Raw genomic sequence first — 115,671 nt, forward strand, 5'->3', positions numbered from 1 at the left:
TGGTATCTTGAAATGAAAGCTTTGTACGCCTTTCGGCTCCCCCTCGAGTTTAAGATTGCAAGGTGCTTCGAATAATGTGTACACTTGGAAGCTCCAGTTCGAGAATAGTTCATAACAGCATGACTTCTCCGTATCTAAAGAAAATTACAACTTCACTAGGAAGACAGAAAAAGTCTGCCTTCGGATACAAGTCTGAACTCTCGCGACCCTGTTTTGAGAAATAAACATGGAATTGGGGATTTTTAAGCACAGGCTTACCGGTCAAGTAATAACTTCCACACACATAGTTTAAACAAAATTGTCCTTACGTTAGATTATGTCATCAACTAGTCTTCGATTCATGTACTTTTGCATATAAAGTTGTAAAAAAAAGAAAATACAAAAAATTGCTTTTGAAATTACATCGTTAAATGTGCAACAGCATTTTCGATTCAAAAATGAAAAAAAGTATTAATTAATTTACAGTTTTAATTAAATTAACAGTACATTTTCTAATTTATTGCAGTTTACTTTTTGTGTTGGGTGGAGATATTAGCATAGTCCTTATAACGGAGAGAGCTGTCTGTATAACTTTTAACTAGATGTTTAACAATTATTATGTTTTGTGTATAGCGTTCATACGATGCATTTAACTTATTTATTTTTAGGAAGACAATCGCTTAGTCAACATCTCTCGTATACGGTTCACATTTTGTTTGTTAAAGGAGGAAGAAAACACCGCAACTTCAACAACAAATATTGACAACTTTCTTGGAAGTTAAGTTATGAATCAATGATTTTTGTACACAAATGTAATCACTGCCTATTATTTAACTGGCCAAGAATCGGATACCATTTGTCCAAGAAACATTTAGGCTGCGAAATTTTGCATATGACGTCACTACAGTGGAGCGCCCTCAACTTGTTGTCAAAAGGCGAATGCTCATTGGCTCATCTGCGTGCCGCGCGTATAGCTGGAGCGTTTCCTTTCTCTAACCTATAAGAGAGCAGCGAGGGCTCTTCAATGCAAGAGGTCTTGGCCATTTCGATTTCTAATCAAAATGAGATGTATCTTTTTCGAATCGTCACTACGATTGGCATTTTAAGTAATAATCATTCACAAGTGAGTATATGTAAACTATAGTCATCTCTATTTCTTATTATTTCACCCTACTGCTCTTCGTATCAAATAATATTGCATCATTCAGGCAGGCACAATAAAGAAGAATTTACATTGGCTTAAGTTGACCAAAAGACGGTATGTGACAGTGAATGGTTGCACATACATGTGAATTATGGTCCTACAAATCTCAAGAAAGTCAAGAAAACTTATTATTTTAACTTAAGTGATCATGCTGACTCTGACACATCAAAACTCTTCAACCAAAATGAAATTAAATCTCAAAACCTATTGAATCCCTAAGGAAAAGTTCTGTGTAGTTTCTTTTTTGTCTTCTTCGACAAACTCTCATCTAATGCAACAATACATTTAGGGATTCCATCACGACTAATGCTCATTACAACAATTTAAGTCACTTAAATTGTTTTTGGACGTTACAGCTTCATGTACAATGATGAACGCCAGTAAGATAACATTATCCACAAAAAATATGCATCTCCGCAACTCTTTAAAGGGAAGGTACACGTTTGGTAATTACTCAAAACACATATTAACTTAAAAACTGACTTAGTAACGAGCATTGCAGAGCTATTGATAGTATAAAACACTGTGAGAAACGGCTCCCTCTGAAGTATCATAGATTTTGAGAAAGAGGTAATTCCTATCTGAAAGCACACAAATTCGTCCAACAAGGGTGTTTTTTCTCTCGTCATTTTGTCGCAACTTCGATGACCAATTTAGCTCAGACTTTCACAGGCTTGTTATTTTATGCTTATGTTAGGGCCCCAAGTGAGAAGACTGGTCTTTGACATTTGTGTACCTTCCCTTTAAGTGGGCAGTCTTCAAGACAAAAATATACTCAGTCATTTTCCGGCATCTTCAAGATGTTTAAGCATATGCATGATCGTAGACGTTCCTCTGAACGTTTACTGACAAAATGATAATAAAAGTTGTTGACCGACAGACCACCATTTTTAGAAAGGGTTTTTCCTCTGCCCATAACTATTACATTTCACATCTTATTTGTAAATAGATAACTATTGAAGACTGTTGTTGGTTGGAAGGATGTCTAGTACGTTGCCATGGTAACATGCCGCGGGTTCGGTTTAGTTCGTGGTGCAGAGACAGTGAAAAGGATCTAAAGTTTGAGGAAACACCCAAAACTTCGCTTTTCCTATAGCAAAAATATCCCATAATTTTTCTTTAGCTTACAGGAGTATATCAATAAACTTCTTGGGTACTTCTTTCTACCTTTTTTTTTTCTTCAGATTTATTATTAACTGTTTTGATTATAAAAACTGTAAACGAAATGTACAATAAGTAGTGGATAAAGGTTGTTTTTCTAAATATTATGTAATGGGTCTGAACAACTCCACACATTATCTAAGCAATTATTCGAATAAATATTGTATTAAATATTTATGGAGATGTAATGCTTCTTACAATGGAAGACTTTGCTTTATGTATTTTGTAAAGTGTTTTTTTTTTTAAGTGGGTGTCGTGTTTTTAATTAACTAATTTATGAGTGTACGTGGCCAACAAGAAGTTGAAATACATTATCCTATTAATGTATTTAACAGACTTCTCTATCAGTCTGGTCTTTTACATTATATTTCATTCGTTGGCCTCTACATGGTGCACCCCACTGAAAAGAAACTCCCATAGCATACAATGCAAAATGCTTATATTCAAAAATATATGAAAAATACCAGCTCACAGCTTCTTACAGTAAAGGGGGAACTATTCATTGACTCCTCTGCTCAATTCCCCCTGGGCCTGTCGAGTTTCTCCCTCCAACTAAAAATAACCCTACAACGGTGTATTTTTCAAAACGTCCGAGCAGCAATTTGGATGGGACCATTTTTTTTCAGGGCCATTGTCACAAAAATGTCCTCGAGTTGGAAGTCAACAACCCCATGTCACAATTGGGTACAATTTTTCAACTGTATCATTTTTCTTGTCCCTCAAATTTTTCTATAATAGAATAATAATTTGAGGGCCTACACAATATTGATGAGGCCGACTCTCAGCTTTCTCCCTTTTTTGGTGGAGTGCACCCTCAAAAACATTACCGTTTAAGTTGAATATCGCCCTCTCGCGGTTTGCTCAATCTTTTGACAGGTTCGTACTATGTTGTATTTCCACTGGAGGAACAATAACAAGACCCTTTTTAACCAAAGTTTATCTCCTAACTACTGGCATTCCTTACCACCTCTACATTTTGCTGTAATCACATATTGTATCTGTATGTATGCATGCAATTTTCCTTTAATTCAGAAACGCTGTTTGCTAGTGCACTCTATAATTTTGTGCTTGACATGTCCCTTGAAATAACACCGCCCACTGCAAGACAATAGTACTCGTGCGCTGGAAGGGTCCAGTTCGGGTCTGGAAGATTTATAATAATTTCTACACGGAGGCCATGTTTCAAAGTTTCCCAGAACTGAAGATTTTCAAAAGGCAGTGCCCTTTGCAAAATAAAAATGGTCTTGTAATCTTAAAGATAAAACAGGCCAGAGCCAGGCTGCAGGCAGGCTGCACAAAAACACAACAACTTGACGTCTACATAAACAATTGCTGACACCTGGCGGCACTGTGCATACATACACATGGCACTAGAGTAATTATTTGAGAAGAGTCTTACCTCAATATTTCCTCGAAATTCATGTAATTTCCTTGGTTGTTTCCGTTCCGAATTTGCGGTATAAAATCGCTACCTCCTAGAGTCATATGCTCCATGTTCCATGACAAACTCCTCATGACAAATTCCTCGTGTTTTGATAAAAAGACAAAAGCAGCACACATTACTCCGTTAGTGTTGTCTTTTCTTTTACATTTTATTTTGACCACATGGATTGTGTCAAAAGAAGAAAATACTCGTTATCGTCTGCTCACCCGAGGATGCACACCTGTGGAATGCGCTTTTTGACCAATTAAAACTGTTGTAAGTTAGCCTTCGGTTTCTACCAAAGTCTTTGCTTGTTGCAAGAATGAAAATGATTCGCTGACAGTTCATTGACCGTTCCATTTTTTTAATATGGGGAAGTAGGTAATTTTTGTATAATTCTCTATGCTTTATATAACACAATTACAACATTTAAGACATTTAGATATGCACAGTAAACTTCCCCATCAAATTTGTATTCAAAAATTGTGGTTAATTTAAATTACATTTATAATATTCCGGAGCGCATCATTGTTTTTTGTTTTTTAAACCTTTATATCAACCCTACATAAAAATGTATCATTCATAGAGCAAAAAAATAATGCTAGAAAATAATTGGAACCAGTGAAATTGGGCTGGAAACAGTGAAACCAATGTCTGGTACCCTGTCTTTATCCCTTACTTTGGGAATCAAATAACTGCAAGGCAAAAAAAGCCACAGTTTGTAACAATGTTACACAAACAGTACCTTTGACAGTACTTTCAGAAAAAGTGTTCAGTTTGTTAGAAACAAAGCAACCAATCATATTATGTATTTTTTATGCAGAAATGTTGATTTAGGACACAACATCTGTCAACACAATTACAATTGGATGTTTTTTCAAAGATGTGGCCGTCCACCTTAACCAGCGCAGTTTGTTTTTTATCATCATTTCCTGTTTTGCGAGATGGAAAGCCAACTTTCATGAGATTAGACATGGTAAAACGATTACCTTTACTTTAGTGTTCCTTTTTATAATGACAGTTATCTTAGCATTGAATGAAGTTTACGGATTACAGCAAGACAAGACTTGCACTGAATCATTTACCATAACATGCACAATGAAGTTAGTAAACTCCAAAGCTTTCCCAACAAACACACGGTTTCATTTCGAACAGTCCCTCGTCGACACAGCAGCCCCAGCCCCCGTCTCTATACTAAAATAAATACAGAGACCACATGGCAAGTTCATATCAGCAGGTGTGCCACGGACTGTGCAGTAGCGTTTAACAATAGACAGAGGCTTATCAATCAATTATAAACTGTACAAGTGCACAACAAGTGGCGGGGTGGAGCAGTATATGTAGAACTTGCTAATTAGTCATAGACCACTGACTATAGATCCATCTTTTTGGATCAATATTGAGCAAGATGTAGTGCCTCAGGTTTTTATTTTTATTTTGTTTACAACTTCAAAAGTACATCTGGTTTGCATTATGCACTCATTATCTAAACCAAAGCTACCAGATTTTGTAAAATGGAACTGTGTGGTTTTCTTTAATTAGAACAATCGGTAAGTTTTTGTAGGGTTTATCCCACTCCTTGTTCTGAGGAGTGCAACTGGTTGATTTCACCTTCAGCGGTGTTAATAAAGTACTTCAAATTTTTGATGCATATTTCATGTCCTGCAGTTTGAAGTATCAGCCAACTTGAAAGAACTTACAATATTGAAAAACAATTATTTCAGCATCGTACAATCCAATTAGAAATCTGTTGAATATGTTGATGCACTTTTGTGCATTTTAACTCAAAACGTCAAATAGCTTGTGCATTCATAAGGATAAAGCATTCGACACATCCTCAGCTTTTTATTTCTTGGCAATATTTCTTTGGATTCGAACTGCCTCTAGCTACCGGGCAACCTCGGTAGTCTAGTTGGTAAGCCACTGCTCTAGAATTGCAAGGGTCGTGGGTTCGAATCCCACCCGAGTATTATGCCTGTGATATTTTTTTCACAGGACTCGGGAAAGTACTGAGTATATAGTGCTAACACATAGGTGTATGGGTAAAAACCAAAATGAATACTCTTTATCCCCGATGCAATTTAACATCTCTTAAAACTTTTCTTTGGTTTTGCAAAGTGGAATCTCTTCAGTTCCTTCCTGAGATTTGTTTTCTTAGCAATCTGTCTTTGTGGAAACAAAATTAGTTTGTGTTGTACGAGTAATTTGCTTTCTTTTAAAACCTGCAGTATGTTACAACGCAATCTTTTATAAGATTGATTTTGGGTTGAACAAAGAAAATTCAACTACAGCGGGATAGGAACCAACGACCAACTGAGCTACATGAGCCTTTTTGAGGTATGGCGGATGTGATAGGAATGTACTGTTTGGTTTGGGTGCATACAGACAAATTTGCCCAAACCTTAATAATAGTGTTGTAGCATTGTGCCCGCCATATTTCAAAATTGCTTATAGACCTTATCGCAAATACGCGGTACGCGCGAGTTAGGTGTGGAATGTGGTGCATGCTGGTCTAGCTAGCGATCAAGTTTGATCGCTAGCTAGACCATCATGCACCTCATTCAATAGTTACAGTTTGCGCAATTGGTATATGCGAAAAAGGTCTATGTATCTAGCACTATGTTTGGGTTCTCCCTATTTTGACAAATCTTTGTTCGGGGCCCCGAAGATTGACAACATGTCCAAATAAACATAAATAGCAACTTCAAGAAACAGAAAAGACAAAATGACACCCATATTGCTTTACCCACTGATTTTATATTCCTCCATTTAGTGACAGAATTTTATTCCATACCGTATGTCGGTAAACAGGACAGCCGTGAAACCTGTGAATATATACATAATACATAATGTACACAAACATCATGTATAATCTTAATTCTACGTATCTGCATATTTTGTTTCAAATCGATTAACATAAAACAGTCCTATAGTGCGCTATGTATAAGCAGAGAACAAAAATATTTGCAGCACAAAGGTTAAGACACGAGTAATTAAGCCACTAAGTATTTTTACATTAATCCTTATACATGTATTTTGGCATTTAGCAATATGTACAGCATGTTTCAACTTTGTACGGAAGCAGTTTAATAAGGACTGCATTTCACTTGACCAACTTTCAAAGATGATTGCATTTAACCTTTTTATCGACATATCGATTATCTAATCAATACCATAAATAGAATCCGTCAATCAGGTTGTTATAATTACACCTTTTAAAATACTTGTATATAGGGAACCATTGAATTAGTATGTAAAATATTCACATGGTACTGCAACAGACAATAGACCTTTCTTTTGCAATGTCACAGCCCGAGTTTTTGCCAACCCAGATTGGAAAACTATGGAAAGCCATAAGTGCAAATCAAGAAAAGATCGCTATTTTTTGTAACAACGTAACCAAATTTGTCGATTTTGTTTAAAACAAAACAACTAATTATGAGAAGTACTTTATTTAATTGAAAGTTTGCAGAAAATGTTGAATTTTGTTAAAACATCTGTTTTTACGATTTAGTGTTTTACTAACATTCGGCCGACCATGCCAACCAAGGCGGTTTGTTGATCAACAAAAGAAAGGTCTATAGATGGAATGCATATAACGTCATTGACCGCCATATTTGATGATAGGAAATGCACACATGGACGCGCTGCCCACGACTCTCATCCAACCATAGCCTTTCAAAGCCCAAGTTTCATCAAAGATGGTGGTCAATGACGTCATGTGCAATCTGATCTAATAGGGTGCGTGAGTGAGCACTGCGGGTTGACCAAGGGAAGCTTATCGAACGCAACCACTGTTGAGGCATGCGACATTAGGCAAATTACAGGCAAACTGTTCCCTGCATTAGTATAGTACATGTAGATAGACACGGTTAGAATTAGATCTCTCATGAACAAATATTTCTTTTTACACGGCTGTGTCATCATGATCTAAGAAGCATGTTGCTGTACATGGAACTATGAACTCTCAACCAAGTTACCGAAACGCGCACCCTCACTGCGTATCAAACTAGGGAGAACATGCGAGCATGTGATGTAATTGGGTGAGAGTTCATACTTCCATATACACAAACATTCCATTGGATGGACATGTGTATTGAAAGGGTTGAGACAACATTCCGAGAAACGCCTCATACAAATGGGTGTTTTGCCCAACAAAGTCCCCCCCCCCCCTTCCAACCCAGTCAGTGGTAACTTCATACACAAATGTTAAGCCATGTTGCTACTTGGTCTTGACCGAATTTCAAACTTTATTCTGCTCAGCATAATTTTGTTAAGCTTAGCTACTTTTTGTGCTAGAGCAGCTCTACAAAATTTGGCCCTGGTCATCATGCTACAACCACCACAAATCTGAAATCAATCAATACTTGTTGATCTATGATGGAGAATGGTGGTGGAATTTTCATTCTTTATCTAAAAGTAAAGTTACTTGAGAGTTGTTTCAATTTTTTGGCATTTTCTTTTAAACCTGCAGTTTGTTTTTACGCAATATTTAATATAATAAGATTGATTTGGGTTGAACGAAGACAAATTTACTAAAACAGGATTTGAGCCAATGACCATTTGTGGGGAAATTCTTAAATAAAACTGGACTACATGAGAATGCAGCTTAACAGCAGAAGGGAAATCCGGCCAGATACAGTCAAATGAAAGTTTGTCAAGTATTCTACAGTTACCATTACTTAGTCTAATACACTCAGATTCAGTGACCACATAAGCATAACATCAACCTCATCACTAAAAAAAAGTATCTAAATACACAAACAAAAAATTGTATTATTCACTTAAATAATACCAACAAAATCACTTATCCAAAATATTTCCATATTTCGAACATTTACCATATTTCAGAGCATATTTTTTCCTTTTGTCAAATATTTTTAACTAGAGTAAGTTTAATCTATGAGCCTTCAGATCTTCGCTAAAAATGTACCGCAGTTTTCACAAGTTACAAAAGACTGTTTACATGACTGTCAAAAATAAGTGCAGAAGGCTACAGATCCTGTTTTTAAGCTAATCTGGTATCCATTCTAGTTGAAAAATATCTAAAATTCTTTTTCAATATGTAATATTAATTTATACATAATATTACAATGACTCGTTAATATGTTTAACACACCTGCTCTTAATTAATTAAATTTTAAAGTTTCTTTCAACCTTTTGAAAAGTTAAAATTACCTGCTTAAATAATATGTTAGTGCTGGGGCTATTTTTCTCATCCTGAAGCTGAGAGAGAAAAATAACGGATAAATGGCAGTAAACTGATAGTCGTTTGACAAACATATCTGGGCAGAATTCAAATGGATTAAACTAAAATCTGATATTCCTTTTTTTTTTTTTTTTTTTTCCTTTTCTTTTTTTCCCCGAGATTTATAATGATTTGAAATGGTCTCATAGTTTCAAATGCAGATATTCTACCAACCAACTATGGTAAATATCCCCTTGATGAGATTGCCTGATTATGACAGAGGGATTCTGAAAAGTGTACAACTGAACATGTAACAATTTGTTGATTTTCAGGGAACTTTCTGCAGAATCAGAGAGAGTTGACAGCTCTGTTCAAACGTTTTGAGAAAAATCAATATTTCAAAATTGAGTCTGTTTACTGTTTTGTATTTTATTTCTGCAAATTCAGTATGCATTCTTAGTAGGACCTTATTTGTTTTCACAACTGGTTGTTCTTTTGCCCTCGATATCAAATCTAAGAAATAGGTGTTTTCTATAATTCAAGGGAGATATCTTAACAGCTTCAGTCTTTTAAAAAAATACTTTTCTCAGAAAGCAAAATATATCTGCTGAAGTGCGTTTTTTGTCTGTTTGTTTGTTTGTTTGTTTGTTTGTTTGTTTGTTAATAGTTTATTTGTGCGCAAGTTAATAAGTAGATGCCCCAAGCATACTCAAAAGCAGTTGGATTAAGTCATGAACAAGAATAGTACAGATTTGTTTGCATTTCATTTGATTTGATATCAATGTTCAGGATTAGGGTTTTTTCTCTAAATATTTACTTCTTTATTATAAAATATTTTAAAATGACAAGAATTTTTGAAAAATAGTAATATTAAATTCTGAATAATTGGGGAATAGGTAATTTCAATAAAATGGAACTCATTCATCTGTGTTAAAAAAAAAAATCATCTTTGATAAATAAAAAATCAAATTACGGGAGAATAAAATAGGAAAATTACTCTTTTTACAAAGAACACAATTCAAACACTTACAATCATTCTGATTCATAAAAGACATACATGACTCACAAATTTAAAACAAAAAAACTTGCATTATTTAGATCCAGCGAAAATATTTTGATGTTAACTTATGGTAAATACCACCCCTAACAGTGGCTTCAGGTCTTCAACTCCAAGTATATAGGTTTGAATGAAATACTTCAAAAATGGGAAAACACATTCGCATTGATACGAATGCAAGGAGGGAAACAAAACAAACAGAAATTACTTTGTCATCCCTCTAAAATACATACTCTCTATGGTGTATCAAAATCTACAACTGAAGTCGGCTAGTTGCTTTATAAAAAACAGCCTACAAAAGGCTTTAAAGACACTGGACACCTTTGGTAATTGTCAAATACCAGTCTTCTCACTTGGTGTATCTCAACATATGCATAAAATAACAAACCTGTGAAAATGTTAGCTCAATTGGTCGTCGAAATTGCGAGATAATAACGAAAGAAAAAACACCCTTGTCATGCGAAGTTGTGTGCTTTTAGATGGTTGATTTTGAGACCTCAAATTCTAAATCAGAGGTACCGAATCAAATTCGTGGAAAATTACTTCTTTCTCGAAAACTACGTCACTTCAGAGGTAGCCTTTTCTAACAATGTTTTATACTACCAACCTCTCCCCATTACTCATAATCAAGAAAGGTTTTTTTGATAATAATTATTTTGAGTAATTACCAATAGTGTCCACTGCCTTTAAAAAAGCAAAACAATTTAACAACAATAGAGAAAGGGGACTATATGCAGCAAAGTTTGAGTTGGTTTGTGAATCCACTACGAAGAATTAAATCCAGTAGAAACTATTAGACGACTTCACTTGAGAATATTGTTGATACGCTTTCAGGGGCCAATTTCGTAAAGCCTATAAGCACCCAAAACTTGCTAAGCACAGAACAGTATTGCTTAGCAGAAACAATAAGTGTCGCTTAGTAGAAACAATAAGTATCACTTAGTAGAAACAGGTTACCAGCGTCAATGACGTTGAGGTTGCATTGCCTTAGCTGGTGCCCCACTTAATTTTTGCTTAGCAAATAATTATTTTGCTTAGCAGCTTTATGAAATTGGGCCTTTGTCACCAGAGAACAGAAAAAAACAATCTTGATATATATATGTACATACATCTGAACATAAAACATATTTATATTGTTATGCTATGGAAAAAGAAAAAAAGGGATAACATGGAGTCCGAGAACATTCAAGAGACACAAAGCCTTTGTGGAGCTAAAGACTCGTCACTACAAAATGGCAGACCGTATTAGTTCACAAAGCAAAAGGAAAACCACACAATTTTCAGGAAAAGTAGCTTGAATCATTATATCCTACTTTTAAAACATCTTTCTGACAAAATTAATTTTGAGGAAAAGTAGGTCGAATCATTATATCCTACTTTTAAAACAAAATTACTTTCATACCAGAATTTCTATAACCAAAAGCGCCCAATCCGAAGAAGGCAACAAATCCCTTTAAAGCATGTAACAGACTTGAAATATTTGAGGACGAACAATTTCTAAGACGAGAATTTTGTGACAAGTATTCTTGAAGCAATCTCTTGGACGCAAATAATACTGTTTACCCGAATGAACAAACCAGATCCAGCAATGTTTGAATCAACTTACGAGGGTTGAACAGACATCTCATAAAACCAATGCATGCACAACTTCTCGTTTACCATGTGTACGCAAAAAAAAAATTAAACAATATCGCCTTAGCAACAACACAAGTGAGTGGATTCGGACTACAAAGCACCCATATTTTCTTCTTTTGCCTTTGTGTTGACCGAGATACAAGAAACTAAAAGGAAAGAACACTAAGCAAGTAAGGTTTGCGGTGACACCATGTAAGAAATAATTTCTTTTGAGAATAGTGGTAGCTCTGAGTAGAAACCGAGACAACACTAGTGACACAGTTTGCAAGTTAGTTCCTCTGAAACATCCAAGGTTGCATTTACGTACAGATTCAAAAAGACTTCCGGCCAAAAACAGCGCCAAGACAGTGAGTCAAAAACCAACTATTGTGTAGACGATACACAGCTACTTGTAGGTGTGTGCAACAATTAGAGTATAGTCTAATAAGTATATACAACTCTGTCATTAGAAGACAACAACAGGCATATCCTGGATCACCACCGACTTATCACAGAAAAACCAGGGCCTAATTTCATAGAGCTGCTTAAGCATTTATAAAGTAGCTAAGCAAAAACAAATTATGCTTAACAGAATAAGGTTACCAACCAAACAACCATGCCACATGTAAATTTTGTGACTGGTATCCTGCTCATTTCTGCTTAAGCAGCTCTATGAAGTTGGGCCCAGATCACACAGTGTACAGAGAACTTGCACAGGAAGACTGAACCAATAAACATTATCCGAGGTTACTCAAGAAATGGTGCTCTAAGAAAGTTATGTTCACAACGTCATATGTCACAGGTTTTCAATGACTAATTTTGTTGTTTCTGTTTTTTCTTTGTGTTGTGTTTTGTTTTTGGTTTTACTGCGCCTTGAACACCCAGCAGGGTGGATATGTGCACATGACAAGTCTTATTATTATTATTATTATTATTATATAATCATCATGAAGAAAATGTTCATTCTAAAAAGATACTTATTGAAACTAAGTTGGACATGTCAGACAACGTCACACAAGACCTTTTTTTTACCGTTTCAAAATCTTCTAAAGCAGCTTAATAGTGGTGCCCAGCAAAATCATCTGCAGAGCACAAATTAGCAGAGTACCAATCTCAAACAATGTACAAAGAGTCACATTTTGTAAGTGACATTAAAGGTGTAAATTTGTTAGATTTGTAGGGGATTGCAAATGGATCTTCTCCAAAAAGTATTGAAATATTGCAGCAATAGGCCTACTTATAAACTAGCTGACAAAAAAGCTGCTGCAGTAACTCTAAAATTTATACCAACTCAGTGAAACTGCAATAGAGGTCTTTTTCTAACCATTGTAGGGTGTCGTGGTCGAGTGGATAAGAACACCGAACTCAAACTCTGGTGTTTCTGTTCAGCAGAGTGTGGGTTCGAATCCTGGTCGTGACACTTGTGTCCCTGATCAAGACACTTAACTATAATTGCTTCTCTCCACCCAGGGGTAAATGGGTACCTGTGAGGGCAGAGATGGTTCTTGTGATTGATTTAGCTGAGTAGCGCATATAAATGTTGCACAAGGCTGTATACTCCCCACCAGGGAGCTGAGATGGTTTAAGGAGTGATTTAAGGCCCAGTGACCAGGGGTAATAATGTGAAGCGCTTTGGGACGCCCTCCGGGTGTGAAAAGCGCTATATAAAAACGGGTTATTATCATGGCGACGGCTAATGCCCGGTTCATACTTCCTGCGAATGTGAAGCGATTTGAGGTGATGCAATAATTGGTACATGCTGTTTTTTTCCAAAGTTTGCACGAGAAAGTTGCAGGAAGTATGAACCGTGCAAAGACTCCTGCCTATGCTTAGGGCAGCCTGTTTGAAATTATGTGTCAAAATAACACATGTTTTCAAAATTACTGGAGGAGCCCAACTAAGCAGCAGACTAAGCCTAAGACTTAAGCATTAGCCATAGGCAATTTTCGAAACCATGACTTCGGCTTTGGATTCAGCATCAGACTTCAATACAACTGTGGGGCCATTCTAGCCTGAGCCGAATCCAAAGCCGAAGCCGTGGTTTCGTAAAGGGCTACAGACTGCTATCATGGTGCCCCCATATTGGGGTTTTTTTTCATTCAACTTAATGCATAAACCAAATTGAGGCTGGAAGGAAAAAATGGTCAGGTCCCTCTATATAACATGAGACTAAGCACTATCATTGACTTTAAGGTATACAGGAAACCTGAAGACCTGCCTCATGATGATGGTCTCTTCTATTTTAAAGACCAGCCAGTCAGAAAAATGCATTCTAAATAAAGCTACTAACAATTGAGGTGATTTCTCCTTATGTTTAAAAACTAGCGTAAACTTGTGTTTTTGAGTTTTTTCTTCAGCCATGCAGTTATAGTTGTAGATAGATTAAATATCAAGTAAAAATAACAATTATACATACAACATACTCCACCATATAGGTGACTGTGATAACTATCTACATATTATGAGGTTTGCATTTACAGTTCGAGTGTGTTGGTAAAAACCAAAATCAAAAAGATGATCTTCGTCTCTGAATTTTAAAGAAAAACTACATTTGAAACATTGTATTTGTAAGATCGACATTCATCAACCTGACCACATGAATAGCAACAAGGAACACCTGTATAAACCACATACATGTATTTATTTTGGTTTGTATCCTTACACCGTTGTGTGTGAGCACTGTATACTCAGTACTTTCCCGAGCTCTGTGAACAAAATCACAGGCATATTACTGGGGTGGGATTCGAACCCGCAACCTTTGCAGTGCTAGAGCAGTGTCTTACTAACTAGACCGCATACATATTAAATTTTTTGAGTCGGAACTTTTCATTGAGCTGGTGATGTAGCAAAACTAATCTTGAAAACTTTACGATTTCAAATCAAAACATTTAGATTTGCATTTGAAACCGTAAGACTTACTGGTGATTTTTGTCTGACCTAGTTTTTATCTTGACTGCTTCCTGACACGACCTGAGCTATCTATTGAGGTAAGACAATTTCGTGATTAAAGGGTATGGGTGCTTGTTGTAGGACAAAAATGTCCACAGATTTACATTAGACTACAGTTTGAAGATAATGACGGTAGAAAGCTTCCCTGAAAATATTACTTGCTGAGGTGCTGTAGTTTTTAAGAAATGAGTAAAACAATGTCATGAAAATAATTTTCGTCTCAGTGATCACGAGACGAAAATTATTTTAGCATGTCAAAATGTATTTTCATGACATTTTTTACTCGTTTCTCAAAAACTACAGCACCTCAGCAACTAATATTTTAAGGGAAGCTTTCTCATAGCATTACCTTCAAACGGTGTATGTTTAATGTAAATCTGTGGACATTGTGTTTTGTGTTACAAAAAGTACCCAAATCCTTTAATCAAAGGTTTTGACACAATTCACAGTTGGGGCCAGAAATAATAAACATCAGTTTTAGAAAGTTTAAAAAGAGGTATTGGATCGCTCAAATCCAAGAATAAAATTTACTCCTGAGAAAAGCCAAAAGCGAGAAAAAAATAATTCGATTTTAAGAGATTTGATTGTTCAAGGATGTGATATCAATTAAGAAAAATCTTTCATACCTGAAACAGCTTGCTTCACCAATCAGTTAAAAAAAAATACAACATTCCATTTGCTTCACCAACTGAGATTAAAAAAACCTTAAATATTGGATAGATGGTAAATATTGGATGATGCCATATTGGATAATCCAATAATTCCATAGTGGATGGTCCAATAATGTCAATTGTCTTTGCTCTTCGGGATCCTGCGAGATCATGCACCACAGATTCATGTGACGATGTCAATGAAAACTTGGAACACAAAAACCAAAATATTATTTTACTTCTATTGCAAAATTGTATGCAGAATTGCATCATGTGAGCCACCGAGTTACATTTTATGGATAATTCAAATATTTCCCACGACAAACAAAAAACAAACGAACAAATCACAACAGAGAATGGATACAAAGCTCTAATCTGATTGGCCGAATGGCTCAGCTGTTGCTAGGCGCCTCTAACATCTCCATGAGAAATGTGTCAATGGGCGTGTCGCCGATCAGCTTGAAGAAGAAGAGATGTTCCAGGCATTTGAGTCCGATGGAGCGAAGAGCCGGTAGACGAAGGAGGAGTTTCGCAAAGCGACCGGGTTCGTCCGGGTACTGCATGCGGCAATACTCCTCGAGGGAGGCGTACACTTTCTCGCGTAGCTCCTCCACTTTCTGCACTGAGTTCAGGTTCTTGGCATCTGAGAAAATGAAAAAGTAATGAATGATGGCATTGTTCATGGTTTAACCAAGATTGTTAGGCATCGCCTAACAAGGCCGGACTGCCACGTCAAGGTCTTGGGCTATTTGATTTGTGCTATTGACCCAGAGCAACTGTCACCAGGGGCACTGCCACCTACTCCTCGGGCTGAAACAGGGTTACCCCCGTAACAGTCTGTAAGGATGTCAGGCATGGGTACCATCTATTAGGAGCCTGGCTTGCAGATAATGTATACCTTGACTTTATAAATTGATAAACCATTCGGGAATTAGATCAACATGTCTCGGCAATTAATGTCAACCATCATATTTATGTGCTGTCCAAAAGCATCACTGCTGCATATAAAAACATTCAACAGATTTGTGTTTCAGACCCCCACATGTTATAGTCATTCAACTCGGTACCTCAAATAACATCATCTGATTTTAAAGGGACACGTTGCCTTGGATCGGTCGAGTTGGTCCATGGAAATCGTTTGAAACCGTGTTATGATTCCATTTGGTATGAAAGATGTTTTAAAAGTAGAATATAATGATCGAGACAAACATGCCTCAAAGTTGCATGGATTTCCTCTTACTTTACAAACTAACACAGTCGACAATTTTAAGGAGTCAAAAACATGACTCCACGAAATGGCGTGCCGTGTTAGTTCATGACATAAAAGGAAAACCATGTAATACGAGGCATATTTGTGTGGATCGCTATATTTTACTTTTAAAACATCTTTCTAACCATATGCATTTTATAACAAAGGGTTTCAAACGCTTTTCGTAGCCCAACTCGCCCGATCCAACATGTCCAAGGCAACGTGTCCCTTTAACATCCATGTACTCAGGAATGCCACGGCAAGGAAGACAACTCCTATTGTACCCAGACTCTCCTATAAACAATCTACAAGATGTGAGTATGTGACGGAATGAGTGTGGCAGAATTTCAACCCTCGCCCAACCCAACGCCCCCGTCCCCTCCAACCCAGTTGACGATCAAGAGTCAAGCGATTATTGAACCAATGGTATAAAAGCACTCTACTGGTATAAAAGCACTCTGTTGATTCAACCATTATTGTCTACAAAACCCTTTCCCCATGACAACATATCAGGCCTGATACTTCACAGAGGCAATGGAGTCAATTTCCTCTGTACTGCATTGCCTCTTAGACTTTTGCCCCTGGTCATTGCCTTGGTGTCCCTTGAAATATTCCAATAGAATATTTACAATTTCCCACAGGAGGTGATCTTTTACTAAGAAAAGCACGCCTTGGTACCCTTGTCCTTTCAAGAACAAAACATGCCTTGGTGCCCTTGCCCAAACTCTAAACGAAAAAATAGTAACCTTGCGGCTACTACCATGTACTAATCTTTGTTGTGTGAGTGTTTGCTTTGACAGCCAGTGAGGTCTCGACGTTTCAAACAGTATACTCTATTCTCCTGAAGATGAGCAGAGTATACTGTTTGAAACCACACTGGCTTGCTTAAGAGATTTAACACATGGTTATAGCCACAAGTTTACTATTTATTTATTTATACTACTGTAGTTAATTTATATGAAAGCTGTACTATGATAAAGGTCTACAGGTGAAAGAGAGTGAGATGTAAGACCAGACTGTCCTCTGATTGAAGAGGCAGACTAAAAAGCCGCTCCAATACCTCCTTGTTTATCCCAAATTACACTCCATCTAAAAAAAAAAATTAAAAAAAACGCCTATCTGATTCCCATCCCATCCAAACAACTGGTAACATTCTTCATAGTAATCCATCCTTTAATGAACAGAATGATCCGACAGAAATGTCTTTACTTTTTATTTTTGAGCTGGTCGCCGTAGATCGTTCTAACATCTGGCCTCAAGAATCTTGTTTCAACTCAACAAGGCCTAATTTCGTGGGCGATGCTAACCACAGTTGTCTGCACTTACATGTGTGTCATTCAACCAGTAAAGCACAGAAGTACCAACCTGGGTTTCAATAAGTACCAACCTGGGTTAAAGAGAACGATGGCTCTCAGGCAGCCAAGCTCTGTCTTGTCCATTTTCATCTCTCTCATCTTAGCAACGAGTTCCGTCAAGACTCTGTCAAAGATGGTTCCGACCCCCGCATGGTGGGCGCTGTTCCGATGTACATGGAGACCGGTTGCCAAGAGGATACCATCCTTGACAGCGATGGAGCGATGTGAGAATGCAGCAATCAGCAATTCATTCCAGCCTGAAAAGAAGACGGGAGACTAAACTATAAACCTTCATTTAAGGAAGCAGCCATCTTGGATTTCTCCTCATACAAATCAATGGTACCAAACGGATGCTGGAGGAAAATATAGTATGGTCCCTTCTTATGATATGAATACGTTCTATCAGTATTACTATGAAGTCAGGAATCCAAAGCAGTGGATTCCAAGAGGCCCTATGACAAAGTGGGGCTACTTCCACCATAGACTGGTGCCTGTTAAAGCTGCTTACATGTTTTGGGTTATAGAAGTCAGGGGGAGTAATTTACCTGCTCTAAGAAGGGTGACCTGATCATCAAGAGGTAGTTCAGTAAAGTGTGGAATTCTCTTGGCCCATTCTACCAATGTGAAGAGCTGTTTGTCTGCTGCCTGGCATATGTTGGTTACTGGATCATGCTGAGGATTCAAACACAACAAAAGCTTCAGAATCAACAACCATTCCCATAACTATCTGATCTTTAACAGGCATGATATTTGACCATTGGGGAAAAAAGTAGCAATATTTAACTTAGTACAAGGGCTAACCTACATGTACAGTGAACACATGGTGTAGGCTTTAAGAGACTTTGCAGGTTATTTAAAGATGCTATGTCAGATTTTTGGCCCCAAACATTAATAAATAGATTTTCTTGAGTGAATGGTATTTCAAAGAGTATCACCCACTCTAATGAAAAAAAAACTTAACTTTTACTTTTAATGGTCAGGAACCATGACAAAAATTTTAAACGTTTCTTATAAAACACATAAGAATTGGTCACGTGATATATTGGCAGACTTTTTCGCACAATGGCTCAAACGAAAGATTGTAACTTTCTCGACCCCCATCAAAATACCTATTGAATTTTAAATCAGTATTTTTGGGTCAAATCGGCAAAAAAACTGACATAGCATCTTTGTCTGATTTTTTCCCAAGAGCAAACAAATCTGAGAAATGTTGCTAACACTAACAGTAATGCCTCTCAATACGTGACAATGTGTACATGTATGTAAATTTAATATATATATTTCCATCCATATTCATGTCAAAACAAAATATGCCTTTTATGGCCCAAAGCACCCAAATCCAAGGACAATGTGCCCCCATGACTAGTCAAGTATATTTTACGAACACTGCGGTCACCAATTCAATTAGATATTATATTAATCTTTCTTCAAATGCAGCATTATTCAAATAGAATCGTATGAATTTTGTACAAACATCTGCCTTTACATGTATTTCATACAGTATAATCTCTTCATCAATCAAATGGACAATAACCATTTGCAATAGCTCAATAACTTCTACGGTCTTTTGAATAAATTATTCAATAAGCGGCAGAACCCTTTACGGCTCGTGTTCTCCCTTCATAATTAAATTTCAAAACCATTTCCAAGAAACTTTCAGCGACGGGATATTAATTCTTTCCCCCCAGGGCACAATTTCATAGAGCTGTGCTGATTTTAAAAGCACAAATAGTAGCTAAGCATAACACATTTATTGCTTACCAGAATCAGGGTAACCAACCAAAACACCATCTCACATGTACTGTCTGTGGCGGGTATCCTGCTCGTTTTTGCTTAGCAGATTTCTTTTAAGCGATATTTTCTGCTTAAGCAGCTCTATGAAATTGAGCAAAGACAGAGTCGGGCACAAGCCACAACCTTGCAAACTTATTGTAATTTGGTCGCTTTTCAGTTTCTCCTAAGCCAATTTTTGTTCTCTGTGCTTAGCACATTTTCGTGCTTCCTTACAGGCTGTGCATTTCTTACCGGTGTATCGACGTATGTATCAGTGTTGGGTTCCACAGCAAGTTCCGCTTCCAGCACCTTCTCCACCGGCATGTCGTTGTTGACCGTGCTCGTACTCTCCACTTCCCCCTCCCCCTGGCACTTCTCTTTCCTCTGTCGCTCCTCTTGTACAGCTGCAAGACACACAGCTCCAAGAAATAAGGCATAGAGTATAACATTCAAATACAGACTTGATGGAGCGTTCTTTTACAGGCTTGTGTGTGAGTGACAGGACCGAGTCGCTGCCACACAACGCCTTCAAAGATGTGTCATGATAATCTACTCTACAGAAGAGAAGAGTCAATGTTAATATAATACAGATAAATGTAGAAAATAATTGTCAAAGTTGTTAGATATTTCAGTTGTTAGTGTCATTAAATAACTTGTTTGAAATAGTAATAACACGAATAACACAGTCGGCCATTTATAGTTTCAACTTTTTGACTCCCATAAATGGCCGACCGTGTTGTTCGCAAAGGAAAGGGAAAACCACGCACTTTCGAGGCAAATCCAGGTCTGTACTGTATGTATTTGTCAACACAATGTAAAACATTTAAAGAGAGTATGACTTGAATTGAATATAGTCTGTAACTTTAAAGAAGAAACTTGACTAAAGCGGGACATAAACCTACAACCTACAGATCCATGTGCTGGCACTTTACAAACTAACCCTATGTGTTAGTACAGTATGTAATTGTCAACACAACGTAAAACATTTAAAGAGAGTATGACTTGAATTGAATACAGTCTGTAACTTTAAAGAAAACTTGACTAGAGCAAGACTTGAACCTACAACCTACAGATCCATGTGCTGGCACTTTACAAACTGTGTTTGTACAGTATGTATTTGTCAACACAATGTAAACAAATTAAAGAGAGTGTGACTTGAATGAATGTACAGTCTGTAACTGAAGACGATCAATAGCTGACATACATCCATGCACAATAGTTAGTAATGATCCGTTCTATGTAGGTCACTGCATAATTTGTACAGTAGTAGAGTCCGAAGCAAACGATAACTAAATGTGTAGCAAGATGGGACAGCCCGGTATGTACATACATGTACATGTACATGTATGTACATGTACATGTATGTACTCTCAAATGGTCTTTTTGCTCATAGTATCAGATGTCCTACGTAACTACTTTTGTTCCGGTTTTGTTTTTGGTTTTACTGCGCCTTGAACATGTGCGCATTACAAGTCGTTATTATTATAATTATTATTACGGTGTACATGTGCATGTACATACATGTATCATGTATGTATAGTATAGGTGTACAGGTCTGGAAGTTCAACTTTGAAAGCGGCACCAAGGCTTAAAAACAGCAGTAGCTGCACATGTGCATTGTGTACGTACATGTATGCACACTACACTGTACATTTGTATGTGTTTTTGAAAGGCAATAGTTGGTCGCAATGACCACGGCAATGATGTAAGCGCGTTGATACTGTTATTGTAAAATGCGCATTTATAAGAACTTGTTTTTTATATTGTTATTCATGCTCCACTATGCCATTTGCAAAATGAACGTGAACGGTACCGAACCGTTTTATGCACGTTTTTTTTTTTTCTCTTTCCAATACCCTTATTACCAATTCTAGCTGACCATAAACACGTAAGTTCAACCCCCTTCAAATGAACAGATGTCTTTTACACTCATTGTGTATTCAGAGTTTGTTAAACACACTGCATTATCGCATCATTTACATACTTGATGAATGTTCAAGTATAACAAATTGACAATCTCTCCATAGTGGGTTTTGCTGCGGTGTAAAGGGACCGTGGACCCCCGTAATCTAGATCAGCGAATGGTAAGCTACTATGCACTTCATCGGACTCTCTGGGTACTGATTATCTTGGCATCACCGACAAAATTTGCATAAATATTTCCCCCGATCGGAGCAGTCAATATGCATTTTTCAAGTTGTACAAAATGTGCAAAATTTTTACTTCAGAGGGAACTGTTTCTCACAATGTTTTATAGTATCAACAGCGTTCCATTGCTTGTACAATTTAATACCGAGTAAGTTTTTATGCTACCAACTAGTTTGAGTAATTACCAATAGTGTTCAGTGCCTTTAAATTGGCAAAAGAGACTTGTAAGACTGATTTCTCATACATTTATTAGTGTTATTGCAAATAGCTAACCACAAGATTGCATTCTGCACAGCTGCAATGGTTCAAATCGTACTTTGCTGTGACTCTTTGGGAGAAGATTTATTTGAGGTTCAAGTTTTTTTTCATCTGAAAACTCCTTTTTCTTTGATCATCACAATTAAATTCTGAAGTTGCAATAAATACCCGAGCCAGGGGTTGAATTTTCTCAATGAATGAACAAAATACAACTGTAGGTTTAGGTTTAGAGACAATCTGACCTCCTTATTCACGCCGACTGTGCCTTCTAGAGAACTTTCATATTGCATACAAATCTGCCAGCAAAAGAAAACCCTCAAACGCAACAGAGGAAACAGGTTGTACCTGTAGCAAAAGCTATACACAATACGACAAAAAGCTGGAATTTAGGGCAAGGCTACAATGTATGTGTTGTACTGGATGTATGCACATGGCTGCATGGGTATGCAACTCCAGCTAAATACGTGTACAATGTAGCTTGAGGTTAGCAGGACGGATTGGAAATGGAATTTTTTTCTACTGTTCATGTACGAACTTTACTAATTATGTCAAGAAGGAAGGAAGGATGCACACGTGAAATAATCAAACGTGAAATAATCACACGTGAAATAATCACACGTGGACCATGGGACACGTGCATTTTAAATACCAAACTTGTTTAAGATCAAAGATTTACATAAAGCTTACACGGTCTTATGATAATAAAACTAGAAATCACCCCTTGAAATATTTCTGTCTGAAATGTCATATTTGATAAGAAATGGAAAAAAAAAATTCGCTCAGTGAGCGTTTATTCATTTTTTTAAAATAAATTAGATGTCAATGTGTAATCTGTTTTTCACTATTTTCTCGTGACCAAGATGCCAGCTCTCCATTGCTTGTTACCTAGTAAGTTTATATCCTAACACTTATTTTGAGTAATTACCAATAGTGTCCAGTGTCTTAAAAACATTACTGGCTTGTCTCTAACGCATGCACCCGCCCATGCAATGTTCCCCCATAAAGATTTAAATAACAATCCAAACTAAAGGAAGGAATATTTATCCCTTTCACTGAAATATTTTAAATCTTCACTACCCGAAAAAAAAAAAATCAGAGACAGCGCAGTCTTGGTAGTGATGACTCAACACCAAACCACACGACACGGCTACTGCAATTTTTGACAGATGCAAAATCAACAGGGGATTTTTTTTTTCTTTTAACACAAACGCTGCACAAGTGTGCATGCACGGATTGGGGTCAGGGATGCCAAATATTGGCATTGGAAAACCCCGTTGTTGACAACCGATGGTAGAGTTTCAGCCACTGAAATTAGGGAGCACTAATAGAAGCTCAACGCCGGAACAAACCTCTGCATCTTACCGTCAGACATTGAAAAAAAATGTACACAGCGGTATAGTGCGTGAAGGCTCTTGCAGTATGACACCCCATGCATCACATTTCAAAATCCCGAGAATTAAAAATAGCCTACTTCACCCCTAGCAATGTGTTTAACTCTGAACGCACTTTCCACCATGGCGATCCATGTTTACCTCCCTGAATGTTCTCTAAAAATAGGAATTTTTTTCTAGTTGCGGGTATGAATAGATGTTCGATTTGGAACTCCACATGAATGAAATTCATAAAAACGGGGGCAGTGGGCCATAAAAATAGAACTGCAACAGTGTGAGCTGGTGTAACTAGATAGTGTGGGCGTAATGAGTAGAATCACTTTGTGGATGTGTCATTTTTTTATATACTGAAATCGTCACGTTTTTATTCCAGTTAATCTCAAAAGACAAATATCAGGTTGGGGTGGTGGTTTCTCGTAGTGTTGAATCCTTTAAAGGGAAGGTACACGTTTGGTAATTACTCAAAACAAATATTAACTTAAAAACTGACTTGTTTACGAGCATTGGGGAGCTGTTGATAGTATCAAACATTGTGAGAAACGACTCACTCTGAAGTAACGTAGTTTTTGAGAAAGAGGTAATTTCCCACTAAAATAATAAAAGACTTCTAGCTTGAAGTGTTTTATTCCTATCTGAAAGCACACAAATTCGTCCAACAAGGATGTTTTTTCTTTCATCATTTTCTCGCAACTCCGATGACCAACTGAGGTCAATTTCACAAGCTTGTTATTTTATGCTTATGATGGGATACACCAAGTGAGGACACTGGTCTTTGACAATTACCAAACGTGTACCTTCCCTTTAAAGGCACTCTAGAGACACTTTTGGTAATTACTCAAAATAATTGTTGTGAGAAAAGACACCCTCTGAAGGAACATAGGTTTTTAGAGAGAGGTTATTTCTCACTCAAATATTTAAGGCATATGAACGCACATAAATTTTCCTTTTATTATTCTCATGCAACCTCGATGACCAATTGAGTCAAAATTTTCAAATGTTTTCACAGGATGACTCAATGCAAAGTCCAAGCAACCTCAACATTCATGTTGAATGTGAGCTCAAATTAGTACAGTCCCAAAATCAGCGAATTCGTTCTGTAACTTTAGACGTCTTCAGAACCTTAAGCTGGCTTAAATGTACTTCTTATCCAGCGAATGTGCCGTCTTACAAGAAAAGCTGCTTATCAGCTGGGTCAGTCTGAAGCCATACAAAGACAGTCAAGGCTACGAGTTCCTCATTTTATCTTCAAACACAATACGCAATGCCTCGTAGACTATTACCCGGTCCCTGGTACTAGCTACCAAACAAAGGGGTGACAATTGAAATGACCCCAAGGTTAAAAAGGACTTGTGTGAACTTTGAAGATACCTGGGCCAAATAAAACATGTAAGCACAAAAATTTGCTTAGCATGAAGTTACTCCTTTGACAAAAACAGGATTACCAACCAAATTTTGGTGTGATTTTCAGGATAACAAACAACAGCTGAATACCATTAACAAGCAATATGCAACAAATAGAAATTTGGTTGGTAATCCTGTTTTTCCCAGGTCAAAATTCCAGTTGAACCTAGTTAAACTGGGTTTAACTGGAACTAGTTGAAACCAGTTGAAAAACTAGTTAAACACAGTTAAAACCAGTTGGTTTAATATGGAAAATGGACAGAAACCAACTGGTTTATAATTCCAACCTAGTTGAACACAGTTAAACCTAGTCCAAACCAGTTGGTTAATATGGAAACTGGACGAGTTTGGTCACTATCCAGTTGAACCAGTTGACCCCAGTTAACTAGGTTCAACTGGAATTTTGACCTGGGTTATCAAGGAAGAAATTTCATGCTAAGCAAATTTTTGCTCCATGGAAAAAATACTGACTTCAAAGAGACATAAATGTGCATACAAGACCCTAAACAAAGCTGGGCCCATGAACTCAAACCTCTGCTTACCATCGGCTCTCACAAAAGCAGGGAATTTCACACTTACGTCAAAAACATTTCACAGGCTAGCATTGAATTTTTGCTTGTACGCAAGAGTACTCCTCGTTACTAGGCATTCTTCGCTTACACAGCTAGCGCAGATATATTTAGCGCTTGCACAGTAAGCCGAAAATGGTTATTGTAAGAGCAGAATTCGGTGGTAAGCAGCGCCATGAAAGTAGGCCCAGGTGGCGATTGGTAGAAAATGAGAAATGAGAAGATCAGTGAAGATCTTCTGAAAAGATCCTCGGGACCTAGACCTAGGTCATCTGTCTTTATCCGCTTTGCAAGGATAAAGACAGGTACTGCAGCCGATTTCACAAAACGCTGGGATTAATCCTATCTCGAGTTAGGGCGAGTAACCCACCCTAACTTGGAATGGGTTCAATGCGTCCTACGTCTTTGGATTCGGAACTGAAGATGCCCAAGTGGTAAGAAGTGAGAAGATCAGTGAAGATCTTCTGAAAAGCTCCTCGGGACCTAGACTGATCTCCTATCTTTATAACGACAGGTACTGCAGCCAATTCCACAAAACGCTGGGATTAATTCTATCTCCTAACTTAGAATGGGTTCAATGCTTCCTACATGTACGTCTTTGCATACTGAACTGAAGTCGTCCTAAGTCCTAAAATTAATCCCAAGTTAGAAAGAGTTTGGTGAAATCGACGGCTGGTCATACAGACCCAATGATTTCAATGGATACATTGATTTCGTTGGATAAACATGTTAGTGATTTGATTCAAAAGCTTTTCATATGTGTTTTGATTGGTCCAATGTGATGTCTTTCAGCTGCACTTTCGGTCGTCGCACCCTGTATAATGGTTGTATATGTACATGCATGTAATTTTGTATTATTGAATGTAATATATGTACATGTGTGAACTAACTGCGATTCTCCATGTGAAATAGATGCAAGGTCAAAGGTTCGTCTGACAGGATCTTGCCAGGCGCCCAAGGCAGGTATCTGGTGTTATTCACAAGCCTCGAAGTGTGACGTCAGATTTTCAGCTTATTCTACATGTCAGCTCCGTAACTGGAGACATGCAAGGGTGCTTTCAAAAATTGATCACATTTGGCATCAAGGTTCTCCCCAGGTTTTTTCCACGCATTCTAGATCAAATTTGTTTTGTTTGGCCGAAGCAACGCTGAATTGAAACAATGTTTTCGCAAAATTTTGTACTTGGTGTCTATCTTGGCTTTAAAAGCCGCACTGTGGAATCTGGAGTATTCAAAATGGTTTTATTTTGATCGGTTGGAAAGTATTTTTACTCCATATTGTTTGCTTATCGGCAAAAATTTGCGCAATCGGCAAGCACTTTGTGTGCATCGGCTTGATACGCTAGGGAGAACCCCTGGTTTCAAATATAGACTCCTTGCATAACACGACAACGCTACAGTTCAGGTGCACTTTTTTTTGCACAAAGCACAGCTATCGTCCAACCCCAGTGAGGGCGCTTCTTTGACGCAGTGAGGGTGCCTTTTTAAGCGTGTGACGTCACATTCAAGAGGTCTATAGTTCTACAAATAAACACATTTTGTCTTCCTTACCTTCTCTCCTCATGCCCATGGCAATACATTTCTGGTAGCGGCAGTACTGGCAGCGATTTCTCTGGCGTTTGTCTACGATACAATTGCGGTCATCTCGACAGGAGTAAGACAGTTCTTTCCTGACGGTTCTTTTGAAGAACCCTTTACACCCCTCACAGCTGTAGACTCCGTAGTGCTTACCTGCATGCGACATGATCAAGGGGATTAAAGTGGATCAAGAGTTTAATAATTATAATAATAATAATATTGGTTTATTATTGTAGGGTGTCATGGCCGAGTAGTTAAGAGCATGGAATTCAAGTTCTGGTGGTTAAAGCCATTGGACATTTTCGGAACAGAAAAACGAATAAAAGTTCACAGATTTACAAATAACTTACAGGGTTTACAGAAGGTAATGGTGAAAGACTTCTCCTGAAATATTATTCAACAAAATGCTTTACTTTTTGAGAAAACATTAAAACAATATCGATTCTCGATATCTAGATTTACAGATTTATTTTAAACACATGTCATGACACGGCGAAACGTGTGTAAACAAGGGTTGGTTTTCCCATTATTTTCTCCCTACTCCGATGACCGATTGAGCCTAAATTTTCAAGGTTTGTTATTTTATATAATTTGTGATACACGAAGTGTGGGCCTTGGACAATACTGTTTACCGAAAGTGTCCAATGGCTTTAAGTCAGCAGAGTGTGGGTTCGAATCCCGGTCGTGACACTTGTGTCCTTGAGCAAGATTAAAATACTCCAATTGCTTCTCTTCACCCAGAGGTATAAAGTAAACGTGCACCTGCAAGGGTAGAGGTTGAAATTGTGTATGAAAAAGCCAGTAGCTCAGGCTGTCATATTCCCCAGGGAGCTGCTGAGAAAGATTTTAAAAGGAATGTTATTGTTCCAATGACCAGAACACTAATGAAAAAAGAATTGTGTTGTTAATTGTGAAATGCGCTATATAAGAACTTGTATTATGAACTAATTATAATTATCATTCAGTAAGGGCGCTGTTTGCATTTTTTGGGGTCTATTGACACATTGTATTCTTTCTTACCGGATGCTCTGTCTCCGCATACAGCACAAATTCCTTTATTCATTGACGACCCAGGCATGCCCAGCGGCGAATGCGCCCCTTGGTTGAGCAGTGACGACGGTGACAGTGAAATATGTGACATCATGGACTGTGACATGGGGTGGGTTGGGATACCGGAGGGCCCGATCATGGGCTTGATGTCCTCCTGTGACGAGACCGATGACACCGATCCCATACTGCTGAGGGTCGGCGACTGCATGGCTTGTGGGTGCATCATTCCGCCGTGTACGAGCGACGGGGACGTTATGAGTGGAGGGGAGCCCATGTTGCGATTGTTCAACATCGGCGGGGGTGAGCCCATCGTACTGGTGGGCGACTGGATGGACGTAATGGAGTTTATCGAATCTGAAAAGTCAACAAGATAAAAAAAACATCACATAAATATACTGTATCACATATCATACTGGTGGCAGCTGGATCAGATATGATATTGTACATGATATTTTAGTTCTTGGGAAAACAAATAGGGATACATTTAAAATTTGTACAAGGGCTTACCTACATGCATGGTGTAGGCTCTTATAGACATTTCAGGCTATTAAACCACAATTTGTATTATTTTTTCCAAAGGCACACAAAACACACTAAAGTAGAAGAATTATGCCTGCTTGGCGAACTTTGCAAGGGCACCGCAGCAAAAGAACAGTGCACCACAGCAATTGCTGTGGGTGCCGTGGGTTATTTTAAGGCCTGTATTTTACACACATGAATATTACGCTCATGTGCAACCAAATAATACTCACACTACATGAATGTGAGAATGTTTACATGCACTGTACACTAACCTTTCCCCTTTTGACTTCCTAACAGAATACACAGGAAATAACCCCCACCCCACTCCACAGCACCCAACCTTACTCTGTTAAACACTTCCAAGCATCCGTCTGACAAGTCCCTGACCTTCGCAAATAACCCCTCTCCCCAACCCCCCCCCCTTAAAAAAAAGTTTTCCCGCAGGGCAATAAAAATGAAGCATCAAAATGTTTTGACAACATGTCTGATGACCAACCTTGAGACATTTTTTAGAGCATTACGTGCGTTTAAACATTATTTCATGTGGAATTTGCAGGCCTAATTACAGTGTGGGGCCTACCACACAGCAGGTGTACTGTACACACCACCGCAGCTACTATGCAGCACCAGCCCAAACAGAACCTCAAAACCCTCAGAGGGAGTGTAATGATGGGGCACCGGTTATTTCCACACAGGAAGTGTACTGGAACTGCCCTACAGATGACCCCTAGTCTGTATGACTCTCCCTCTACTCTTGCAGGGCACCAGCCATCCAGGGATCCCAGGGCTAACCACACATTTCCCTTTTTTTTGAGGGGGGGGGGGTGACAAAACTAAACTGCGAGCGATGCAACATGTGGCATCACTAAAATTATAAGAAAGGTGTTTTTACTGAATTCTGCAGGGACTGAGGGGAAATCCTACCCTCGCTTGTTTCTTCCTATCAAGGTTTTTTTATAAGAAAACATATCCTGGAATCTCTGACTAAAAAGGCCTTTCACACAAGCGCAGTATACATTTAGCAAGGGTCCCTTGCTAAACTGTAGCATGGATGTAAACAATTCTATAGGGAGAACGGAGGGGAAATCCTACCCTTGCTTTTTTCTGACTCTCTCTTGTTTTTGTGACTAAAGCTATGAAGTTTAGTTCTAAGGGGGTGCAAAGAGATCACCTCAATAATTTAAGGAAAGCGGCTTATAGCCCTCCTTGTGTTGCTTGAAATGAAGAACTGCACAAAAGTATTTCTTCTTTTGAAGTCTATTTTGAAATTTGTTGCAAGGCAAAAAGGAAGTGATGTTACAATGAAAACGAGCGACTCAACAAAGATATCAAAGTCACATGAAATGTTTAACAATCGGCCACTACAGGGGTCTTTATAAAATATTCACTGCATTTCGCAGCTGTCTTTTCTGGAAGAACCCTTGGAGAATTCTCTGGACACAAAATCTTAAATAGAAAGACTAAGTATGGCCTTGCCTTTTTGGAGTGACCATGTACAAAAAATATTCGGACAACAAAAACCTTGCCTCAAGAGGCTGATTTTCCAGGCAATTTGATTGAAGGCAACAAACTGCGCTTGCATGTGAAAGGAACTTTTGATAGCACAAGAGACGCCAATAATGATAATAACAAAGACATTTGTAAAGCCCCTAATACAAAAGCCTCTAAGCATGTACAATAAGTGAAAGAAACAAAACAAGTTAGCAGATTACAAATAAGCAGCTTCAAACAATTGAGTTTTGAACAGAGACTTTGAAACAGTATAAAGAACCAGCCTGGCGAATATGCACAGGAAGACAATTCCAATCAAATGGAACCAGTGTAAGAAAATTATCTTTGAAGATAAAAAAATGGAAGAAGCTCTTGAAGTTATGGTGTCTCACTATTGACAAGAAAATTGTGTGAATAATCAAATTGTGAAAATACGGAGGCCAAGGTTGCCCAGGTGCCCCTACATGTATGTACAAATGTATGTACAGTATGTTAGTTTCCTTATTAAGATTTCCAAAAAGAAAGTGCCCTTTGCAAATAGGCCTTGCTCTCAAAAATGAAATTCCAGGCCTAAAATGTTGACAAGCCTTTATTTCACAGAGGCAATACAACAAAGGTGATTGACTACAAGCCTGGGTGCCCTTTAATTACCCTACATGTACAATGAACTTGTGAAAATGCCCTGAAACCCTTTATTTAGAATGTTGTTTTGCTCAGTTCTCAATCTCTTAAAGACAGTGGACACTATTGGTAATTGTCAAAGACTAGCCTTCTCACTTCTCAACATATGCATAAAATAACAAACCTGTGAAAATTTTAGCCTAGATTGGTCGTCGGAGTTGCATGATAACTATGAAAGAAAAAAACACCCTTGTCACACGTAGTTGTCTGCTTTCTGATGCTTGATTTCAAGACCTCAAATTCTAAATTTGAGGTCTCAAAATCAAATTTGTGGAAAAATCCTTCTTTCTCGAGAACTAAAATGTTGACAAGCCTTTATTTCACAGAGGCAATACAACAAAGGTGATTGACTACAAGCCTGGGTGCCCTTTAATTACCCTACATGTACAATGAACTTGTGAAAATGCCCTGAAACCCTTTATTTAGAATGTTGTTTTGCTCAGTTCTCAATCTCTTAAAGACAGTGGACACTATTGGTAATTGTCAAAGACTAGCCTTCTCACTTCTCAACATATGCATAAAATAACAAACCTGTGAAAATTTTAGCCTAGATTGGTCGTCGGAGTTGCATGATAACTATGAAAGAAAAAAACACCCTTGTCACACGTAGTTGTCTGCTTTCTGATGCTTGATTTCAAGACCTCAAATTCTAAATTTGAGGTCTCAAAATCAAATTTGTGGAAAAATCCTTCTTTCTCGAGAACTATGCCACTTCAGAGGGAGCTGTTACTCACATTGTTTTATACTATCAACCTCTTCCCATTACTCGTTACCAAGTGAGGTTTTATGCTGATAATTATTTTGAGTAATTACCAATAGTGTCCACTGCCTTTAAACACCACAATTTAATAAGATTCAAGGCATAACGGATAATTTTCCAGCTGGAATTAACTCAGCATGTAAATTTATGATCATCCTCAGGAGCAAAACATTTGATTTATTGCTTGGTATGAATTGCTATTATTTTATTTTGTTCTGTTTCTTCATATATGAATGCCTGCATCTTATGAAAATTGTTGAGTAGTAAAATTTGTTATTGATTGTTTTATGTGTAGTTTTGTACTTCTCTTTTTGCTGTTTTCTAAAGCACTTTGTATAAAATTTGTAAAAAGCACTATATAAATTGATTAGATTACTCTTTTTATTATTATTAAAATAAAAAATACTTTTATTTTAGTTTATTATTCTCAACTGGGTGCCCGATGGACATGCTCATAAAAGAAATGAAAAACCGTTTCCAGAAAATTATTATTTTTCATATCATATTTAAGCACCGCAAAAATAAATTTACAGATGCCCCTTTCCCTTGTATAGCAGAGCAAAATGTGTCAGTACAATTTTCAAAAGTCGTCATTTGCTACATGTACTCATTATTACCATTCTGGCTGCACAAAACTTGTTCAATTAAATAAAGTGCTGGATGAAATCGTTCCCAGCAACTAAACATGAAGAATTTTCTACATTAATTGCTTTCCACTCTCTTAATCATATCCCAATATTTAAACCCCACACACCTGTTTCGAATACACCATAAAAAACAATCGCCAAATACTAGCCAAGTGGAATACCCAAACAAGCCCACGCACTCTGCGAACAAAAACACTCCCTCTGAATGAACCCAAATACGACGACAGACAAAATGGCTACCGTTAGGTTGAGCGCACGCAGGCAGGCAAAGCAGCGAGGCCCCCATGTAAATAGACACAAAGCTGACCTGACCGTGACCTTTGTAATGCAATATATACAGTCCAGACAGAGCTGGCTCTGTTTGTGTGTGTGTCGTACCTATGACTGTGCACTGACGTTGTAGAGCTGTTGTGTGGAGAATTTCCAGAGCGCTGTGCATTTTTCTTTTCTCAATGCTGTATGCAAGCCCACACACTCCATTAAAAGAAATGTTCCACATGTACGGGTTTATCTCTGCCGCGGCGTACGTACACCGCGAGCAAACTGACCGCGAGTGAGCGAGCGAGCATGCGTGAGTGTGCAGTAGTGCAGGAATTATACCCTGACTCAATGGACAGGGGCTGTAATATGCTTATTCCTAACTCTGCAATGTGTTTGACACATGTTCTTGATCAAGTTGAGATAAAATATTATTTGGAATCTATTATGATGAGCAAAGGTTGCAGTTGTATTTGTGGTGAATTTTTACTGCACTGTACGTAAAAAAATAATGTCATTGCACAATAAAATTTAATAAGCAGAGTTATTATTTATTAAAATGAATTTGAAAAAAAATAAGAAATAAGGAAATCATTTTACCCTGGGTTTAATCACTTAGGATTTTGTTATAGGAGAGTCGAATCATATTGCTGTTTTTGGATGCTTGTAATTCTTTAACTGTTCCTTTTTTTTCTTTTCATTTCGAAGGTGAATTACTTTGAATGACACTTATTGAAAAACAAAACAAAAATATTTGCTTAACATAATATTAATTTTCAACAAATTTGTTTCCAACAAAGGCCAATTCAAATCCTGGTTAGAAGACACACGAATCTGCTTCTCAAATGATGTTGAAAACTTAAAGACACTGGACACTATTAATAATTGTCAAAGACCAGTCTTCTCACCAGTCTTAAAGACACTGGACACTATTAATAATTGTCAAAGACCAGTCTTCTCACTCGGTGTATCTCAACAGATGCATAAAATAACGAATTTGTAAAAATTTGAGCTCAATCGGTCGTCGAAGTTGCGAGATATTAATGAAACAAAAAATACCCTTGTCACAGGAAATTGTGTGCTTTCAGATGCTTGATTTCGAGACCTCAAATTCTAAATTTGAGGTCTCAAAATCAAAATCGTAGAAAATTACTTCTTTCTCGAAAACTACAATGTACATTACTTCAGAGGGAGCCGTTTTTCACAATGGCTTACACTATCAACCTCTCCGCATTACTCGTTACCAAGTAAGGTTTTATGCTAATAATTATTTTGAGTAATTACCAATAGTATCCAGTTCCTTTAAGGGTTCTTTTATGCCAGTACTTCATGAAAGATCACTGATTCATCGTTGTGTGCTCTCTAAATGTCAGTTCATCAAACTTTCTCTGCGATCTGATTACTTTTGTACAGACCATGTACATGTAGGTATTTTTATAAGATGAGTATTTCAGACAGACAGACTTCATGGCATACATTTACTTAAAGACACTGGACACTATTGATAATTAAGACCAGTCTTCTCGTTTGGTGTAGCTCAACATGTGCATAAAATGAAAAACCTGTTCAAATTTGAGCTTAATAAGTTGCGAGACAAAATTAAAGAAAAAACACCCCTCAATTGTTACATGAATTTGTGTGCGTTTAGATGGTTGATTTCGAGACCTCAAATTCTAAATCTGAGGTCTCAAAATCAAATTTGTGGAAAATTACTTCTTTCTCGAATAATAATGGCACTTCAGAGGGAGTCATTTCTCACAATGTTTTATACAATCAACCTCTCCCAATTACTCGTCACCAAGTAAGGTTTTATGCTAATAATTATTTTGAGTAATTACCAATAGTAACCACTGCCTTTAATACTATAAGTTATCACACAATCATGAGTGGAATACGGACAAATATAGCGCTTCTGCGTCCCATAGCCAACGAGGCCGAAGCAAACTTGACGCGCAACATAGAACACACAAGACGCAGGTAGTGATATTAGCCGTGCAATATCATTATGTAGGTTTATATCACCATTCCATTTCTGCAAATCTGATTGGAGGATTAGCTTACAAGTACAACTCTCATAGAGTATAAATCTGGATGTCTTCTACATGTACTATGTAGACAAAATAAAAACTACATGTACAAAATGGTTAAACCCTAACAATCCCAATTCATTTCAATTCACAAAATAGTTAGTGACCCGAAGCTTTGAACTTAGCAGAGTCACTTATTTTATTGTTTGCATTTACATGTAGGGGCCTATACCATTAGTTGGTAGGCAGTTTGCAACCAGCAATAAACACAATTTTCAATTCAATTAAACTAAGACTTTATTACTTGTTGTTTGAATAAGAATGAAACAACCGCCAACGAAGCCAAGCCATACAAGTAATTTTCAGCCACTTTTCTATAATAAAAAAAATCATATATTTTTAACATTCCCAAAAGAGAAAAAAGAGCAAGGGGAAAAACAACAGATTATTTTTAAAACAGGATAGAGGCTAACACTGTGAAATTTCTTGCCGTACATAATGATAGATTTGATGCTATTTACAGAGTTTGTTAATATTTATTTTTAACATTTTCAGTATTTTGTAAAACTATACGCTGTGGCGCTTCTTCTTAGCTAACGACAGATTTGTTGCTATTTTCAGATGGTTCATTTATTAAATTGTTATTTCCTGGCAGCTGCAAATGTTTTTGTCAATGTACATGTAGCATGGGGGACTTCTTGCGTGTAGGTGGCAGCAGACCATGGCCCAGTTTCATAAAGCTGTTAAGCCGCAAAATAACGCTTTGCAAATTTCTACGCTACGCTTTAAACGGGTGAGGCATGCTGGACCGGAACATCTGGAGAAAAATCACTGGGCAGGCTCGAGCTTCTAGATGGCGCTCCACATGATGATGAGCACCGGTCACAATGACGTAAATTTTAAGCAATTTGGGTTGGTAACCAGTTTCTTTTAAACAATATTTGTCTGTGTCTTTTTCTGTATTTTTTGTTTCAATGAAAATTGAAGTTGATCCTTTATATAAAAATAATTTAGAAAAAGAAAAAAAGGGGGGAAGGCGGCCTATTAAAAAAGGAAGCAAATGGGGACGATAACAAGTTTTTATTTTTGCGGGGCCTAATGATGTATCCATGTATTGGATGTGAATACTGCTATCCCATCATTCTATGTATTCAATTAGTAGACCACATTACTAGAGAGAAACGGCCCTAATGAGGGAATCAGGGACACAGGGACACAGCTCGGGACATAATGTACTCAATTATGGGAAGAAAACTTACCACTAGGAATACACTGCACAAAATGCGCACGTTCCCATGGTTTGAAATACTTCATGGTCGGAACAACCGCGTCACCATGGTGGTTCAACCAAACACACACCAAAAAAACGCTCAACCAATGATCAAAGCTCAAACATAATCATGATACATAAAATGCTGTCAAATTGTCTGGGTCACTTAAAAAATGAATTACATTTTCGCCTTCATGAAGTCAAGGTCATTCAGATGCATGTTTTTCTGCCACAGTAAGCAAACAAAATTTGCTTACAGGCAAACAAAATTTGCTTACTGGTAAACAGCTTTAATGAAATTGGGCCAAGGTACAGCATGTGTATGGAACCGAAGTTTTAAATGCTGGCTGAAATGCTTCGTTTTTAGAAAGGGCAAGGGCGCCAAGGCATTTCCTCCTGGGTAAAGGACACCCTATGAGGGAAAAAAAATTACTGGACCTTTTCGAGGGCACCGAGGCAATGACAAGGGGACATGGAGGCAATTGCCTTTGTTGCGGCTGTGACGTATCAGGCTTGTAAATGCTGACACTACATCTTTAATGTTCCATATGTTTTACTTCTGGAAATTGATTATTTAATATAGATGGCTTATAGCGCTGTAAACAGAACACTCCTCCTCTCCACACACACATGACAGATGGACATACGGACCGCCAGGAAAAGTTTGCTACATTCATACATCATACACGTATCTTCCTAAAAATCTTAAAGGATAGGATACGTTTGGTGATCACTTATAAAATTTATGAGAACAAAACCTTACTGAACAGCTTTCGGTAGAGTATTAAAGACACTGGACACTATTGGTAATTGTCAAAGACCAATCTTCTCACTTGCTGTATCTCAACAATGTATGCATAAAAATGACTAACCTGTGAAAATTTGAGTTCAATTGGTCATCAAAGTTGCGAGATATTAATTAAAGAAAAACACCCTTGTCACACAAAGTTGTACGCTTTCATGCTTGATTTCGAGACCTCGAATTCTAAATCTGAGGTCTCAAAATCAAATTCTTGGAAAACTATGTTACTTCAGAGGGAGCCCTTTCTCACAATGTTTTATACTATCAACAACTCCCCATTACTCATTACCAAGTAAGGCTTTATGCTAATAATTATTTTGAGTAGATTACCAATAGTGTCCACTGCCTTTAATTTAAAACATCTTTCAATATTATCCTATTGCATCATGTACACTACACTATGTAAATGTCATACTCTATAGGCCTACCATGTTGTTGTAAAACCAGCAGGGAGCTTCCGCATAATATTTGGCATGTTTTGAGGTCAGCTTGCCTGCGGCAGTTTTCTGTTTTGCATAAAAATAATTTCTCCCTCATGGATTGAAAAAACCACATGAACAGTGAAAATAAATGACAAATCAATTTGTCAAGGATGTACACGTTGTATGGTGAGGTAATTTCAATAAATTTTGTTTAATTTCGAAGTGTGTTGGGAAATGCCTTTTTTCCTTTTACCATTAATCCTGTTGTGTGTGTGGGCGGAGCTTGAATTTTAAGGTTTATGTTGAAAAGACTTAGAAGGCTTCTTTCTCAAAACTGTTACTAGAATGTTAGACCAGTTGAAGACACAGTATCAAAATGAAATTTGTCTTCACAGTTAAGCATCTTAAGTTTTGTTTTTTAACAGCACTAAGATAATAATGATCCCATTTGTCTTTGGAAATATCTAGGAACACAGGCCTGGTATTTCACCTTTGAAAAGGGCAAGGTCTTTTCCATTTTGCAAAAGACTCTTCCATTACAAAATCTAGAAGGCTGTAAGAAACTTTTGAAGGGGCACGAAGGCCACATGTACAACGGATTTACACGACTCTCCTGAAAACATTGCTCAGTAACTTTCACTTTTTTTTCCTACACAGGTAACTTATATTACATACATCTTCATTCACAGTGAGTAAGGATTAACGTCATGGCCAAACACTTGATATACAAAAGGTATCAAAAACCCTTAAATGCCTGTAGTGAGATGACCTCAGGATTTGAAGGTTAACGCCCTACCCCTCTTCTCTTTCCCAGAAAGGTATCCATTACCTCGGGTCTTTGGCTTGTGGTTTTAGCATTGTACACTGAACAGTGAAGTTACAGAGTACGAACATCATGCCTGATAATTCACAGAGGCACTATTAGTCTTGGTGCAAGACGTTTCTCGTTCCCTTTTCACGCACACCGCGGCCAATTCCCCGACAGCGCGCGCACCGACTCACCTGACTTATAGTCCACTCACCGCCCCGGAGAAACGTCTTGGTCCGTGTGCTGATCGCTCGGGAAATTCCGAGCACATTCCAATCATGCCGTGCTGCGCTAGGCCTGCATAACTCTGACGTAGCAGTATCAGCATAATTTCCCACAGTCTGGTATCTGTACGTCTTCTGTGCAACGCAACCAGAAACAGCGAGGCTTCCTCGTATGTTAGTTGGTGTGTCGGGCTTGTACATTTACGTTCGTCTTTTAATTTTTGTAAACATGATTGCTGCTGAACGATGTGCGAATTTTAGTTTGCCCTAAAATACGTTTTTGGGGAAGATTGATTTTGAGAATTTTTGTAAGTGCAATTAATTGAGGGGAATGGAATCTTAAAATGTTATGAACGATGATGTTTTTTAGCAACAGAGCTAACAAAAATAGATCGATGTACACGAACGTGGGATTTTCTGGCATTTTTAGTCTTAGTCCAAAGGGTGACTTTGTAGGTAAAAATAATTATAGGGTCACAGTGCCTGAAAGTACTTTTTATGCAGAAAAAACTAAACACTACATCCAAAACTTCCGTATCATACACACACAGCTTGGTCAAAATCAACCAGTGGTCGACCACTATTAAATATCTAAGCCTATGACTATGAGTAATTTGACACGTCTTCGCGAAGATAAGAAGCCCAGCCACGACACCACGTTGGCATTCGGTTGTGTACTGTGTGCATGTGTACAAGAAGGTACATGTACATATCCTTTGCCCATGCACTTGGCCACAAGTAGACATGACATTTAATGGAGGACAATTTTGGCGAACGATTGTGATCTCTTCGCCCAAAACTGTGCCGGCCATGCAGGATATCTTTCTTTATTTTCGAAATAATGTGCAAATACACCCATACAAGTTACAAGTTCTCTCATCTGCAAATAAAACACTCGACTCCTTGAGTCTTGCCGATGGGGTCAGCAATATTGTTATAGTATTTTTTCATTGACTGACAATTTCTTCCCTCTAACAATCGATCGCAACCGCTGATCTCTAATTAATAATAACATAAAGATCAGTGATCGACTTTGCATGCGCAACAAAACGCACATGGTGTGTATTTCCCCGGGTTCCCGCCGTAGCATGATGCAGCGAGGCTTTTTGACTCGACACGTCGGGTGCATGCAAGTTACCAGGCTGGCCCGCTTGTCTGTTTCCAGTTGTGCGCGTGCGTAGTATTTTGTTGACCCACACGTTGAATATGTATACGAAGGTCACATAACTCAATCTAGCACACAGACCAAGACGTTTCTCCGGGGCGGTGAATTTGCCGCGGTGTGCGTGAAAAGGGAACGAGAAACGTCTTGCACCAAGACTAAGGCACTATAGGCGACTGTCTCCATGCCCCCTGGTTTGCTGGTATTGTCTTGGTGCCCTTGAAATGCTACATTGTATTGTAGAAATATTTACAATTTCTTCATTGGGTGCCCTGTTCCATGAAGAAAACGCCTTGGTGCCCTTGCCCTTTACAAGCCTGTGTATTAAGCCATTGGTGAAGCCAATTGCCCAACTACAATGAAAAATCAGACAGGGCATGTACAATGTAGTTAGCTCTTCCTTTAAAAAAAGATGGAAAACCGATGATATCATTTCAAAGCAATTGAATATGAGACGGGAAACTCTAGCGATGATTTCCCTTTCTATTGCACAAAGTATGTATTTGTTTGTTTTGACAGTTTGTTTTGACAAGCCAGGTGCAGGATATGAGCAAGCTGATAATGGCCAGAAGCTCCTCCCAAGGTGGTTACTGGCACACACCACTGAACTCAGAGAGTTTCCTTGTTGTCTTCCTAACATCTAAATCAGGGGAAATTGTTCACAGAGTTATCAAAATAATACGGACTCTCTGGTGATCGTAATCACAGCTCTCCTTCCTAGACACAGTGACCATTAGGCTCGGGCGAGTAGCTAAAGGCACTGGATACTATTGGTAATTACTCAAAATAATTATTAGCGTCAAAACTTACTTGGTAACGAGCAATGGAGAGCTGTTGATAGTATAAAACATTGTGAAACCTCCATCTCCCTCTGAAGTAACGTTTGTTTTTGAGAAAGAAGTAATTTCTCACTCAAATTATTTGAATTGATTTCGAGACCTCAGCCGAGGTCTCAAAATCAAGCATCTGAAGGCACACAACTTGTGCGGCAAGGTTTTTTTTTTTTCTTCTTCCATTAGAAGCGCCCGGACAAAACCGCGTGTGGAGAACCCTAAATTTGTAAGATACATTTAGGGTTGCCAAATAATGAGCAGACTCCTTTTGACCTCTGCGCGAGGGTGCCCTACTCCTTCTTCAGTGGACATTGTGAATTATTAATAAGTCAATTTGAGGTTAGTGGGTGACAGGTTATCTTTCAGGTGTTACATCATCAGGCTAGGTAGCCCAACTGCAATCATAACATTTATTTAACAACAGCTTAGCCAAAACATGCACAGATAGTGTGCCTTACTGCAGTTGACCACTCTAGATGGTCCGTCACCTCTAATGTATGTTCAGACAGTCACCCCCTGATGTATGTTCTGACACCCCCAATGTATATTCTGTCACCCCTCATGTATATTCTGACACCCGAACGTAATGTAAGTTGCGACAACTATCAATATTCTGAGACTAGACAATCCTATTTTCTGACTTCTGACAACCTTTTATTCTGTTAACCCCTTCTGATCTACATTCTAAGGTTAGAAATACGGTACAGCATCAAGCCCCGATCATACTTCTTGCCAATGCGAATGCAATACAAATTTCGACGTCACATGGCTGCTTTCGCAGCGATGAGAACATTTATTCATTTCGTCAAAATTGGTATCGCATTTGCAGGAAGTATGAACCAGGCTTCAGGCCTTGTCGAATCTCATCCTTAAAGGGGCTCAGCAATTTTCCTCTGAAGGGCTGCCTCCACATATTGTATGAGAAAAATGTACTGAAACCTTGGTTTTATACACAGTCTGCAGTGTATATATATAGTTAGGATTAGGATTAAGATAAGGAATAAAAAAATACACAGAAAGCAGTGTAGGAACATACATGTACATGTATACACATGAACATGATGTCGGAACATGTCCTAACATCCACTGTGGGTGTGTTACCATATCTTGCTGTATACAAAAATAAATTTATGTACATTTTAAAACAGATTTATTCAAATACCAAGAAGTCCGAGATAATTGATAATCATGGGGCATGATCCTGTCATAACCATGTATGCAAATAAACCCTTCACCTGTGCCTTCCCTCAGAGGTCCACAGGTCCAACCCAAATCAAGGTCAACAAAGTGCAGTAACACTGTATGGTAAATGAATACTCCATAGAAAAAACAGGTGTTTCGGGTCTTGCTCTGATTCCAAAAAAACACACAATTCAACAACAATCCCTTTCACACGAGAGCTATTTAGCAAGGGTCCCTTGCTAAATTGTAGCGTGGTTATACAATTACAAAATGTACCCCGTGTGGCTGAGTGAAAGGACAACAGTTTGTGAACTGTCCAAGGTCTCAATTGTAAGATCGTGTCAAACGATTGCAACCATTTTACAACCATGCTAAAAAATAAGCAAGGGACCAAGTTAAATTGCTGTCGTGTGAATAGCACTTTACTCTACAAACTCTTACAAAACCCATGATGACTCTGTAGCTTCACCCAAGATTTGAAAGATTTAGACTTGAACATCCTACATAAATACGGCAGCAGCGGTGGGATAACCACTCATTCTTGGCAACATGCCAGGCAAACTGATCTCATCAAAGTTGATAGTTTTTAGCTGCTGAATTACAAAATGTCCATTATGTATGTATGTACATGAAGGGTTTTGAAGCAAAACTAATGGGGAGGGGGTGCAGGGAGGATATGAGCCAGAGGGTTAGCCATGGGTGTCTGGGTATCTTTTGGACACCCGTTTTAAATTTGGACACCCTGTTTTATCAGTCATTTGCATGTTAAAGGCAGTGGACACTATTGGTAATTACTCAAAATAATTATTAGCATAAAACCTTACTTGATAACGAGTAATGGGGAGAGGTTGGTAGTATAAAACAGTGTGAGAAACGGCTCCCTCTGAAGTGGTTAGTTTTCAAGAAAGAAGTCATTTTCCACGATTTAGATTTCGAGACCTCAGATTTAGAATTTGAGGTCTTATCTCGAAATCAAGCATCAAAAGCACACAACTCCATGTGACAAGGGTGTTTTTTTCTTTCATTATTATCTCTTAACTTCAATGACTGATTGAGCTCAAATTTTCACAGGTTTGTTAATTTATGAATTTGACAATTACCAATAGTGTCCAGTGTCTTTAATGTATTGTAAGTGAACGTTTTAGACACCCAGTTTTGAACTTTCCAGCAAATGTGGAAACCCTTTTGCTTTTACCAAATCCGGCTGAAACCTTGGTCCAAGGGTCAAGAATTTATAAAACTACCGATCCAATGTGAATTTGTTCCACCAAAAACTAGACAGTTCAAGCAAATCAAAAATTAGTGTTGACCAAAGACCCTCACAATGTCGTTCTGAATAACAATGATGGTTTTTTGTCCCTCTTATAAATCACTTTCCCTGAGGGAATTTCAAAACTTTTTCGTTGTCATAATAATTTCTAAAAACAGTCAACAGTTCAGACAACTTTTCTACATTTCTAAGCCTTAAGAAACTACGTTTCAAAAGTGGATCTGTTCCACCAAAACAACTAGACAATAATGTGAGCTCAAGCGAATCAAATATTAGTGTTGTTCAAAGACCATCACATTTTCTGAAGAGCGTTAACGTTTTTTGTCTCTCTTATAAATCTTTGTTCATTTTTCAAAACAAGTTCTAAAAATAGTCAGAACAATAAAGGCAGCAATCTACTTTTCTGAAAAACGCATTTTATTTACATTGTAAGAGAGGCATTGGACCGCGAAGATTGTAACCTTTCAAGTTTCAAAATGGACCAGTGCACCCCTTTACGGTGAACCCGATCTGAATAAATGACTCACTGTATTGTAACTAAAGACCTGTACTGTACATTGTGCCAGTACCACTGAACATGGTACCAAATTTAGGCAGTTTGTTTGATGGTTTACTCACCTGGTTGACACAGCACTGTTGCAAAGTGCAAATAGACTTAAAATTTGAATGTGAATTAACAGCATTATGAACTAGGGATATAAAAAAAAGGCAGTGTGGGTAATATAATGCAGGGCCTACGTTATATTTCTCAAAGGATGCGAGAAGCAGAGAATTTATTTTGTCCTCCCTCGACCCAGTAAGCCGTTACGATACCAGGCCTGATACACCACGGAGGCAACGGAGGCGATTGCCTCCGTTGCCACTTGCCATTGCCTTGGTGCCCTTGAAATGCTCCAGTAGGAATTTACAATTTCCTCCTAGGGTGTCCTTTGCCAAAGAGAAAATGCCTTGGTGCTCTTGCCTTTTCAAAAACGAAGCATACAGGCCTGCGATACATAACATATTTCATGTATATTTCATAGTCTCCTGACGATGACTAGAGCAAGCTAGTCGAAACGTTGAGACCAATTTCAGAACTGACTCCGCGGCAGTACAGTTAATTACGATCCTATAAGCTAAAGTAGTAGTCCAGTCTAATTTCTATACCATCCGCCCTGGTAATAGTTAAAAAGCAGGACAGTTCTTTCTAGAACTGAGAGGTCTCCCGAACCTCCGATTATCTACTCCACGGCAGTAGAATAAAGCAAGACAGTTCCCTAAGAACAACTCTACCTGGCAAGTAGATACACACATGGTGTTACCGCAAACCAAATATACATTGATACCTCACCATGCAATGCCTCAAATCCTATGTATGTACGTGTACATGTAGGCCTTAATCAGATACCATGTATTATAAATGATGTACATAAACATTTTATGTCTATGTTCTTCGCATCTTTTGGGAACTACATGTAGGCCTTGCAGGTTTTATACGTTGGGATACACCATGGAGGAACCTCCATGGCTACAACAAGTGAGAACACTGGTCTTTTACAATTACCATTATAGGTGTCCAGTGCCTTTGAAGCACATTTCACACGAGAGCAGTTTAGCTAGGGCCCATTGCTAAATTGTAGCATGATCGTAAAATTTTACAAAATTTACCTCATGTGAAAAGAAAGCACTTGTTTCTACTGTCCAAGTTCTCTTGCAAAATCTTGTCGCACATTGCTATACTACAACCATGCTTTAATTAAAGCAAGCGACCCCAGTTAAATTGCTGCCATGTGAATGGCGCTTTAGACTGAGGAGGTCATCCCAGTCACTGCGTAAGTACATTCCGTACCTTCATATGTAAACAGTCCAAGTGCAATAGTCATTAACATACACTGACTGCAATATCACTGGGGCTGTATGTAATTGGGTCAGTTATGCAGGACCAGCCAAGCAATGTCACTCCCAGGTCAAATTTGTATGACACCATTTCAGCTTTGGGGGTCAAGCACTATGTATTTATTTAGTCATTTTGTTTACAGAGGATGATGTCATCAAATGAAGACGTAAACACCCTGCAGCATCCAAAATAATAACTTCTAATGGGAAATTCGGGAATTAACATATTAATCTACTGCTATTTCTAAGCACATCAGTTGTTTACATTTTGGTAAGGCTTGAATTTGCAGAGTTTTTGAACGTGTGAGGGCGTGTATCTATGCAGAATTTATGCAATCTTAACAAGTAAAGTAAACAGTAATTTTTTTTTTATGGCCACTAGTACAAAAAAACAACTTAAACATAATAAACATATTGATAAAACTGTAAACAACTTAAACATAATAAACATATTGATAAAACTGTAATTGTGAAGCAAGGAAAATTCAGGAAAAATCTGGCTATATATTTATAAAATTTATATATTCACCAGATATCATGTGTGGGAGTTAAGTCGTAATAAATGACTGATGAACAACCACTGTAGCTCAAACAAAATCAAATAAAAATGCAATTGTATACATTATACAAGCCAAAAATAAGTACAGCAGGCAAACAATTTTCATGAATGATTAGACTCTTTGAATATTACACAGACGTGTATGCTTCGTTGTTTTAAAGGGCAAGGGCACCAAGGCATTTTCTCTACTTGAAAAGGGTACTCTATGAGGAAATTTTAGTTTTCTACTGTCGAGCATTTCAAGGGCACCAAGGCAATGACCAGGGAGGCATGGATAAATAAACGTTGCGCAAGTGGACTTACGCAGTTGCGTAAAGTGTTGTGAAATCAGCTGCTGATTGTACACTTTCTATGTGTCTCAAAACAAATGGTGACAAATTGTTAACAGATGAAAGAATGAACCCCGACTCACTTTTCAATTGTAGAAAACACTTTCAGTAGCAGAGTAGAATCAATTAGTTTCAATTGGTTTATTGTTCTTTCAAACTAAGCTTCCTGAAAAAACAGTTTGTCATCCAGGTACCGAAACTTAGAAACCTTAAAGGGACATGTTGCCGTGGATCGGGCAAGTTGGTCTATTATTGATGGTTTATTAAAATTGAACTTGTAGCCCATGGCTAAATTGCGTCAATATATACAAGTTATACAGTAAAACATTTTTAAAATAAACATTAGGGAATGCACAAAAGAAGAATTGCAACATGTGTCATCGGCCGCCATCCCTGATGAATGTGAAACACGTGAAAAAGCCATTAATGGCTCAGAGTCGTGCGTAGCATGGACACACTTTGAAATCCATTGTTACATCAGAGATGGCGGGGAAAAAAAAATTAAAATACCGGATAACTCTACATACAGGCAAGAAATTAAAATAACATTAGAAAAACAAAACTATGAAAAGCTTTTGAAACCTTTTGCTGTAAAGGCATGGTTAGAAATATGTTTCAACAGTAGAATGTAATGAAGTACACAAACATGTCCCAAAACTGTGTGGGCATGGTATGGTTTTACTTTGCGATCAAACATGGTCGGCCATTTTGTAGAGTCAAAAATTTGATTCCTAAAATTAAGCACAGCCTACATTTATTTAATGCACAATAATGCTTTGTTCTCTAAAAGTGAAAAACAAATACTGTACCAACTTTTCAGCTTGTATGGTTGTTCCATCCTTAACAAAACAAATTGAACAGTTTAAGTTTTCAAAAGTACTTCTTGTATTTCTTTCTTTTCTTGTTGTTCAATTTGCCATCTTACTATTACGACACAATTGAAAACAGGCAAAAGTCCAAACTGTCAAGAATAGAACCATGAATAGAACCATTGATCAGCAGGCATGCTTCAAGGGCAGGCACCAAGGCATTTTCTCCTAGAGGTAAAGGGCACCCTACATTGTGAAATTGTGAATTTCTACTGGCATAGCATTTTAAGGGCACTAAGACAATAAACAGGGGGCATGAAGGCAATCGCCTTCGCTGCCTCTGTGAAGTATCGGGCCTGGATCTGTTCACAAACATGCGCCAATACAAAGTTTTCCCGAAGTACTGTTTCTCTTTATTTGGCAGCAAAGTGCTAGTGACTTGTCGTTGACAGGAGGCGCCATGTGGTCAACCAGAATACAGGCACGCAGCCACATGGGCAGACCTTGGACGCCAAGAAAATTACCCACCCTGGGGACATAAATTATGCAGGTAGGGGTAGCCTAGCCAGCCAAGTTCAACTTTCACGGATTACATGAACTTAGCCCTCTGTGACAAACGCTTGATATGTTTACATGTAACTCGAGGAAGCAGCCAGTGTGTGTTGTGTGTAAAAATAAAACATCGAAAAGAAAAAAGAAGGAATAAAATGATTCAGTGCACAACAGTAAAGTACGTCTACACCTAAGGATTTATGGCTGTGATTTTTATGAGACAGTCAATAAGAAAATAAATAAAAAATTTACTGGACCTGTGATATGTTGATGACTACATTAATACAGTTAGAATGCAGTCATGCGGAAACATAAACATTGCAAGGTAACTGAGCTTTTATTAGGCCGAGGGACAGGCTAAAAATAACAAATGAAATGACCTTCCATGCATCCCAGTTAACCACACAGTTTCATCTGAACCATGCTCAGGCGTAACTACATACGCTACATAAAATGCATTTAGCAGCAACATACAACCATGAAGCTTTTTTTATACCACCAGTATTACAGCTCAATATATTATTTTCAGGCTGTTTACCTACAGCTACAACAAAGTTTACTACAACAACTTCTGGCCCACCAACCTCGGCGGGTCACTTTTAAGATTGTAACTTTATCTTCCCGACAGGAATGTTATCTACCCTGGGCAGGCAGGTGCCACGTTAGGGTCCAGCCCTGAAAACTGAACAACAACAAAATCTCTTCAATTGCGGTATGAAAATTAAACAGAGTTCCTGCAAGTTGAAACTGACAGCTTAGCTGCTACAATAATGCTTTTGTAAATGTTCCTTCTTTCTTTTTCAAAATTTCTTTTTCAAAATAAATCGAATGATCTCCAATCCCACATTAATAACCAAATAAAATGTACTTATTTACGTACTTCTTTCCGCCGTTTTGCTTTTACATGTAGCAGCAAAATTTAACAAAGAACCAGTCACAAAGAAATGTAAATTACTCAAGGTTTTTTTTCCTGCAATTTATTTACAAGTGTGTATATAAAAACTGGGCCATGGTCATACATTTTACAAGAGATACGCTGCAGATGGCTATCAACTCTGTATGTGTATCCCCTTACTGTAAACATTAATATCGATTTATGTTAATCACGATATATTGCCAACAATATATCGCGATATTCAATATAATCGCGATGAATTAAATATGACATCATCAGTCTTCAAACTCCCAGTAAAAGTTGTAGAAGAGACAGTTATAGCATAAGAGAGGTGTTCTAATTTTACTCCAAACCTATGGGGTGCAAGATGTCTCAGCTAGGCAATACATCGTGATATTGCGATACTTAATCGACATATATCGCGATATATCGCGATATGTCGATATTTCGATTAAAACCCAATCAATCTGATTTCGAAATCTTTTCCAAATTGGTATCGCGATATTCGATAATATCGTGGTATCGCCCAAGAAGTGCTTGCTAACAATTGTATGGGCTTGAATTTAATAATAATAAATATTAGTGGCTCCTTGTACATGTATGGGCTCAAATCCATCACTCAGTGACGCTCATGGCGCTCGAACATTATTATATGTTTGTGGAGATACACTTGTTATGAAGTATAAGATCTTGCAATGGTTTACAAGATGCTGTGGCCCAATATGCAGCCAATCAAGAACACAAGTGTCACGACTCACTCAAACCCAAACTCTGCTGATCAGAAATACATAGACCATGCTCTTATCCACTCGGCCACGACACACGTAATAATGTTCATTCATGCACACGTTTACAATTCCCAACTGTTTAAACTAACTAATGAGCGAATGTCAATTATACAGAATTTTGTATTCTTGTAACTTATTTATTTATTTATTTTTGTAATGGAATGGGGTGGGGCACATTGTATGTAAACACACGGTAACAACTTTCAGGGGACAGTTAAAAATTACAAATTCAAAATACATTTAGTAAATGTTTGTAACGGGATGAAACAAGTAGGTTGGGGGTGGTCGAGTTTGAATTGTACCAGCATGAAAATAAAATACTGTTGACATCCTCTATGTACGTAAATATTTTTCCGAACTAATAAAAAGTCAAGCAGCCATATGTCTTGCTTTTAACGGCCATGTTTAACCAGGTCGGGGAAAAACAACAAACAAGAAAGAGTTACAGCATGGCATGCAAGGTGAGTGGTCATTTATTACACAGGTCAGCTAGTCAGTCAGAGTAGGTGTCCTTCACGCATGTCAAGTACTAGAGGGTAAATGCTTGTCCAAATATGCTTACCATCACAGTATTGTTATGACTGTAGACTAAATTGTGTTTACTGGCAGACTTAAACATAAGTATCACTGTGATGGCACCACAGGCCTGGGCCCAATTTCATAGAGCTGCTAAGCACCAAAATTTGCTTAGCATGAAATTTCTTCCTACATAACAACAGGATTATTGACTAAATTTCCATTTGTTGCATATTGCTAGTTACTGGTATTCAGCGGTTGTTTGCTTATCCTGAAAATCACGTGGAAATTTGGCTGGTTATTCTGTTTTTATCAAGGAAGAAATTTCATGCTTAGCAAATTTTTGTGCTTAGCAGCTCTACGAAATTGGGCCCAGATGATACCTAAGGGAGGCAACGAATGTGATTACCTCCATGCCCCTTTCAAGGGGCAGCACAGGAGGCAATGGTGTTAGTACGATCCCCTTTTGTTAAAAACCATTTTCCCTAGCTTTGTTCATACCAAGAATAAGACATCGCTTCAGAAGCAAAGTTAATCCAGCATGACATATCAGCTCACTGCGAATGATCAGAATTGCAGATGTTCCAAGCCACTGTAAACTATTTTAATTTTTTAACGGCTAATTCATCCTCACTTTCCTACGAGTAACATGCGGGGGAAAATTGTTGACTACATGTATATCGTCAGTAAAACAAATTTATTACTTTGAAATACCCTTTTGCACAGTTTAGTTTGAACAAATAATGATTGAATTGGGTTTAGGTTGTCAGGTAGGGTTCACCTTTTAGATCAACACTCACTAGCCTGGCCGAGAGTTCGGTGAAATTTCCATTTCTTAACTTGCACCATGGACTTCTAAAAACTTCCTACTCCTATGAAATGTTTCCGTATGGCGCCACCACTTTTTCATTCGATATGAAATAATTTATATAGTATCTAATTTACGTCAATGAGATGTCCCTTTTTGTAAAAACTAGTGAAAAAGTGGTGGCGCCATACGGAAAGTTATCACTACACCGATCGATAAGCAGCTTTTTGAAAAGCATTCATTATTCTATTCAGTTTCATTTTCAAGCGCAACAGAACAAGACCAGCAGCCTGGACTTTTTAATGTAAAAAAAGTCTGCAATTGACATTTCAATCCCATCATTAGGCTGATTTTTAAAACAACACATTCAAAATGTCATGCAAACAAACTTATAAACAGTTCGGTACACAGACACACAAAACTTGCAACCCAATATCAATGTACTGTGATTCATTGAGACCAACTCGGATGTGTGTACACTATACACAGTATTATTAAATGTGGTATTTTTTAGGGGTCAAATTAAGGTTCAATTAAGGACACATTTTCGTCAGTCGAAAGTCACCATTTGGCACGTCACTTTCTCCACAATACCTCAAACATTAGATTGTTAATTTCATCTACTACCAGAATATCATTCTGGAATGGGTATGAAACCAGCCCAAAGTAGAAATTACCGAGATTTTCTACGGCACAAGTTTGTACAAATGGAGTGAGAAATGTACGTGTGGAATCGGCAATGCTAATTGCGTTACCTCACATGACCCCTCCGTCATGCAATCGCCGATGCAATGCTCTCTCACACGCCTGCATAGCACACACGAATAGGCATAAAACCGTAACGTAGAATTTCCATCCAACTTCACCACATTTCATCAACAATAAAACACTTCTACTCACCAATATTGGACATGTTGTCCATTTGGATACTTTTCCTAGACCTATCCCGTAGTCTACTATGTAATTCCAATCGATGCTGCGTCAGCCTGCCGGAAAATAGAGCAAATACACTGGCCAATTCTCCGCAGCAAATTTCACATTCTCGTCCCAGGTCGCGTCAACCGCGCCAGTCTAACACGTCTGGCCACGGACTCGATAAGCTTATTTGTTATGTTGGTCTAAAAATAGGTCAAGTCTGGTTCCGTAATAAAAGGCATTGCAAAAAATGACCATGGCATTGAGTAGAGTATTTTGTGCAGCGCAGTGTGTTCAAAAATTGCTAGGCGATAATAATAGAATGATTTCTTTTAGGCCTGATATTTTCTAAAGATGATAATTGGGCTATTATTAAAATAAAATAAAATTCCATAGGCCTACTTATTTGTGTACCTTCCCTGCATTCTGCATCACTGGTGTTTATCGAAAAAGAAATATTTTTCTGTTGGCATAATTATAGGCTAATACCGTCAAACATTGATGCTATGGCCTTGAGGCCATTAAAGCTTCATGTAATGCACGCTGTGATGAGAAAAAATTGTGTTTTGTAGCATAAATTGTAAAAATAATTCGACCCGTTTCATAATAATAAACACTTCAAATAAATAATGTATAAACAACCCATCAATATTGAGCCCAAGAAAATGGCTTTTAGAATCTGCCATTAATTTTATTAGGCAGAAAACCAGGGCCCAATTTCAAAAAGCCTGTAAGCACAACTTCTAAGCAAAAAGGACAGATTACCTGCCAAAATTACTTAGCTTACTTGTTGACTGGTGCCCATCAAACTTTTGCTTAGCAAAGAAATTTTCAAGCAGTGTTTTTCTAAACGATGTTTTAGTATTAATTTTTCTGCTAAACACTTTATAATATTTGGCCCTGTTATGTTGAGGCGCAGTGTGGCCCGAATAATATATATCGACAAGGTCAAGAAAACAAAAGACGGTGCTATATTATTAATTATAGCCTCGCTACAACAGCCCTAGAAATACCAAGAAAGAAAATAAACTGAAGATTAATAAAGGTCCAATAATTACTTTATATGATATCACATCTTTGTTAAATGTGTACCGGAACTGGTGTTTGGAGTCCTTGTGCTTCAATGGAAACCTCTTGCGTATAATGAGTAACGACTCCATCATGGGATTGAAGTCTAATAACAATTGTTGCTTTTATTTGGGGTCAGTCCACCCCGTCCATTGTCCAATCCCTCTCACAATAGAGTATCACACAGCACACAAGGCATCGGCTGACTGACAGCACCATTCAGTCCCGCCCGTTATTTTTTGTAAGCGATCTCAAGAGCTTCTTTTATAAAAAAAAAAAAGAATCTTAACAGGGTTTAGGAACTGTTTGATTGCTTGCATCCTTTATAAATAATACACAATCAAAATAGTGTGAACATTTCTTTTCTAAGGTGGCGTTTTTGAGATATCGCCAAATGAGTCAGTTAAGACTATAAAATCCATAATAACAGTTGGACAACCTAAGAGATGTTACTGCATAAAAACTAAAGCCCTAATCGCATTGAACTTAAATTGGGTAGAACTGGATTTCTACTTATACCGGATTTCTACTAATACCGGAATGCATGCCAAGCTTTCAAAAACGACCTCAAGTTAATTATCAGGAAATGCATTGTATATTTTATGAGATTAAATTAGAATGAATTGAATATCTAAAAAAAAAAAAAAAAAAAAAAAAAATGAAATGATCCCTTCGTTGGTGAGTTTTATGAAAATTCTCTAAGACAACGTGGTGATAGATTAAGGACGATGTACTATACGCAGTATCAGTTTACCTTTAAGTTTATTAGAGCGTGGTTATTTAGAACTAGGGCACAGCGGAACCCTCCTGGTTCGGTGAGCGTTGTGAAAGAAACTCTACCCAAGTCAGCTTTAAAGGAACTGTACACTTTTGGTAATATTACTCAAATTGTTTGCCTAAAAACTTACTTGGTAACGAGCAATGGAGAGCTGGTGATGGTATAAAACATTGTGAGAAATGGCTCCCTCCGATGAAGTAACGCAGTTTTTGAGAAAGATGTAATTTCTCATTCAAAAATATTAAAGACTTCAGCTGAAGCCTTTTATATGCATCTGAAAGCACAAAAAGTGTGTTCTTCTTTCGTTATACTCTCCCCCTCACGAAACTTCGATGACCAATATTGAGCACAAATTTTCACAAACTTGTTAAGTTGTATAATGCGTGTTTTATCACCAACAGAGAATACTTGTCTTTGACGTAATAACCAAACGTGTCCAGCGTCTTTGAACGTTAGTATTTTTGTTCAATACTTCAAGTCATCTGTTACCTAGAAACTGGTAGCCTATAGATTTTTTGTTAACAATTTTAATTTCGTGTGAAAGTCAAAACCGTAGTCTCGTGGAGTTCCGTCATCCGGATAGGGGATTCTGTCCCCATTATGGGATATTATAATTGGTACCGTATCCAAAACTGAAGGAGGACGATTCAAAAGAGGGCGCTATATCAGAATAAGTTTGTTCACCGCTCGCCGTATGGGGGACAGAATCACCGAGGGGGGGGGGGGGGGGGGGGGACAGAGTCTCTATAATGACACACCAAAGTGAAAAGTTCACAACATCCCAAGCGACTGTCACATTCATCTAAGAAAGTCAAGTAATTATTTTGTGAACAAACGCATCAAGTGATCCAATAAATAGACAGGACGAACATTATCTTTAACTTGACTTAAACAAGTCCTTTGCTCAGTAAATAACTGAGTATGGTTTAAAGGCAATGATGGACACGTTTGGTATTGTCAAAATACCAGTCTTCTAACAAAAATTGCATGCTTCAAAATAACAAGCTTTTGAAAACTTGGACTCAATTGGTCGAAGTTTTCAGAGAATAGCCTTGGGAAGACAGAACAACTTTGTGTGCTTTCAGATGCCCTGAATTTGAGACCTCAATATATTGAGGTCTCTTATACATTATTTGTGAGAATTAACTTCTTTCTCAAAAACTACGTTACCATATAACGGGAGCCGTTTCTTAGTGTTTTATACTATCAAAACAGCTCTCATTGCTCGTTACCAAGTAAGGTTTTTATGCTAACAATAACTTTTTTTATTATTATTACGTAGTGTCCAGTGCACTTAAAATTGTATTCTTTGTCGTTTTATTATAAGGGTTAAAGATGTAGTTGTGTTTTTTTCCGAAAGGAAATTCTAAATAGGTCTTCAATAATTCTAAGTTTTTTTTTAGCCAGGAAATCAGATAGGGTACACATTTCCGACTAGGGTGTACAAGTCATTGCGCTTTGGCGTTTTCACATCAGAGAAAACAGCCTCGTATTATTTTTATCACCACTCTACTGTTTTTCAAAGTTCCACACAACGATTGCGTGTAGGCTTGCAGTTTGACTTTCAGAGGCTGAAATCAATAATAGGGATGTCCCGACGTGAAGCGTCTTTGCAAGTGTGTAAATCCCCAGAAAAACTTAATCAAACTGCCCTTATCCCCAGACTTGTAAGTCCGCGATCTTGTTCTTGTAGCAGAGGTGTGTAGTATGACCTGAAATGGCGGCCTCTTGTGGATTAAAGGAAGTGGACACTATTGGTAATTGTCAAAGACTAGCCTTCACAGTTAGCGTATCTCAACAAATGCATAAAACAACTAACCTGTGAAAATTTTAGCTCAATCGGTCATTGAAGTTGCGAGATAATAATGAAAGAAAAAAACACCCTTGTCACACGAAGTTGTGTGCGTTTAGATGGTTGATTTCGAGACCTCAAGTTCTAAATCTGAGGTCTCGAAATCAAATTTGTGGAAAATTACTTCTTTCTCGAAAACTACGTCAGTTCAGAAGGAGCCGTTTCTCACAAAGTTTTATACCTTCAACCTCTCCCCCATTACTCGTCACCAAGTAAGGTTTTATGCCAATAATTATTTTGTGCGAGAGCTGAGAGCGTCTAATACCCATCTTGAGTTTTGAGGCTGATGCAAACCGCAATCCTGGACTTGAATCCAAGTCACCCCCCCCCCTCCTACCCCACCCCCAGCCACCCGGCACATTTCATGTTCTGTCACAAGAGGGCGCACACCCATGTCAGTTGGGAAAGACTCCGCACTGTTTTGCCCAATCAATAATTGATTAATCAGAAACCATTCAGTACAAGGAACACTCCCAAACAGATTCCGGATTAAAGGAGGTGGTGGGGGCTACAATAACAATTGCAAACAATAGCAAGAACAAGATATGGGGCAAGTTAGCCATACATTGATTGAGCAAGTCCATTGCTCAATATATGACTATGGTTGGAATAATGATGGAGGAAAACATTTGAATCCAATCGAAAACTCACATGAAGCTGTGATTTAAATTCATTAAAAAATTAATGTTCACATTATTTTTTGGATGGACAACATTAAAGGATCGGGCATCCCGTACTGCATGTGTTCTGTCAGAATACGACTTCTTGCATTCGCAATCAGGCTCATAGCATTTTGGACTGAACACGCCCAATTGATGAAATACATGCCCACTGCACTGGAAACTGCAAGAGCGTTCACAGCAGGAATACCGGGACAAAAAGAAGTCATATTTTGCTGGTTTTGAGTAATTTTACACCAATCACTGCCAAGATGTTCGCAGATACAATACTTATCGTTTTTATATCTGTTTGTACGGCTCTTCTATCTGAAGGTTTGTAGAATTTACGTCATGAATGTGACGAGTTTTGTATGGCAATTCATGAATTGTGTACACTGACTGATGATGCGGGGACGGACCGGTCCCGTGGTTGTACTGTGGGCCGGGGACAGGCACCCGCCGGGGACAGTGGTACGTAGTTGATGTGGGCATTGGGATGGTGTGTGGGGAAACGGTGGCTGTTTTCGCTGCGAATGTTTTGTAGGAGTTGGGTTAGGGAAAAGTTTCCGTATGGCGCCACCACTTTTTCATTCGATATGAAATAATATATTTTTTTTTTATATACTATATCTATGTATCTATTCTAATTTACCTCAACGACTGGGAACGAGATATCCCTTTTGGATAACTTTCCGTATGGCGCCACCACTTTTTCACTCATTTTTACAAAAAGGGTTATCTCATTGAGGTAAATTATATACTATATTATTTCATATCGAATGAAAAAGTGGTGGCGCTATACAGAAACTTCTCCTAAAAACAGAAGTCAAGAAGAGGGGGGTTTGCCCATTTGTTAGTAATTTTTGTTTTAGCACCTTTTCATTCATTGTTTTTAAATCTTTAAATTTAAATGTGATTGTTTTCTTTACATTTGTTTTGTCCTTTTAGGAATAACCTATGCACTAGTTTACAGAACAGAGACGTACAAGAAACTGAAGGCTGAGGTGGAAAAACAGAGCAAGAAATGTGAGTTTGGTCTTTCTTTGGAAAAAATCATGAGTAGGCCTTCATAGATTGTGTGTTGATGTTCTTTATGATTGCAGAAAATACACGATGTGTTTTTTGTCCTACAATAATTTGTAAGCAAAAAATCCAGACACCCCCCTCAAACAAACAAACAAACAAACAAACAAAAAAACAAACGGAAAAGTTTCCGTATGGCGCCACCACTTTTTCATGCGATATGAAATAATATAGTATCTAATTTACCTCAACGAGATATCCCTTTTTGTAAAAACGAGTGAAAAAGAGGTGGCGCCATACGGAAAGTTATCCAAACAAACAAACAAACAAACAAACAATAGTCAGATCTTTCAATCGTTCCAGAATTTCATCTATGAAAGGGCAAGGCCATTTTCAATTTGCAAAGGGCACTTCAATTGAAAAATCTAGAAGTCTATGGGAAACGTTGGAAGGGGCACCGAGGGGCAACAGAGGCCCTCTGGTGTTATTCCAGGCCAGGTGCTTACACATTGTCGTTAATACAAAGCACGATATGCTTTTATGTCTCTAAGAAAATGATTCCCTTTTTAACTATTTTCCCCTAATAGTGGAAAAAACAAAAGAACAGTTTGGCGAGATCAGTGACAAAGGACAAAAGAAAAAACTAGGTAAGTAACGAAATATCAATGAATTCAGAATAGAGTATGTTCAAATTTTGTATAAAATATTATTATTATAATATTAAAGTAGGGTAGATGGCCTTAGCTTTCGATCCAAACCGGACCACACATAAAGTGAAACTTTTAACTTTATTTGTATCTGCAGAGCGCCAGGAAGAGAAGCTGAAAAATGACAGTCGGGATTTATCGATGGTGAAGATGAAATCGATGGTGGTTATTGCTTTTACATTCACTTCACTGATGGGAATGTTTAACTCAATGTAAGTTATTTTTTCCTGTTATGTTTTTTTTATTATTATCATCGTTAATCTTATATTCCTATTAGTTCACTTAATAACCTGGGGTAGTTTATACAAAGACGTAAGACTATCATGAAAGAAGTTTATCAGGCTGGTAAAATATCAACTTATTAAATGAATTTTCTATGAAACACAGCCAATACTCACGTAATTTTCGTTTACGTTTCAACTAGTTTCGAAACGTTATCAAAAATTACGTGAGTATTGGCTGTGTTTCATAGAAAATTCATTTAATAAGACGTAAACTCAAAACTAAGGACTAGCCTTAATGTTTTGTTATCTTTGTGAATTTGACCCCAGGGCCTGTGTATAAGTCTTGGGTTAGTTGATGAAAGTAATATGCGTTCCGATTGTTTTCTCCATTTAATATATTTAATATCCAAATTATTTTTCATGATAGATTTGATGGAAGGAATGTCGCCAAGCTTCCATTTGAACCCATCTCTTGGCTACACGGTATTTCACATCGGAATCTTCTGGGCAGCGACTTCACCGATTGTTCATTCATCTTTCTATACATTCTATGTACTATGTCTATTAGACAGGTAAGAACAGTTTATACAAGTCTTCAAGTCAGACCCCCCGCTAGCTTTCCTGCCCCCCTTGGCACCCTGCCCCCTGCTGGACTCCCTTGCTTTCCTGCCTCCCATGCCACATTGGCACCCTGCCCGCTTATCACCATGCACCCCTTGGCACCTGCCCCCTGGACTCCCTGCCTCTCTTGCTTCCCTGCCCCCTTGACACACATTACCCTCTTCTACCCCCTGCCTTTCTTGACCCCCTGACCCACCCCAATTTAAATCAAAAGGTAGAATTCAAACTGTTTAGATTTTGTGTAACATCAATCCTGTCCCATGGTAACTTTGCTGTTTAAAATGAACAAAAAAAAAGTAAAAAAAAAAAAGTGTTGCCTGAACTATGTTTTAAATCCATGCTTAAGACCGGTGGGCTAAGTGAGGGCTACACTGTCACCAGGGCAGGTTGCCACCTACTCCTATTGGGCTGAAACAGGGTTACCTCCTTCACAGTCAATTAGGATGTAGGCAAGGTTATCATCCACTAGGAGCTTGGCCGATAGAGCAAAATGCACTAACTTCCCAACTTTTTACGAGGCAATTATGGTTCAGTGCTGACAACACTCGAGCTTGGGTCCGTTGCACCAGACCACTCAGCCACGCCATGCCATTTTGTTCCTGTAAAGGCACCTCAACAAAAACAATTAAAATTTCTACGGGACTAATGAAGGGGCAGGAAGGCAATAACCAGGGGCGAGAAGGTTATTGCTTCATTCCTTCTCCATCCCTTTTGCAAAGAGATTGAAAGCAGTCTTTCATTAATATCGTTTGTGTTTTACCGTCTGGTTTCAGAATATTCAGAAATTGTTGGGTTTCGCTCCCTCAAGAGCGGCAGCTAAACAATCTGGGGGATTCTTTGGACAACAGATGCAAGCCTCAAAGTAAAGAAGAGAGCCTGGCCAATCAATAACTTAGTCTAACTTTCTGTTTTTCTTTCTTGTTTATCCCATTATAGTTTTGTTCGTTTTACACTTAAATGTTTTGTCAGAATCAAAATCAGGCCTGTGGCTGTACATGTTAATACAATCTCTGGCATCTTGGGTCGATTTCACTAAAATAGTCTTAAAGGCACTTGACACTATTGGTAATTACTCAAAATAATTATGAGCATAAAACCTTACTTGGTAATGAGTAATGGGGAGCTGTTGATAGTATAAAAGACTGCGAGAAACGGCTCCCTCTGAAGTAACGTAGTTTTTTGAGAAAGAAGTAATTGATTTGATTTTGAGACCTCAGAATTAGATTTTGAGGTCTCGAAATCAAGCATCTGAAAGCGCACAACTTTGTGTGACAAGGGTGTTTTTTCTTTTATTACTATCTTGCAACCTCAGACGACCAATTGAGCTTAAATTTTCACAGGTTTGTTATTTTATACATAATGTTGAGATGCACCAAGTGATAAGACTGGTCTTTGACAATTACCAATAGTGTCCAGTGTCTTTAACTTGGGACTAGTCTTAGGAGTTATTCAAAACTTAAGGCTATTTCTAAGTATGGACGAGTAACCACAGCACCTTGTAAACCATTACATAGTGTTGTAAAGGAATATGTCTCATACTTCAAAAACGTAGCTCCAGATACCTTGCAGGAGAGACATGGCGCTCTGAGACACCCATCGAGTGTGATAAACTGCTAAGAACTCGGTATTATTCTGACAACACAGCCCCTCTAATAAATTCTCTTGCACCTTGTTCTAGGATCCCATTTCATTAAGTTGTCCTCTGAATGTATTGGTTGGAGTTTGCAAGGTTCATGCCAAGTACTTGAACGATGGGTATATTGAACAGACATTGGAATATTTAACTATTTTTAGCAAAACGGTTCTATAAGCTCCCACATTCAAGTCAAAAATGTCAGTAGGATTTTAAACTTTGCATTGTGGAAGTAAAACTAAGAAAGGTTTGCGGAACCACCATGTGAATAGCTCTTTTGAGTAGTGAAGGTTCTAAAGAACCGGTGGTTAAAAATGTCCGATAAACCAATCTTTTTTTGCAATGGTAATTTTCATACTTGGGTGTATGGTGAAATGACTTCGTTCAAGTTTCTGATGTACTATTTTGAATGAATTTTATAATTAAACTCCGAGCGTGTTACATCTTGTAGTTGTTAAAATAAATCAGTGGTGAAGACTTGTGACCCACATAAAAAAAACAGAGACAAGACTGTGTTTCATAATTTATTTAAAAGTAATTTATATTTATTTTACATTAAACGTATAAAATTTAAACGTTCAGACAATGTAGTTTTATTTATATGGTTTGCACACAGCCCCCTTGAATTCACCGCCTTTGCATATATCAACCAATAGAAACAACAGCGAGGGCCAAAGCTCAAATGGGCAAGCGGCCTTCTTTTGACAACAGTGAGGGCGCTGTTTGAGCTTGGGATGTCGTCTACAAGGGTTTTGAAAATCAATGTGTGCCTTCGTTTAGCTTCCCCGCGTTGACCCCGGTGTGTGGCGTTTTTTTTTTCCCCAGGACGAACGTGTACAGATAATTACCCACGATCATCCTGGAAAAAAAAAAACGCCACACACCAGGGTCGACCTAGGGAAGCTAAACGAACGCACCCAATAATAGTTACTAACTTAAGTACTGGGTTAAAATGGCATTATTCTAGAATCCGATTCAATAATTCTAAATTTGTCGATATTGGCCCTCCTTTAAATGGATTTGAATTCGAATATCTGGATTCGAACCCGGTTCTTAATTTTGCCCGATTGGAACAGACTCTGTAATTACACCTAGGCCAAACATGCCAAGCGCGGGCAACATAGTTAGCCTTTTTGAGATAGGGTGGACACCATAGATGATGTGACCTCTGACTTCACACGAAAACCATAACATGATTCGCGCGCATACCTTTGTGTTCTGGCAGCCAGCTAGAAAGTGTATGCAATCTGACCATGACTACGCGTCTTTTTGCCCGGCGAAACGTGACGTATACAGTGTTTTTTTCAACAGAGGGCGGTTTAATATACATGCGCGTTAATAATCTGAAATATAAATATCTATACAAATATTCTAGTTTTACCAGTCACATCTTGCACTTTAAACCAACACCAAATATACACCAATCTTAACCAATAATATTTATAATAACCGCTTTGCAATTTATACAAATTGGGAGTTTGTTACTTGACTTTTTAAATAAGCATAATTATTTGGGAAATGGTCTTCAAAGTTCAAACCATACTCTTTACCATCTATTAAACGCAAGAATTTTAAAACAAGCAGAGACAGAAACACAAGTTAGAGGAGAGTTGCAATGAAAAGAAAATAAGGATTGTTCAAAATGTGGGATAACATAAGCTCCTGTTCATGCAAATTAAAGAGCAAAACTTATCACTGGTGGTATTAATCATCCTGGAAATCAGACCTTCCTTAAAGGCTCAAGGAGCGCCTCTTCCTTGCAACAGTAGAGCTGTTATATGGCTGTGAAGCATGGACTCTTACTCCCAAACTGGAAAAGCAGATAAATGGGTGCTACACAAGGCTATTAAGAACAGCTCTTAATATCCACTGGAGTCAACATATGACTAACAGAGTCCTATATGGGAACCTACCTAAGCTATCAACAAAAATCAGACGAGAGAAGGATGCGTTTTGCTGGCCACTGCTACAGGAGAAACAACGAACCAGAGCCAATATTGTTCTGTGGACCCCTAAGCATGGGAGGAGGAAACCTGGTAGACCGGCACTAACTTACACTGACATTCTTAAAATCGACACAGGACTTGAATCAGCAGAATTCAAGTCAGCAATTGGGGACAGAAAGGCTTGAGGAACCATTGTGATTCGAAGACATCACTTGACTTAAGCAATTAATCATCCTAATGTTTTATCTGAATTGCTGTAGATCGCCTAAACATCAAACGGCCGTATGGCCACTTCACGGGAAGGGCCCAAATCAACTGCCACATGGGGCACGTTGCCACCTACTACTGGGGCTGAAACAGGGATAGCCCCTTAACAATCCATAAGGATGTAGGCTTGGGTATCATCATCCAGAGGCTGGCCGGTAGAGCAGAATGCAATTACCTTCCCAACTTGTTACGAAGCAATTATGGATAAGTGCCTTGCTTAAGGGGTACAAGTGTCATGACCGGGATTCAAGCCCACACTCTGTGAACTAGACCGCTCATCCACAACACGCCACAATTGAATGATTATTTAAGTTTTTTATTCATAATGTTAAGAACATTTTTCTTAACTGTGGAACATTTTAATGCTGTATTAGTTTTTAATGGAATACTTTGACTTCAAAAGATGACATCTTAGAAATGGCAGAAGAAAAAGGTGAAGTTGATCAAAAGCCTCAGAGAAATGACAGAAAGAACCTCGAATGATTGGAGCCCGTCTCATTTGATGAAAACTACATCCGTTTCTCGTAGCGCTCATCCTTTGTTTGTGCTCTTCACAATGATAGGAACTGTAAAGAAACCAAAACAATGGACTAATGACATAAACATTAAAGTAGTCTTTAAAGGCAGTGGACACTATTGGTAATTACTCAAAATAATTATTGGCATAAAACCTTTCTTGGTGATGAGTAATGGGGAGAGGTTGATGGCATAAAACATTGTGAGAAAAGGCTCCCTCTGAAGTGCCATAGTTTTCGAGAAAGAAGTAATTTTCCACGAATTTGATTTCGAGACCTCAGATTTAGAACTTGAGGTCTCGAAATCAACCGTCTAAGCACACCACTTCGTGTGACAAGGGTGTTTTTCCTTTCATTATTATCTCGCACTAACCTGGACACTATTGGTAATTGTCAAAGACCAGTCTTCTCACTTGGTGTATCTCAACATATGCATAAAATAACAAACCTGTGGAAATTTGAGCTCAATCGGTCATCAAAGTTGCGAGATATTAATGAAAGAAAAAACACCCTTGTCACACGAAGTTGTGCGCATTCAGATGCTTGATTTCGAGACCTCAAATTCTAAATCTGAGGTCTCGAAATCAAATACGATAAAAATTACTTCTCTCTCGAAAACTACGTTACTTCAGAGGGAGCTGTTTCTCACAATGTTTTATACTATCAACCTCTCCTCATTACTCGTTACCAAGTAAGGTTTTATGCTAATAATTATTTTGAGCAATTACCAATAGTGTCCACTGCCTTTAACCTGGGTTTTTGGAGCAGCTTTTATGCATATTTCTTTTGGCACGCAATGATTCGAACATCAGCAGATGGGGCCTGGAGCCTGAGCCGGAGCCCAAGCTGAGGTTTGAGAAAGGCCCCAGATGCAAGGATTATGTCATATTTCAAATAAAAAAAAAATAAAAACTTGACTCACTGAATATAATAAGTAGAATCACAACAACGACTACCAGCAAAAGAAGCCTCATCTGTAAATAAAAATAAATAAATAAATAAATAAATATGTTAACCCCTATTCTATGAGTATAGGTTCTTTGATTTGAAAAGTTCTGTAGTTGAACATTGCTTTTAGTACTCACCTTACATTCTCGCCACCAGAAATGTGACCTTAGACCCTTAGCGCTGACTCTAAATACTGATGCATTGTAAACAAGCTCATCTGTAAGAAACACGAGATAAATAAATAAACTTTTCAATTATTGGTATCCAACCAGTGGCGCTCATGACACTGCTCTGCAAAACAAACAAAAGTAGCCCCACACAAGTTGAAGATAGAGTTAACAAAGTGCTTCTTTATGTAGATAGGATTTTAAACTGTTCTTGAATATGCCAAGTGAGTTTGAAAGTTTCAAAGCCATCGAGGGTGCGATCTGAAAAACTTCCCTCCCTGATTGATGATTTGCCTTTTTGCCCTGAGGGAGTTTTATTCTGTTCATGAAGCCGAGAACTTTCAGAAAAGCGAACCTAATCACTGTACAAGCCAAGAGCCCAAATGGAGAGAAGACAAGCAAAACAGTTTCAGTTTTAGATGTTGGAGAAAAATCCCAGGGAACTATTCCAGGAGAAAACCCAAGTCATTAGGGAGGGAAAACCCTATCAACATAATGTCCCCAGTGGGATTTGAACCAGGGTCCTAGAGGTGGAAGGCAAGGAAAGATACCACTACGCCAACCCAACCAGGCAATGATGATTGGATTGGATACAATCCTTCCAGATGTCTTAGATCATCCACTTCAGCGTTACTGGTTGTTCCCCAAACCCACAACAATTGGGGTGACAGGGCTTTTTCTCATGCTGGTCCTTTACTTAGGAATAATCTGCCTCTTAATATCCGTAACATGTCCTCTATTCATAAGTTCAAAGAGGCCCTCAAAACCCACTTTTTCACAGCTGCTTTTCATTAATTTTGTGTTTCTTCCTTGCGCCATGAGCATCACTTGTGGTGGATACCGGCGCACTATAAGTGTTCATATTATTATTTTTATTATGCAGCATTGAAGACTTGCTGCAAGTCTACTATGTCATGCTATGCTCTTAGTAAGCCTTTTGTTAGGTAGTCAACCGGGCTAATAACAAACTATGGGTTTAACTTGCCCTAAGGAAGTTTAAGCAGCCCCGATTTAAAACATGTATTGTCATAAAGGTGTCTTTCTAATGCATTAATGGTCGCAATCACTACCAGAATAATAGGCAAATAAACTTACACTCAAACTAATGAAACATAAATTAACGCATTTAACAAATGTATTACTCACATCTACAAGGAAAAATGAGCATTTTAAACAAGTAGGTTGCACAGTTCTTAGTAGCCCACGGGGCAAGTTGAGAGGTGGTGTTGACTAGCCCGTAGCAGTTTTTACTCAACAATGTACACCGGTATAATAGATGTTAAATTTGCATCGGGGATAAAGAATATTAATTTTGGTTTTTACCCATACACCGATGTGTGTTAGCACTGTATACTCAGTACTTTCCCGAGTCCTGTGAAAAAATATCACAGGCATGTTACTCGGGTGGGATTCGAACCCACGACCCTTGCAATTCTAGAGCAGTGTCTTACCAACTAGACTACCGAGGTTGCCCGGCAGCTAGAGGCAGTTCGAATCCTATGTTTTGGCAGCGGGTACCGCAACGATATAATAGATGTTAAATTTGCATCGGGGATAAAGAATATTAATCGGTGTATGGGTAAAAACCAAAATTAATAATGTACACCGGGCTAGTGTGGAAGAGCGAGCCCCCTCATGTACTGACCTGATTTTTCTTGTAAGTCGTCTAATTTGTCTCCTCTGTCTAAGACTTTACTGATGTTATTGTGCATTACATCAATCACCTCATCCACTTGGTTCTGTACACTACAAAAATAAAGAAAATGCTTGAATTAAAACCAGATTTGTGAAACAAATTTTTTCGCTTTGAGACCTTGCTGGTGGATAGTTAATATTTTATACAATATTATTTATACCTTTGGTTTTGGAACTACGTAAGTATAAATGGAGATACATCTAAACACAATAACATAAACTGTAAAAAGAATTCAAGTTCTGATGGTCCAGTCATCGGAGTGTGGGTTCGGGTCCCGGTCATAGTACTTGTTAAAGCCTTTGGACCCTTTCGGTACAGAAAAAATAAATAAAAAGTTCACAGATTTACAAATAATTTACAGGGTTTACAGAAGGTAATGGTGAAAGACTTCTCTTGAAATATTAGTCCATGAAATGCTTTACCTTTTGATAAAACGGTAAAATAATATAAATTCTCGTTAGCGAGAATTATGGATTTGTTATAAACACATGTCATGACACGGCGAGAAAACAGGAGTGGGTTTTCCTGTTATTTTCTCCCGACTCCGATTGAGCCTAAATTTCCACAGGATTGTTATTTTATATATAAGTTGTGATACACGAAGTGTGGGACTTGGACAATACTGTTTACCGAAAGTGTACAATGGCTTTAAGAGCAAGATAATTGCTTCTCTTCACCCAGGGGTATGAATGGGTATGAATGGAACCTGCGTGGGTAGCTGTTGATATTGTGTATGAAAAATCCTTTGGAGCACTACGGTTGCCCAGGTTGTATACTCCCCTCTCCGAGGGAGCTAAAAAGATTAAAGGAATGTTTTGGCCCAATGACCAGGGCACTAATGTAAAGCGCATTGAGACGGTTATTATGAAATGCACTACAGAAGAACATGTTCCTATTATTGTTATTAACACAAGAAAGCTGGACTACTTACTGTTGTATTTTAGGATCTGGTCGAGCAACCCTTCTCGACGATGATGGATTCAACTTTCCAGCAAAGAAATCTTCCTCGTCGTCACTGTCGTTGTCATGGTAATCCCCTAAGAGGTTCTCCTTCAAAATTCACCCACAGACAAACAAAGTAAAGTAAAGAAAATTGCAAAGTCATTAAAAAAAATAATAACCCCCCTTATTTGTCATGCATTGTGCTTCAGTTCAGATATTTCTCAAGTAGCCCCCCAGGCTAGTGTAGGAAAAGTTTCCGTATGGCGCCACCACTTTTTCATTCGAAATAAAATAATATAGTATCGAATTTACCTGATTGATATATCCCTTTTTGTAAAAATGAGTGAAAAAGTGGTGGCGCCATACGGAAAGTTATCCCTAGTGTAAACTGTCCCATTTATTACTTGGCCTCAAGAAGTTAAATGGCTTGCACATATCAATTGTACTCCAAGCCCTTGGGGACCCAGAACTAGGCGGACTTGGCCAGGATGTTAAAAATGGCTTGGCGTGATAGTCCCTGCCATGCCCCGCTACTGTCGGGTGGGGCACCTGTTTTTGTACATCCCTGCACAATCCTGGCCCGACGGACATGCAGGGCATTTGTCACAACCACCACCACACGATCCACTAATTTGGGGTAGGGCGGAGCAACAAATTGTACAACCTCGTCAGTTAAAGAGTCCGCTATTGTCCCGGTAGGGCAGGGAAACAGATTGTAGAACCTGAGGTAAAAAGGGAAAACCCGGTTAGCGGGGCACAGTTTTTGCACATCCCCATCTTTTTTCCGGGCTACCTCGGCCAAAGTCCAGAGTCCCTCAGGGTTGGGACTACATGTACAATTATTGTAGCTTAACCCGCTGGTTAGGACGTCATCTCTTCATGTTTCATATTCACCATCCTGTTCCGCTTGCACTGTTGGATTTGTAATGAAATACAAACAAAAGCAATAAAGTAGGCCTACCTTTTCATGTTCTTGAACATGAGAGTACCCATTCCTCTTGAATTTAGGTGGCATAGTGGACAGCACACCTTGCTCACCCAGTCCAGTTGGGACGAGACGATCAAACACAAATTTCTCTTCAACTACGCATCAGCAGGCTGAAAAATGACACAGTTAATACAAATTATTATAAATTTTAGACATAAGGCCTATTTTTAAACAACATTTAAAATCTTAAGCTAGACAAGACAAATAAAATTAAAATAAAAGTTTAATAACTAAACCGACCAAACCAAACTAACTAACTAGTATTCGCCACTAAACTAGGCCTAATTATTTAAAGTTTAAACCCTAATTTATAAATATCGAATTAATAAAAATATTTTATTATAAATAATAAATCTGGATGGAAATTAAATATGAATATTACTTTAAATAACGGGACCCATCAAGTTAACCAGTTAACGCAAAAAGAAAGATTATTGGTTCCTGATCGGTCGCACTAAATTAATACCGACAACTCACGACCCCTCGGCCTCACAACAACTCACGACAACAATGTTTAAATGCACTTGAACAGACTATTTGAACATAAGTCAACCGTTAAATATATGCACAAGAGTCATATGCACCCAAATCATTTTCAAACTCTTGAAAAAATTGTATTTTTAATTGTAAAAAATAGAAAAATGTGTTTTTTTACCCGAATTTAGTAACGAACGATAATATCCGCCATGTTGTCTTTCAACGCACTTGGACGATTCTATTATACCGCAGGAATGATACAATATGCAAGACGATTATTTACCTTTTTTTAAATGTATTTCATGGAGTTTAAAACAATATTATATTTAAGTTTCCCTTATAACTTCGAATTCCAGAGTGGCGGCTTAGTTACTAAAAAGAAAGAAAAAATCAGCAGCTAAAACCAAAACAAAAAAATAAAACTCAGCCCTCAGAAATTACCTCGCCCCCTGCGGTGTAATAGAATCGTCCAAGTACGTCGAAAGACAACACTCGCCGTCAACTCACTTGTGCCGTCAACTCGCCGTCAACTCCTCAAATATACATTTAAAATCCACAAAAGAAGCTTAGAACGGTGATGACGTATCAGCTAAAAGAGAATTTGCGTAAGTTTTAGGTCATATTTCGGAATAAAAATTGAGTTTTTTTTCTTGTGAAAAAAATTATCTCGAAGCAGCAAAACCGTCGGCCGCCTTCTTGCTTATATGGATTAATCTTGGCCCAAGATGTCAATGGTTGGTACTTTTTTTTTATCAACACAAAGTCGTTTTTGTGAATGAATTTGTACCGAAAACCACGAGAAATATGTAGTTTAGCCCAGACTTAACACTTCCGTGCCCCATTTATAAAATTTTCAAGTAAATTTAATGAGTTGACGGCACGAAAATGATTTGACGGCGAGTTGACGGCAAGTCGGCGAGTTGACGGCAAGTAGTAGGACCGTTTGTTTGTGCACTTCTTGTGGTGGTTTTTGTCGCAACCGGTAATTTGCAACAGCGCCACCTGTTGGTCGCTTTTTTTAACACTAAAACAAAGTGTTATACTCCTTGATTCTTAGCGGTTTCAAAGTGCTTGATCTACATGATTATGAGCATAATATTAAACATTTTATAGAAACGCTGCAGTACAGATGCAATACTGTCCGCTCCGGACACTTTTGCATATGCAATCGTGTCCGGGGCTATGCAATTGCAATAATTGGTTTAATGTCCTTACTCTATGGTTTAATTTACTGCAAGGACAGTTTTGCACGGGGGCGGACACAACTGCACATGCAAATGTGTCCGGGCGGACACAATTGCATTATGCAGCAGCGTCAGGGTGGACACGATTACATATGCAAAACTGTCTGGCAGACATTATTGCAAATGCAATATTGTCCTCCGGATAGAATTGCATAGAGGACATTGCAAGCGACATTTCCGACCCCATCCCTCCACTTTTAGCGGCGCGCGCACGTACATCTGCAGAAAAAAAAATTCCACTGCCCTCTCGTGGCCACTTTTGTACATTCTATTCATGATGAGAAACATGGCGGTTTGATCCGAAACGAAATAAAACTTCAAAGTAAGATTTTCAAGGAAGAAGTGATTTTCTTCTGAATTTACACATACAAGTGTATTAGAATCAACCGAATAGGGTGAGTAGACTCCGAGTAGACTTTCAAAGAGAAAAGAAAATCAGCTAAAGAACATGAATATTTGTGTTTTTTATGTCGACATGCAGTGAGTTCAGTGACGGACGTCGGTTAGCTCACATTTTATTTATTGGGGGAAAAAATTATTGAAGATAAGAATTTGAATTGTCAATATTTTTGATATTTTTTTACTTTAGTGACAGTGTCTCACTAGAATACAAACTGGATAACTTTCCGTATGGCGCCACCACTTTTTCACTAATTTTTACAAAAAGGGATATATCAATCAGGTAAATTGATACTATATATATTATTTTATTTCGAATGAAAAAGTGGTGGCGCTATACGGAAACTTTTCCTACAAACTCAGTGACCAAAAACTGAGTTCATAGGTTAGTCTGTTATTGAGTGTAAACATTACTTTGTATTTGAACTCGATACCTTTTTGAACGATTCATGGATTGGTGGCGGATTATAAATATTTGTCTTTCTTTTTTTCGTTTCATTTCATTTCATTTATTAATTTCACAGGCAAAACATTCAAGCACAGACAATAAGAACAGTAAGAAAACAAAAACAAGAACATACAATACAATAACCTAAAAAAGCAGCACCCCTGAAGGATTTTAAAAAAGTAAACTAAATTACTATCGAGTTAATATCCTGATGCCACAATTTACGAAGAGACAAAAAGGGACATTACAGATGGACATTATTAACACATGGCATACAGTATAAAAATATATAGAACTATACAAGCAGTTAAAACTAAAAAAGCACTAAAGTAAAGGGCAATAAAAATACAAAATCGTTAAAAGAGAGATTCTAGTTAATTATGCAAAAGGCACTATAAATTTGAGAAATAAAAAACAGCAGCAAGGTATTTGAATGGGCAAGGCAACTAGAAAGTTAAACTGTTTTGGTCAAGGGGACCTCCTCGCCAGGGACTAATAAATGATTCCTGAGGGAATTTGTGAATGAGGATAAACTATGGATAATTGTATCTTTAATGCAGGCCGGTAGTTCGTCCCATAATCTAGGGAATCTGTGAAAAAGAGAATGATGGGCAGCATTGGAACGAGCCAAATTTAACAGATTCGATATGTCTACAATTAATGGGAATTAGAGTGTCCGTGTCAATGTCAAATTTGTTATCTTTTTGTTTTCTTAAAGGCAGTGGACACTATTGGTAATTACTAAAAATAATTATTCGCATAAAACCTGACTTGGTAATGAGTAATGGGGAGAGGTTGATAATATAAAACATTGTGAGAACCGGCTCCCTCTGAAGTGGCGTAGTAAGAAGTAATTTACCACAAATTTGATTTCGAGACCTCAAGAGTTTAGAATTTGAGGTCTCGAAATCAAGCATCTAAAAGCACACAACTTCGTGTAACAAGGGTGTTTTTTGTTTCATAGTTATCTCGCAAATCCGACGACCAATCGAGCTCAAATTTTCACAGGTTTGTTGTTTTATGCATATGTTGATATACACTAAGTGAGAAGACTGGTCTTTGACAATTACCAATTGTGTCCACTGTCTTGAAACAAATTATATGGTCCATTTGGATAAATTTCCGTATGGCGCCACCACCTTTTCATTCGATATGAAATAATATAGTATCTATGTTACCTCAATGAGATAACCCTTTTTGTAAAAATGAGTTAGAAAGTGGTGGCGCCATACGGAAAGCCATCCGTTCATTTTTTGTTTCTTATCTTCACTCTCACTCTCAGTTGACTTGATAGAGTTTGATGATGGCAGAAGCTGGGCCTCCGGAGAAAGATGCACCGGTAGGTTTACATTTAAATTAAATATTTAATAAATCTTCATTACGTTTGCATTAACAATTACAAGTAAATGTCTGAATTCACTGACACTACTTTTGTTTTAAAAACAAGAAGGCCTAAATAAAGTATAATTTGTTGGATCCTGTAAGTGTAATGGAGCGTACACCCTTCAAAATATTCCCACATGTAGATTTTATCATTTCATCGACAAAAGTGCCCTTTGTTTTAGTTGCGATAATGTAACCCTCCTCCGACCGACGGCGAAGCCGGAGGGTTACTACGACCCATGTAATGTTTGGTCGCAAAATGGGAATTTGGTCCAACACTTACAATTTTGACGATTGATATTTTTGTCTCTTTTCACAGTTTCTCAAATTTCACCAGCTGACACAACTCCAGATATACGATGACCAACCAACGACACTAGAACCTAAAGAACGCTTGAACTTACTGGCAGTTTCCAATGAATATGGCTACACCTTCGTTGGCTGTAACTCAGGTACGTTGGGTTAATATCAGTCTCCTGTCATAGAAAGATTGCCACATTAACCCTCCTACAGTGTGACCATTCAACATTATTCACTGTGATTTTGAATGACAGATAAACTATGCCAGACTGATGAATGCATAGTATACAGTCAACCCTCCTGCTGTCTGATCATTCAACATCATTCACTGTGATTTTGAATGACAGTTAAAGTTACATGCCAGCCTGCAGTATGATACCATGTGGCGAAGGCTTTAAACGGTACACAGTCAACCCTCCTACATACAGTTTGACCATTCAACATTATTCACTGTATGTGTATTTTTAAAATAATTATTATAATTTTTTTGTTTCAGCTATAAAAATTCTGAGGACGTCAGATATCAGGGATTGTACTTACTGCAATGACCCAAATGCAGCTTCAAGGGGTAAGTAATTGTACCACGTAGACATTTTAAGAGGAAGGCTGTTTAACTTTTCCCGTCCATCTCTCTTGTCGTTTATCACTTGGTATGTTAATATTAAAAAGTCAAATCCTCTTAAGGTGATCCCCTGGCTGCAGCTTTCCCAGGTTATATTGAAAAATTTGGTGAGATCCCCGGCTACAAGGCAGGTAACGGTTACATGTGTGTATGGCCAGGGATGAGAAATTTCAGACTTTGATCTGAAGTCAGACTTTTTAAGTCGGCCCGGTGAGGCAAATCAGCCATTATTTTTTCCACATATGAAGAAATCCTGCTCCTTGATCCACTTGCTGAGGACACTGTTTCTAAAAGCCCTGTGGAACCTAAACCCCAAAGGTTTACCAAAAGGTGGACATGCCATCATTTTAACATTCTTCCTTATAGTTGGATCCTAATTTCAGACTACTTGTTAGCAATGACACTCGCCCCTGTATGGCTTCTGACTGGCACCCCTGAACAAAGATATCGACAAAATGGGGAGAGCGCCAACATAGGGCTGGCTAGCTCAGTTTGGAGTTTGTTGGTTCAAGTCCCACTCCAGTAAAGTTTTCTTTGTTCAAACCCAAACTTAAGGAGCAATTTTACCCAGTCAGTTTCCCTTGTGGTTTGTGACTTGATTTTAATTTTATCGTGACCCGACTGTATGCTTTGTTTTGAAAAGGGCAAGCGTGCCAAGGCATTTTTCCTTGGTAGGTAAGGGGCACCCTATGAGGAAATTGTTAATTTCTTCTGTCAAGAGCATTTCAAGGGCACCAAGGCAATGACCGGGGGCATTGCCTTTGTTGTCTCAATGAAGTATCAGGCCTGGTTAACTGACATAATTTACATTGGTTCATTTATTTTCATTTATTATAGTGAGTGACTATAACTGCTCCAAGGTAGAGCTCAACGCCAATCCTGTACATCTAGCCTTGAATGCAGACAACCTCGTCTTATCAGCATGTACAATGACCGAAACCAACCTCATGGTGGCGCTGTTTGATGTACGAAGTCTCGTACGCGGGGTGAGTGTCCCATGGTGCTTTTATCGGGGATTTGTTTTTTATCTGTTTTTTAACTGGAAATCCGTTTTTTTTCAATCACCCCTCCCCCCCCCCCTAAATCACTCGCAATCTTTCATGCTTTTTTCTTGAACATGTGAGGATGATACAGACAATTAAAATTTACCTAATAAGTCTGCTGCCACCTAGTGCTCCTAAGTCTCTCATTTGGCTGTATCAGCCGAATACGCTAGTATGGACAGAACCCTAATAATCCTTGATCATAAGAATAATTTTTTCTTTTCTAACTTACCTCTTCAACAGGGCAGCAATGTGTCTCCATTCGCCAGTGTCCCTCTCTCAAAGGAACCCAGCATGCAGCTCGTCAACCTGGCATGGAATCCCGTCCACGCTTCTTGCTTCGCTACGTGTCTCTCCGATGGCAGCATGGCATTATGGGACAGCTCGGGAGACAATATCGCAAGAGCGTTTGAGCTGCCAGAAGGTGTAAACATCAAAGCCAGTAAGATACATTTCAAACGCTGCATTTCTTCTAAAGCTCTTATGTCCAGCTTGACTTGTTCAGCCATGATATTTTTCCTACTCAAGTCTGTTTTAGCACAAAAATTTGCTTAGCATGAAATGTCTATTTTGAGAAAAACAGGATATCAACCAAGTTTCCTATTGTTGCATATTTTTTTTGTGGGGGTTATGTTGGTCTTGACGTTTCGAACAGTATACTCTGCTCGTCTTCAGGAGAACATGGTTGTACCCGCAAGTTTCTTATTTATTTATAGTTTTTTCCTATTTATCCAGACCATGCAAAGCTTCAAACAATACTTACTTGAATTTGTTTAGTGTGTTGGAGCCCCAAGGGTAAGCAGATAGTCCTGGGTACCTCCAGTGGAGAGCTCGTTCAGTACAACCAAAAACTGGATATCAAGAAAACCATCCGATCTCCGGACTTTACGACTGAACAGGTCAAGGGTAAGATGTTTACTTATTTCGTCTCATTTATTCTGCTGGTGAAGCTGAGAACTCTCAGAAAAGCAAACTTAATCACTGTACTAGCCAAGAACCAAATGGAAAGCAGACAAGGAATAAAGTTTTAGTCTTTTAGATGTGGGAGGAAAACCCCAGACAATTACTCCAGGGGTGGATTTCACAAAGAGTTAGGACTAGTCTTATCTCGAGTTAGGACCAGTTACTCGTCCTAACTTAGGACTATCAATGCAATTTGTATATCTCCTAGGACTAGTCCTAAGTTAGGACTAGTCCTAACTTCTTGTGAAATCGAACCCTGGCACGTTAAACTGGATGTTTGTGGTTCAAACTCTGCTTCAAACCCAATTATTTGAAAATTTACCCAGTCAATTTCCCTTGTTTTTTATTACTTGATATTTGACACGACCAATCAGAATTGACTGATTATTCAAATTGTATTATATTTTTTGCATTTATACCATCGGTCGTTTTGGTTGGTAAGTTGTTTGCAGCAGCTAATTCTATTTTCTCAAATTGATGTTCCAGTTGTCGACATCTTATGGTTGTCGACGTACATGTTTGCTGTGGCTTATCTCGATGCCGAAGAGACCCTTCATCCAAACCTTGCCATCGTTAATGCTCCTGTAAGTATATCAATTATCACTGTTTCTAGTTGTGGCTCGTTCCATTAGTAGATGTAAGCCTAGTGAAATTTAATACCTGAATAGTCGCACCTCAAATATTCGCGACTTCTTTACACCATTTGCGACTAATATTTAAGCCTCAAGATGCATTACGGCGTATTGTTTGCCTCAGGCGCAATATAATAAAATTCACACTGAAATGGTTTGAAGGATTGTGTCACCGATGTCTGATTGCGTCAAATAAATTATGCTGTCGTGAGTAGTCGTGAGCGACACAATAGACCTATTCCATTAAGCTCCGCCCCATTGCGTATTGACCAATCACATTGCAACGAAGGTCCGACACTGAGGTCCGACATGCGTGCGCGTATCTTGGCGCGCGCGGCAGAGTTGTGCAGAAAGGCATTGGGGAGCCTCATGTGTTCTTGCTCACACGTGCGTCGTGGGCGGAGCCTACTGGATCGGTCTATTGGGTCACCAAGCGGGAAGTGGTGATTGTTTGTTGAGTAGACATTGCGGCAGGATTAACTGAGTACTATTTCATTCTTATGCAGAAAGAAGGACCGCCTACTTTTTTAAACTTTGAGGACGTCTGTTATGGAAGTGAACAGTTGAGATCAGCGCAATACCAGTTGCAGAATTTTGAAAAATGGTAAAACTATAACAAGTGCTTAATACCAGAATATGGTTACCAGCCAAATTACCATGACACCTGTACAATATGTTACTGGTATCCTGCTTATTTGTGCTAAGCAGAAACTTTTTAAGCAATATTTTCTGTTTTTAAGCAGCTCTATGAAATTGGGCCCAGGTTTGATAAAGGGCTATGTAAGAACCATGTATCATTATTATTATTAGAGCCCCTTTGGGTCAGCATAACGAGATTAATTTGTGATATTATTTTTAGGTCCTTCCTGGTAGCCGTGTCCAGTAATGCTATAGAAGCAGCTGTGCTGGGTCGATCGCCAGTGACTCCATCGACGTGGGAGGTCTGGACTGTCGACGATTCATCCCGTATCGAACTTCCGTTGACCGGTGACGATAAGGAAACCTACCCAATGGGCATCGCTTTGGATCTGTCCCTGGCAGCACCGTTTGAATTGAGTAAGGCAAAAACTGAGGCCGATTTCACAAAACGCTAGAATTAATCCTTTCTCGAGTTAGGACGGTACGAGTAACTCATCCTAAATTTAGGATGGGTTCAATGCGTCCTAATGTCTGTGGATACGGAACTTAACTCGTCCTAAGAGTTTGATGAAATCAACGGCTGGACACCTTTGGTAATTGTCAATTTGGATTCAATTGGTCATCAAAGTTGCAAGAGAATAATGAAAGAAAAAAACACCCTTGTTGCACAAATTTGTGTGCTTGCATATTCCTAATAAAAGGCTTTATATATGAGTGAGAATTTACCTCTTTCTCTAAAACTACATTACTTCAGAAAAAGCCGTTTCTCACAACGTTTTATATTTTAAACAGCTCTCCAATGCTGGTTACCAAGTCAGTTTTTATGCCAACAATTATTTGAGTTATTACCAATAGTGTTCAGTGCCTTTAAATTCAGCTTCTTACAGTGATTCCTGTTTGTATCATCAGATAATAAGAAGTATCACCCCCCTCCAATGTTAATGGTTTTGTCCACTGAGGGTGTGCTGTGTCCATACTATGTGTTAAATGCTGATGCGTCTGAGGCCATCACTGCCAGGGCTCAACCATTGCCTGTTGAAGGGGAGAAAATTGGTAAGTTTATCAATTGAAAAAACATAATGGCAATTCCAAGCAAACATGGACATGACACAAAAAAATCAAGTTTTTGACACAACTTTCTTTCCACTTAAAAGTTATAGCTAACATATGAAACCAATTTTTTTTTTTAAGTTGTTGACAAGGAATGAACCCAATTTTGCCAAATAAGAACTCAGCTTGGGCTCCATGTAGGCGTGGCTTAATTGACTGGAAAACTGTAATGCGACTGACCGTAATGTGACTGACCATGGTTTTGCCATGTATACCTAAAAGTTCAAGTTGCTGACAATTTATAAGTATCCCGTTGGATACTCATGTATAAGAGTTGTGTGTTACATATAGCAACACTTTCGCAAGCTTTTTGGTTAGAGGAAGTTTTTGAATTGTACAAGTGTGTTTTTTACCATGTTCTTTTTGTGTAATGCGACTGACCGCTTTTAACAACGTTATAACGTCCAGACTTTAAGAATACAGAGTATACAGTGCCTAATGCACATCATTGTATAAAGGGTGTTAACAAATTGTATTCTATAACCCTGATGCAAAATTAAAATTATTTTCAATGTTTAAAGTCTCTCTAATAAAACATTTACTTGGTGTTTGAACGGGAAAGTGCAGACTAATACCGCATCATGATTCAAAGGACAGAATGGGGAATAATTGTTTGTTGAGCCTTTGAGTATTAGGAAACCTGCTAGGGTCGAAACTTCAGGCAATTTGCTTTTTCTTTTTTACACACTGAGGTCAAAAAGCACCCACACTGAGGTCAAAAAGCGCCCACACTGGAGTCAAAAAGCGCCCACACTGAGGTCAAAAAGCGCCCACACTGAGGTCAAAAAGCACCCTTACTGGGGTCAAAAAGCGCCCACACTGAGGTCAAAAAGCACCCTTACTGGAGTCAAAAAGCGCCCACACTGAGGTCAAAAAGCGCCCACACTGAGGTTAAAAAGCGCCCACACTGAGGTAAAAAAGCACCCTTACTGGGTTCAAAAGAGGCAACATAGTGGACGACGGCTGTTTTTTGTGGTTAAAAACGTGCGCATGACCTCAGCATCAGTGATGCGTTTCGTTATGTGAGGGGTCTATTGTCATAAATATTTGGTTAATACCAAACAAAATCATTTTCAGTCTTTTTATTTTAATTACTTTCTCTATTACAGGCAGACCTTCCCTTACCCAACCACAAATCCCAAGGTCAGCGCCCCAAGCAGTGCCCACCCAGCCTCTTCAAGTACCCAGACTGACCCCTCAGGCACCCCCGCAAGCACCCCAGCAAGCACCCCAGCAAGCACCCCCTCAAACACCTCCTGAACAGGCAAGGTGAGTCAACCAAATCATCTTGAAAACACTATCTACAGCGTTTTGGTCCACTGGCCAAGTGTCAGTTAAAACACCAGGGCCCAATTTCATGGCTCTGCGTACTGGAAGCACAAAATCGGCGCTTACGGAAGCAGGGAATTCTGTGCTTACGGCAAGCATATTTCACGGGTTAGCTGCGAATTTTGGCTTCTGTGCGTGCGTACTCCACATTACTAGGCATTCTACGCTGACAAGGCTAGCGCCGAAGTTTGGCGCTCGCTCGCACGGGGAATTCGGCGGTAAGCAGAGCCATGAAATTTGGCCCAGAGGACCAGTCAGAATTCTCTCCAAGTGGTCCGGCTGGCTAGTTCAGTGTTGAATCAGGCATGCAATTTCGCGTTTTTTTTTGTTTGTTTTTTTTTCTTCTTTTTTTCCGGATTGTTTGTGTATAGCCTAATATATGCCTGGCATTAACAGTGTACAACTACAATCATGTAAAATAAGCGTAGTACATGCTAAAAATGCACCTAAGAGCATAATAAACCTCAACATTTTCTAGGGTACCATTGTGGGTATCATGTTCTGTGGCGTTTCGGCTGCCTCGCTCCGCACTTTTTTTTTTCAACGGGCAGTTGCATGCCTGGTTGAATGCATCCCTATTTCATTAAAGTTAATGGCCTGACGTTTCGACCCTGGCAGAGTCTTTCTCACTGGCTTTTTCTTTTTCTTCATTAGCCTTTGAGAAAGGACTGCTAGGGTTGAAACGTCAGGCCATCAACTTTTTTTTGCGTTTATACTTACTATCGGTCCTTTTGGCTGGTAAGTATTTTCGCAAAGAGCTAATTCTATTTTCTCAACATAATAAAACTCTATGATTTGATTGGATGTTAACTTTTCTTGTTCTCACACCAGGCCGTTATCAACAATCCCAGCATCAGCTCCAATCCACAAATCGTCAAGTACCGGGAGTTTCTCTCACGGTCCCAAGTCAACATCTTCAACGTCTTCCTTATTTAACATGAAGCCCAACCAAACTGACCGGAGCGCTAGCTTCTCCTTCTCCAGCCCCAAACAGCCGACCCCCACAACTGGCCCTTCAACCTTCAGCGCCGGGGGCCTTTTCGGCAAGCCCACAGTCAGCAGTAGCACCCCAGCAATATTCTCTTTCGGCAGTAAACCTGACGAAGCTAAAGCTGGTAGCGCTGTCGGCGGGAAGGCCTCTTTTCCGTTTGTAGCTCCGAAAGCTGTACCTGCTGGTTCGTCGCTTTCTCAAGGAGGTGCTCAAGGGTTATCGGAGCAAGGGAGGTTCGTCCAGCAGCCAGCTTCGACCTACCAGGGCTCCCCTCAAGCTGCTCAGTCACCAGGAGGCGCAGGTCCTGGAAGTCTCTTCGGAGACCTCAAATCTCAACACCCGGCGTCTTCGTCCGCCTTTTCCTTGTCGCAACAGAAGACGCCTGCAGGAGCGAACGCATTGAGTGGAGGTAAGCAACTCTCTTTGAATTAAGAATTAATTGTAAATAAATAAGAGATGTTTGCGGTATCTTTGTTAGTAGTGTTGGTTGTGAAAAGAACCGGTGGTTAACAACTCAACATTTCAGTCAGTATGCTCTGATCATCTTCAGGAGAATGCTGGATGCTGCTTAAGAAAATAACTCTGTAGTGTGGGTACATCCATTAAATCTCTTTTGTGGGAGTACGCTAACAATTATTTTGAGTATTTTACAATAGTGTCCAGTGCCTTTAATTATGAATTTCCCGTTTCTCATTTCAGGTGTACAACCAACAGACAGCGTAAAAGACAGCAATTCCGCACCTTCCTTGAAGACATCTGGGTTTGGGAACCCCACCCCTAGAACATCCCCAGGGAAAGCCCCCCTCGGGTCGGAACCCAAATCAGGACTATTTTCCTTTGCCCCATCAAGTCAAGTCGCCAGTCAAGCAAATCAATTCGGGAGTGCTCCCCCTAACCGCGTTGCCCCTCCATCCGGCTACCCCAACCAAGTCGCTCCATCTGGGGACGGGTTATCTCAAAGACAAAACAGACCTCCGGCTTACCCCGGCGTCGTCCCCCAAAATGAAGTCGCTTCTCGGTCTGGTGTTCCCCCTAATCAAGTGGCCCCTCAGCCTGGTGTTCTCCCTAATCAAGTGGCCCCTCAGCCTGGTGTGCCCCAAAATCAAGTCGCCCCGCTGCCCGCTTATTCAACACAGTCCCCTTCATCAGCCAAGCAACAACCCGGCCAGGCTGTTCCGGAGTACAAACCCACACCCACTGCACAAGCACCGCCGCCTGAGGCAGCTCCTGAAGAGAGCGGGGCCAGGCCCAGAGGGAAGGTAGCCTTTACTGGAAGTGCCGTGGACTTGGCCTATTTCTCCAACATTAAGGAAGAGGTTTGTTTGTTAAATTGTTTATTTTTATGTCAGGACATGATTTGTTTTTCTGTGGGTGGTCAGGTTGGCCTTGGGCTATCTTACCTCACCTTCCACCTCGAGGATCCTGGTTTGAATCCTATTGGGGGAGGGTGGGGGGGGGGGGGGGGGGGCGCAGTATGTGGTTTGAGTTTCCACCCTTACTGACTGTGTGGGTTTTTCCCTGGCTAAATGGCAGTAACGGCTGTACCGCCTCTGTAAACTTTCACAAGGTGCCAGCCATGTAAATTATTGGCTTTACAGACTTTGAATTGAATTATTTTTCTTTTTTTACAGAGGGAGCATTTTATGAAGGAGATGTTGGAGTTGGAAAACCACACCAAGAATGCAAATTTCAGAGTGGGTGAACGCTCCGAACTGACAGAAATGAAGAAAGCTATAGACGATCTGCTTAAGTTCAAATCGAAAGTCTTAGACATCACCAAGGTAAAAATATTCTATCAGGAAGACCATCTGTTGGGATCAAGAGTGCTTGCGACGCATAGAGTGAATGGGTTGTGTGTGTCTAAAATTAGGACTATGAAAGGCAAAAGAAGCCTTTTTTTATGAAGGTTCCTTTTTGTGGAACAGGGGAGATTGTGCAATGAACCCCAGTGACTCCTTTTACTTCTTTGTTCTTTGCTTTGTTTCTACATTGCTATTTTTGCTTTGTCTTCTCAGCTTTTGTTCATAGTAGTTTAGATCTCTGTTGCGGTTTGTTCTTTCATGCCTTTTTAAAACATAAAATAAAAAAAAAATTAAATTACTTTCTTTCCTCAGTCTGATAACGAAGAAATCCACGAGATAAAGGCCAAGTTCCTAAGTACCTTCGCCCAGCTGGAAGACGCTCGTATCCGCAAGCAGCGAAACAACGACCCTCGCTACTTGCAGCTTCTCAGATCGCGAGCCCTGGATCCGCAGACAGCTCATCAGCTCCGTGACATTCACAGTAATTATCACTACCTGAAGACCGGACTGGGGGATGTGAGTGGCTGTCTGGATGCGCAGTGGGAGGATTTCAATAAACGGAAGAGCCGCAGAGAAGGAAGGTAGGTGACTTAAGTAACCTCTAATGGGCAATTCTACCATTAAAGACAGTGGATACTATTGGTAATTGTCAAAGACTAGTCTTCTCACATGGTGTATTTCAACATATGCGAGATATTAATGAAAGAAAAAAACACCCTTGTCGCACCATGGTCACACAAAGTTGTGTGTTTTCAGATGCTTGATTTCGAGACCTCAAATTCTAAACTTGAGGTCTCGAAATCAAATTCGTGGAAAATTACGTCTTTCTCGAAAACTATGGCACTTCAGAGGGAGCCATTTCTCACAATGTTTTATACCATCAACCTCTCCCCATTACTCGTAACCAATAAAGGTTTTATGGTAATAATTATTTTGAGTAATTACCAATAGTGTCCACTGCCTTTAAGCGCGTTATCCTTTTGATGTACTTTTTGAGATTCCTTTGGTTGTCATTACCTTCAGGCATGATGTTCTGTCTTGAGTCTGCTTTCCGTTTTTTTTTATAGCCCTCAGAAAAATCAGTAAAATTGTGATTAACTAATCTGAAAAGTGTAATAAAGCCTCCACCATATGCACCTGTAGGTCAGCACTTGTATTCAATGAAATGTTCCTACATTTTAATTAATTAATAATAACAAATTCTTATATAGCGCATTTCACAATAACCGTATCAATGCTCTTTACATTAGTGCCCTGGTCATGGGGCCAATAACATCCCTGTAATGTTTCTCAGCTCCCGTGGGAGTATACAGCCCTCGACCTCTACCCTCGCAGGTACCCATTTATACCCCCGGGTGAAGAGAAACAATTATAGTAAAGTATCTTGCTCAAGGACACAAGTGTCACGACCGGGATTCGAACCCACACTCCGGTGAATCAGCACCAGAACTTGAATTTGATGCTCTTAACCACTCGGCCATGACACTCTACATGGCACTTTCCCAAGGCCTAAATATGGTGTTTGTATCTCACTGAAAAGGTTTGACTGTTATCCTCATGGTAGATTGACTAGACCTAGACCTACTTTTAAGCACTAAAGATGACATCGTGTATGATATACAAAGATACACAAAATTGCTTGTTCACATAAACTACTGAGTATTCATTATTGTTAAATCAGCTGTTGTTCTTTCTGCACGGTTCGATGTAGGGTTAATGAATATTCATTGAGTATAACAACTCAACATTCATTATTGCTAATTAAATATTCATGAGCTGTTGTACTTTCTGCACGGTTTATATGTAGGGTTAATGCATATTCATTCAATATAACTACTGAATATTCATTATTGCTAATTGAATATTCATGAGCTGTTGCTATTTGTGCACAATCCTATGTAGGAAACTCGGTACCCCGATGATGGATACCATCTATCAGACATTGAGTCATCATTATAATATCGTGATAACTCAGAGAGGGAAGTTAGAGAAGCTAAGACAGCAGCTGATACAGGCACGACGGTACGACATGAGCGAGGCACCATGGGAACGTGGCATACTACCATCTCCTCCAGAAAGGTAAGTGAATTCCATTTCATTTCTTCTGGTTGCGAAGGCAGGGACTCTCAGAACTTAATCCCTAGCCAAGAACCCAATGGAGAGAAGACTTGGAAGTTTTTGCTTTAGATGTTGGAGGAAACCCCAGAGAATAGTTTCAGGGAAAAAACCCACGCAGTTAGCTAGTGACTGAAAACGAGCCCCGGCGTGATTTGACTGGGTTCCTAGAGGGGGAAGGCAAGGAAATATATACTACTACATGTACACCAATCTGAAAGCCCAGAGACTCTCAGAAAAGCGATCTTATACATAGCCAAGAACCCAATGGAGAGAAGACAAGGAAGAAAGTTTCGGTTTTAGATGTGGGAGGAAAACCCCAGAGAGTTATTCCAGGGAAAAACCCACACAGTCCAGTAGGGACTGAAAACCTAAACCTCATAGTGCCCCCGCCCCCCCCCTGGTGGAACCGATATTTAAATTGATCTGTTGACATTTTATTTTGAACCTACAGGTCTGGTAACTTGTCTTCTCTGGCTGCTAAGCTGTCTAGTACAACCATCAGTTCTCCAACGAAGACTAGGTCCACCCCAGGTACGTACTTTACTCTTGAAGAGATTGGAAGACGTGAAGATATCACTTGAAGAACTAATTGACCCAATTCACCTGACGATGATGATGATCACAATAATCTTCTACGTTCTATTTTATTTATCGATCACAGTCTCATCTAAGAAACAAGCTCAGCTGAGGAAGGCTTTATCTAGAAGAGCAACTACTCCGAGAAGAACAGCATCAAAAAGTAAGACTTTTTACATTCTTCGGTGTGCCATGGCCGAGCAGAACACCGGACTCGAGCTCTGGTGTTTCCAATCAGCAGAGTGCGGGTTCGAGTCCTGGTCGTGTCACTTTCATGGATGTGATTTCTCCGTTTTTAACCGAAATTCCGTTTTTGAAAACCCCCAATACAGTTCCAATACAAAATATTTTCATCATAGAAGTGCCCCTTACCAGAGGAAGAAAGCTCCGCCCATTCAAGAGACAAAGTTCAAGGCCGGTTCTCAGTCCTTACAAAAGTTCATTCATATTATGCAATGTCATGGATGTCAATTATTCCCGCCTTTTTTTCTGTCGCTGTAGTGGACATTTCAGAAATGAGCTCCCTGAATCAAAGCTATTCCAGTCCTCCTGGAGCCTTCGCCAATCGTCGACTCCAGTTCCACGAGGAAGAATCTCCTGTTGCCCCTCCACCAGCTAGCAGACTGACAACCTCTTCCGTCGACAGCCCTGATGTTCGTACAGGTAGAGGCATTACCCAGGCTAGAGTGGGAGGCAGTTTAGAGCGTGTTGCTGCAGCACCGTCGAGTCAGATTGTGGATGAGAAACGGTCTGAGGCTGGCCGCCATGTTGAACGAAAACACGGTGAGACTCTTGGTGCATAACATTTCTGAAAATTTCAAGTGTCACTTCACTAAATGTGGTTCTTTACACCTCATTAAGAATGTAAAAAATAAATCAGGGTTGAGCTTTGTAAGATACTAGTGAAAAAAATTGCAGGTAACCCAAAATTTATTTGACCTGTCCGGCTAGCAAGTGAAAAACAGTTTAGAACACAAATTTTCGTCTGACGCAAACTTTTCTAATTTTAAATATTTGAAATTTGTAAATGAATTTTTTCCCCCCCATTCTCCCAAATCCAGCCATGCCCTATGTGTCTTCTCCGCTACCTATAGGGAAGCCCTCCTCAACCAACCCCGCCCTCCCTGAAACCTCATCCCCATCTAGCTTCATTCATTCGGGGCGTGGCACAGTGGTGTGGGGCACCAAGACCACACCCGTGAAATCCCCGCCCTCGACCAGGGTGTCCTCTTCGGGGGCGATCCCGAAGAAATCGATCGCAAAGACAGCGGAGTTGCCGCCAGTTGTGAATGTCAAGAATATCAACGCTATGAAGGAGAGTATGCCTCCTCCAGTCACCTTTGCACCCGTTTCAAGGTCTGTTGATTTCAGTTCAATTAACATTTATTTCCAAACTAAATTTTCTGCTAAACAGCTTCATGAAATTGATCCCCAGGTGATATGAACTTATTTTTCTGTTGTGTCCTTTTGTCCCCGTAGTACGATGGACGAGGGAACGGCCAAGGTAATCAACCAAGTCTTAGCGGAAATAAATCACACAAGTGGACACATGCAGCCTGAACCAAGCGATCAAAATGTGCGTAGTTCATCATTTCATTTTCTTTTCTTTTGAGTGGTTATTTTTATTTTGTATAATTTTTGTATATGTTTTATTATATTATTATTTTAGCCACATCCGCAAACCTGATAAGACTCAATGCTTTCTAAAAGAAGATGTCGATGTCTCTATTTTGAAATTAAACCTTCATTTATATTTGTTTCTTCCTCTTCCAGGAACAGCGAGTTAGCTTTTCCAATGATCCCTCTCCTGTCGCCCAGTCTGTCCAACCCTCCAAACCATTCTCAATGCTGGGTGCTTCCAGGACCCCAGCTCCTCAATCTACAGCTCCTAGCACCTCTACAATCCCACCTCATGTAGGTTTGTCATTCGGGGCTCAGGGCTCTTTGTTTGGGGCAAAGAGAGACAGTTCCTCAGCTGTAGTGTCTAATTCTACTCTCGCAGCCAAGGGAAGCCTTCCCTCGTTTCAAGGGTTAGCCTCTCCGAACGTCACAGCCCCTAAACCTGGTCTTGGGTCGGCGGAGTCGGCATCGCTTGGAGGTACAAGCTCATGGTTGGCCTCCTCGGCGTCGGTTCAACAGACTCCTGCTGGGGTGAAACCCAACCTGTTTGACTTCAACAAGGATCAGAAGGCTGCGGCAAGTACAAGTACTCCAGGTGGATTCTTTGTAGCTTGTAAGTTGCCTTTTTGTTATTCTGAGAAAAATCCATCATTGTCAAAAGTAAAGGCGTGCATTGTGAAAAGAAAATTGTGTTGGTTCACTGGGCTGGGTTTTACAAAGCACTAAAGCCTGGTTCATACTTCCTAAAAAAGGAATTACATGGAGATAACAGGTGTTAACTGTTAGATGAAAAGGATGTTACTATTTTAGCCTTGTTCTTTAATGGAGCTTTCCAATAACGACCTTAATGTTTGTTCACGTCATATTCGCAGCAACAACTAAAGACCCATCTCAAGAGTCAACAGAGACCGTGAATGCATCGGGAGGATCGTCAACAGCCACGACGGACACCACTCCTTTTAAATCTTCCCAAAAACCAAGTTTTGGCGTGAAGGCCATCATAACCGCTCCACCATCAACCTCTGTCGTTGAGCCAACCCCAACTGTAGCAGCGGTACCGGCATTTGGAAGCAGTTTTGGTCAAGGGACGGCTAAACCATTTTCTGCGACGGCGCCTAAGGCTCCTAGTAGCGGTTTGAAGCAACTTCTCCAACAGGGAGAGGATGAAGCTGGTACAGGTAGGCTCATTAAAGTATTGATGCTAACAGCTTCCAAAGTTTCAATGCAATTAATGCCATAATAATAATAACAATAATAATAATAACAATAATAATCATAATAATCATAATAATAATAATAATAATAATAATAATAATAATAATAATAATAATAATAACAATAATAATAATAATAATAAACTGCTCACAAAAAGTAAGGAAACTTTTTTCATTCCAGTATATTTGTTATTCTTTAATACTCTCTTTGTATATGGTATATATCAATGCAAAGCTGAACTGTTCCTCTTTAAAATGATACCACATTTGCAATGATTACATGTTGCTGAACTTGGCTACACGAATAACAATGAGCCAAAGTCACAAATCAAATGTGCCAAAATTACCGTTGTTATGTGAATGGTCAATAGGTAATGCTCAATAATCGAACCGATCAAGCTTTTCAGAACCATTAATGGTTTACAAAATGATTTGCACCAGTGAGCTCATCGGACATAAACCCTCATCTCATGAAAAACACCTTGTTTGATGGGTATTTGCAAGACGATTTTCTACAGCCGAATGCAGTCCCATACTTGCAGACTCTTGGACCAAATGCCATCTTTCAAGATGACAACCCTCGCCCCCATCGAGCCCGACTGGTGACTGAATACCTGAACAATTTTGGGGTGCACCGGATGGATTGGCCTGCTAACAGTCAAAACCTGAATCCCATGGAACATCTGTGGGACCAGCTTGGCCTTGCTGTCCACGCCAGAACCACCAACACATCAACTGTGGCTGACCTAACCGGGTTCCTTAATAAAGAATGGAACGCCATCCCTCATCATCAGCGCATCACAGGACTTATCTGCAGCATGAGAAGAAGGTGCCAGGCTGTCATCAACGCCTTCGGATCATCCACTTGTTACTGAACTTTTTGTATCAATAAAGTGTATTAAGATCAGTAAGTTGTCTTGCTCTATACCAAATTTCTTGTCTCAATAAAGTGGATTAAGATCAGTAAGTTGTCTTGCTTGTTTGAATTACAGTGTCAATTTGATTGTTCACACGTTAACACAAAATTGCTAATTTTGGCACATTTGATTTGTGACTTTGTCTCATTATGATTAACGTGGTCAAGTCCAGCAACATGTAATCATTGCAATTACGGTATCATTTTAAAGAGGAACAGTTCAGCTTTGCAATGATATATACCATATACAAAGAGAGTATTAAATAATAACAAATATACTGGATTGAAAAAAGTTTCCTTACTTTTTGTGAGCAGTTTAATAATAATAATAATAATAATAATAACCAGTTTTTATATAGCGCTTTTCACACCCGAAAGGTGTCTCAAAGCACTTCCAACACTATTACCTCTGGTCACTGGGCTATTTAATCCATTTCTTAAACCATCACAGCTCCCTCGGGAGTATACAGACAGTGCAACAAATATGCGCTACTCGGCTAAATCAATCACAAGAACCATCTCTGCCCTCACAGGTACCCATTTACCCCTGGGTGGAGAGAAGCAATTATAGTTAAGTATCCTTTTCAAGGACACAAGTGTCATGACCGGGACTCGAACCCACACTCTGCTGAACAGAAACACCAGAGCTTGAGTTCGGTACTCTTATCCGCTCGGCTACGACACCCTACATCAGGCTGGCTAAGCAGAACAAGTAGCTAAGTACAGCATTGTTATACTTATCAGAAGAAGATTACCAGCCAAAATACCGTGTCGTATGTAGTGATTGGTGTCCTGTATATTTTTGCTTAAAGCATAACATTTTGAAAGCAATATTTCCTGCTTAGGCAGCTCCATGAAACTGGGCCCTCCTTTTGAGTTTTTCAAATTTTGTTCAAGTTAAGTTATTTAATCGTGCTACCATCAACTTACTTTCCTTGTTACCTTAAAATTGAAATGAAACATTTAACCCTAGGGCTCGCTAAACCTTCAACATCTGGGTTGTTTGGCAAACCATCGGGAACACTCGTGGAAGGTTCGACTAGCACAGAAGGAGGACAAACCGCCAACATCCAGCCACAAGGAGTGGATGAAGCAGGTATTAGATCTCCCATCAATGCTTCTGATGTTACCGACCATCCCACTCCTGCAACCAGTTCAATGACCTTTAGTACTCCAGGATCTGCAGCACCAACCACAACATCAACCACTGGGTTGTTTGGCAAACCATCGGGAACACCTGTGGAGGGTTCGACTGGGACAGCAGGGGGAATGTTCGGATCCAAGCCAGCGGGTGCAAGTATATTTGGGGCAACAAGCTCTACTTCAACAAGCTCAGGTGAAACCACAAACTTGTGAATTCTGTTTTTCAAAACCTTTAGCCTTTGAGAAAGACTCTGCTACATGTAGAGTGGCAAGATGAAGACATTTTACAAAAGGCTTTTACAAAACTTGAAACAGGAAGCTCTTTAGTTCTTTGTTATAATGCACAGCCTAAAACATGGGTTCACTCTTTGTTACAAAGACACCAACTGAACAACAGATAAGTATTGAGTAACTCTTTGCAGATCTTGTATTTGACAAACTCAAGCACTTTTACATTGCATCATTGACATAGCGATTGTCAATTGATATATAAATAACATCGAGGTAACTGCTACATCAGTGGTTTTCAGAACTGTTGTCCAATAATTGGACATGACAAAATGTGTAGCAATGAATGTAGCTGTGCACAATGGTGAAAAAGCAAGCAGTTTTTAAAAATAAAATGTAAACCTTTTCTTTTTGTTGTAAAAAGCTCCAGCTGCAGGTTTTGGCAACCCATCATTTGGGTCGGCTCCAACATTTGAGAAGACGCCTTCAACTGGGCTATTCAGCGCCTCATCCTCGGGATTCAGCTTCGCACCGAGTGCCACCCCAGCCACGACAACAACCGCCGCATCAGAGACTGCTAAAACCAAACCACAATCATTGTTCGGCCTCCTCAAGGACGACACTCCAACTACCTTAGCGGCTACGAGCACCAGTTCCTTATTCGGGTCAACAACAAGCGGCAGCACTGCGGCGAAGAGTCTATTCGGCCAACCGACATCAACTTCGACATCTCTGTTCGGCCAGCCACCATCCAGCACCAGTGGGGTTTTCGGTCAACCGGCTTCACCAGCTAGTACGAGTGGGCTGTTCGGCAAGCCCACATCAACGACGGCAAGCTCCGGGGTTGGGCCGTTCGGATCGCCTGCCGCCACGACCGCCTCAATGGGGGGTACTTTTGGACAAGCTTCATCGGCCTCCCCGTTTCAGCAGACGGCAGCCAGTGGGCCATTTGGTACTAGCTCAACATTTGGGCAACAATCTCCAGGTAATAACCCTTCCCTCAAAATACACATTATTTACCTCTCATTCTTTACACACAAATGTAAAGGACATAATTTCTTGAAAAATGTATATAACTTCTTGATATTTGCAATGCAAAGTCACATCGCCTTAAGCTGATCCCTCTGCAGGGATGAGATTTTCAGTCTTTTGTCTTATTTCAGACCTGGTAATAAAAAATGCTGTACTTTTCTCCAAATTAAAGAAGACATGCTCTTTGATCTACTTCTCTAGCACTGAGGGTTACTGTTCCCAAAAGCTCCTTGGAATCTAGAACTCCAAAGGGTGATCAACAGGTTGAAATGCCATAGTTTCAATGTATCCTCTAAGATTTGAATCCCATTTTCAGACTTTTTTGTTGGACATGACTATCATCCCTTCCTCTGCTGCCACCGTCCGTGTTGTATCAGAAACCTGGGTGTGATCAGTGGCTACACAAATAGTTTTATGGTTTGTGACTAGCACCCCGGAACAACAACATTGACAGAATTGGGAGACCGCCAACAGAGCGCCGGCATGTTGCTCAGGAGGTCCTTGGTTCAAATCCCGCTCTAGTCAAATTTTCTGACATAAATTCTATTGTACTTTCTAGGAGGATTGTTTGGTCAAGCGTCGACTTCGGCTCCGGCTTTTGGTCAAAGCCCTTCTGTATTTGCCCAGTCCTCATCAACGACATCCACGAGCGTCTTTGGTGGTGCCGGTGGGGATGGTGGAGGTGAGAAAAAAAACCAATCAAACTTTTACTTCAAGAAAAGTGACTCAAACTTACAAAATGAGTTCTTACGCAACAGAGATTCTTGGGGGGGAAAAGTCTTTAGAAATAACTTGATGGAAAAGGTCTGTGAGTGCCAGCCCAAAACATTACTCTAAATTTGTTTATAGATATCAACAGCTGCAGTGCTTCATACCAAGCAAGTTTTTATGTTCATTTATTTTGTGAGTAATTACCAAAGCTATAATTTTTTTATTTTAGGAGGTTTCTTTAGCGGTCTTGGCGGTCGACCTAACCCAGAAGCAGCGAGGACCAATCCTTTCGGCACCCCATCAGCATTTGGAACCTCTGCAGGTAAGTGGATCTCATAGTTTACTTGAAATACCGGTCGGAAAACTAAGGATCAATTTGACATGCCCGTCCGGTGAAGAGAAGAGCTATGTCAGAAGTTATAAACCCTGGCTGCCCCTTCCCAGGTTGTACTGTAAACTTGGGTGTGATCCCTGGCCACACATCACTATATGGCTTCTAACTGGCTCCCGAACAAAGATGTTGGTGTATAGCGAAACAGCCAATATAGGGCTGGATAGCTCAGTTGGTGGAGTGTTGGTATGTAAATCCTGATGTCGTTGGTTCAACCAGTCATTTGTTTTTGGTTCAAGCCCAAACTATGACAACAAAAGATGAAGATCATTCCAACAATGATTATAGGTTTTTTTTGAGAAGATATGGGATTCTTTACTTGACCTTCTCTTTGAATATTCCTCTGCAGGTAATACTTCTATCTTCGGAGGTCAGGGCGCTACATCATTTAGTAGTGGATCAACGCCTGCTAGTACTAACACAGCTTCTGGTTTGTTTATATCATCGTTAACCCTTTCCACCAACCCTAGTGATGACTTTACTCAGCTGTGCACTATACCCTGCTATAGCCCCAATGGCTACTTTATTCAACTTTATGCTATACCCTGCTTGAGCTACCGCAGTAGCTAATTTAGTTGACCAAGATAGCACACAAAAACAAAAACTCTCAAGCCTGAGTACAAAGGCCATTTTGTTAAAAATTTGTATTTTTTCCCACAGTCTGGTTGACCCAGACCCAGCTGCCACAGAAAAGATTTTGATCAAGTAGTCATCAGGCCTGATACTTCACAGAGGTGATTGCCTCCATGCCCTCTGGTCATTGCCTTGGTGCCCTTACCTTGCCCTTTCAAAAACGAAGCATACAGGCTCGAGTCGTAGAGATGAAGTAATTGAACATTCTGTCTTTCTTTGCCAGTGTTTGGAGGAGGATTCAGCAATTCTGGTGGTGGGGTAGCTAAGGCTGGATTCGGGGTGACCCAACAGACATCCGGTAAGATCGCAGTCAGAAAAGGCAAACTATAAAAAAAAATTGGAACCGTTTGATTGTTTCAATCCTATATAATTGTAGATGTACACAACAAAACGAACATCTGAAAATTTCATTTCAAAAGGTGGTAGCGTTTTTGAGATATGGTCGAAAATCCTGAGCGAATATTTGTTCACGCCATAGAAATAGAACCGGGAGAACGCTGAGTGTCTTATTGTGCGTGCGGTTTCGTTGTGAGACCATTTTTATGGACGTGCATACGCCATTTTTGTAACGCATGTATGACAAAATGTTTTGCCACACAATTTTGCCAGACAATGAAATCATCATTGACCAATGAAAACACTAGAAATAGTCTAAGTGCGCTGACGTCTTGCCATTTTGACATACACGCATATCAAGCGATTATTATTTTGCCATACATGCGTTTTGCGCTGTATCGATACGCTGCGTCCAGACGACACAGAGGGTGGCTGAGCTCAGCGTTCTCCGGGTTCTATTTCTATGGTTCACTAGTTCCTACTAAGAATACACCATCTGTGAAGCTTTATGCTGTAACGCTTCTCAGATTCAAATTTTAGGCCGTAAAAGGTGATATACTTTTTACATTACCACATTGCGTCAAAGTAAAATGTTCTCAAAATGCTTTATACTATCAAACTCTGCTGTAGGCTTCTAGCTAAAGGTTTTTAAAGCCACTATTTTTAAGAGTGATTACCAAACGTATTCCTTCCCTTTAATTCAGTATTTATTTAAAACAGGTGTAATAAACTTCATCTAATCTTGGTGGTTTATTTCATCTTTCATTTCAGCTTCCTCGGGTTTTGGAGGTGCCCCGTCATTTGGTAGCCCTCCAGCGTTTGGGAGTACACCCTCGTTCGGAGGCTCAACATTTGGCAACCCAGCCGGGTTTTCGGCAAGTCCTTTCGGTCAGCCGTCCTCATTTGGGGCTAGCCCCAGCGCACCTACGAGTGCTGCACCCGCCAATGGTTTCACAGGGTAAGAATGAGACAGGGTTTTCGACTCCCAAAGATGCATCATTTGTGGAATTCAGATCAGAGGCCATAGCGTCTGTTTCCCTGGTCTTGGCCGTGGTGCCGCTTCAAAAGTTTCTCAAAGATTTTCCAATGCAAGTGCCCTTTGCAAAATGAAAGTGGCCTTGCCCTCTCAAAGATGAAATATGAAATTCTAGGCTTGAAGTATGATGCAGAGCTGCCAACAATCCCTGATAAATTTGTATGCTTTCAGATGCCTAATAAAAGGCTGCATGCCCTGAAGTCTTTTAATATTTGAATGAGAAATTACCTTCTTTATCAAAAATTACGTTTCTTCAGAGGGAGACGTTTCGAACAATGTTTTCTAATCAACAAAGTAAGTCTTTATGCTAAAAATTGTTTTGAGTAAATATTTTGAGTAGTGTCCAGTGCCTATAAAGGAATTTTAATGATGTTTTCCCCTCCCCCAGTTTTGCTTCTCAAGACACGCCCACATTTGGATCTCTATCAACGGCAACTACTCAGCAGACCCAACCTACCTTTGGAGGAGGGGGATTCGGAGGAGGGGGCGGAGCTGGATTTGGTGGGGGTAAGTGAACATTAAAAAGTAAAGTAAAGTCTGTCTCGAGCCAATATGGCTCCTCAGGCTGGTGTTTATATCCAGTTTCCTTGGCATTAAACGTCTGAAAATATTTCTATTCCCCCTGGACAGGATGCCAGTCCATCACAGGTTACTCCCCAGCTCTCACCGGTACCCATTTGTACTCCTGCATGGAGAGAAGCAATTCTTATAAAGTGCCTTGCTCTAGTGTCGCGACTGAGCAGTGGATATTAAGTGTCGTTCTTTATTTGGCACGCCGTATTGTGACAAAAATTTCTAGTATCTTGTTTGCTTTGATGTTGAGAGTCTGTTGATGTAGAGAGTTTAGTAATTGCAATGCGTAGGTGGCTCCAGCCTGAGTCTACAGTGCTTAACGCACATCAGTGAATTATTATTATTATTATTTTATTCGCCATAACAGTACAAAACAAAATACATTGACAACATTATACCCCAAGATGGGCAAGGGACAACAAAAGCAAATACATACTATGATCCGTAGATCTGTTGCCCCACATCTGGGGTACACAATAACATTAATATAGATTTAACATAATATAGTACACAAAGCAATAATAAAAGCAGAAAATTAAAAGCAGAATGTACATAGCCAAATAAAATTCTTTATCCCGATGCAAATTTAGCATCTATTAGTATCCTAGTTTCAATCTGTAGACCAACGGGAGGCCCAGGCTTTCTATCGGACTTCTTTATTTGTGATGACGTACAGTGTACATGTAGAGAGATGTCTCTTAAAGGTGTTGGGTGCTTTTTTTTACAACACAAAACACAAACGTCAACAGATTTACATTGAACTTACACGGTTTAAAGATAATGATGATATAAAGATTCCCCTTAAAATACTACCTGCTGAGGTGCAGTAGTTTTTGAGAAATGTCTGGCCAACTAATTTTTGCATTTATAACCTCGATCATTTTGGTTGGTAAGTTGTTTGCAACAGCTAATTCTGTTTTCACTTTAGAAAACAATGAGGTGAAAACTATTTTAGCATGTACAACAGATTTACGCGACTCTCCTGAAAACATTGCTTTGTAATTTTCACTCTTTGTTCTTCAAAAACTTGACGACTAATGAAGCTGAAACTTTTACAGGTAAATTAAATTACATACATCTTTATTCACAGTGAGTAGGGATTCATGTCATGGCCAAAAACTTGATCTACAAAAGGTATCAACACCCTTAAATCTTGTTAGTTGTTCCCTTCATGAAACTGGTTCATGAGGCTTCTTTCTCTAGACCAATCCCCTCTAGCGATATGTCGTCTCTCATATCACACTTCTTAATTCATTGACTCGTCTTTAATCCGGTTAGTGCCGACTAGCCGCACTGCTCTCGTATGTACCTTTATGTGTTAAAGGCACTCGGTACTACAGGACACAAATCACAATGTCCACAGATTTCTGTTAAACTTACACAGTTTGAAGATAATGATGGTAGAAAGCTTCCCTTAAAATATTCCTTACTGAGGTGCTGTAGTTTTTAAGAAATGATTAAAACAAAAATGATTTTAGCATGTAAAACAGATTTCCGTGACATTGTTTTACTCATTCCTCAAAAACTAACTGCACCTCAGCAAGTCATATTTTGAGGACAGCTTTCTGGGATCATTATCTTCAAACTAGTTTAAAGCTGTGGACATTGTGTTTTGTGTTACAAAAAGTACCCAAATCCTTTAAAGGCACTGGACACCACTATTGGTAATTACTCAAAATTTTTAATTGGTAGTGAGCAATGGAGAGCTCTTGATAGTATAAAACATTAGGATTAATCTTAGGATGAGTTAAGTTCCGCATCCAAAGACGCTAGGACACATTGACCCCATCCTTAGGTCGAGTCACTCGTCTTAACTCAAGATAATTGTAATGATAGTGGCCATTTTTAATTTATAATGCGCCATGTCTGTCTAAAAGGCACTCCTGCTCCTGACAAAGATGGGACTAATCCTAGCATTTCATGAAATCAGCTGCAGAAGTTGAGACTATATTATTATTATTCATATCATCTTTAGACGGATCCCCTTCTAGGCATTTACTGTCTCTCACATCACACCCCTCAATTCATTGGCAAATGTGTCATCTTTTCAGACAGGCAGACAATCCCTGAAATACTGTTAGCTTTTATTCTGAGATTTGGCTAGAAGGCATTAAACAAATTGTACAAGTTGCATCTTCAGACACATCTCCTTTAGCCATTTTGCAGACGCCTAAACTCATTGACTAGTAATATGCAATATGCCCGTGGATTTAATTATTTTCGTCAACAGAACTTGGGCGAAAGTATTGAGTATGCACGGCTTGACCCTTCTGTTTACTCATTTCTGTTTACTCATTTCTGTTTATTCACCACGAAACACATAGACATCGCAAATATTATTGGTCATTTTCGTTAATCAAGTTTTGTCAGTAAAAATCTGAATAGAAATTACATGAAACAGAAAATTTAGTTTTGTGTTTAGAAAATGGGATACTTTGTTAACATACTACATTGGCAAATATCATATCCGGACATGACCCTAACTGTGACCTCTTTATGTGAATGGAAGTAGGTCAAACCTTGCAGCCATTTGCTGCCGCTATGGGCCTGTTTGGTACAAGCCGCTTACACATCGGTGTAATGGTGATATACTTTATCTCTCGTGCAAGTATACCGAAATCTCTGTGGTACTCGCAGCTTCAAATATTAATTATCAATCGGGAGATTTGGTTATTTATGAATCCCCCTTGATAACATTGTGGTTTGATGAAGTGCGAGACCATAAACTGGCTACAAGTCCTTTGCTGTCATCGCATTGTTGGGGTGTCTCAGTTTATCTACAGGATTAGCAGCAGTTAAAGGCACTGGACTCTATTTGTAATTTATCAAAATAATTGTTAGCATGTAAACCTACTTGGTAACGAGTAATGAAGAGCTGTTGGTTATATAAAGAAATTGAGAGAAACGGCTCCCTCTAAAGTAACATAGTTTTAAAAAGAGGTAATTTCTCACTCAAATATTAAAAGACTTCAGGCCTGCAGCCTTTGATTAGGCATGCATTTGAAAGCACACAAATTTGTTGCAACAAGGGTGTTTTTTCCTTCACTATTCTCTTGCTACTTCGAAGAACAATTGAGTCCAAATTTTCACAGATTTGTTATGTTATGCATATATCAACATGGGATACACCAAGTGATAATACTGGTCTTTGACTATTCCTAAAAATGTCCTGCCTTTAACATCTTTGTCCTGCCTTTAACATCTTTGTGCTTTGTGAAATTGTGCCATAGTCACCTATCGTTTGAGGGGCTGGAGGTAACTGCTCATTCGTATCTGTTTCATTTTAAAGTGACACGTTGCCTTGGTCTATAAAAAGCGTTTGTTATAAAATGCATATGGTTAGAAAGATGTTGTAAAAGTAGAATACAATGATCTACACAATCATGCCTCGAAATTGCGTGGTTTTCATTTTACTATGCAAACTAACACGGTCGGCCGTTTATAATAAATGGCTGACCGTGTTAGTCGACGATAAACCAACTCATCCGATCCAAGGCAACGTGTGCCTTTAACCAACCACTGTAAAAAAAACTTTTAAAAACATGAATCATTCACAAGTCACATCCGTTATGACAGTGACCAGCTCATGTCAAAGGTGCAAAGTTAAACTCTACTAAGCCAACTTTGTGTCTGATATCTTGCTTCCTTTTGCTTAGCAGAACATGTTTTTAAGCACTATTTCCTGCTTTTGTGCTGAAACACAGTGATGGTTTGTTGCTGTTTTCTCAGCAATGGACACTGTATTCAGTTGAAACTTTCACAAATGTGGCTTTGTGTGACAAGGGTGTTTTTTTTCTCCATTATTATTTTGCAACTTCGACGACCAATTGAGCTCAAATTTTCACAGGTTTGATATTTTATGCATATGTTGAGATACACCAGGTGAGAAGACTGGTCTTTATCAATTACCTAAATTGTCCAGTGTCTTTAATTTTATACTCTGATGTATCCATGTTTTGACTCCACAAATCGGCTGTCGTGTTAGTTCTTGACATAAGGAAAACCAATTTCAAAATTGCAATTTCAAGGCATATTTGTGTGGATCACTACTTTAGACCAACTTGCCCTATCCAAGGTAATGTTTCCTTTAAACGAGGCTTGACACTCTGTGGCATTTGTGTGTCAATATCAAAGACATCCAAACCAGCGCCAGACAGTAAGATGACATCTCCGCTCGTCTGGGATAGAATTTCTCTGACTATTTCAACCAGTGTGGCCGTTCACACCGGTCGTTATCTAAGCTTGTATAATGTTACCTCCACGGGATGCAGGATAATTATTTGCGCAAGCCTACGACACACTCGTCATCGGAAATTGTACATGAACACCTAGACGGTCTAAAGACTTATGACATTTGATATATAAGGTCGATTTGTGGGGATTGAGTTGGCTTTATTGGAGATTTGAAGTGTCAGAGTTGAGAGCACTCCTCGTCTTTAGCTTACACGGACCTTTAATTTGTTTTAATTAATTAAAGCAACAGCCTGCCCATTATACTCTTGAAAGATGTTTAAAGCACATTTACTTTAAGAAGAGCCAATATATTAACAGGCCTGCAGAGTATTAATTTTGGTTTTTACCCATACACCGATGTGTGTTCACACTGTATACTAAGTACTTTCCCGAGTCCTGTAAAAAAATATCACAGGCATGTTACTCGGGTGGGATTCGAACCCACGACCCTTGCAATTCTAGAGCAGTGTCTTACCAACTAGACTACCGAGGTTGCCCGGTAGCTAGAGGCAGTTTGAATCCTATGTTTTGGCAGCGGGTACCGCAACGCTATAACAGGCCTGCAGAGACAACAAAGGTGATTGCCTCCATGCCCCCTGCTCATTGCCTTGGTGCCCTTGAAATGCTCCAGTAGAAATTCACAATTTCCTGAAATGCCTTGGTGCCCCTGCCCTTTCAAAAATTAAGCATACAGGCATAATTCTCCAGACCCCTGTTTACAAATGTATTTACAAACAGTTAAAAAAAAACACTGGCTTTGCTCTAGTGCCTAGTGGCACGTTACTACAGTAACTCTCATCAGATTCAAACTGTGGGTCATCAAAACTGATATCTCTTTACTTAAACCACCTTACTTTAAAGTGAAATGCTTCTCAAAAAGCTGGATGCTATTGAAAACGGCTGTAGGCTTCTAACCAAAAAGTTTTAAATGCCATTATTTTAAAGTGTGATTACCAGACATTCCCTTTAAAAATTAAATCCCCTGAAATATGATGAGTTAGAATCGACACCCACTGTCCGCCCTGATCACCTTGGGAGCTTTCCGATATCGTCTTGCATTAACCTAGGACGTAAACTCCAATAATAGGCCAAATAAAATAAAAACCTGTTTAGCGTCCCCTCCCGCTTCCTTTTAAGAGGCCACCTCCTTTTTTCTTTTCTATTTTAATGAAGAAAACAAATTGTTTTTCTTTTCTTTTTCCCGATTGTCAGGCAAACTTCTTTTTTTTTCAAATAGGCAGGACGCTAAGCATGTTTTTATTTGTTTTTGATTTTTTGGCCTAAGAACTATGGGTTTTATTGAACGGTAGGAGGAGCAATAGTGTCTGGACTGTGTAGTCAACTGACGCATTGTACTATTGAATGGGTTTTTTATCAGGTAGAATTGTCGAAGGATAATAAAATCAAACAAAAAAGAGAAAATGAGTGCAATGATTTACTGGGGAACAAAGATTTAAACAAAATTGTTGTTTAATTTAATCCCTGGAAGTTGAAATTCTACAATGCTTCTCTGGAATTGAGTAGTTTTACATCAAAGTAGATTAAAGGATTGTTCTATAATTGAGGGTAACACATAAAAAATGCCCACCCAAGTTACCATTCCACACATACAAATTGTGACTGGTATACAAAATGTTGCTTATAGAGTTTCTTGGCTAAGCAACAAATGACCGGGTTACCAGTAACAGCAATGGTAACTGTATGCCATTCTGGCTGGTAACCTTTAATTGCTACTAAAAAAAATTTGTTCTTAGCACTTTTTTATAGAAAAGGTGATGAGCAACCCATTTGTCCTGATAGGATGTCAGTATCCGTTATAGGTCGTACCAGGGGCTAGCAATCCTCATAATATATAGTGTAGGTCAAAAAATACGAACCGTTTATGCTACTGAAGTGTCGGTTATTAAAAGTATTATTACCAGGTGGTGAAGACATTCTCTGCCACGAACCATGAATTTTTACAGTTTGTTAAAAGTATTAAATAATGATAATAACTAGTTGGTATATAATGCCTTTTACAATGTTGTACATCAATGCGCTTATTAGTGCCCTAGTCATTGGACCATATCATTCCTGTAATCTTTCTCAGCTCCTTGGGATGTAAACAGCCCTGGGCTGCCATGGCTCTCCAAAGGCTTTTCAAAACACAAAATCAACCTCTACCCTGGCACTCGCAGGTACCCATTTATATACCCCTGGGTGAAGAGAAGCAATTATATAGGGAAACGCTTGCTCTTGAAAGTGTTATCACCAGGAACCTCTACCCTGGCACTCGCAAGTACCCATTCATATACCCCTGGGTGAAGAGAAGCAATGATATAGTGAATTGTCTTGCTCAAGTGTTATGACCAGGGGCCAATTTCATAGAGCTGCTTAAGCAAAAAAAGTTGCTTAAGCACGAAAACAGCTCGCTTATTTTACACATGTTACTGGCCAAAATTTCATGCGTATACATTGCTTGTGACTGGTATTTAGCGGTTGTTTACTTAGCATTAACAGTTGAGTGGAGTCTTGGCCGGTAATCTGATTTTACTAAGCAAGGTTTTTCTGCTTAAGCAAAATTTTGTGCAGCTCTATGAAATTGGGTCCAGGATTAAACCCACACCCATTAAACAACCAGAACTTGAATTTGATGCTTTAAAACGCTTGGCCATGACACCCAATGTGATGTCGGATAGTCTCTCGATAAGGACGACGAAATTGGTAACTTTTTAGCATCAGCAAATAGTGTTGCACTCCAAAACACAATATAGAGACCATTAGTTTCTGTATAATCATCACCATTTGCCCAGACGTTTGCTAGACAATGACTTTATTATGATATTTTGTTCTTCTTTTTTGTATCTTTTTTTTTTAAGGCTTTGGTGGCAACACAAACCCCCCGTCCGGAGGTACAGGCTTTGGCAGCAACACAAACACATCATCAGGCGGGTAAGTCATATTCAAATGGAAAAATCATGCAAACACAAAAACAGGAATACTTCTCGGGTGGGATTCGAACCCATGCCCTTTGGCATTCTAGAGCATGAATCTTACCAGGCCTAAAACTAACCCACGGCACCCACAGCGATTTCGGTGATGCCCTGTGATTTGGTTGTGGTGCCCTTAGCAAGGTTCCTGTACAAATTTGCATTTTTTCTTAGAAGTTCCCCTAACAAGAGGAGGGAAATTACAGTACCCCCTCAAGAGGGTAGTAAGGCCTGTCTTACCACGACACTACCAAGATTGCTTGAGGCAGTTTGAAGCCTATATTTTAGCAGCGGGTTCTGCAGCAATTGGCAAGTTACCCCTACCCTAAGTTCCTTTAAGTTTGATGCTTGACGGTCTGTAGGATATAAACAGCATGGCAAATTGTTAAATTCTTTGATCGATTCATGTAACATAATCCTGTAATAAGAGATAGGACTTTTTTCCTTCTTGTGTGATTGAAAGGTTTTTAGGCGCCATTCATTACAATTTATGACTCACTCTATATTTATCGAGAAGCATTTAATAGGTCATTAATATAAAACGGAGGAAAAGAAGATTGCCACATTAAATTTGGATTATGCTTCGCTGATGTTGCAGCCTCTTTTGCAAAGTTACACAAGCGTGTGATCAAAGCAAACTGATCAAAACGTTGAGTTGTCAACCATCCGGTTCTTAAAAAAAAAAAAACATCATAATAATGATATTTTTATTAATATAAAACAGAGGAAAAGAAGAGGGCCCATGAACAGCATTTATATAGCACTTCACACAAAAGTCTTGAAGCGCTTAACAAACTCAACACTAGTCAAAAGAGATTTAAACATGACGCTACCGCAAACCTCACCATAGGAAATATCTACTTAGGGATTTTTTTTTATTTTTCCGGGTAAAAGTAGTAGCTGTTATTAGTTGATGACCCAGCCGTGACTAATAACAGCACTAATTATTCTTAAATGACAATTGGCATACTACCCTAACTCAATGTTTTTATACCTCCCAGTTTAATATCTAACTTCCCTCCTGCCCTCTTCTCTTCTTTGGCAGGTTCAACAGCTCGTCCTCATTCATGCAGTACCGTTAATCTATCCCGCGATGCATCGTGACTCACGTAACACAACAGGCGTAATGAATATTCAAGATGGCGTCTTGAGTAGCGTCGGAAGCATCCCTCGACCCGATTTTCAAAATCTATAAAGCTGAGTCAACTTTGCATTTAGTTACCTGTTTTGATGTTCTATAAAAGGACAAATTATACAGTGTGTCGCTACTTTAATTTTTATTGACCTGTTCAACTTCAAGGGATTGTATAACTTTGGTAATTGGAGAACCCACTGTTACAATCCTATATGTTCATTCATTCATTCAGTCGATGCGGAGCATCGGAAGATGGCCCTCCAAACACATTGGTCCTCCATTGGTGTACGCAGCTCTTCCCGACGCAGTCCAGAGTCCTGGCACAAGATGTCCACATACAGGTGGTTTGTGGTCTGCCTCGGGAACAGTGACCTTGAGTAGTGGCCCAAAGCACAAGCTTGCTCACTGCCAGCTCAGCATGTCTGAGACAGTGACCTGCTAGTCCTACATGTACTTGTAGATAAATACCATAAAACTAAGCTGTGAACATTTAATTTCAAAAGGTGGTAGCGTTTTTGAGATATTGCCGAAAATCTAGAGCAGTTCAGGAAGAACAATCTGCAATTGGAAAACACAATCTGAGAAGCGTTACTGTCAGTAAAACTTCTCGGATTCAAATTTTGGGGGAATAAAAAGTGGTTTATTTTGTTCATAACCGCAGTACTTGGAAGTGAAAAGTATCTCAAAATGTATACTATCCAAAGTTGCTGAACTTCTTACCAAGTAAGTTTTTATTGCCAGTAATTCTCAGTAGTCATTACCAAATGTATACAGACCCTTTGAAAGATGATCATTTTGCTAATTTCTCCAAATGCAACTTCTGGTCCAAATAGTACACCTCTATACCATGACAAAGTTTCATTACAAAATTATAAATGTGTAGCTATGAAAAAAGCAACTTTTTGCCACAATATTTTACAAATCTTCAAGTCAGTGCCAAAAACACTGTATATTTGATGAAAATTATCAAAATCAATATGGCTCATGATTTCACAGTTTAACATTATATTTGTTGTTCAAATAAAGACTGATTAATTTGTCCTTTTAGTTGTGTTGAAAATTCACACCCATTTCATTCATTGTTTTAATTATATATCAGTTATTTGCATGTGATCTGTAGTATGATTCCTGATGATTTTTTTTATTAAGCCTATTAAAAAAAGATATTCCTTTTATCTTGAAACTTTGGAGAACTGTAAAAATTATTAAATGGACTTTTAGAAATCAGTCAGAAGACAGAACAGCATCCTACTGAAGACGATCAGAGCATAGGTCTACTGAGCGAAACGTCGAGTTAAAACCTATGGTTCTTTTCAGAACCCCCCCCCCCCCCAACTCATTAAGAGATTATCATAACATGGTGTTACTGCAAACCTTACTATAGTGGAGGAGTTATAAAAACAACTTGGAATTACAGTAGTGGAGAGTGTAACTCAGGCTTGTGCTTTGGCAAAATTTGTCCGGATTTGTGAGAATTTTTTTATGAATCTCCGTACACTATCATATATTTTTGTTGGAAGTAGAAAAGTTGTCATCACAGAGATGTAAAGACTTGGCCCTTGTTACAGACAGGCATGGAATTTCCTGGAGGCCACGCAGGCCATGGTCTCTGCTGCCCTGGTCTTTGCCTTGGTGCCCCTTCAAAAGTTTCCCATTTTCCAATGGAAGTGCCCTTTACAAAATAGAAAATGGCCTTGCCCTCTCAAACATGAAATTCCAGAGCTGTTAAGACAGAACCTTCAGATATCTAAATATTTTGGTTTGTGTAATAATATGATTATAATAAAACATCTACATTGAGTTGATTTCTGATCCATCCTCACTTCATCGCATTCTAACATTTGTTCTGTTGTTACACCAAGTCACTGCATGAAAACAAAGTTACTTGTTTATTTGTTTGTTTTGTTAGTTGTTAAAATCAAGTTCGAGATGTTATTTTGTCAAGAATTTTCCTGAACAAGTCTTGGTCTATCAAATTCTTACAATTGAACCACTTAGCAGCTAAACAGTGCTCTATTTATAGACCTACCCAATCTGCAGGGCCCAATTTCATGGCTCTGCTTCGGCGCTTACGGAAGCAGGGAATTATGTGCTTACGGCAAGGGTATTTCACGGGTTAGCAGCGAATTTTGGCTTCTGCGCGTGCGTACTCCCCGTAACTAGGCATTCTACGCTTATTCAGCTAGCGCAGAAATTCGGCGCTTGCACGTAAGCAGGGAATCGTGATCATAAGCTCAGAATTCAGCGGTAAGCAGAGCCACAAAATTGGGCCCAGATAGTGTCCACTGCCTTTAATGTTGAAGGCAGAAAGAGACAACATTAAACAAGTTGTAATTATATGAAAGTATGTCATGCTTAGGTCAATCAAGACTGACTGTCCCGCCCCCCCCCCTTGTCCCCTAAGCCCTCAGGGGTTTGTGCCAAATGAGAATTCAAGTAATGAGTTTCCAATTATTACCACATGAATTAAGAACTAGTAACGAGTATATGTCACAGCCATGTGTACTCGCCGTGAACACACAAACATGGCTCAGTCCAATTTTCTGTGGGTGGTGTTATTTACTGACCAATCTTCTACTGTGCTCAATGTCCTATGATGATGGAGAAGAAATGCGCTTTTTATGTGTGCTGTGAGTCTAGTCATATCCGAGTCTCATTTATGAACATTTTTTATTTTGACAAATTCTCCCCATTAAATTCGCCAATCTGTACTCGTAAAAGGGTTTTTAGGTTTGCAAAACCAGATCAAATGTCTGACGCCCGAGTTAGATTTCTTTTGATATTTTCTTTTGAAAAAACAAAATGTTTATTTGTTTTATGTGTGCTGTAAAGTTGAGTCATACAAGTCTCATTTATAAACATTCTTTATTTTGACAAATTATCTCCATTAAATATGCCAATCTGTACTCGTAAAATGGTTTTTAGGTTAGCAGTGCCAGATCAAATGTCTGTTGATCAAAATTTCTGTGAATAGTTTCTGTTGAAAGAATTTCAGACTATTTTTTACAACAGCTTAATTGTAAAAATGAGAAAATTGCCATTAGAGGCATAGTTGTTCGTTTAATAATTCATATAGGATATTCTTTAAAGACACTGGGTCGATTTCACAAGGAGTTGGGACTAGTCCTTACTTAGTCCTAGGAGATATTAAAAAATAAAGGCTAGTCCTAAGTTAGGACTCGTTACCAAGTAAGTTATTATGCTAACAATTATTTTAAATAATTAACAACTGTGTCCAGTGTCTTTAAGATACCTGTTTGACTGGGTGTACTTTTCCCGCCCTGTTATCATTCCTTTAATTGGGAACTTTCTACACAGTCCTCCCTCCCTCTAGATGATTCATTCCCCCTAGACCGGAAACCCTTAAATACAAACTGTAGCTTCAAATCACTGTATGATGGTCTGACACGCTGGAGCAGGTGCTGCAGTGACGCAGACCGCGTAATATCACTGCTAGTAACAGATTTTTTCTTGATATCTCTCTACATCAACTATACCCCCAAATTATGTAACAAAAATGTGTTAACTAAGCATTTGGGCAAGCTAGTCGAAACGTTGAGAAAAATTAAGAACGCACTCCATGGTAGTGCAGTTAAAAACGATGTTCTACCTTCCGCCCAGATAGTAGTTAAAAGCAGGACAGAGAAGTCTCCCGAATTCTGAAAGTCTACTCAGCGGTAGTAGAATATAAAGCAAGACGGGTTTCCAAAGAACATAATCTACCTGGCAAGTGGATACAAACACAGTATTACCGCAAACCAAGTATAAATTATTGATACATCACCATGCAATGCCTCAAATCTCATTTGTATCCCTGTTACCAACATTTGTCTCTATCTCCATTTATAGATCAACAACCCAAAAATCTGTAACCTCAGCTGAGGTCTCGAATTCAATTCAAATATTTCAGTGATAAATTACTTCTTTTTCAAAAACTATATACGTTTCTTCAGAGGGAGCCGTTTCTCACAATGTTTGCATACCATCAACAGCTCTTTATTGCTCGTTACCAAGTTAGTTGTTGTGCTAACAATTATTTTGAGTAATAACCAATAGTGTCCAGTGCCTTTAAGTTAATAATCAAGTTATATTGGGATGCGGGATGTTTAAGGTGGGGGGGGGGGCGTGTTATGGGGAGCTTTTAAACATTGTAATAATAGTAACTCCAAATGAAAAGAGTTCAGCAGGATATCCTTTGTTATGTTTCTTGCATGTCATCCTCGTAGCGCATATAATACCAATGGTCATACTATTCGATTAGGGATTTAGGATATTGAATTGAAATGTGTAATTGAATGACGGTTGTTTGTAATGAGTGTATAGGTGCCTTCGCCAGGATGTGTGTAAACCTATAGCATTCGGATGGTCTCAAATTGTTTAGTTTGACTGACTGGCAACAATTGACCGTCGAGTTCCCAAAATTATGTTTGGGAAAGTTTCAGTCATCGATTGCATCATGTGAATCTTTTGCATATATAGAAGTGCTCTCCCTTTTTCTATAAATATATATACATTTGTTAGTACCTGTTTATGCCTTTTAGAAGAAGGTCCGGTTTGGATCGAAAGTTAAAGCCATCTACCCTACTCACATAAAGTGCCTCATATGAATTCCACAATAAACATTATGTGATGAATGTTATCTTAAAAGGACGGTATTGGTGTTAGGATAATAACCTCATATTAATTCCTCATAATTTATTCAATTTATCACACGCACGTTTACGATACAACCTTGATTTAAAAAAAAAAATTGTCAAGAAAAAAGTAAAAAATCTCTTGCTATTTAAATATATATATTTAACGAAGAAGAATGGGAAACAGATGTTGTGGAATTCGATTTGGCTTTCTAGCTTCATGGTTGTACCATTGTCTCAATTGCTGTCTAAATTGTTGAGTCCCTTTGTGACGTTCCACTGCACAGATGTCAAGAAATCTCTAAAAACCCACCTGTTCAACTGATTTGCTTGCTTTTATTTATTCTTTGCTCTTTGTTTATTTTGTGTGTACAGCGCTGTGGTACTTTCCCCTGTTAGTTAGAGCGCTTTATAAATACCTTGTATTATTATTATTATTATTATTATTATTATTATTATTATTATTATTATTATTATTATTATTATTATTATTATTATTATTATTATTATTATTATTATTATTATTATTATTATTATTATTATTATTATTATTATTATTATTATTATTATTATTATTATTATTATTATTATTATTATGAATGTAAAGCGCTTCAGTTAAATTGGTACTTCCTTTGGATTAATGTCACGTGATTGCCGGAGTCCCCCCCCCCCTCCCTCCCTTTCATATTTTAACATCCGTCTCCAGTGTCCCAACACACAGAGAATGTTTTTGTTTGGGTGGGAAGTTTGTTGGAACAATCTGAAGTTAATGCGAATCACGCTGAGAGATATTGTCATATTTGAGAAAATTTGCTTTTTTATTTTCAATTCAGTTCAATTTTGTGGTCCTACCATGAGGCAAAAGTTCCTTGCAAACATGAAATAAGCCCTTTTTTGAGGTATGGTGGACGTGAAAGAAGTGTACTGTTTGGTTTGGGTGTATACACAAATTTACCCAAATCTTATTGTGTTGTAGCATTGTGTCCGCCATATCTTAAAAAGGCTTAGGCCTATACACAAAATAATTACACAAACAGAAATAATACTGAGTGTAAATTGAACATCTTTATTGGCAGAAAGTATTAAACGTCTGGGCTGATCATTGGGGAGACGGACACTCTATGGTAATGATAATGATGAAGTATTATTCTTCCATGTTAAAAAAGGAGTTGAGGTATCTGTGGGGTTTTTTTGCGTTGAAGTGACAAAATAATTGGCTGCAGAAATAACAACAAAATGTGTTGTGTCATTGTTAGTTATTGTTGTTAAGAGGAAGTTGTGACAAAGGGTTGGAGGTTGGCGTCTTCCTGTTTTGCAAATTTGCAATTCTGCAAATTATTAAAGGGGCTTGCCATTCATTAATGAGGCATGCCGTTAAACAAAAATGCAGGGCAAAATTAAGACCATTATAGTTGGATGTCTTTTCAACGTGAGGAGGTATTTTAAAACAAAAATGTACACAACATTACTATTTTTTAATTAATCAATTTATTTATTATGTTTTGTTTAATTTGTTATTTTGTTATTTTTATTTTTGTGTGTGTGGGGGTCTTAATGTTTATTTATTTGTTATTTAATGAAAGATCAGACCTGCTGATTTGTGTTCTTTTGGAGTACGAACTTGATGCCAACTCTCCCTGATGCTGCAGAAAGATCTAATAAGTAAACCAGTATTTCCATGGTCGGATGAACAAATTTGAAACTTTCTCCGTCTTAACTCGAATTTATTCCTTGATTGTTGTATAAAAACTCCCCGAATGAAAGACTCAAATGTTTTTTGAACAGTATTTTCCAAAGGCCCACACTTCGTGTATCACAACTTATATATAAAATAAGAAACCTGTGAAAATTTAGGCTCAATCAGTCATCGGAGTCGGGAGAAAATAACGGGAAAACCCACCCTTGTTTCCGCACGTTTCGCCGTGTCATGACATGTGTTTAAAATAAATCCGTTATTCTCGATATCGAGAATTGATAATTGTTTTAATGATTTCTCAAAAAATAAAGCATTTCATGAAATAATATTTCAAGGGAAGTCTTTCACCATAACCTTCTGTAAACCCTGTAAGTTATTTGTAAATCTGTGAACTTTTATTTGTTGTTCTGTTCAATGGCTTTAATCGTGACGGTGCGGGTGTTTATACTTTTGTGTAAAGCCTTTTCTGTGGCTTATAGCATAGAGAAAAGTCTTAGCTTACAGTTTTATTCTTAAGCCTTAATCCATCTGATTGAAATGGGGAAAATAACAGGGAGCAATATGGGCCCGCAATATTGTGCACATCTAGACACAGAAATTTCATTTTATTCTGGGTTAACCGAAATGTTTACTTAATTTCGTGTTTTTTGTTGATTCTCAAGTCTATGTTAAAAAAGAGTGAACGCAATTCAAAAGTCGGTTCGTTGGGCGTTTCATTTATTTTCCACTCAAGTAAAATGACAAATCATAAAACAATAGTTGCAAAGATATATTGATTGAACATGCAGGCATGCCAGCTTTTCAGCTGATTTCCTCTTTTTCTTTTCAAAACAGTGACATAGAAAACTAAAAAACTTTAGTGTGATCGGCCATTTCCTCTTTCGTAACCAGTTTCTTGAATGTGATAATCTTGGTACTCTCGGTCAGCTGCTCAGATCGTTCTGACAATCCTTTTGTTTCATACTTTGTCAAGATGGTCTGGGGTCGTCCAGGGTTATCCTGTTTCATGTGTTTATGTATGTAGCTTTTATTGTAAATTATTATGATGTATTTTCATCTTCTCAAATTTTTGAGGTTTTTGTTGTGTTTTATTTTTCAAAGATTGCAATTAGAAAGATGCATGTCTGACTGAGCGGCCATCTAGAAAACCGCTACAACCCATGATGGTTGAATATACTATTAGAAAGAATATTACAACAGTCTCAAGTTAAGATTTATTGTTAACCATGAGATGAACATTATTCCGAAGTAATTAGTTCCTTCTTTATGTTATCTTTCAGTATCTCTTATCAGTGTTTGAATTTCAGAGAAATTCTGGTATTTGTTCGGACTGATAATAACTTCAACAGGAAATTGTTTGGAAGGGGAGGGAAGTGAAAGCGATGATAACAATTTAATCCAACTGTAACTTCTTATTTACTTATTCAAAAAGGTGAACAAGGAAATAACTTGTTGTGTGTTTTATCATTGAGATCATCCGATCATGGGGATACTGTGTGAGAAAGTTTGATTAGCAGAGATTTTTAGCTTAGGAAGAGGTCCTTTGGATTCTTTCTGCTAACCTTCAACAAAGCAAAGCAAGTCCTACCTTAAATGGTGTTTGAAGCTTTGCATGGTGTGGAGAATAAGAGCAAATATAATATACATAAGTATGAATAGTAAACTTGCGGGTGGTACAGCCATGAGAAAAATCTCTTTTGAATGAGTGGTGGCTCTGAAAAGAGCCGGTTTGGTCTCGACGTTTCGAACAGTATACTCTGCTCGTGTTCAGGAGAATGCGACCAAACCGGCTCTTTTCAGAGCCAAGATATTAAAAACCTATGGCTAGTCATAAGTTAGAACGAGTAACGTGCCTAACTCAAGATAAGACTATAGTCTTATAACTCTTTGTGAAATCCACCCCTGGTGTCGTTTCAAAATATAGTCCTATTAGGACTATTCCTAACTTAGGACTAGTCGTAAAGTAGTTATTTAGAACTTTAGGCTAGTCCTATGTTAGGTCGAGTAAGACTTGTCCTAACTCGAATGTGAAATCCACCCCTGGTGTCGATTCAAAATAGTAGTCCTATGGTTAGGACTATTCCTAACTTAGGACTAGTCATAAAGTAGTTATTTAAAACTTTAGGCTCGTCCTATGTTAGGTCGAGTAAGACTAGTTCTATAACTCAAATGTGAAATCCACCCCTGGTGTCGATTCAAAATATAAGTCCTATGGTTAGGACTATTCCTAACTTAGGACTAGTCATAAAGTAGTTATTTAAAACTTTAGGCTAGTCCTATGTTTGGTCGAGTAAGACTAGTCCTATAACTCAAATGTGAAATCCACCCTTGGTGTCGATTCAAAATAATAGTCCTATGGTTAGGACTATTCCTAACTTAGGACTAGTCATAAAGTAGTTATTTAAAACTTTAGGCTAGTCCTATGTTAGGTCGAGTAAGACTAGTTCTATAACTCAAATGTGAAATCCACCCCTGGTGTCGATTCAAAATATAAGTCCTATGGTTAGGACTATTCCTAACTTAGGACTAGTCATAAAGTAGTTATTTAAAACTTTAGGCTAGTCCTATGTTAGGTCGAGTAAGACTAGTCCTATAACTCAAATGTGAAATCCACCCCTGGTGTCGATTCAAAATAATAGTCCTATGGTTAGGACTATTCCTAACTTAGGACTAGTCATAAAGTACTTTAGGCTAGTCCTATGTTAGGTCGAGTAAGACTTGTCCTAACTCGAATGTGAAATTCGAACATGGTTTTCAACTTGACTGACTCTGTCCGGGTAATAAAATCAATTATATTTATTAGGTCATATGTCATGTACTTTGATGGTTGATGTTAAGTCCACATTGTGGACCAGCCTTCTCCTCGTATTGCACTTCCTGTCTTGGCCCAAGGTGAACCAGATGAAGAGGAAGTCGGGTTCCGGCTTTTAGTTGTGTGTATGTTTTATTGGAGAGTTTGTAGTTACATAGACTTGTGGACAAGTCGTTAAATCGGCCCCACGCGCTGAGATAGTGCTCTCGCGAGATCACTGCTCTCGCGCGAACTGATGGCTCCCCGATTTTGACTCCTCCCCGATTTCTGTCATTATTCTCTTGCAACTTCGATTTCCAGATGAGTCCAAATATTCACAGATTTGTTATTTTATACATATGTTGGGATACACCAAGTGAGAATAATGGTCTTCAAATACGAAAAGGCATGTCCAGTGCCTTTAACGACATAATGTACAAAGGGTAATGTTCGATTTCAAATGAGGAGATTGTTTTCATGAGATGATGTATCCTTGTTAATGTTTGATGAATCAATACACACCCATGGGTTTATCTAGCATGAGATAAAATCAGAGTTAAAGGTCAATTGTACTCGTATGAGGATATTATGTTGAGGGTGTACTTATGGTTTGCCTGGTTACGAAATTGCAGTTAGACCGATTGGAAATCGAGATGGGAGAATATTTTTTTTTGATCTGTGATTTCAGAAGTAATGAAGATGTATCAGTCTTGAAGAGAGAAAGATGTTTTCCTGTTGAGGGCAAATTTCATATGTTTCTCCATGTCTCGATGGGGAGGTTGCTCCTATGATCGGGGGGGGGGGGCATCAAATTAAATATATCTGCCCTTCATTCATACTACGATGGTGATTGAACATAAAATAACAATTACAATTCATATAGGGCGCTATTGGTAATTGTCAAAGACCAGTCTTCTTACTTGGTGTATCTCAACATATGCATACAATAAAAAACCTGTGAAAATTTGAGCTCAACTGGTCGTCGAAGTTGCGAGATAACTGTTCACACACAGTTGTGTGCTTTCAGATGCTTGATTTCGAGACCTCAAATTATAAATCTGAGGTCTCGAAATCAAATTCGTGGAAAATTACCTCTTTCTCGAAAACTACATCACTTCAGAGGGAGCCGTTTCTCAGAATGTTTTATACTATCAACCTCTCCCCATTACTCGTTACCAAGTAAGGTTTTATGCTAATAATTATTTTGAATAATTACCAATAGTGGCCACTGCCTTCAAAAGCAATTTACATGGGAAAAGGTGAGACTTTAGAACTTTACGAAATGTAGATAAACTAATAGATTCCCTAACGAGTCGGAAGATTGTTCCAAATCATTGGCCCAGCTACACACTATTTTGACCTAGAACATTTGTTTGCTTGGGGAACGTTCAAGCGAGTGATGCAAGTGTGGACCGAAGACATTGTGGAGAGAAGTGTAATGTGACAGTTTAGTGGAAATAGATCTATATAGGAGTAGTTTTGTTCAAGCATTTAAAAGCAAGAAGAGCAATCTTGAAAACCATGATGGCGTTTAGTCAGATGAATTTTTTATCTCTATGATTTGGATGATGGTTGGTCCTTTCTCTATTGTTGAACCATCCAGAACCTTTCCAAACTTCCTAATTCATCGCGCGTGCCATTTAGTCATCAGAGAAACTGTTTCAAGGGATAAACCCCATCCTATCCCCACAAATCCCTCGTGTATAATGAAAGCATGCCTTGCACTGCTCCCCAAGCTCCCCTGTAAACGTGCCTCATTAATACTTTATAGATGAGTTGTTCAGAGGGTCTCTCGAGTCTGTTTCCGAAAGACAATCCTCTGATTCGAAAACCTATCTAGGACAGCTTAGGTGTTAATGCGTGCTTGATTGATGGTCGAATCTTTGGAACTCATTTGCCGTGTCTGACTCCTCAACTGTGCGAATCATATGTTTGATGTGAGCGGCGTCTTGTCAGGAAGGGTGCCAGACTATTTGCTGCATGCACTTTGAGGGAAATGTGTAATTTGTGTGAGGTGGATGAATTGTCCTTGCCCTATGATGAAACCAAATACCTCGCGATGACGGAGGTCACCATCTTGGTCGTGTTTCCTTTATACAATAACAGTAATGGATGACAATATTCATTGTACAATAAGAAACCAGACTATATTTTTATTCCAGCCTCATTTTTGGTTAGAATTGAGTTGAATGGGATGAAATCAAGATGGCTTCTCCATGTCATGATAAAGGTATATTGTGTTAACTTATCCATATATTTAATTAAACAACTGTACCTTTAATGTAATATTATCTAACAAATAATGACGTCTACTTAAAAAAATTCTTTGCTAAGCAAAAATTTGGTGGGGCAGTACCAATTACAACAATGTCAACTTTATCTGGAACCCAGTTTCTGCTAAGCGATGTTTTGTCTGTGCTAAGCATGTTGTTGTGCTTACAGGCTTTAATAAAATTGGTCCCTAGTGCACATCAACAACCATCTGGTAAAACAGGTTTCTATGGTCTGTTTAAGGTTTTCCTTCCTTCGTGGTTTGGCTATAAACCAACAGCATGAAAGATTAGAAGATTAATGTATTGGTAAACGATGAGAAATTGTCATAGATGTTAGCAACCGTGACATCTCACCACCTTGCAAGATACTTAATCTCCTCACTGCTCCCAAGTCACATTACAGTTTGAATCCCTTCAAATTAGGTAATATGTCAAAGCTTTACAGACACTGGAGTTGATTTCACAAAGGTAGTCCTAACTTAGGACTAGTCCTAGGCAATGCTAAAATGGTAGGATGAGTTACTGGTCCTAACTTAGGACCAGTCCTATCTCTTAGCATTGCCTATGACTAGTCCTATAGTTAGGACTACCTTTGTGAAATCCACCCCAGACACCTATAGTAATTGTCAAAACCAGTCTTCTCACTTGGTGTATCTCAACATATGGACACAACAAACCTGTGAAAATTTGAGCTCAATTAGTCGTCGAAGTTTGGCTAGTACGTTGATTAAGTTTGCTTTTCTCAGACTCCTTGGCTTCAAACCCAAAATAAATTAGCCTATATGAAAGGCTTTTTTGCCAGTAAACATGCCTCTCTTCCCTCTAATTCCTAAACTTGATTTCTGTAAAGGAACAAAATGCAATTCGTCTTCGTATAACTCTGTATGTCTATATTTGTACAAGTTTTTTTTTTTAGTTTCTGATGGAGCCCTGTGGCCAAACAATAATTAAGACCGGTGGAGATATGATAGAAAGATACACACATTACTTAAAGATAAAGAAACATCTGTTTGGAAAATTCCCAGATCTTAACTGATGGTACTATTTTGCCAGCAGGCAAATGTTGTGTTTATTTGTCCCACCCATACGCGTATCCCATCAATGGCTCGGATGCATTCACTTGCGTAGCGGTGGAGATATCAGAAAAGCGATTAGAGTATGTTTAATGACACGAGCGGATCCACTGCCCAGCAAGAAACGATTGCTTTTAAAGGCAGTGGACACTATTGGTAATTACTCAAAATAATTATTAGCATCCAAACCTTACTTGGTGACGAATAATGGGGAGAGGTTGATGGTATAAAACATTGTGAGAAACGGCTCCCTCTGAAGTGACATAGTTTTCGAGAGAGAAGTAATTTTCCACGAATTTGATTTCGAGACCTCAAGTTTAGAATTTGAGGTCTCAAAATCAACCATCTAAACGCACACAACTTCGTGTGACAAGGGTGCTTTTTCTTTCATTATTATCTCGCAACTTCGACGACCAGTTGAGCTCAAATTTTCACAGGTTTGTTATTTTATGCATAATTATTGAGATACACCAAGTGAGAAGACTGGTCTTTGACATTTACCAATAGTGTCCACTGCCTTTAAAGGCACCGAACACCACTCAAAATATTAAGTTGGCATAAAAACTTAAATTTGTAACGAGGAATTGAGAGCTGTAGATAGTACCGGTATAAAACATTGTGAGAAACGGCTCCCTATGAAGTAACGTAGTTTTTTAGAAAGAGGTATAATTACTCACTAAATTAATAACAGACTTCAGCTGAAGCCTTTGTTTAAGGCATCCGAAAGCAAACAATGCAACACGGGCCTTCTGCCTTTGTTATTCCCTTGCAAATTCGATGACAAATTGAGCAACAATGTTCACAGGTTTGCTTTTGTATGCATATGTTGAGATACACTAATTGAGAATACTGGTCTTTGACAATTACCAAAGGTGTCCAGTGCCTTTAAGCGATTATGAATGTTTAATGACACGAACGGATTCACAGTGAAGAAGCGATTAAAAGATACCTGTGATTAATTAATGCGGGGACATTGGACCCATCTCAAAGTTCATGCAATATACATTTCCTTTAGGTTGGTTATTTATCGGTTTATCAGATTAAAAATAGTCTGGGTCTGTCGAGGGAGAGAGAGAGAGAAAAAAATAAAGTAGAGTCAACTCGAGTATTATTGGTTTAGAGATGCTGCAACATTTCTGGTTTGTGAATGTTTGGATTTTCGAAATTATGGTTAAGGCTTTTGGGCTTTGGCATTTGGCACCGTCAGCGTGTGCGAAGTCGCGTATCGAAAGCGCATTCAACATGACTGACGGAGAACAAGCCATAGCCTGAAGCATGTGCCGTAGTTTCGAAAAGGGATCATGTCTTGACCCCTTTTCCAATCCAATTAACGATCTAGCGTCAATGTCATAGAGCTACTTAAGCACAACAAGGTTATGCATTGCTTAGTATGTTTACCAGCCAAAATAATATGTTACGTGTACAATCTCAGACTGGTATCATGCTTAGTTTTGCTTCATAGAAAATATTCAAAGGGTTTTGATACCTTTAGTTTTCGGCTAAGACATGAATCCATACTCCGTGAGTGATGTGATATGATACATGTAGAAGTTTTAGCTTCATTTGTAGAAATTTCAGCTTCATAGGTCGTCAAGTTTTTGAGGGAAAAATGAACACCACAGAGCAATGTTTTCAGGAGAGTCGCGTAAATGTACATGCTAAACACAAATTTCGTCTAAGGAGACGACAGTTATATTTTGTGCCACTGTTTTACTAATTTCTCAAAAAATAAAGCACCTTAGCTAGTAATATTTTAAGGGAAGCTGTCTATTATCATTATCTTCAAACCATAAGTTTAATGTCAATCTGTGGACGTATGTGTTTTGTGTCGTACAAAACGTACTCAAAGTAACACAAAGCAAGATGCCTGTGCAAAACAAACTCTACATTTCGCCTGTTGAATCTTTTTTTTCTTTGCTATCTATCTGATGGGTTGCAATAAATAAAACAGATGAAGACACACAACATCAACAGTCAATCCGCAATCAATGAATTATTGTTTTTTAACTTGTCTTTTATTCAGTTCTCTGATGATGACAAACTTAAATATTAATTCTTTTTTGAAAGAAAAATGGTGTTTCCTATCATGTGTAAAGCTAACATCCTATTTAAACCGCTATAATTTAAACATTTTTTCTGTACATTTCTTATCCTTGTTTTCTTCTACAAATATCTCCCGTAAAACAAATCAAATTCTTCAAAAATATCTGATTTCTTATTTGTTCTTTGTCAAGAAAAGTCCACAGATTCTACCTAACTGTACAAAAATATTCATGACAAATTTGAAGGAAGGGTGTCGCCCAATTTGGAAGAGAAAGTTTCAGCATATTGCACAACTAAAATTGAGGCAGGTCATTGATGACGTCACTGCTTGCCCAAACGCTCCAAACTGAATTATACACTTTTAAATGCTGTATGTTTATTAATTCTTGTGAAATATGGTTTCCTCTTGTGATAAAGCCCACATAATGGTCTAGTGCGAAAATGCATGTCATTGCCTTTTATCATTCAGTAACTGATGC

General features: G+C 38.7%; 4 protein-coding genes across 7 annotated transcripts; 2 read left to right on the plus strand and 2 right to left on the minus strand.

The window, feature by feature from the left end:
* Nucleotides 1–14,863: 14,863 nt before the first annotated feature.
* Nucleotides 14,864–50,564, minus strand: LOC117305841 (retinoic acid receptor RXR-alpha-B-like). 2 transcript variants are annotated; one of them, XM_033790716.1, is made up of 7 exons: nucleotides 50,388–50,564; nucleotides 27,968–28,351; nucleotides 26,921–27,100; nucleotides 19,855–20,006; nucleotides 18,375–18,501; nucleotides 17,862–18,086; nucleotides 14,864–15,868 (listed from the first exon to the last, which is right to left on the minus strand). In XM_033790716.1, exons 1-7 carry the CDS (start codon nucleotides 50,407–50,409, stop codon nucleotides 15,618–15,620), a joined length of 1,341 nt encoding a protein of 446 aa, XP_033646607.1. In that variant the 5' UTR covers nucleotides 50,410–50,564; the 3' UTR covers nucleotides 14,864–15,617. The 2 variants fall into 2 exon arrangements, with proteins under 2 accessions (XP_033646607.1, XP_033646606.1); XM_033790715.1 differs by having other exon boundaries at nucleotides 19,855–20,021.
* Nucleotides 50,565–54,934: 4,370 nt separating this feature from the next.
* LOC117305839 (calcium load-activated calcium channel-like) lies at nucleotides 54,935–58,425 on the plus strand. Its single transcript, XM_033790714.1, has 6 exons — nucleotides 54,935–55,092; nucleotides 55,708–55,785; nucleotides 56,370–56,429; nucleotides 56,587–56,701; nucleotides 57,141–57,285; nucleotides 58,108–58,425. Exons 1-6 carry the CDS (start codon nucleotides 55,032–55,034, stop codon nucleotides 58,198–58,200), a joined length of 552 nt encoding a protein of 183 aa, XP_033646605.1. The 5' UTR covers nucleotides 54,935–55,031; the 3' UTR covers nucleotides 58,201–58,425.
* Nucleotides 58,426–61,440: 3,015 nt separating this feature from the next.
* Nucleotides 61,441–67,135, minus strand: LOC117305842 (vesicle-associated membrane protein 4-like). Of its 2 annotated transcripts, XM_033790717.1 has the most exons (7): nucleotides 67,092–67,135; nucleotides 66,410–66,546; nucleotides 65,438–65,556; nucleotides 64,456–64,556; nucleotides 62,781–62,860; nucleotides 62,618–62,669; nucleotides 61,441–61,746 (listed from the first exon to the last, which is right to left on the minus strand). In XM_033790717.1, exons 2-7 carry the CDS (start codon nucleotides 66,461–66,463, stop codon nucleotides 61,712–61,714), a joined length of 441 nt encoding a protein of 146 aa, XP_033646608.1. In that variant the 5' UTR covers nucleotides 66,464–66,546; nucleotides 67,092–67,135; the 3' UTR covers nucleotides 61,441–61,711. The 2 variants fall into 2 exon arrangements, with proteins under 2 accessions (XP_033646608.1, XP_033646609.1); XM_033790718.1 differs by lacking the exon at nucleotides 62,618–62,669.
* A 1,315-nt stretch (nucleotides 67,136–68,450) lies between these two features.
* LOC117305836 (nuclear pore complex protein Nup214-like) lies at nucleotides 68,451–101,093 on the plus strand. Of its 2 annotated transcripts, none has more exons than XM_033790710.1 (34): nucleotides 68,451–68,552; nucleotides 70,287–70,343; nucleotides 70,707–70,839; nucleotides 71,184–71,255; nucleotides 72,147–72,295; nucleotides 72,596–72,794; nucleotides 73,130–73,258; nucleotides 73,802–73,899; nucleotides 74,454–74,551; nucleotides 74,807–75,003; nucleotides 75,496–75,639; nucleotides 76,806–76,965; nucleotides 77,857–78,425; nucleotides 78,716–79,332; nucleotides 79,648–79,797; nucleotides 80,131–80,399; nucleotides 81,721–81,897; nucleotides 82,388–82,467; nucleotides 82,598–82,675; nucleotides 83,014–83,295; nucleotides 83,574–83,868; nucleotides 83,992–84,088; nucleotides 84,286–84,745; nucleotides 85,005–85,310; nucleotides 87,236–87,598; nucleotides 88,058–88,618; nucleotides 89,225–89,347; nucleotides 89,606–89,698; nucleotides 90,117–90,197; nucleotides 90,624–90,698; nucleotides 91,508–91,694; nucleotides 92,161–92,279; nucleotides 99,437–99,509; nucleotides 100,602–101,093. In XM_033790710.1, the coding sequence occupies exons 2-34, from the start codon at nucleotides 70,305–70,307 to the stop codon at nucleotides 100,627–100,629; spliced, it is 6,501 nt and encodes a 2,166-aa protein (XP_033646601.1). In that variant the 5' UTR covers nucleotides 68,451–68,552; nucleotides 70,287–70,304; the 3' UTR covers nucleotides 100,630–101,093. The 2 variants fall into 2 exon arrangements, with proteins under 2 accessions (XP_033646601.1, XP_033646600.1); XM_033790709.1 differs by having other exon boundaries at nucleotides 100,593–100,656.
* Nucleotides 101,094–115,671: the final 14,578 nt, after the last annotated feature.

Source organism: Asterias rubens, unplaced genomic scaffold, assembly GCF_902459465.1.
Source record: "Asterias rubens unplaced genomic scaffold, eAstRub1.3, whole genome shotgun sequence".
Lineage (NCBI taxonomy): Eukaryota > Metazoa > Echinodermata > Asteroidea > Forcipulatida > Asteriidae > Asterias > Asterias rubens.

Excerpts from the sequence above, each read along its gene's own strand:
- LOC117305839 (XM_033790714.1), top strand. The coding sequence starts at position 55,032 with ATGTTCGCAGATACAATACTTATCGTTTTTATATCTGTTTGTACGGCT. Across the intron at positions 55,093-55,707 it reads TACGGCTCTTCTATCTGAAG|GAATAACCTATGCACTAGTT; the intron begins GTTTGTAGAATT and ends TTGTCCTTTTAG. Across the intron at positions 55,786-56,369 it reads GGAAAAACAGAGCAAGAAAT|TGGAAAAAACAAAAGAACAG; the intron begins GTGAGTTTGGTC and ends TTCCCCTAATAG.
- LOC117305842 (XM_033790717.1), bottom strand. The coding sequence starts at position 66,463 with ATGCCACCTAAATTCAAGAGGAATGGGTACTCTCATGTTCAAGAACAT. Across the intron at positions 65,557-66,409 it reads ATGTTCAAGAACATGAAAAG|GAGAACCTCTTAGGGGATTA; the intron begins GTAGGCCTACTT and ends TGAATTTTGAAG. Across the intron at positions 62,670-62,780 it reads TCTGGTGGCGAGAATGTAAG|ATGAGGCTTCTTTTGCTGGT; the intron begins GTGAGTACTAAA and ends TTTTATTTACAG.
- LOC117305841 (XM_033790715.1), bottom strand. The coding sequence starts at position 50,409 with ATGGACAACATGTCCAATATTG. Across the intron at positions 28,352-50,387 it reads GGACAACATGTCCAATATTG|ATTCGATAAACTCCATTACG; the intron begins GTGAGTAGAAGT and ends TTGACTTTTCAG. Across the intron at positions 18,502-19,854 it reads ATACATACGTCGATACACCG|CATGATCCAGTAACCAACAT; the intron begins GTAAGAAATGCA and ends TTGAATCCTCAG.
- LOC117305836 (XM_033790709.1), top strand. The coding sequence starts at position 70,305 with ATGATGGCAGAAGCTGGGCCTCCGGAGAAAGATGCACCG. Across the intron at positions 83,869-83,991 it reads ACCTTTGCACCCGTTTCAAG|TACGATGGACGAGGGAACGG; the intron begins GTCTGTTGATTT and ends TTGTCCCCGTAG. Across the intron at positions 89,699-90,116 it reads AGCATTTGGAACCTCTGCAG|GTAATACTTCTATCTTCGGA; the intron begins GTAAGTGGATCT and ends ATTCCTCTGCAG.